Genomic DNA, 121,896 nt, shown 5'->3' with positions numbered 1-121,896 from the left:
GAGTTTTAGTTCAATATCAAGAAAAATATTTTGGAAAAGGGAGGCATGTATTAATAGCTTCACAATTATCTGAAAAGCTATTAATATATGCCTCCCTTTTCCAAATATATTCTTGTGAGGCCAGATTTTCTTCATATAAAACCCAAACCCAGTGCTGTCGAGTCGATTCTGACTCATAACGACCCTAGAGGACAGAGTAGAACTGTCCCATAGAGTTTCCAAGGAGTGCCTGGAGGATTCGAACTGCCGACCCTTTGGTTAGCAGCCGTAGCACTTAACCACTACGCCACCAGGGTTTCCTTTCTTCATATACGTCAACAAAAACATGAAAAAAGATTGAATGGAGAAGTAGATGTGAGAATCCAGATTCTCATATCTATTGAGCCAAACATTAAAGAGATTTGCTAAGTGTAATGCAAAGCCACTTTTCTATTTTTTTAATATAGTTATTTTTTTTATCAAAACTATAGTTTTATTATAGGTTTGTTATTTTTTAATTATTTTTTTATTTCTAATATAATACATATTAATAGATATAACTGACATTTTTTTTTTTTTTTTAAAAAAAAAGGCTTTTGGGCTCCTCAATAATTTTTAAGAATGTAAAGTGGTCCCAAGATCAAAAAGTTTGAGATCTGCTGGCATAGTGGTTGCAAATAATTTAGTATCAAAAGCCAAGATTTACACCATAATTATAGACTAGAAAGAAGAGATGGAAAGTCAGACTATACCTCCCCTCCACCACGCTGGAGATGAAGAAAGGGAGAAGAAGGGCAATGGATATGGGTTTCTTCTCCCATTGTCCTTCCTCCTTCCATCAAACTTTGAGTCCTGGAAATGAAAGAATGAGAGGTCTTATGTAAGAATGAATCCAAGAGTAGAGAAAGCTTAAGTCCTATTTCCCGTCTAAAACTCTGGAAGGCAGCAACCTCATCCATGTGCTCTGCCAATCAAAGATGTAGGAGCAAAACAGTAGAAAGAGCAGATGGTGTTCTAGGCATGATGGCCTGAGATTGCACAGTTCCACAGTGGTGCAGGAAAACACATAAAAGTTCCCATTGTTGAGCACAACAGAGAATCCCAGATGGAGCAGGAGAACAGTGGGATGCAGACCTCAAATTCTCATAAAAAGACCAGACTTAATGGTCTGACTGAAACTAGAAGGACCTCGGAGGTCATGGTCCCCCTTTGCTAGCCCAAGACTGGAACCATTCCCGAAGCCAACTCTTCAGGCAGGGATTGGACTGGATGATAAGACAGAAAATGATACTGGTGAGGAGTGAGCTTCTTGGCTCAAATAGACACATGAGACTATGTGGGTAACTCCTGTCTAGAGGCCAAATGAGAAGGCAGAAGGGGACAGGAGCTGGTTAAATACAGGGTGGAGAGGAGAAGTATGCTGTCACATTAGGGGGAGAACAGCTAGGAGTACATAGCAAGGTGTGTATCCGTTTTTGTATGAGGCTGACTTGATTTGTAAACTTCCACTTAAAGCACAATTAAAAAAAAAAAAGTTCCCATTCTCCAGGGAAGCTGCAGAAATCACTGGGAACAGGTCTTTAAATCCAAAGGGAAGTGGCAGTGGGACCGAGAGGCCACCAAATGATCTACTTAGACTGATGACTAGAGGCCATGGGGGGAGCCCAGATCACAGCAGCTAGAGACCACTTACCAAGGACCAAATTTGATGAGGCTCATCCAATGCCAGCAGAGGACAGATGATGGCTGAGGCCCAGATGTTGTCCTCTTACCTCATGTCCAGTGCTAGGGAAGGAAAGGGAGAGGAAAAGAACCCTGAATTTGACTTGGTTTCCCAAAAGAGACTTAACCAGAAACCAGCTGCTGTTGAATTAACTCTGACTCATGGCAACCCATGTGCATCAGAGTAGAACTGTGCTCCATATGGTTTTCAATGGCTGATTGTTCACAAAGAGACTGATACGCCTTTCAATTCCAGGGCACTTCTGGGTGGACTCAAACCTCCAACCTTTCAGTTAGCACTCGAGTGCCTTAATCATTTGTCCTACCCAGGGAGAAACCCTTAATGTGACAAAACGTATCCTGAATGGGGGCAATTATAGAAAACAACATTTCTGCACAGGTTGTGGATTATGGAATGTATCCCCACTAAATAAGCATTACATCCCAGGTCTAATTAGCAACAATGGAGACTCAAGAAAAAACAGCAAAAAGTCAGGATTGAGGCTAGTGATACACTGCACCTCAGTTAAGATGAATCAGGAGTGAGTACAGTGATGTGTAGTTGGAGGCTTCAGCCTGCAGGTGTACATTGTGATCCTTCTCCAAAATAATCTACTTTACCCTGTGGTAAAGGACCGCTGATGGCAAAATAGCTAAATACTTGGCCACTAACCAAAAGGTCAGCAGTTTGAACCCACCAGCGGCACCATGGAAGAAATGAACTGACAACCTGCTCCTGTAAAGATTATAACCTAGGAAACCCTATGTGGAAGTTCTACTCTGTCATATAGGGTCGATATGAGTCAGACTTGACGTGATGACACACAAAAACAACAGCCCTGTGGTGGACACAACCTGAAGTGACCTTGGAAGAATTTTTGTTTTCTTTATGCTCAGGTATAATCCATACTGAAGGCTTTTACCTTCATCAGTAAGTGCTTCAAATTGTCTTCACTTTTTGCAAGTGAGGTTGTATCATCTGCATATCTCAGGTTGTCAATGAGTCTTCCTCCTATACTGATGCCACATGCTTCTTCATATAGCCCAGCTTCTCAGGTTATTTATTTGCTCAGCACACAGATTGAATAATGATGGGTCACAGGTGTGCTATAATCTCTCTCACCATCTCCCTAGCTACTAATGGACAAAATAGCTGCTAATGAGCACGACATAAGGTATGTGCCTTAGGGGGGAGATGATTGCCCTCTAAAGAAGCCCAGAACTCTGTTAAGCTGTTTTAGTAGAATAAAGAGGAGAAGGAATGCTTCTGGTGCCAGTAAGTCTAGAACAACCATCGGGAGATGGCTGCCCACCTCAAACAGGGACAATGAATGACGTCCATTGCCTGCAGGAGGTCCTCCACTTTTACTACCCCTTTTACCTTTTACTACCCCCTTCTCCTTCCTGTTCCCTGTACATGCCGTTTGGCACATAGAAATGATCCTTCTGTTAGTATTTAACCCCAGGAGAGAGGGGCTTCAACATTCCTTCTCTTTGCTTCCTGTTTATGAGTCAGGACACACTTGGATGCGATATAACATCGCCCTGGGATGGGAGCCCAACTTCAGGAAATCTTGGCTGATGAGGTTGTTTGCTGTTCTACTCATCCCTGCCTGTCGTGTTTATTCTGTTATAAACACCTATTGATCACACCATTAGAACAGTGTCTGGTCTGTGCTCTGCTCCAGTCTTCATTAAGAACCTGTGAATACAGTACATTGCAAATAAAGTGAAAGAATACAACTCTGCCATACACCTTTTCCAATTTTAAACCATGTAGTATTCCCTTGTTCTGTTCTAATGGTTGGTTCTTGATCCACGTACAGGTTCCATATGAGCAAAGTTGAAAATACTATGGCTTGGGTCAGGCACACTTTAGTCATCAAAGTGACATCTTTGGTTTTTAACACTAAATAAATCTTTTGCAGATTTGCCCAGTGCAATATATTGTTTAATTTCTTGACTGCTGCTTCCGTGGGCATTGAAGAATGAATAAATAAGAAGAATCAAATCCTTGACAACTTCTGTAAATCCCATTCTTGGCAATGTTATTCATATTTTGCTATGATCCACACAGTTGAATGCCTTTGTATAGTCAATAAAACACAGGTAAACATCTTTATAGTATTTTCTGCTTTCGGCCAAGATCCATCTGACATCAAGCAATGATATCCTTCATTCAATGTTCTCTTCTGAATCTAGCTTGAATTTCTGGCAGTTCCCTGTTGATGTATGGCTGCAACAATTTTTGAACTGTCTTCAGCAAAATTTAGCAGTATGTGATATTGATGATATTGTTTAATAATTTCCACATTCCGTTTGATTGCCTTTCCCTGGAAATATAAACTCAGCTAAAAGTTTAGAAATTCTGAAAATTATCATGATTTTTTTTACATGGCTTTTCCTTTTTAAAAGTTTTAAGTATTTTTGCATGAGATGACATTGACAGGAGCTGAAGTAGAAGGCACTTGTAGACTTCACAAACAGATGGTTTAGACACCATGATTCTTGTCTCTACTGCTGTATTGCTTCCTCTACTCATACACAGAGCCCCTGTACTAGAGCCCCACTCAGGTGTAGTCCTGAAAGGCAAGGGGGAAGAACTTTGGACTAACTGCATAATTAAGGACTTGGAAAGGACAAAATTGGAAAATAAGTGACAAGGACTTCTGGGGAGAGATATGTGGGTGGAGGGAATCAAACTTAACTGCAGGCTTGAGAGATTCTGAGCAGAAGACCCTACTAAGCTGTGCCCATATTCCTGGCCCAAGGAAACTGTGAGATAATAAATGTATGTTGTTTTAAGCCACTAAATTTGTGGTAATGTGTTACACAGCATAGAAAATGAACACATAGCCACAACCTTCCTCATCTCAATGATTACTCCATCTTTCTAGTTCTTCAGGCCCAGAACTTTGGGATCCACTTTACTCCTCTCTCTCTTTCACATCCCACATTCAATCTGTCAAGAAATTCTGTTGGCGCTATCTGTTGGCTCAAATCTATCCAAACCAACCACTTCTTACCAAATTTACTGCTGCCACTCTGTCCTGAGATGCCATCAGCTTTCTCTTGGGTATCCTCCCTGCTTTCATCCTTGTTCCCCACCGTCTATTCTCAACCCAATACCCAGAGTAAGACTTTCACAAACTAAGTCAAAGCACTCCTCTGCCTAAAATCCTGCAATTGCTCTCCATTTCATTCACAATAAAAATCATAGTCCTTAGAGTGCCCTGCAAGGCCTTACATGATCTGGTCCCCATTGCCTTTGTGGCCTCTGTTCCTCCTCTTTCCCTGTTCTCATTCTGCTCCAGCCGTACTGGCTTCCTTGCTGATTATCTTAGGGACTTTGTGCTGATATTCTGCTAGATATCCACATGGCTAACTCCTGCACTTTACTCAGGTCTTTGCTCAGTGAGGCCCACATTGGCAACCTTATAGAAAATTTCACACTCCCCTTGCCCTGCCCAGCCTGCACTCCTGATTCCCATTACCCTCGTCTTTTTTTTTACCATACCAACCAACCAACCCGTTGCAGTGGAGTCACCCAACTCATAGTGACCCTATAGGACAAAGAAGAACTGTCCCATACAGTTTCCAAGGAGCACCTGGTGGATTCAAACTGCCAGCCTCTTGGTTAGCAGCCATTGCACTTAACCACTATGCCGCCATAGGACCTATAATCTTACTAACTATATAAGTATATAATTATATCTGTTGTCTTCTACCTAAAGAAGCTTCTCGAAAGCAGGCATATTTGTTAGTTTTCTTTCATCAGTGTATTCCCCACATCTATGCAACTAGTGCCTGACACATAATAGGTACTCAGTAAATACTCGTTAAATGGATTAATCAATTTAGCAATAAATAACTGGAGAAGGCACATGGAACTAAGCAAAGGATCATAGTTTTTTAATGTTGCATATTTTCTTATATTTAAGCATTAGGAAAGAAGCATAATTTTGATAAGACAATGAAGTTCATCAGTAAAGATATCTATTCTCTCAAGCATACAAAGAATTTTATAGCTCTTTCTTCTAAATGGCAAGAATAAATTCAGAATTTAAATAAAGAATTCCCAATGAAAAATTAAAATTAGCAAAATAATTGTTAAATTTTAAGGGAAAGTGGTGGCACAAGTGGTTTTATGATGGGCTGCTAACATAAAGGTTGGCAGTTCAAGCCCACCCAGCAGTACTGCTGGAGAAAGGCCTGGATGTATGCCTCCATAAAGATTACACCCAAGAAAATCCTATGGGGCAGCACTACTCTGTAACACATGGTCCCCCATGAGTCAGAATTAAATAGGCAGAAATGGGTTTGGTTTGTTTGTTTAGCAAACAATTCTTATAAATTATCCTAATAGCAATACTAAAAGGAAGGTCTTGCTAGCTTCTTTTTACAGATGAAGAAGCAGGTTTGGAAAGGACAAATTAACTTTCCCAAGTTCACCCAACTATCTAAATCAATAATATTAGCCCAGGTCCATTTTAGGATTCTTCTTTGTTTACAACATAACACTAATTATGGGTTCTAGGGCCATCAGACTACATTCAAATCCCAGTTCTAATCCTAAACTTGTTACATTACTTCTTTCTGCCTCAGTTTCCTCATCTATAAAATGAAGATAATAATAGTACAAACCTCACCAGATTGTTGTGAGAATTAAAAGAGTTGAGTATTGAGCACATAAGTACTCAGTAATCGCTATTATCATTATTTGGAGCCCTGGTAGTGCAGTGTTTTAGAGCAATGGCTGCCAACCAAAAGGTCAGCAGTTCGAATCTAGCATCTGCTCCTTGGAAACCCTATAGAGCAGTTCTACTCTGTCATATTGGGTCTCTATTTTTTTTTATGAGTCGGAATCAACTCAATAGCAATGGGTTTGAGTTTTTTTGTTTGTTTATTTTCATTATTACTACCTACCTGAGGTACAACAAATAACTTTTTATCAGAGCTCCTTTTGTAGGCTCATTTCATATAGTTTCTCTTAAGTGTTCTTAGTCATTTCTGTCCCATGCCCTAAAGAATGATGAATTCAAAAATTCTTACTGTTTTTATCAATTCAAGTCCTGAATTCCAGGGATTTCTTTCAGGACCCTTCTGATTTTAAAGACATGGTGTCTATATACATAAATTATCATGCAGATATCTAATTCTACTTGGTTTCCTCTAACTTTACTTGGATAGAATTAAGAAATAACTACTTAATGATCTTTATACTAAATTGGACTACTTGCATATACCATCCAAAGTTCTTTATTTTACTTTAAAAAATAGGAATGTTAAGATTTTTGTAGATTCAGCTCAAGCTAAAAATTTTCGAAACGCATGGTATTTTCCTGTCAGTAAAATGTGCCTAGAATCAAAAAATGGTTGTTATTTTTGTTTTAATATACTACTCTGCAACTCATTTTTTCTTTTGAACATTATATATAATTTCCAGGATTTCCTTTTCACTTTTATCATCCCAGCTTCTTCATTCAACAGAATATTATTTAGCAAGTATCATGTACCAAGTACTGCTATAAACCAGAACCAGTTGCCATCAAGTTGACTCAAACTTACAGCAACATCTTGTGTGTCAGAGTAGAACTGTGCCCCACAGGGCTTTGCAATGGCTGAATTTTTGGAAGTAGATCTCCAGGCCTTTCTTCCAAGGTGCCTCTGGGGGGACTTGAACTTCCAACCTTTCGGTTAGCAGCAAAGTGCGTTAACCACTTACACCACCCAGGGACTCCAGCACTGCTATAGGTAAGATGAATATGATTACAACTCTGCCCTCTAGCAGATCAGGCAGCAATATTTCATTTTTTCAACAGAATCACTGTCTACTTTAAAATACTCTGCATTAAAAACATATTAACTGAAATACTCCAGACAACAGGAAACAAATTAATTTTCTACTTGATTAATTTAGTATGTTAAAAATCTATTCTTGGAGTTCACATATGAAAGAGGTCTATGGTATTTCACTTATATTCCTAAAATCTGCATCTGAGAGTTATTCCTTTCTAGCAGAATCTAAGGTTTTCAATTGTCACTATAGATATTTATTATATAAAGCTGGACACCAGAGGGAAGGTTGGTAGAGCCATTATATATGCTGGCATTTTGATGTTATTATCCACACATATATTTACACATTCATGCTCAATAATAAATGGATGTACAGAAACCTTCTAGGGTTTTAAATCTAGACCTAAATAATAAGATAACAGAGCCATCTAGTGGCCTCATAATAATCAGATGCTTCATGAAAAAAAAAATTTTTTTTCATGTAATTTTCATGTAATTTTGTTTCATCCCATGAAGTTTTACATAAACACAAGTTTATCTTCCCACTACATATACCAAAACCCAAACCCACTGCCATCAAGTTGATTCTGACTCATAGCGATCCTATAGAACAGAGTAAAACTGCCCCCATCGAGTTTCCAAGGAGGACCTGGTGGATTTGAACCACTGAACTTTGGTTAGCAGCCGTATCTCTTAACCACTATGCCACCAGGGTTTCCCCACTACATATACCTGTTCATAATACACAAATATGAGAGGGGGAGAGAAACAAAAGAAAAGCAAGTAAAAACAATTTTAACAATTGATCTTTAAATTTTCAAATCAATTTAGCATAGCTGGTATGAAAACATAAGATATTTTTAAAATATTAGTATATATAAAAAAAATTTTTTTTTTATATAGATACTCCAAAACAGCAATAAGAGCCTCCATTTTAATATATTATATTAAATGTTAGGAGCCCTGGTGGCACAGGGATTAAGAGTTATCTTTGCTAGGCAAAAGGTCAGCAGTTTGGATCCACCAGCCGCTCCTTGGAAACCCTATGGGGCGGTTCCACTCTGTCCTATAGAGTTGCTAAGAGTAGGAATTGCCTTGATAACAATGGGTTTGGTTTTTGGGAATTTATTAAATGTTAAAAAAAAAAAAAAAAAACTTCTTTTGCATAAAGGCATGTAAGCAAAAACAAAAGCAAGATTAATAAAGAGATTACACCAAGGATCAAAAGTTATCTGAGAAGGGAAGGAAAAAGCAGTCAAGTTTTTGAGACGTTAGCCATCCAATGAAACATATATGCTATACCTCACCTACATTCCATTGCCTACAACCAAGTGAGCCAATCCTTCCTGAAATGATGGAGTACAATCTGAGAACACAGAACACCTGGGCAACTCCAGTTTCTCAGGCTAAATCAAAAAAAGATTCAGCATGTGGTTTGCTAAACTTCTCACTAAATATAATATATACATTACAGATGTTTCATGATACCAAACATTTACTCTAGTATTCCAACTTGAAAATCCCTTTGACCTACCATCACCCCAAAATTCATTGATCCTACTTACATTTTCAATGCCCCTTACTCTCCTTACATACTCTCATCATCCCTCCTTCCATAACTCAAAACCAAACCCACTGCCGACAAGTCAATTCCAACTCATAGCGGCCCTACAGGACCGGGTAGAACTGCGCTGTAAGATTTCCAAGGCTGTAATCTTTACGGAAGCAGACTGTCACATCTTTCTCCAGCAGAGCAGCTGAAGGGTTTGAACAGCCAACCTTTTGGTTAGCAGCAGAGCTCTTTAACTACTGTGCCAACAGGGCTCCTTCATCCTTCCTTGTTGTTGTTGTTAGGTGCCATTGAGTAGATTTCAGCTCATAGTGAATCTATTTTCAATGGAACAAAACACTGTCCAGTCCTGTGCCATCCTCACAATCATTGCTACATTTGAGCCCACTGCTGCAGCCACTGTGTCAATCCATCTCACTGAGGGTCTTCCTCTTCTTCAATGACCCTCCATTTTACCAAACATGATGTCCTTCTCCAGGGACTGATCCCTCCTGATTACATGTACAGAGTACGTGAGATAAAGTCTTGCCATCCTTACTTCTAAGGAGCATTCTGGTTCTACTTCATTCAAGATACAGTTATTCATTCTTCTGGCAGTCCATGGTATATTAAATATTCTTCACCAACATCATAATTCAAAGGCATCAATTCTTCTTTGGTCTTCCTTATGCATTATCCAGCTTTCACATGCATATGCGGTGACTGAAAACACCATGGCTTGGGTGAGGTGCACCTTAGTCCTTAAAGTGACATCTTTGCTTTTTAACACTTTAAAGAGATCTTTTGCAGAGGATTTGCCCAATGCAATGCATTCTTTGATTTCTTGACTGCTGCTTCCATGGGCACTGATCGTGGATCCAAGTAAAATGAAATCTCTGACAACCTAAATATTTTCTTCATTTATAATGATGTTGCTTATTGGTCCAGTTGTTAGGATTTCTGTTTCCTTTATGTTGAGGTGTAATCCATACTATAGACTGTGGTCTTTGATTTTCATCAGTAAGTGCTTCAAGTCCTCTTCACTTTCAGCAAGCAAGGTTGTGTCATCTGCATATTGAAGGCAGTCAGTGAGTCTTCCTCCAATCCTGATGCCCCATTCTTCTTCATATAGTCCAGCTTCTCAGATTACTTGCTCAGCATACAGACTGAATAAGTATGGTGAAAGGATACAACTCTGATGTACACCTTTCCTGACTTTAAACCACACAGTATCCCCTTGTTCTTTTGGAACTACCACCTCTTGGTCTAAGTACAGGTTCTCATTAACAATATTAAGTGTTCTGGAATTCCCATTCTTTGTAACATTATCCATAATTTATGATCCACATAGTCGAATGCCTTTGCATAGTCAAAAACACACAGGTAAATATCATTCTGGTATTCTCTGCTTTCAGCCATGGTCCATCTGACATCAGCAGTGAGATCCCTGGTTCCACATCCTCTTCTGAATTCAGCTTAAATTTTCTGGCACTTCCTTAAACCAAAACAAAACCAAAACAAAAAACTATTGCTGTCAAGTTGATTCCAGCTCATAGTGACCCTATAGGACAGAACAGACCTGCCCCATAGGGTTTCCAAGGAGCACCTGGTGGATTCAAACTGCTGACCTTTTGGTTGGCAGCAGTACCTCTTAAATACTATGCCACCAGGGTTTCCACTGCATTCTTACCTAGCTTAAATTTCATGGCAAACCAGTATAACTACTCCCTTGCATACACTCCTTTCCCTTCTTTCACATTGCTTACTCCCTTGGCAAATCCCAACCTGAGTTAATTCCAACACTGTCAACTCCACATCTGCACCTCTGTAGCTAAACTTGGTATGGAGAAAAACATACAATCACACTAAAGATGTAAATTTAAATTCATTACAATAATTCAAGTGGGTCCCTAATGTGGCCCAGGAGTCCTACTGTATTTCCATAGTCTATTCAAAGGGCGGCGTGAGAAGACAAAGGAAAGTATTATAATGACATGTGCAAAGAGCTGGAGATGGAAAACCAAAAGGGAACAACACACTCAGCGTTTCTCAAGCTGAAAGAACTGAGGAAAAAATTCAAGCCTGGAGTTGCAATAGTGAAGGAATCCATGGGGAAAATATTAAATGATGCCGGAAGCATCAAAAGAAGATGGAAGGAATACAGAGTCATTATCCTAAAAAGAATCAGTCGATGTTCAACCATTTCAAGAGGTGGCATATGATCAGGAACCGATGGTACTGAAGGAAAAAGCCCAAGCTGCTCTGAAGGCATTGGTGAAAAACAAGCCTCCAGGAATTGATGGAATATCAATTGAGATGTTTCAACAAACGGATGCAGCACTGGAGGGGCTCACTTGTCTATGCCAAGAAATATGGAAGACAGCTTCCTGGCCAACTGACTGGAAGAGATCCATATTTATGCTTATTCCCAAGAAAGGTGATCCAACCAAATGTGGAAATTATAGAACAATATCATTAATATCCCATGCAAGCAAAATTTTGCTGAAGATCATTCAAAAACGGCTGCAGCAGTATATCGACAGGGAACTGCCAGAAATTCAGGCCAGTTTCAGAAGAGGACATGGAACCAGAGATATCATTGCTGATGTCAGATGGATCCTGGCTGAAAGCAGAGAATACCAGAAGGATGTTTACCTGTGTTTTATTGACTATACAAAGGCATTGGACTGTGTGGATCATAACACGTTAGGGATAACATTGCGAAGGATGGGAATTCCAGAACGCTTAATTGTGCTCATGAAGAACCTTTACATAGATCAAGAGGCAGTTGTTCAGACAGAACAAGGGGATACTGATTGGTTTAAAGTCAAGAAAGGTGTGTGGCAGGGTTGTATTCTTTCACCATACCTATTCAGTCTGTATGCTGAGCAAATAATACAAGAAGCTGGACTATATGAAGAAGAACGGGGCATCAAGATTGGAGGAAGACTTATTAACAATCTACATTATGCAGATGACACAACCTTGCTTGCTGAAAGTGAAGAAGACTTGAAGTACTTACTAATGAAGATCAAAGACCACAGCCTTCAGTATGGATTACACCTCAACATAAAGAAAACAAAAATCCTCACAACTGGACCAATGAGCAACATCATGATAAACGGAGAAAAGATTGAAGTTGTCAAGGATTTCATTTTCCTTGGATCCACAATCAACAGCCATGGAAGCAGCAGTCAAGAAATCAAAAGACTCATTGCATTGGGTAAATCTGCTGCAAAGGACCTCTTTAAAGTGTTGAAGAGCAAAGGTGTCACCTTGAAGACTAAGGTGTGCCTGATCCAAGCCACGGTATTTTCAACCGCATCATATGCATGTGAAAGCTGAACAATGAATAAGGAAGACCAAAGAAGAATTGACGCCTTAGAATTGTGGTGTTGGCAAAGAATACTGAACATACCATGTACTTCCAAAAGAACGAACAAATCTATTTTGGACGAAGTAGAACCAGAATGCTCCTTAGAAGCAAGGATGGCGAGATTGTATCTTACATACTTTGGACATGTTTTCAGGAGGGATCAGTCCCTGGAGAAGGACATCATGCCTTGGGAAAGTACAAGGTCAGCGGAAAAGAGGAAGACCCTCAAAGAGGTGGACCGACACAGTTGCTACAATGAGCTCAAGCATAACAATTGTAAGGATGGCTCAGGACTGGGCAGTATTTCTTTCTGTTATACATAGGGTCGCTATGAGACAGAACTGACTCGACGGCACGTAACAACAACAACATTCATTCTAATGTCTTCTAATTATACCTTGACTTTCAGGATACCACATTCTGCTGCCTTTCCTCCTAACTCCTCAATCTCCTCTACTGATTCCTGCTGTTTTTTCCCGGTGAAAAGAAGTTACTCCTTGATCCTATTTTCTAGCTACACTCCCTCCCTTGGTATTAGCAACCAATCTAATGACTTTAAATACCATCAATAGTTTGAGAACTCATATTTCTCCAGCCCAGGCCTGTACTCAGCACTCTCGTATATTGAACTCCCTACGCAGTATCTCCATTTGGATGTCTAAAAGGTATGTCAAACTTAACACGTACAAAACTCTGCTCCTGAGTGCTCCTTCACCAAATCTACTCTTTCTGTACTCTTCCTCATCTCAGCAAGTAACAACAACAAAACCTTGGAGTCATTTCTCTTATATCCTATATTCCTTTCTCTCGTATTCTACATCCAATCTGTCAGCAAATACTGTCGGTTCTACCAGAAAAACATATCCAGAATTGAATCACTTCTTATCTTCTCCACCACTACCACTAAACGAACACTATTCTCTCACTTGTATTATTGCACTAGACTAACTGTTTTCCCTGTTCTTACTCTATCCCCACTACCTTCTTAGAATATTTTCTCAGTAGATCTTTGAGAGAACTTATAAATCCTAAATCATGTCACTCCTCTACTCAAAACCTTCCCATGGCTACTCAACTCACTCAAAAATAAATAAATAAAATTGTAAGGCCATAGGTAGCTTGCCATTATCTTTCCATTATCTTTCTCACTTCCCACGTGCTTACTCCACACCAAACTAATCTCATCTTTGTTCCTTACCATGCTAACTATATGAGTAATCTATTGCTGCATAACAAATTATCCCCAAATTTAGTACTTTAAAACATTTATTATCTCAACATCTATTATTGTCTGTAGATCAAGAATCCTGTTGTGGCTTAGCTGGATCCTCTGTTTCAGAGTCTCTCACAGGCTGCAATCAACAGCTTGGGCTGTAGTCATTTCAAGGCTCAACTCACTTATGTGGTTGTTGACAGGATTTGGTTCCTCATGGGCTATTGGTCTAATGATGGTCTCAGTTCCTTGCTGGCATTAGCTAAAGGCTGCCCTCAGTTCCTTGCCAAATGTGAGTCTCCAACATGGCAGCTTGCTTCGTCAAAGCAAACAATTCACAAGGGCACCAGAGGGACTGCTAGCCAGACACAAGTCGGAAGTGACATCTCGGAAGTGACAACCCATCACTCTGCCATTCAAGAGGAGGGGATTACATAAAAGTGGGAGTAACAGTAATTGAGGATCCCTGGAAGCCATTTTAGAAGGCTGCCTACTATACCAGGCATGCTCCCATTCAGAAATCACTGTCTGCTTAGAATATTCTCCTTCCCAGATATCTACGTTTTGCTCCCTACCTCCTTCAAGTCTTTGTCCTAATGTCACCTTCTCAGTGAGACTTTCCCTAAACAGCCTTTTGAGAATTAGAATCCCCGTCCCCACACACTTCTCATTTCCCTTCCTTGTTTTATATTACTCCACAGCACTTAACTTAACATACCATATAATTTACCTACTGTCGTTGATTTTATTGTGTCAATGTAGCTAAACTGGCAGTACATTTCCCTATCTTTCTTTGCATAGTTCCAGATTAGACAGGGCCACAAGAGATATTTTACATAAGGTTTGATAGACAGAAGTGAAGCAGCAGCCATATTCTTTTTACACTTGGAAGGTCAGTGCACAGCATGAGCAATGTTGCAGATCATACAAACTGTCAGTTATCTGCTAGCTCATCTTGTACATATGCAGAAGCAGCCAGGCCCCTAATCTCCAGCTCTGGCCAGATCTCCTACTTCAGCTTCCAGAACTCATGGGTTAGAGGTCAGATACATGCTTAGGGCTGTGGCAAAAGGCAGGAGCTTCTCCTACTGATCAATCATCAAAGTTGAAGCCTTGGAAGCAGGGAGAGGTCAATAGAGTTTCCAACTAATTCCTATGGATCCCAGACCATCCTTGCAGGTTTGTTTTCTTATCATCTCCACTCCACAATTGTGTAATATCAAATCTCTATAATAAATTCATATATATATATATATTTTAGTGGTTCTGGTTCTCTCATATGACCCTAATACTCTAATTTGTCTGTTTGCCATCACTGAAATCACTCTGTAAGTAGAAATTTTTGCCCATTTTGTTTACTGTTCTCATGGATTGAATTTTGTCCCCTCAAAATATGTGTCAACTTAGTTAGGCTATGATTCCCAGTTTTCTGTGGTTGTCCTCCATTTGGTAATTGATATAATTTTCCTATATGTTGTAAATCCTCATTTCTGCTTGGGGTTAAAGAGGCAAGATCAGATTATGCTGAGAAGGGTTACGTGGGATGTAATACCCATGCTCAGGTCACATCCCTGATCCAATGTGAACAGAGTTTCCCTGGGGTGTGGCCTGCACCACCTTTTATCTTACAAGAGGTAAAAGAAAAGGGAAGCGAGCAGAAAAGGTGGACTTCATACCATCAGGAAAGAAGCACTGGGAGCATACTGCAATCTTTGGTCTGGGGTCCCTGCACTGAGAAGCTGTTCGACTGGGGAAGATTGATGACAAGAACCTTCCTCCAGAGTTGACAGAGAAGAGAAAGCCTTCCCCTGGAGCTGATGCCTTGAATTTGGACTTGTAGCCTACTAGACGGTGAGAGAATAAATTTCTCTTTGTTAAAGTATTTCTGTTATCTGTTATAGCACTAGAAAACTAAGACAGAATTTGGTGCTAAGAGTGGGGTGCTGCTCTAACAAATACCTAAAATGTGGAAGCAGCTTTGAAACTATGAATGGATAAAGGACTCAGAAGGAAGTGAAGAGAACTGTTAACACCAGAGACGGCACAGATGGTGAGAAGTAGCAGCAGAGAGCCAGCAGCAGCAGCGGCAGAACCAGGAGACCAGCGCCAGACAGCACTGCAGCCGACCCACGGAGCAAGAGAGCTGAGTGCCTTCCAGCCAAAGTTTACTGGTGGAGTGGGGTGCCTCCAGGCACTTATCACTGGAGCTACTGAGCTATGGAACACTTGCCCCAGCAGGGCAGACAGGGGTGTGAGGCCCAAGGGGCCAAGAGGCCAAGGAAGCAGGAAGCAGGATGCAGAAGCTGAAGAGACAAGGAACACAGGAAGCTGGGCAGCCTCAGTCTCAAAGGGTATGGCCATGACCTCAGGGGTTTCAAAGGATGGAGCCATGGCCTCCTGTGTTTCTAAGGGTGGAGTCGTCATTCAGATGGACTAGGAGAATGGTGAACCTAAAGCTGAGGGAGCAGAAGTGCTGTCCCAGTGGGCCTGGAAGGTGGAGCTGAAGCCCAGGCCCAAGGGGCCTCCAGTCAGAATCCAGAAAGTATGGCCAATACCTAGAATCTGGAGGACAGGGCTATTGTGTGAATAGTCTCAGAGAACAGAAAATTATTTTCAAGCCTTGAGAGGTAATGTAATGTATTCTGTTGACTTGTTTGGTGCCTGTATGCCTTCTTTCCCTGTAATTTCTTCCAGCTGTAATGGAAATGTCTAGCTTGTGCCTGCCTGTTGCACCACTGTACCTTTGGAAACAGATAACTTGTATTCTAGATTTCACAGATGAAGAGGAATTTTTGGATTTTGGACTTGGAGTTGATGTAAGGCTTTTGATGGGGTGAATGTATTTTTACATGTGAAAATGCCATGAATTTTGGGGGGCCAAAGGGTGGAGTATCATGGATTGAATTGCATCTCCCCCAAAATATGTGTCAACTTGTTTAGGCCATGATTCCCAGTTTTGTGTTGTTGTCCTCCATTTTGTGATTGGTATGATTTTCCCATATGTTATAAATCCTAATCTCTACTTGTGGTTAATAAGGCAAGACTAGATTATGTTGAAGAGGATTAGGTGGAATGTAGCACCCTTGCTCAGGTCACATCCCTGATTCAATGTAAAGAGAGTCTTCCTGGGGTGTGGCCTGCACCACCTTCTATCTTACAAGAAATAAAAGAAGAAGGAACCGAGCAGAGAAGGGGGACCTCATACCACCAAGAAAGAAGCACTGGGAGCACAGCACATCCCTAAGCCCTGGGGTCCCTGCGCTGAGAAGCTCCTTGACTGGGGAAGACTGATGACAAGGACCTTCCTCCAGAGCTGACAGAGAAGAGAAAGACTTTCCCTGGAGCCGATGTCCTGAATTTGTACTTGTAGCCTACCAAACGGTGTTAGAGAATAATTTTTTTTATTAAAGCCATCCACTTCTGGTATACAGTAGCACTAGATAACTAAGACACTGCTGGAGCTGCAATGCCTAGAACAGGACCTGGCACATAGTAGAGACTCATTAAATACTCGTTGATGAACTGTTTAAAAATATAAGACACAAAGACTAAATATTAAGGATGATAAGAAAGGGAAAAGACAAATGTTCACTGTTGTTCTAAAAGAAAGCTTCCTGTTTTAAAAAAAAATAAACAAACAAATAGAAACTGAGACGGGTCTTAAAAGACAGGTTGGAAAAATGGAAAATATATGCAATGCTGTGGAACGGCATGAACAAAGAGAGGAATGAGCACGCTAAGCACACTGTATGTTGGTCAGGAATGAGAAACTTGGCTTGACCTGATAGTGGGGAAGCCATTACAGTTTTTGTAGTAATTGAATAATACGGAGAAAATGATAACTTTAGAAAACTTGATCTTGCAGGAGTATAGTCATTTGATTGCAAGGGTAATAGAAAAGTACAGAGACAGGTGAGACACGTCTTAGATGAGTAGTGTCACAATAGAGAAAAGGGAAGGAAAAGGTAAATATAAAAGTAGAAATCACTAGTGCTGTTCACTGATATTTCTGATTCTCCTCCCTCTAAGAACACAGTAGGATTCCACTTCCCCACCCTTTTGAAGTTAGGTGAGATCATGCAACTTGCTCAGCCCATGAAATACTACTAGTGGATGTAACAAGGGTCACTTTGGATTGACAACATTTAAGAACAAGTGTGTGATTGATTCTCAGGAGTCCTGGTGGTACAGTGTTTAAAACCTCAGTTGCTAATCAAAAAAGTCTCTGGTGGGAACCCACCTGCCCTTCTGCAGGAGAAGGATGTGGCAGTCTGCTTCCCTGAAGATTTAAAAAAAAAAAATTGCAAACCCTATGGGGCAGTTCTGCTCTGTCCTATAGGGTCGCTGACCCTACTCCAAGGCAGGGGATTTGGTTTTTGTTGTTGTTTGGTGTAATTCTCTAGCTTTCCTTCTCCCTTCCACATTGGCTAGAAACAATACAAATGTTTAGCCTAAGTCTTTAAAATGGACCAAAAAAAAAAAAAACCAAACGCAGTGGCGTGGAGTTGATTCCGACTCATAGCTACCCTATGACAGAGTAGAATTGCCCCATAGAGTTTCCAAGGAGCGCCTGGTGGATTCAAACTGCCGACCCTTTGGTTAGCAGCCCTAGCACTTAACCACTACGCCACCAGGATTTCCTTAAAATGGACAGGAGCAAGAAAACAAACAAACTTCCTAGACACGTGCGTTTCAGGAACAGAAATTCCAGCGGAAGGCGGAAGTCTATCAGCTAGTTCCATATAAACTAACCTACTAAAAAGTGATGAAGCGGAGAGCTGTGGAACCTGGTGTTTCTGTAACAGTGACTATTAAAATAACTCCTCTTAAGTACACCAAAAAACAAGGCAATCTTCCCACTGTTCAGTCAGCTGGTGCTCCCTAGCATCAGGATTTCAGGACCGGGAAATGCCGACGGCTTCCTCACACGCGCAGGCGTCCGAATGGGAGGGTGGGGCAAGAGCTAAGCCCAGCCCCAGATGATGGGCGGGGCGGGGGAGACGCTAAGAGGAGGGAGGGGCTGCAGGGAGGTGCTGGCCTACGACAGGGGTGGGGCGGTGGCGGGACCCGCGCCGGAGCGGAGGGAGAAACCGTGGAGCCCGCCCCTTACGGCGCTTCCGCCGGAAGAGCGTCATCAGCTCTATAAGAGAGCGTGCGCAGAGGCGCTCAGCCTTTTACATCCGGGGAGCGTCGAGGTTATTTTTGAATTTTAGGTGCCGTGCTTTAGGCGCTACGTTAGTTGGGTCAGAGGTTTTCGGCGTAGTTAAAATGCAGGACATCCTAGACTGCTGTCGCAGTGGTAAGCCGAGATCGGCTTTGAGATCCTGCAGGTTCACTAGCGTGGGCGGACTCGGACGTTGTTTCCGTCGCTCGGCGGCCACGTGCAGCCCTGGGCCTGGAGCTCCAGGCTGACGCGTGTAAGCCAAGGGCCCTCGGGTGAAGGATCAAGGCCCCAGGTGGCGGGCGCGCAGATCATTAGTGCTGCCGTCGGTGACGTGTGGACATCTTGAATCTCCTCCCCGTCGTTAAGTCAGCAGCACCCCAAAACCTGCCACAGATTTATCCACAGGGTAAGATTTTGGGGGCTGTGCTTGCTGATCACTTGTGGGATTGGGAATGTCCATGTATCTTTGGGACCTGTCAGCTGTGGCAGTCTCCCTTCCTAGCCATGGAAGAGTATGTTCTTGTTTATTGGCAAAGCTGTCACCATTTAATTGGTATCAGATTCTGACTTGTACAAGTAACATCCTTAGCTGTTAAAAACCTGGAGTGTGCCGGATAGGGTAAACTTTTCTAATTATTGCTAAAATGTTTCTAGGATGCTGGACTAGTTCACGACGGAAGAGAGGAAACAAGGTACGTTTCTTCTATGATATTTCTGAGTTAATCAGAAGCCCGTTACCACTGAGGAACTGAAATGCTAAAGTTTGCTTTTACCATAGATGTTTTGTAATATGAAGAAGTAAATGGCTAACTAATGGAAAGTAACCGACTTAACCTGTGAAGACAGCGGGGTAGGATGAAGACAGATGAGTTTATGTTGATGGGTTGTTTTTTTCTCCCACAGATGCCAAGAAATCCCAAGTGAGAGTGGAGAGTGAAGTCTTCTTGTTCAGCATCTTGCAGTGGATCACCAGATTTGATTTTAAATCTTAACTGCAGGCTCTTGGATGTTAGTGATGTTCCAAGAAATACCAGGGCAGTACTTTCAAAAGGCCGAAATATTTTTAAGTGAGTAGAACAAGGAATGTAAGGAGAAAATAAAATAAGTACTTCTTTGTTATAATTTTAATAAAATGCTTGATTTATCTGGATAACCAGTGTTGTTTAACTGCATAATTAAACAGTTGAAGATAGAGTTAAACATACCTCTGTCTGGGTAACAGCACATGTGGAAGTAACATGAGTGAGATAGAATATTTTCCAGCGCCTTGGAAAACTGTCTTAAATATGAAAATAACCAGGCTACCCCCAAAGGAAAAGATAGAGGCTCTCATTTAGTTGCTACAACACAAAATATTAAGATGATTGGGCAAGGCGAAAAGTTATTTGAACAATTTTGTACACTTTTGTTTTTTAAAAGGTCACACTAAAAAATTTAGCTATCCTAAAGGCATTTTTACTGAACCATGTATTCTTAGGGCTTCAGCAAACTTTCTACCTGTTTTCTTAGGATACCATGTATATTGTCAATCGTTGCTCTTTCCAGACAGAATTGCTTTTCATAAGAAGGTTGCCAGCCCGTGGTCTACTTTAAACTTAAATATAAGCATCGATTGCACCCAGCACTAGTTTGGAAGTGCAGCCTGTGAGAATGTTTCACCAAAGATATTCTTACCATTACATGTTTTTCCCGAGTCCTTGTGAACTGTACATCATATGTAGTGGCTCTCCTATCCATAGATGTGAATACTGCTTAAAAAGTTATTTATCAAAATCACACTTACAGAAAAACTTTAATTCTGTTGTCACAGATGGCATTGCAATTCTGCCAAGGAGTAATACAAAGCACCTTTAGTACCAGTCTACATTAAAAGGGGTGCACAGTTTGACGCTGAAGGGAAACCATGTTTTAAGATCACAGTAAGGGTAGCTTACACTTAAGAGGATTGTTTACAGCCACTATGTTTGCTGCTAGGGATGACCCTTTGTCCTTTTGGGAGATAACATTTCCGTTTGCAAAAGTGGAATTTGAGTTAGCACCTTCCACAGTAGCCATGTATTGCTAATAGCATTGTTCTGGAGTTTAGATTTAAAGCCTTTGAACAGCTGTGTCTCCTTGGCCTGTTTTCTCCATTTGTAAATTAAGGTTAATGAGATGAGATTTTAAAAATATGCCTAGACGGGGCTGTATTGTGAATGTCTTAGGAAACAGTTATTAAGTCAGTTACCAGAAATTTGCAGTAGGTGGCACTCATCCATCGTGGTCCAAAAAACAGCATGATGCTAAGGAAGTTACATTTTGTAATTCTATTTACTAAGTTAAAAATTTGCGGTGCTGACCTGAAAAGTATAATTAGTACTTCCCTCCCTCTCAGAGATTCCGGAGTTTTAACAGTTTCCTTCGACAGTGTGCCAAAAGCAGTGGTGATTTTATATTGTCAAAACTTGCGGGGAAAAAAATCTACAACAGTAAAATTTCTCTTGTCCTGGCCAGTCAGAATTCTAAATTAGGATAGTTAACTTGTTGCAAATTGGATTTTGAGAGAAACTGACCTGAAAATATTTTAGGAAAGGGATATCGAAAACTTGACTGATAGGCAAAATTCGCAATGCAGAAATATTTGCCTAAATTCTATCTTAATTTAAATAATCTTTAATGGAAAATTACAAATTAGGTTGAACACCTAACAACTACTTGAAGCATCCTTTATTAGAAATTGATAACTTCCAAATTTTGCTAGTAGCTTATAATATGAAAGTTGCTACAATATATTTTTTTCTTATGGTTTCCATAGTGATTGGTGAATACATGGATACTTGTTTCCAAATATCAGATCACTTCCTTTAGGAATGTACTGTGATGGGCAGGTGTCCTTGTGGCTCAGTGATCCTCTTAATTCCAGTCTAAGTGTATAATGGAATTTCTTTACACTTTTGGCCCTTTGTTTACTCATTTGACAAAGTATGAAGATTTCTTCGAGCTTTTTGGAAAGATCAGAGCTTAAAACATTACATAAATTGAAAATAATGCCATTCTTTGAGTGCAGTAAATGGTATTTCATCATGACAGATGGGGTCTCTTGTTAATCCATACACATACTTATTGAATTATATGAAGTTAAGAATTCCAAACAAGTACAAAAACCTTAATGCAAAATCAAAATACACGAATTTCTCTAGAATTTAGTCCATGTAGTGAAGCTAATTTGAGTAGGCAACTGCTAATTATAATATTACACTGAGGTATCTGTAACAAGTAAGGTACACATCACAACTTCTCAAAAGGAGCAAGTGGTACACAAGCCTGAAATCTGTCAACAGTTTTTATCACAACACAGAGCAGAAACATGGATCTCAGTCCCCACTGGTTGTCATCTCTGGCTCAGCGCTAATCAGGGAGATTGAGAAATTTTCCAGTATATTTCAATATTTTTTCTTGAGGTTTCTATGAACAATTACAGTTTGGTGACAGTTTTTATCCAAGGTACAAAAGCTGAGACTTTTGTATAAACACCAGGAGAATCCCTGGCTCCACAGCCATAACCCCAGGAGGTCACCCCGAAAACAACCCAGCTCTCTCCAGGCCGTTCGCACATGAGTGGTCCTCCGCTGTCTCCTTGGCAGCTGTCCACCCGTTTGTGTTCCTGGAGGTTTCCAGCACACAGCATCCTCCCTGTAAACCGACCCTTGTAACGTTCTTCACAGTACCTCTTGGGAAGCAGTGGGATGGCTGCTTGTTGAAGAGTTCTTGAATAGGCTCGTCCTACTCAGACCAAATATCTGAATTAGTCAATGAGATTCCAGTCAACAATCCTACTAAGAAGAGTTACATTTAGCAGTTATAATGAATATTTAACTTTTTTTTTTTTTTTGGAGCGGGGGGAAATCCCTTTTGTGGCATTTGTTTCCTTTAAAATGAGTGATAATTAGGACAGTGTTTTTAACTGGCCTTTTGAATCTTGGCACTTAACACGAGCCCATCACTAATCTTTCTCAGTACTAAATTTTTGTGAATGAGTAACTTTCAGCGTTTATGGACTAGGCTATAGAGAAAGTTAAGTCTAAATGGAGCACATTTGTTAATACTTGAATTCTGTCAGAAAACAATAACACTAGTTTTACATTAGCACATTCATTCCCTTAAGAGTCATCTCCTTCACTGTTTTGAGGATTAATAAGCACGTAAAACGGCAATAACTGTCCTGAATAGAAACATGGTAATAGATTCAAAAAACATTGCACATAGCTTTTCTATGTAAAAACAGGCAAGTTTCACTAGCTGATGTTAAAGTATTCTATTTGCTGGTAAGCCATTCTTTGTTCATTATTCCTTGTTTAGAGGCTAAAGTGCATAATTGATATGTCTTCCCATGGTATCGTTTTCTTGGATATAGAGTCTGGCATTATTCTCTGATCCTGTTTACTCAACTAGGGAAACTCTGGTGGTATAGTGGTTGAGAGCTATGGCTGCTAACCAAAAGGTCAGCAGTTCGAATCCACCAGATGATCCTTGGAAACCATATGGGGCAGTCCTACTCTGCCCTGTGGGGTCACTACAAGTCGGAATCAACTTGACGGCAATGGGTTTGGAGTAACTAGTTCACAGTGAAACACATTGTGTTAAATTTACTTCCTTGATCATGTCTATTCCCATGTGGTGTACAAAGGTGACTGATTCTTGCCTTAAAAAGTAATCATAATTCTCTCATTATACTTAATCCTTCTCAGAGACTTGATATGCCTCATGGATCAACATCGTATACTGAAAAGGCCCTTACTTTGACCAGATTTTATCATTATGATACCCAATAAATGTTTCTTTTTTTGGGTCTTTGTGTGTGTGCGTGGCTTCTCTCAGGTTTGGTCCCAATGCTTTTTCAATATTCTAAATCTGCTACAGATGTTCTAAATTTTACTACTATGAAGTCCAGATTTAGTGTAACATGGGATAAAATGGTGCCCTGGTGGCACAGTAGTTAAGAGCTTAGCTGTTAACCAAAAAGTCAGCAGTTCAGACCCACGAGTTGCTCCCTGGAAAACCACTGGGGCAGTTCTACCCTGTTGTATAGGGTCACTATGAGTTGGAATTGACTCGTTAGCACCTAACAACAACATGGGATAAAGTAAACATCTACTAAATAAAACCTTATTGAAATTCTCATCTGTAGAAATATACTGGTTCAACACTTCAAGGCTACAATTACCAGTGTAACAATTTTTAATGGCAAGACCTCAACCTAACATTTCTCCATTTAAATAGCCATTTGTCACCTACTGCAGGTGAGACCTCAGGTCTGTTGTTTCCAGGCCCATCTTGACCAAGCACGGACTGATATACATGAATCTACAGTGAGACAATATAGGAAACCATTCACTTGAGAGGAGCATAAACTGAACACCATGATCATGCTAAGAAGCACTGCTGGGGCAAATGGTTTTGCGCTCAACTGCTAACCAAAAGGTTGGTGGTTTGAATTCACACAGTAGCTCCCCAGGAGAAAGACCTGGGGGTCTGTTCCCATAAACCACTTGCCGTTGAGTCAATTCCGACTCATAGTGTCCGTACAGGACAGGGTAGAACCGCCCTATAGAGTTACCAAGGAGCACCTGGTGGATTTGAGCTGCCAACCTTTTGGTTAGCAGCTGTAGCTCTTAACCACTATGCCACCAGAGTTTCCATTCCCATAAAGATTATAGCCAATAAAACACTATGGGGCAGTTCTAGTCTATCACATGGGGTCACTATGAGTTGGAATAGAAATTGACTCCAGAGCACCTAACAACAACATGCTCCTTCTTAGGGGGAGGGAGGAGGAAATAGGAGGGGTTTAAGGAGAAACCTGAGTGGGTTGGACCCCCACTTCAACCTCAGCAATTCTGCTTTGTCTTTTCTGTATTTAGGAATTCTCCGAAGATTTAGTTTGATAAAGGGCTCCATTGCAAAAAAACAAACCACCAACCACCAATAAATAGTGGCTCTGGACAGAGTAGCTGAGTTTTAAAATACAGACTGCCAGGGCCAAATCATGGGGTGAAGTCTTAAAATCTCTTTCCTTCTCGCCTCACTGATTTAGGGAATTAAAATCTCTGGAGGATTCTCTATTCTTTAAGCTCCCCCAGGAAAAATGGTCAAATATTCCACCTCTGCATTAAAGGCAATTGAGTCCTTTCAATCTGTGGTAAAGGTCTAACTGGAACCAAGAGTACCCTCCCAGGGTATAAATCCAAATCATATACATATATTTCACAATTGGCAGTATTTCCAAATATCACTAAGCCTGATCCCATTTAAGACTTTACCACCCACTGCACACCCAAATGATTGGATGATCCCAGACAAGAAGGTGCCTAGGCTTCCTTATTCTTCTGAATTATTTACATTACCTGTGTCTCCCCATCCTGTTATGTAACAATTGGGAGCTGTTTTCTGTGGCCTCTCTCTCCTGCGGGGTAAACAAGCTGGCAAAACGTGGCTACTGAATCTGGCACATTGTTCTTCTGGTCCTTGTAATCTAAGCAGGGCAATGTCGTAGTCACTGCTGTCTGGTCGATAGTCCCGGTGAATCACAATCTGTTGCACTCCAATTTCTTCTTCAAACTCCTCTGGCACCAAAGTATGATAATCCCCAACTCGAACAGCATAGTTCCTAGTGCTATTACCATACCTGAGAGGCAGAGAGAGCTAATAAAGGGCTTGTTTCAAACACAAAATTGGTGATTCTCAGCACGGAAGATGAATAGAGATGCTGTAAGCCTTTTGTTCAAGTCACTGGTTCCTTTTGTACATTTAGCCTTTCCATTTCTCTGACCTACTGCTCCTTGTCCTTTACTTGAAAACCCACTGTCATTACCTCTTCACCATTTAAGCCACATTACCTTCTGCGCTTATTCTTTCTTTTCTGAGAAGCAAATATGGAAGATGAGTGGAAAATAAAGTCAACTCATTAGTCCATCGTTTCCCCACTAAGAAAAAGGATCTGAAGAGGAACAAATTGTACAGGGCACACTTACAGTCCTGTATGAGCTGTCTTTATTTCTCTGTCCTTTCTAAGACTGTCGGTTCATTGTGAAGCTCCATAAAGGCAGAAATCACTTCTGACCTAGATTATATCCCTCACAGTGCATAGCACAATCCACTTTACTCCTAGTAGGTGCACTCAACTACACCCCTTTCCTGTGAACCAAATGCAAACCAAAACTAAACTTTTAGCTCAACTTGTATTCATTATGTCCCCTCATCTCCCAAATCTGTTCAAATGTCACTTCAGTGGCTCCTAGTTTGGTACCCCCATATTTAACTTCAACCTACGCTTTTGTTTCCTCTTAGACCCTGCACTCCCAATACCCCTTAAACTGTTCTACTTTTCTTTTGTTCTTTAGCATTTACCACTCTAATTTTTATGTTTATTGTTCTCTCTCTCCCCCTGCTTGAATGAATAGCATTCAAGAGCAAAGATCTTTGTTCTGTTTGCCGATGTATCTTAAGCATCTAGAATAGCCCCTAAGTAGGAATGCAACATGTATTTGTTGAACGGTGAATGAATAAATGCATAATTTTAATTGATGCTTTTTTCCCTGAGAAGCTAGTCAATTAAAATTGAAACACAGTGTTTACTAGATTGATAGTTCTCAGCCTGCTTTTCCACCAATATACCTTGATTCTGGTACATCCACTTATAGCAAGGTTTCTCAATTTCTGCACTATTGACATTTCGGGCCAGATAATTCTTTGTTGGAGAGACTGTTTTGTGTATTATAGGATGTTTAGCAGCATCCCACTCACTAGATGCCAGTAGCACCCACCACCCCAGTTGTGACAACCAAAAATGTCTCCAGATACTACAAAATGTCCCCTGGGGGGGGAGCAAAACCATCCCCAGTAGAGAAGCACTGACCTAGAACACGTGACTCCACCCACCTTCTGGTTACTTGATCTTTCTCACTGAAGATCATAGCACTTTGCTCACTGTCTTCCCCTCTCCCACTGCCACAACATCCTTAATGATGTAACTTCCAACACCTTCCCCTTTGGTTCCCTGACTTTTTCATCCGCAGTGAGCGTATTCTCCACCTCATCTCAACCACCCACCCCTGAGGTGAGGCTTAGACCTTGTTTTCACCAAATACACTACTGAGATCTTGATTTCAACCATCTTATATTTTGCCTATTCCTATTTTTACAGCTCTACAATTCTTCAGTCCCACTGGACTTCAATCCTTTGATCCCACTAGTTTTCATTTCACTTTCATACTGCTCATGACATCCTTTCTTACCTGGCTTGGATTTCACCTTCCATTACTATAATTACTCTTTAGCAAAATCTCTCAATCCCACTTTTCTTTCACCTGCCAGAACTCCAACCTTGGTTTCATCAACCCTCCACTTACTTTGTCTGGCATCTGACTCTTGAGGGGGGAAAGCACACCTCTAATGACTCATCTGGCGCCCTTGTGGCACAGTGGTTAAGAGCTCACTGCTAACCAAAAGGTCAGCAGTTTGAATCCACCAGCCACTCCTTTGAAACCCTATGGGGCAGTTCTACTCTGTCCTTCAGGGTCACTGAGTCGGGATTGACTTGACGGCAATGGGTTTTGCTTTGGAATGACTCACCAGCCCTGGTAGCACAGTGGTTAAGCACTTGGCTGCTAACTGAAATGTTGGCAGTTGGAAGCCACCAGCTGCTCCACAGGAGAAAGACATGACAGTCTGCTTCCGTAAAGATTACAGCCTAGGAAACCCATTGGAACAGTTCTAGTCTGCCCTATAGGGTCACTATGAGTTGGAATCGACTAGACAGCGACAAGAATGACTTATTTTATCTTAACATTTTGACCAAAACTTGAGAGTCTTTCACTGGATATAAGATCTGTACTGGAATGTGAGCTGAGAAAAATGGGTACTCGAAAACTTAGAATTTGCTAGTGACTGCCTGTTTAAAATATAGCCTCCCGTTTACTCCTTTAAAATTCCTGGAGATTATGAGACACCTAAACATTCTAATAGCCCTATATAATTTTCTAAACTGTGGCAGCTCAAAACACTAAACAGCACCACCAAGATGGCCTGGCTTGCACAGCCACTTGCTGTTGCTCTAAAACACTAATAATTTTTGTTAATTCCTTGAGGTGCTACAGTTTCAACCTTAAGTCATCATATATCTTTAAAGCTCAGAAAGCTTTTTATATATTGTACCTAGAGACTGTCCTCTTAAGAGTTTCACTTCAAAATTTAAGGAAATTTCAGGATTATTTCATATCCTGAAACTGTAAAAAGTAATAGTCTTGGAGAATTATTGGGTACTTAAATAATTCTCATTTTTACCTTCTAATAGGGAAACCCTGGTGGCATAGTGGTTAAGTGCTATGGCTGCTAACCAAGACGTCGGCAGTTCGAATCCACCAGGTGCTCCTTGGAAACTCTATGGTGCAGTTCTACTCTGTCCTAAAGGGTCGCTATGAGTCGGAATTGACTCGACGGCAGTGGGTTTTGGTTGTGTACTAATAGTAGTAATATGCTATAAAAGTACAACGAGCCTTATTAAAAATATATCCATGTATTTAAAATAAACCCCCAAGTGATTTAAACACAATTGTCAACAATAGATGCTTTAAAATGCTCTTGAAATACTTCATGTATATTTGGGATGGAAATGGAGAAATTGTGTAGAGCTCTGCTGTCCAATCAGGTGGCCACTAGCCACATGTTGCTAGTGAGCATCTGAAATGTGGTTAGTCCAAACTGAGACGTGCTAAAAACATTAAACACACACAGGATTTCAAGTATGAAATAGTACGAAAAAAAGAATATTCAACATATTATCACAACAGATAATAAAATATTAGCTATTACAATAATTTTTATATTGATTACATTTCGGAATGATATTTTAGATATACTAAGTTACATAAGGAGCCCTGGTGGCATAGTGGTTAAGAGCTTGGCTGCTGACTGAAAGGTCAGCAGTTCAAATCCACCAGCTGCGCCTTGGAAACCCTGTGGGGAATTTCTACTCTGTCCCACTGGGTGGCTATGAGTCGGAATTGACTCAGTGGCAATGGGTTTGGTGCTTTTTTGTGAGGAGGTTAAATACATTACTAAACTTTTTCTTATTTTTTTTAGCTTTTCTTATTTTAAAGCTACACTTATGTCTCATGTTTTTGGCTTGCACTATATTTCTGAGACCACACTGGTCTAGGAAAATAATTTTGCATACACTAGGCATCCTATTTTATTATATTTCTTTACTGTAATTTTGTGTGTTGCTTGTGACTAACTTCTAAGTTTTAATAACGATACATTTCTTCAAGTGTCAGCTTTTTATATCTTTTAAGATAATTACGGAGCCCTGGTGCTGCAGTGGTTAAGAGCTTGGCTGCTCTCATGGATTGAATTATGTCCCCCCAAAAATGTGTGTATCAACTTGATTAGGCCATGATTCCCAGTATTTTGTGGTTGTCCTCCATTTTGTGGTTGTAATTTTAAGTTGAGAGGATTAGGGTGGGATTGTAACACCACCCTTACTCAGGTCACCTCTCTGATCCAATGTAAAGGGAATTTCCCTGGAGTGTGGCCTGTACCACCTTTTATCTCTCAAAAGATAAAAGGAAAGAGAAGCAAGCAGAGAGTTGGGGACCTCACACTACCAAGAAAGCAGCACCGGGAGCAGAGCACGTCCTTTGGACCTGGGGTCTCTGCGCCTGAGGAGCTCCTCGACCAGGGGAAGACTGATGACAAGGAATCTTGCTACAGAGCCAAAAGAGACAGAAAGCCTTCCCCTGGAGCTAAAACACTGAATTTGGACTTATAACCTACTAGACTGTGAGAGAATAAATTTCTCTTTGTTAAGGTGGTATTGTGATATTTCTGTTACAGCAGGACTAGATAACTACAACAGCTGCTAACCAAAAGGTCGACAGTTCAAATCCACCAGCTGCTCCTTGGAAACCCTATAGGACAGTTCTACCCTGTCGTATAAGGTCGCTATGAGTCAAAATCAATTCCATGGCAATGAGTGTTCAACCTATTAAAAATTTATTTCAACAATATTTTCCACTCTGTGAAAATACAGCTGTGACGCTTAACTAAAATAATCTTTGCATCTAAACTGGCTGTATAAATCTATTCTACACTATCTCTAAAAATTGAGTCTTTCAACCAATAAACAAAGCAACAGGACATTATTACACCAAAGAGATTTATTTAAAAAAATAACTGCAGTGTTAAAGTCTTGCGTAATTTCCATTTCACGCTTGGTCTATTGCAATAATTGGCTAAATGGCCTCTGTTTCAAGTTTTAACTTCTTTAATCCATCCCTCACACTGCAGCCAGAGTGATGTTTCTGTCTGCTTCTATGACTACTTCTCTGAACACCCTTCAAGAGCTCCTCACTGTTTACATAACATTCAAATTCCTTAAATAATATACAAAGCCTTCCAAAAACTGGCCTTTCTGATACCAGCGTGGCTCCTGTGCCCCTGTCCTTTAAACTGCTTGAAGGTTTGTCTCTCACACCTGTGTCTTTATTCAAACTGTTTTCAATATCATCCCCCTTTACTGCCCTCCATCCTAACAGGGGAAGGACCCATCTTATCTTTCAAGTCTCAAGTCAAGGATCTAGGAAGCCCTTACTGATCCCCTGCCCTGCCTGAGTCCTTCTGCTCATTCCCACTAGCCCTATCACAGCACTTACAACACTGTCTAGAACTTAACTTGTTAAGATATCAGATCTCGCCAATTACAGGATCCTCAAGTGCAAGGACCATGTCATTCTCACTTTTGTATACTCAGCAACAAGCAAAGTACCTGCCACAGAGAAAACTTTTTTTTTTTTATTGTGCTTTAAGTGAAAGTTTACAAATTGAGTCAGTCTCTCATACAAAAACTTACATACACCTTGCTATGTCCTCCTTGTTCTCCCCCTAATCAGACAGCACACTCCTTCTCTCCACCCTGTATTCCCTGTTTCCATTCACCCAGCTCCTGTCCCCCTCTGCCTTCTCATCTCCCCTCCAGACAGAAGCTGCCCACATAGTCTCATGTGTCTGCTTGAGCCAAAAAGCTCACTCCTCACAAGTATCATTTTCTATCTTATAGTCCAGTCCAATCCCTATCTGAAGAGCTGGCTTCGAGAATGGTTCCAGTCTTGGGCTAACAAAGGGTCCAGGGACCATGACCTTCAGGGTCCCCAGGGTCCCTCTAGTCTCAGTCAGACCATTAAGCCTGGTCTTTTTATGAGAATTTGAGGTCTGCATCCCACTGTTCTCCTGTTCCCTCAGGGGTTCTCTTTAGTATTCCCTGTCAGGGCAGTCATCAGTTGTAGCTGGGCACCATCTAGTTTTTCTGGTCTCAGGCTGATGTAGACCCTGGTTTATGTGGCTCTTTCTGTCTCTTGGGCTCATAATTACCTTGTGTCTTTGGTGTTCTTCATTCTCCTTTGCTCCAGGTGGGCTGAGACCAATTGACGCATCTTAGATGGCTGCTTGCTAGCATTTAAGACCCCAGACACCACTCACCAAAGTGGGATACAGAATGTTTTCTTAACACATTTTGTTACGCCAATTGATCTAGATGTCCCCTGAAACCATGGTCCCCAGAACCCTGCCCCTGTTACTCTGGCCTTCCAAGCCTGCCACAGAGAAAACTCTTAATAAACATGTGCTCAGTGACTTCTTTAGAAAGACATCCATATACTCATACGTACTTATGCTGTCATCCCTAACTACTGAAACCAAAGGGACAGCTTACCACTTTCCATATTATAACAAAATCATTACAAAGTTCCCATTTCAGGAAAAAAAAAAAAATCCCCCAGAAGATCTAACTCTCTTTTAAACATTGGCCATCCATCAAAATCATCTGTACTGTTTTTTAAAAATGCAAATGTCCAGCCCACATAATCTCAGAGAGTATAAATTAATAGGACTGAGGTAGGGACACAGGTGATTCAAGTTCACAGTCAGGACTCAGAAACAGTGAACCAAAGACTCTTAAGGGCATGGGCATAATTCTTGCCCCTGCATGCCTGGAATCTCACCAGGTGAAGGACACGTCCTAATAGATATCATCAAAATGAAAAAGCATACACATTCCATATGTATACTATGTTTTCTGTAGTATTTTTAAATTTATGCCATAATTCATATGCCCCCTAATCAGGAGTTAATATTAACTTAAATATTAAAATATTTACCTAACAAGGAGAACCATCCTTGCCAAAATGAAGTCTTTTATTAGTACCTATACTTTTATTGATTGACACAGGTACTGCCATGATGGGTCCAAGCACAATGAGTGCGAGGATGGTGCAGAACCAGGCAGTTTTGTTCTGTTGTACATAGGGGCACTATCAGTCGGAACCGACTCAGTGCACCTAACAACATACTTTTAAAGTTGTCCTGATTTAAAGAAATGAAGCAGCTCAACTTGAGCCATGATTCTCACACTCTCGTAACTTGGATTATTTTTAGAATAGATTTAATTCTTGGAATTTGAAGAGCACGAGACTGGATTAATTTGCCAACCAAATATTTGTCTTCTAGCATCACCTCTCTTAATGGATGTGATTATATACTTCAGGAATAACGCTTTGGGTGAGGTTCTCAATATGACAACTTTACAAGCATTTATTATTGTTCTAGGCTTCTCTTTTTCAATGTATTTTAAGGCTTTTTTAGGTAGGCATTTGTTATTTTGTTAGACTTGTTTATGATATTCAAAAATGCTTTTAAAACAACCATTTTAGGTTTTGGCTGACACATCATTGAATTGTTTGCTTTGCTATAATGCCTTCAACTCCCCCTCAAAAACTGGCTGAAATTCTCAGACAAGCTTGAACAAGAGAGAATCTAAGACACAGCAGTTTGGTAAAATCCAGTATCCCGGATTGAGACTCTAGAGTTAAAATAAACAACAACAAAAATTTACTAGACTTAAAAATAGAAGAGAACAATTCAAGTTGCAGGATCATGTTCTTCATTATGTATTCTCTCCATGGACTCATCTCTGTGAGAAAACAACCTCTTACATCAGCCTTACACATCTGCTCCTACTAAACTCTGCTGTTCTCTGCTGTCTGGATGAAATTCAAAAAGTGGTTGACTGAAGTTCAGCTTGTGGATGCGGTTCAGTTGCATAGGGAAAAGTGCCTCTGTCTACAAAACTTTCCATGGTGCCATATACATATATATATATATATATAGCGCATGTGTGTGCTCTGAAAATAGTTTTTATATGACTGATGATATTACATATATCACCAAAGACCATGTTCTTAAGGAGTCTGCTTGGCTACATACTAGGTCATGATAGAACATATGTTAAACACCTGATACACTGTGATCTTAAAAAATCTCGTTACCTCTGTGGCTCATCTTTCTAATTACAAAGATTAAAAAATTTCTGACTTTCAGAACAATCTCTAACCATTTCCTGCTGCTATGGCATTTCTAGGCAAAAAGTCAAAAAGAAAAAATCAAGTGAAGTTATATTCTTAGGAGAAATCATGTTTGGAGTAGAATTATAGAAATAAAAGAGGCCTTGTTTCAGGTTCTTTCCTCCCAAAAGTTGTGCTTGTTTTCAGAATAAGAAATTAAAATGAATTAGTTTAATGCTCAGGATTTTAACTGTCAATTATATTCCTGCACCTCTATAGACAGAAGGTCATTGCCTGGTACTTGTAGTAGTGACTTAGACTAGAAAACAACAAAAGCAGGCAACTTATATTCAGTAAGATTCAGAGGACAACTACAGGAAAGCTTAATTTATCCAAGTTTCCGCTTCAACCTGCCAAAAGGATATTGCATTCCAAAGCCTGTACTGCATTAACACTAGGAAAAAAATGTAAAAAATAAAAAACAGAAGGCCTTTAAATAGTGATTCCCCAACTACCTAAGGTACCTTTGTTGTGTTGAACACCTCACAGTACATGAAAGCTATAGAACACACCCACCACATGTCTGTCAGTTTGTCATACTGTGGTGGGTTTAGTGTTGCTGTGATATGGGAAGCTTTGCTGCCGATATTTCAAATATCAGCAGGGTCACCCATAATGGACAGGTTTCAGCTGAGTTTCCAGACTAAGATAGGCTAGGAAGAAGGACCTGGCAGTCTACTTCTGAAAAAATTGGCCAGTGAAAACCTTATAAATAGCAGCAGAACACTGTTTGATAGAGTGCCAGAAGATACACCCTTTAGGTTAGAAGGAACGCAAAATATGACTGGGGAAGAGCTGCCTCCTCAAAGTAGAGATGACCTTAATGAAGTGGATGGAGTCAAGCTTTCGATAACTTCATTTGCTAATATGGTATGACTTAAAATGAGAAGAAACAGCTGCAAACATCCATTAATAATTGGAATGTGGAATGTATGAAGTATGAATCTAGGAAAATTGGAAGTCATCAAAAATGAAATGGAACACATAAACATCAATATCCTAGGAATTAGTGAGGTGAAATGGACTGGTATTGGCCATTTTGAATTAGACAATCATATGGTCTACTATACGGAGAAGGACAAACTGAAGAGAAATGGCGTTGTGTTCATCGTCAAAAAGAAAATTTCAAGATCTATCCTGAAGTACAATGTTGTCAGTGATAGGATAACATCCATATGCCCACAAGGGAGACTAGTTAATACGATTATATTCAAATTTATGCACCAACTACTAAGGCCAAAGATGAAGAAACTGAAGACTTTTATCAACTTCTGTGTCCAAAATTAGTCAGACATGCAATCAAGATGCACTGATAATTACTGGTCATTGGAATGTGAAAGTTGAAAACAAAGAAGGACTAAAGTTGGAAAATATGGTACTGGTGATAGAAACGGCTCTGGAGATCACATGATAGAATATTTCAAGACCAATGACTTCTTCATTGCAAATACCTTTTTTCACCAACATAAACGGCAACTGTACACATGGACCTCACCAGACGGAATACACAAGAATTAGGCCAACTATATCTGTAGAAAGAGACAACGGAAAAGCTCAATATCATCAGTCAGAACAAGGCCAGGAGCCAACTGTGGAACAGACCATCAACTTGTTCACATGCAAGCTCAAGCTGAACTTGAAGAAAACTAGAACAAGTCCATGAGAGCCAAAGTACAACCTTGAGTATATCCCACCTGAAATTACAGACCATCTCTAGAATAAATTTGATGCATTCAGCATTAATGACCGAAGACCAGATGAGTTGAGGGGTAACATGAAAGACGTCATACATGAAGAAGTAAGAGGGCATTAAAAAAGACAGGAAGGAAAGAAAAGACCAAAATGGATACCAGAAGAGACTCTGAAACTTACTCTGGAATGTCCAGTAGCTGAAGTAAATGGAAGAAATGATGAAGTAAAGGAGTTGAACAGAAGATTTCAAAGGGTGTCTCGAAAAGACAAAGTAAGACCTGGAGACAGAAATGATGAAGTAAAGGAGCTGAACAGAAGATTTCAAAGCGTGGCTCGAAAAGACAAAGTAAGACCTGGAGATAGAAAAGCAAAGGGTAGAACACATTCAGCATTTCTTAAGCTGAAAGAATTGAAGAAAAAATTCAGGTCGCAAGTTGTAGTACTGCAGGATTCTATGGGGAAAATATTAAATGACACCTATAGGACAAAGTAGAACTGCCCCATAGAGTTTCCAAAGACCACCTGATGGATTCGAACTCCTGATCTTTTGGTTAGCAGATGTAGCTCTTAACCACTATGCTACCAGGGTTTCCTTAAATGACACAGGAAGCATCAAAAGAAGATGAAAAGAATATGCAGAGTCACTGTGTGAAAAAGAATCGGTTGATGTTCAATCATTTCAGGAGTTAGCATATGATCAAGAACTCATGGTACTAAAGGAAGAGGTCCAAGCTGCACTGAAGGCACTGGTGAAAAACAAGGCTTCAGGAATTGATGGAATACCAACAAATGGATGCAGCACTGGAAGTGCTCCCTCATCTATGCCAAGAAATTTGGAGGACACCTACTAACCAACTGACTGGAAGAGATCCATATCTGTACCCACTCCAAAGGAAGGTGATCCAACTGAATGTGGAAATTGTCGAACAATATCATTAATATCACACACAAGTAAAATTTTGCTGAAGATCATTGAAAAGTGGTTGCAGCAATACAGCGACAGGGAACTGCCAGAAATTCAAGCCAGATTCAGAAGAGGACGAGAACAAGGGATATCATTGCTGATGTCAGATGGGTCAGGGCCAAAAGCAGAAAATACCAGAAAGTTTACCTGTGTTTGATTGACTATGCAGAGGCATTCGACTGTGAAAATTGTGGCAAATTATGGATAACATTGAAAAGAATGGGGATTCCAGAACACTTAATGGTGTTCATGAGGAACCTGTACTTAGAGCAAGAGGCAGTTGTTTGAACAGAACATGGGGATACTGCCTGGTTTAAAATTAGGAAAGGTGTGTGTCAGAGTTGTATCCTTTTGCCATACTTATTCAATCTTTATGCTGAGAAAATAATCTGAGAAGCTGGACTGTATGAAGAAGAACACAGCATCAGGATTGGAGGAAGACTCATTAACAACATGTGTTATGCAGACGACACAACCTTCTTTGCTGAAAGTAAAGAGGACTTGAAGCACTTACACTGATGAAAATCAAAGACCACAGCCTTCAGTATGGATTACACCTTAACATAAAGAAAACAAAAATCCTTCCAACTGGATCATTAAGCAAATTCATGACAAATAGAGAAAAGATTGAAGTTGTCAAGGATTTCATTTGACGTGGATCCACAATCAACACCCATGGAAGCAGCAGTCAAGAAATCAAAAGACACATTGCATCCGGCAAATGTGCTGCAGAAGATCTCTTTAAAGTATTAAAAAGCAAAGACATCACCTTGAAGACTAAGGTGCGCCTGACCCAAGTCATGGTGTTTTCAATTGCCTCATACCCATGCGAAAGCCGGATGGTGAATAAGGAAGACCAAAGAATAATTGATGCTTTTGAATCACGTTGTTGGTGAAGGATATTGAATATACCATGGGCTGCCAAAAGAATGAACAAATCTGTCTTGGAAGAAGTATAGCCAGAATGCTCTTTAAAAGCAAGGATGGTAAGATTTTGTCTCACATACTTTGAACACATTATCAGGAGGGATCAGTCCCTGGAGAAGGACATCACACTTGGTAAAGTAGAGGGTCAGCAAAAAAGGGAAAGACCCTCAACGAGATGGACTGACACAGTGGTTGCAACAATGGACTCAAGCACAACAATGATTGGGAGGATGGTGCATGACTGGGCAGTGTTTCGAAACCAGTTGAACGGCACCTAACAACAACAACGTAGAGCACACAAGCAGATTACAGTTGGAATTCGAGAACTCTGTCAGGCTTCCAATAAAGTACCTGCATCGTGTAAGGAAACGACATACTAAAATGGGTGGAACTGAGGCTAGTGGAATTGAGTAATTGCATCCTGATTTTATGCTCCCCAGGTCATCATTCCTAGATTTTTCTGACACGAGCATTATATAAAATAGTGACTACCCTGTGAAGGAAGTTGTCAAGGATTTCATTTTACTTGGATCCACAACCAACAGCCATGGAAGCAACAGTCAAGAAATCAAATGATGCACTGCATTGGGTAAATCTGCTACAAAGGACCTTTCTAAAGTGTTGAAAAGCAAAGAGGTCACCTTGAAGACTAAGGTGCTCCTGACCCAAGCCATGGTATTTTCAATTGCATCACATGTGTGTGAAAGCTGGACAATGAATAAGGAAGACCGAAGAAGAGTTGACGCCTTTGAATTGTGGTGTTGGCAAAGAATATTGACTATACCATGGACTGCCAAAAGAAAGAACAAATCCGTCTTAGAAGAAGTACAACCAGAATGCTCCTTAGAAGCAAGGATGGCGAGACTGCATCTTACATACTTTGGACATGTTGTCAGGAGGGATCAGTCCCTGGAGAAGGATATCATGCTTGGCAGGGTACAGGGTCAGCGTAAAAGAGGAAGACTCTCAACGAGGTGGATTGACACAGTGGCTGCAACAATGAGCTCAAGCATAACAACGATTGTAAGGATGGCGCAGGACCAGGCAGTGTTTCATTCTGTTGTGCCCAGGGTCACTATGAGTCGGAACCAACTTGACAGCACCTAACAACAACCCTTTGAAGGCAAAACAAATGGAAGTTTTTATCTCATACAATAAAATAACCTTGATAGTAATAATAATCTGTGCCTTATTCAAAAATGGCCAATCAAGAGCACTGGTCTAAATTATCACTGTGAGAACTAGGCAACAAGGCATGCCCAATGAACAAGAAATCTTTGTATATACAGTTGGGAACCAACACAGTGCTACAGACAGAAAGACCACGCTGTCCCTCCACAACAAAGACCTGAAAAACTAAGTAAGACAAATGTCAATCCTGGAACCCTAAGCATCAAATAAAGGGATAATGAACTCAACCAAGCATCGAATAGAATAAGAAACTGACAGAGAACAGAATACGAGGAGAGCTACGTAATGAAAGGCCCCTACCAGCTAATGTAGCCAGATTCACTACATTGAACTAAAGCCACCAAAGAAAGCCAATAGATAGTATGGGAAAGCAACTTCACGGAGCTTCCAGCAGGAGACAGAGCATCTGGTAACCAGGAATAAATGCGTTCCCACCCACCCCTTCTGACCTCTGCACAGCCTACGCTGCTCTTGGCCAGGCCAAGGTCCCTTGGCTGGGGAGATGGCAGCTCCCTGCCACTTGGATTTGCCACAACCACCCTGACTGGGACCTTCAGTGCCTTTTTTTTGTTGTTGCTGCTGTTGCTTTTTTTGGCCTCTTTTGGTTTCTTCTCTTTCTCTCACCTCCTTCCTTTCCTTTCTCCCAAACACTCAGTACCATATGCATCTCTGCTGCTGTGCAGTGTCACTACGCTGGGGAGCTTCCTCCCTGTTCTGCGCCGCCGCGCCAGTGGCATATGTTGAGCCTTTTTTAATCTCTTTTCTCAGTTTCTTGCCTCTCTATACCTTCCTTTCTTTGCTTTCCCCCAAACACCTGGCAACATGTGCCATCTCCACTCCTTCTTGATGGGCTGTGCAATGCTGCTCAGCTGGAAATCCCTTCCCTGGTCCACACCACCATGCTGGGGGGCTCCAAGGGGACATTTTATTTCTTTTTTTTTTCCCTGTCTCTCAGTTTCTTGTCCCTCTCTACCTTCCTTCCTTTCCTTTCTCCCAGACACCTGGCACCATGTGGCAGCTCCACTCCTTCTTGACAGGCTGTGCAGTGCCACTCAGGTGGGGAGGTGCTTCCTCAGTCCCTACCACCACACTGGTGAGCAGCCTGGGGGCATTTTTTCTTCTTTTTTTCGTGGTTTCTTGCCTCCCTCTATGTTCCTTCCTTTCCTTTCTCCTGACCACCTGGCCATGTGTGCCTTTCTCTCTTCTCTCTCTCTTTTTTTTAAATTTCTTTTTTCTTTTCCCAGCTTCTCATTTCTCTCTCTCTTTTCTTCCTCCCACCCAGCCACATGTGCCATCTATGACCCTTCTTGACAGGCTATACCACACCTCCCAGCTAGAAAGCCACTGGCACACAGCTTCCACAGGTCTGCATCACTCCCTGGCAGCCTCTGTCAGCACCTTTTTTTTTTTTTGGATTCTGTTTCTCTCGCTTCTTTCCCACACCCACTTAGCTCCACATATCACATCCTCCCCCTTTCCTCCTGCCTATCTTCACTGTGTGCTGAGCACCACTCCCCTGAGCAACACAGGTGTGGACCACTGTATGATGCCCTGCACTGCCCTCCGGCCCTGCCCTGTCATCCCCAGTACATGCTGCAAACAATTCACCCCCATCCCCCCTCCATTCGACCTGCCCTGGTGCACCATTGCTGAGTGACCTGCCCTGCTCACCTGGACAAGATGGTGAGAAGTATCATGCCCACAGATGACCAAACAACAAAGAACACCCAGCCCACCTGCTCAGACATAACCAAATAAGACAAAAATGCAGCAAGAAACAAGCAAATCTACAGTCAATAAATGAAGAAAATAATTACTGAATGTCCTAAAGACAGTAGACAATATAAAACCATATAAAAAAACAGGACAGGGTGGCTCCAGTAAGCATAAAAAATAAAACACCAGATGACTTTCCAGTAAAAGAAAAGGTACTGGAACCAACTGACAAGAAATTAAAAACTCTAAAATTCAGGCCTCTCCAAGAGATGAAGGAAAATGCAAACAAATGTAAGGAAAAAATAGACAAAATCATGGAAAAGGCAGACAAAACAATGGAAGAATTCAGGAAAACAACACAGGAACAAACTATCAAAATAAGCAAACAACTAGAAATCATACAAAACCAGGAATTAGAAATTCAAAATATAAACAGCAAGATTTCATAAATGGACAGTGTCATAGAAGGTTTGAGGAGCAAGCTTGAAAAAATGGAAGATGGGATCAATAAAATTGAAGACAAATCCTTGGATATCACTTCGTTGAAGAAAAATCAGAGAAAAGAACAAAGAAAAATGAAGGAGCCCTGAGGAGGATGTGGGATACAATCAAAAGCAAAAAAAATTGTGAGTGATTGGAGTTCTAGAACAGGGGAAGAAAATGGAAAACACAGATAGGATCATTGGAGAAACGCTGACGGAAAACTTCCCTAATATCATGAAAGACAAAAAACTCACTATCCAAAAAGCTCAATGAACCACAAAAGAAAATCAACAAGACATATCATAATCACACTTACTAAAAGCTAAGACAAAGAAAGAATCCTGAGAACGGTTTGAGAAAATGGAAGGTCACATACAGAGGAAAAACAGTAAGACCTAAGCTCTGATTACTCAGCAGAAACCATGCACCCAAGAAAACAATGGGATGACATATGTAAACCCTTGAAAGAAAAAAAATTGCCAACCAAGAATAATACATCCCGCCAAATTCTCACTCAAATATGATGGCAAAATGAGAACATTTCCAGATAAACACAATATGTAAATACGTAAACACCAAACCAAACGTACAAGAATTATTAAAAGGAGCCCTTCAGTTAGAGAACCAACATCAGTAAACAGCCTGAATCTTGGACGCAAAACCACATCAGCCAGATACCAACCTAGGTAATGACTCTGAAGGATAAAACAAAACTAAAAGATTTACAGCAGGGAAACAGAGGCATCAATCTGTAACTGAAAACAATGTCAGAACAATAAAAGAGGGAATAACATTGTAGGTACAGAACTTTCAAATGCAGAGGAAGTCAAAGCAATATCAAGTAATAAGAGGCTGGCTCAAACTTAGGAAGACAGGGATAATTTTTGAGGTAACCACAAAGAATGTTAAGAAACCTCCTCATCAAAATAAAGAAGAAAAAGATTAAAGTCTCAGTAAACACAAAATTTACAAAAATGAAAGAAACGAAAAGAAATAAAATCCACAAACAAAAGAAATTCTGCACAGGAGAGTAAGGGGAACAAAGAAAGCATCAAACCAAAAAAACCAAACCGTTGCTGTCGAGTCGATTCCGACTCATAGAGACCCTATAGGACAGAGTAGAACTGCCCCATAGAGTTTCCAAGGAGCACCTGGTGGGTTTGAACTGCCGACCTTTAGGTTAGCAGCCATAGCACTTAACTGCTACGCCACCAGGATTCCCTAAGAAAACATCAGCACCCCAAAAATAGCACTACAAAATGATAGCAATAAACCCACCTATCAATAATTACACTGAACGCAAACGGCTTAAATGCACTCATAAAGAGACAGAGAAAGACAGAATGGATAAAAAAAACAGGACCCATCAATATGATGTCTACAAAAGACACACTTTAAAAACAAAGACAAATTTATTAAAAATCAAAGGATAGAAAAAATATATCAAGCAAACAGCTACCAAAAAAGAGCAGGAGCGGCAATACTAATCTCAGATATAATGGACTTTAAAACAAAATCCACCATAAAAGACAAACAAGGGCATTATATAATGATTAAAGGGACAATCCACCCAAAATACATAAAACAAACTCTAAAAAAAACAAACTCTAACAGCATTGAAAAGAGAAATTGACAGTTCCACAATAACACTTTGAGAACACACCACTCTCAGTAAAGGACAGAACATCTAGAAAGAAACTTGAAAAGATACAGAAGATCTAAAGGCCACAATCAACCAACCTGACCTCACAGACATACACAGAACACTCCATCCAAGAGCTGCAAAGTACACATTCTTTTCCAGTGCACACAGAATGTTCCCCAGAGTAGATCACCTCTTAGGCCACAAAGCAACCATCAACGAAATCCAAAAGACTGGGATAATATAAAGTACCTTCTCTCATCACAATGCCATAAAAGTAGAAATTAATAACAGGAAGAGCAAGGAAAAAAATTAAATATATGGAAACTGAATAACACCCTGCTTAAAAACTACTGGGTAATAGAAATCAAAGATGGAATAAAAAAATTTCTAGAATCAAATGAGAATGAATACACATCATACCAAAACCTTTGGGACACATCAAAGGCAGTACTCAGAGGTTAATTTATAACAATAGATGCACACATCAAAAAAGAAGAAAGGGACAAAATCGAAACATTAGCTACATAAGTCAAACAAAAAGAAAAAGAACAGCAAAAGAAGCCCACAGCCACCAGAAGAAAGGAAATAATATAGATTAGAGCAGAAATAAATGAAATAGAGAATAGAAAAACAATAGAAAGAATCAACAAAACCAAAAGTTGGCTCTTTCAAAGGATCAACAAAATCAACAAACCATTGACCAAACTGACAAGAGACAAAGAGGAAAGGATGAAAATAACCCAAATAAGAAATAAAATAGAGGACATTACAACAAACCCAACTGAAATAAAAAGGATCGTAACAGAGCACTACGAAAAACAATAACAAATTTGAAAACCTAGAGGAAATGGACAAATTTCTAGAAACACAATACCAACTGAAACTAACACAAACTGAAGTTGCAAATCTGAACAGACCATAACGGGAAGAGACCAAAAAGGTTTAAAAAAACCAACAACAACAAAAAAAACCTCCCAACAAAAAAATACCCTGGCCCAGATGGCGTCACCAAACATTCAGAGAAGAGCTTACACCAGTACTAGTCAAACTATTTCAGAACGTAAAAAAGGAAGGGATACTTCCAAATTCATTCTGTGAAGCCAGCATAACCCTGATACCAAACCCAGGCAAAGACACCACAAAAAAAGAAAATTACAGACCAATATGTCTCATAAATATAGATGCAAAAATTCTCAACAAAATTCTAGCCAATAGAAATTAGCATCATATCAAAAAAGTAATATGCCACGACCAAGTAGAACTCATATGAAGTATGCAAGGGTGGTTCAACATTAGAAAATCAACCAATGAAATCCAAAAACCAAAAAAAAAAAAACCATTGCCGTTGAGTTGATTCCAACCCATAGTGACCCTATAGGACAAAGTGGAACCACCCCATAGTTTCCAAGGAGTGCCTGATGGATTTAAACTGCTCAACTTTTGGTTAGCAACTGTAGCGCTAAACCACTATGCCACCACCTTTCGGAAAGGAATCTTAAGCATACCAAAATGCCACTCTTTAATCAACTGCTTTTATCTTATACTGTGCAGATAATGGGAAGAAATTCAAAATGACATATAGAAGGAGTTACCTGTTGATCTAAGCTTAAAATACCACCATCCTCTAAAGGAGCCAAAATTCTTAAATATATCTACTATCTGGCAACTAGGCCCCCACTTTCATCATGCAACAATCACTTAAGGGTATCTAGTATGTGCCAAGTGATATACTAAACACTTAGTTTATAAACACAAATGAAAGAATCACTGACTTTAAGCAACAATCTAGAAGGAGCAGGCTATGGGAGGAGGAATAAGATCATAAAAACAAACAAATCCAGGCACGTACCTAAAAAAATAAAAAATAGACACCCCGCCCCCCAGAACCCAAAAGTCAGATCAAAGTTTTCAACCTCAAGTGTAATTTTTCCTTGTGTGATTTTCCTACTTTAATACTTTAAGTCTTGAACATCTAAGGCTATAACTTTTAGCAGAGACTTGAAAGACAAGGAGTCTTGAACATAAGGAAGATAATCTAAATTAACCCACTGAATCATTTTTTCTGAAGTCTAAACCCCAAAACAAGCTTTTCCATGTTCTCCACAGTTTGCTACTTTTTCTCCACTAGTAAGTGAAACAAAATCATCCAGAAATTCTCTACTTTGGCTAATAATATTCTTTGATTGCTCCTTCTTTTTGAACCCCAACATAATAATAACCAACATTTGTTTGGTTTATAAAATGCTTTTACATGTGTTATTACCTTCATTTTACAGACGAAAAAAATGAGGCTCAGTGAGCTTAGGTTAAACAATTAATAACTGGAGGAGCTAGAACTGTAACCCTTGATGGCCAGATCCCAGTCTCCTGCCACACTGCACCAAGTTCTATTGATTTCTGTTGCCTTCTATTATTTTCTCTCTCTTCCTTTCTTTTTACATCTTTTCTCTCAATTTTTACAATAGACATAACTGGTCTCCCTCCAGTTCCTGCCCTAGTTAGTATTAATCACTTGGCAACAGGGACAAATTCGAGTCATTCCAGAAAAAGGCACATAGATTTTTCATGTAATTTCAGCTCATTCACAGACCCACAGATTAAAAACCTTATTTTACCCCTCATATCTATCCAGTATATCTCCAAATGAGTTACCTCCTAAAACTCCTCTTTGATCACATTTCAAGCCTTAAAAGCCTTCAGTGGTTTCCCAGTTCCTAGTAAATGAAGTAGAAATTCATTACCTTGGCATCCCAGATCTTTGCAGCTTCTCTCCTCTAACTACACCACATGAACCCCAGATCCGACCCCCCACTATTGTCTGTGCCAAAATACATGGACTCTCAAACTCAATTATTACTCTAGAAATGGCAAAGGCTATGTAAAACATAGTTTTGTATTCTCTGTAGCACCCTGAATATGGAAGTTTATTACATAAATATTTGTTGAAATAGACAAGTGAAATAGAACAGAGAATCTAGAAACGAGAACGTATGAGAATTTGACATATGGCAGAGTTGGCACATACCAATGAAATATTTAATAAAAAGTGCTGGGAAAACTAGCTATCCATAAGGACAAGTATAAAATTAGGTCCCTTCTGCACACTATACACAAAAAAAACTATAGCTAGACTAAAACCTTAAATATAAAAAAGCAAAAATATTTTTAAGAAAAAAATAAAGAGAATATCTCCACTACATAGGACTAAAGAAGAATTTTTAAAATAAAATGTGAAAAGCGTTTATAAAACTTTAAGGGAACAGATTGACAAATATTTAAATATATTAAAATTTAAAGTATGTTTGTAAGAAAAAGACCATAAAGAAAGTGAAAGGACATGCCCCAAAATGGGAAAAGGTATTTGTAACACATAACAACAAAGACTTTGTACATGAAACATACACAAAACTTTTACAAATTAATTACAGAAAGACAAATAATCAAATAGGAAAAAAAAATAGGCAAAGGATAGGAAAAAGGAATTTACAAAAGAAGAAAAGATTATTGGGGAAATGTAACTGAAAGGAAATTCAAAAACTGTAAGATTGGCACAAATTACAAATTTTGATAGCACCACATTAGGTGGGAATGTGAGGAAAGAGGAACATAGCTGTGATATAAACTGGCACAATTACTTTAGAGAGTAAATTGGTACTGTCTAGTAAAATGAAGTGAGCCCATACTCTACATTCAGCAAAATGTTCCACATATATCCCCAATGAGATATGTACATGGGCACTTACTACAACATTGCTTTTTAATAGTGAAAGAATGGAAACTACCCAACTATTCATCAATAGGAGAATAAATGAACTGTGGTCTATGATTTAAAAAAAAGCCAAACCTGTTGCTAAAAGTCAAGTCAATTCTGACTCATAACAACCCTACAGGACAGAGTAGAAATGCCTCATCGGGTTTCCAAAGAACTGCTGACCTTTTGGTTAGCAGCCAAGCGCTTAACCACTGTACCACCAAGGCTCCTTAGTCTATGATAGGAGTTAAAATTCATACGGCAATTAAAGTGAGTGAACAAGATCTACATGGATGGATTGCAAATACATAATGAGACAAAGGTACATACCATATGATATCACAAATGAAAACATACGAATTTTGCTTGAAAGAGTTTTTCAACAATATGGTACATGTTTTTAAAAACTTTTTATTATGACAAGTTTCAAACACACAAAATTAGAACAGTATAATGAAACCTCATGTGCTCATCACCTTACCTCAAAAATTATCAATATTTTGCTAAATATCAGTATACATTAAACATCAAAATTCGTGGTGAGGAAATGGCCACCTAACAGGACCTAAGAAAGGGCACTGGACAAGGAGAAAGGCGGGCCAGGTTGTATTGCAGGCCCTGCCCCCACGAGTCCTGTGACTCTGGCCCACTGATTTCTTCTGCATGGTCTTCCCTCTGGACTAGGAAGACTTCAGATTGGATGGAAAAACGTTTGGGACAAGAGAAAATAATCAGGACTAAATTACACAAAATCAAAAATGAAATAGATGCAAGCTGACTTTCTAAAAGGTACAAATAGAGAAAACTAAATACATAAAACACCAAGATCCAAAAGACCAAAAACACTAAAAGTGAACTACCTATTCCTTAGCATCCAAAACTACTGTATTTTTTCACAAATAACATGCCCACATAAATAATGCACCCACCCATATAACACGTGGTTCTCACATGGCGTGCCCATGCATATACCATGCGTGTCTCTTGACATTTCCAAAAGTGAATTTCAGCCTCATTTACCCATCCTCCCATATTACAGGTAAATCATATCATTTTGTTCATTTTTCTTTCATTCTATTCATTTTCTTTAATTCCCTGCTTATGTGTACAAAAATAGTCTGAAAATGTTACTTTTGATCATAATTATATAATAGAAGTATAAGCCATGGTCAAGAAGTCATGGATCAAGTCTGATGATCCCCCCAGTAATCAGAAAATAAACAGTGGAAACGGTGGGCTTGTTTCTATTAATTTAAATTGATAATTATAGTGCATTAGCTCAACAGCTGAACGTGAAAACTATCAGATCATCTTAAGTGAAATCATTAGGTTATGTTAGATCTGCTTATTTCCTAGTTTAATTATGTCTTCTTAATGTCAATTGAATTCAGCAACATGTAAAAAAAATTGGCATAGTGCACTTACGAAAATAACGCTGGGCTAAGTGGGTGCGCAGTTGGCAAAAAAAAAGTATGATGTGCACGTTATTTGTGAAAAAATAAGGTAGATAACCTGAGGTCTCTTCTAGCTCTATTAGGATATGATTTTGCCCACAGATATGTTCTTGGGGGGAGTAACTGCATAGCTGCCTCCCTTCCAGTAACCCATCTTCTCTTCTCCCTAAACCCAGAGTCTGCTTTAACACCAGGGTAGCAGTGGCTTCCTGGAGGTTCTCTTTATTCTTTATGTTACCCCCTTCACTCTACAATGTCATTGGGAAAGACAGAAGGCCTACAGCCTGGCTCCAACACACAAATCCCTACTATGCTTTAGAGCATGAAGAGATTGGAAAAGCTGGCAAATAAAAGCTAAAAGGAGCTGTTTGGAAGGGTGGACACATACCTCTTGAAACAGTGTGCTGCTGTAAGGACCCAGCAGCTACTCAGGAGTGTGGCCCCACAAAGTAGCCTGCCATCTCCATGGGATGATTTCAGCCGAAGGGAAACTTGCCAAGGCCAACCACCCCTAAAAAGAAAGCAAGCCAGGTATCAAAAACCAGTTGCCATTGAGTCAACTCCGACTCATGGCACCCCATGTGTGTCAGAGTAGAACTGTGTTACACAGGGCTTTCAAAAGTAGATTGCCAGGGCTTTCTTCCAAGGTGCCTCTGGCTGGACCCAACCTGCCAGCCTTTAGGTTGGCAGCCACACTTAAATGTTTGCACCACCCAGAGATTCCTGCTACGTATCAACAGTGGTAAAAGGTAGAAAAGCAAAGAAAAATACTGGTTAAAGCAATGAATTAGGAGGCTTGGGGGTGGGAGGAACAGTAAAAAAGGGTCTTGATGACATAAAGTCCCTTCCTACTTTGAGAATGATGTCCCAACAACTCAGCAGACTGCATATAAGCAGCACTAAAGATTTGCTTCAGGCAAATCCCACCTATCTCTGACACTCTTGCAAACAAGTTTGGTCCACTATATATTTTGTGATTTGAAATATACTGTCTTCTCCTCACTCTACTTCACCTGAGCAGTCTGAAGAAGAATTTAGTAAACACAATGCTGATTTTCCACATAATTACTAAACCCAAGAAACAAACAGAAAAATTAAATTAACATGAATCAAGGGTAAAATAAATATATTCTAAATTAAATGAAAATTTTTAGTTATATATTTTTTTCCAGGTCTCCCATTCAATTATTTTGTTCTGTCACGTAATTTTCCAGCAACACATGTATTTCATAAATCAGGGGTTAGTGGTGTAAGAACATGGTCTCTACAGAGAAAATACAGGTCAAAGAACAGAGAAATTAATGGTACAATCTGTACTTAATGTAGAAAATAAAATGGATAAGATAAATTCCTTATATAATAGTAGAGGACTTCAAATTTGTAACTCTATCTGTGTACAAATAATTCTGTAACATGAAAAATCTCTTCTGAAGAAGGTTTTACCTTAAAGAATTTTTCCCACCAATGATCCGCTTCTGTCGACGGTGCAGTAACCTCAAACCACACACAGATGAAAGGGACTCTGAAGCAGAAATAGGTCATTAATTAAACTATCATATTGCTGATGCCCAAAACCAACCAAACACACTGCTGTTAAGTCGATTCCAACTCATAGCGATCCTATAGGACAGAGTAAGAACTGCCCCATAGAGTTTCCAAGGTTATAAATCTTTACAGAAGCAGACTGCCACATCTTTCTCCCATGGAGTGGCTGGTGGGTTTGAACCACCAACCTTACAGTTAGCAGCCAGCTGCTTAACCACTGTACCACCAGGGCTTCTTGTATTGCTGATAGAGGAATAAAAACCTAAGTGAAACATTGTTACTTAGGTATTTCTTCCTTCTCTATTTTAAAAATGCTGTTTCTCTGCAAATTACAGGATACTTTTTCTTATAATAAAAGCAGAAATTATTTAATTTCCAAGGAGACAATAATTTGCAAGCAGATGAAGAAATTTATGGGGCTTCCCACCATTCATCTCTGAGATTTCACAGGCTGCTGAATGGTTTGGCCCTGTCCAGCACCTCATTCTCATAGGTACCTACATCTTTTTCTTTGCTGATGAGAAAGGTTACATTAGCATTCAGGAACATTAAACAAAACAAGAGAATTGCAAAGGCAGTGATGGCCAAAATCACCTACTTCCCACAGGCAATGCTGTTTTAAGCCACATACAAAAAATGCAACTCAGAGGAGCAAAACTCATTCCCAGAATAAAGTTCTGATCAGAATTTCCACTGACGCATACGGTATATAAAAAAAGGGTTTGCTAAGCAAATTGAAGCACAAGCTATGTTTAAGGGTATCTCATCAAACTTCCCAAGATAAGAGATTTCAAGAACATTTAAAACATTTTTTTATGTAGAAGGATTCAAATAATAATTTGTTATTATCATATATGCTTAAGGACGTCTACTGTGAAATTCAGTGAAATGTCATCATCTCACACACTTCATAAGCTCAGCATTTTGCTGGACTTTCAGAAAGCCTAAATTCTAGCTGGAGAAATAATACTCATCCAATTCAAACTAGTGAAGGACAGAAAAGTCTATTGTTTAGTAACCCAGGCATTGGAGTCAGCCGGAGTCCCAGTACTTGCTCTGCCACTTGATAGTCATGTGACATTGGGCAAGTTCACTAAGTAAGGGGCAAATTCCGCCTTAATCACCAACTGCATAGTAAGGATCAGCATGAATCCAGTCCCTAAAGTGTGGTGACTGATCCAGTCCTCACCTTCCCACTTCTCCATCCTTGTCACCAGCTGCCCAGACAGTACACTCTCTCCTACCCTAGACACCCAGATCTAGTTAGAGCTCACAAGTTAGAAGGACACTATCCTTCAGACCAGCTGCCCATGCAGTGTTTCTCTGACCATAGCCATTCGGAGCTGGGTCAGAGCTCACCAGTTAGGAAAAGACATCATCCTTAAAACTGACAAATAGGCAAACACCAGATGCAAGTTTGAGGAATCCACACAATGCCCCAGCCTTCTACCCTGCTGGCCACAGATTTAGGGCCGGTTTCCCACTACTCCTTCAGGATGCCAGCCACAAGCTTGGAAGTGAACATGACACCCCTACATTCTGAACTGCTGGCTCCTACTGCCCCTTTGGATTCAATAATTTGCTGGAACAACTCACAGTATCTCATGGAGAGTGTATCAGACGTCTGATTACAGATTTATCACAAATGAAGAGACACACTGGATGAGATCTGGGAGGGCTCCCAGAATGAAACTTCTGTGTCTTTAGAAACGTGCAGCCTCCCAAGAGCAGATATTCTCTCCAATCGGGAAGCCCATCTGAGCCTTAGGGCTCAGGGCTTTTATCAGCCTCACCATGTGATCGTGATAGATTACATCATACCTCCTGAGGCTAGTGAACACCAGGCTACCAGGTGGTCCTTTTTGGCTTGGTCAGCTCTCACTTATCAGCCTCATGTGTAGTCCAGCTCTCAGGAACCCAGAATAAGGCCAAATTGCTTTCTGTACCTCAGAGCAAGTTAGTTAACATTTTATATTCCAATTTCTTCAGCATAGGTATAATACCCACTTCTCATGAATGTGTGGAGAATCAATGAGATAACATATATAAAGAACTTAGCATGGTGCCTGATGAATCAAACCAAACCAACCTGAACATCTCAATTTAATCAGTCAACTTGGACTTCTCATTTGCCAGCATGTTCCTAATTCTATACCTTTGTCTGTGATGTACCTTATACTTGGCATATTTTCCAAACCTCCTGCTCTAAATGACAAAATCCCATCTCTTCTTAAAGCATTATCTCAAATGCAAACTCCTTCAGGAAAATTTTCCCTTTTCCAAGAGGATGCACCACTTTCTCCTTTACACCCCATGTTGTTGCTGTTAGCTGCCATAAAGTCAGCCTCTCCTCATGGCAACCCCATGCACGATGCAATGGAAAACTGCTTGGTTTCGCACTATCCTCCTGATCAGCTGCAGACTGGTTTCTGATTTTCAGAAGCAGACCACCAGGGCTTTATTCCTAGTCTCTCTTAGTCTGGAAGCTCCACTGAAAGCTGTAGCACTTCTTTTTCTCTTGTATGTTTATAAGCAGTTATACCTGTCTTAACTCTCCTACAGTCAAGGCTTCACAAGAGAAAGGCCTATTTGATATCTTTTTTCATCTCTGTAGCATGAAAGAGAAACACTTGCCCATAATTATTCATTTACTATCTGTTGAAAGGAATTAGGTTTGAAAACCTCCAAAGAACTGAATGAGCTTATAGAAGAGCAGTAGCCATTCCAAGTGGGAATCAGAGAAAGCAGCACAGAAGTGGAAATGATAAGGTCCCAATATTTACACAGTGAAGATACAAGCCACCTTTGCCTAGGGGATACATGTTAAGTAGTGGGGGAAGAAGGGTACACATACCCATACATATTCATATTTCCACAAATACAAATATTATGTGCTTGCTGCTAAATGAATAGTACAATAAATCAGCACTTGGGTTTTAAAAACTGAATAATCACCTCCTTTGGTGGCTGAGTACAACTTCATGGAGGAAGAGGAACTAAATGAACACTCAAAGTGTTCTAGTGGTCTCCGCAGGTCAGAATCCCCCCCCAAAAAACCCAGTGCAGGCAGAATAGACATCCCCAGTTTTCAGAACTAAACAAAGTAGGTTTACCCTTGATGAGATGGCAAAGGCCAGCTAAAATGCCAAATCCTTCTGCCTTTTGGTAGAACTATAGAGAACCCATTGCTGTCGAGTCAGTTCCAACTCATAGCGACCCAGGGTTTCAAATAATTTCAGTTATTTCATGCTAGCCAGAAGCTCTGATTGACTCTTGACAATAAATACTATAGGAATTTCTTGGAAATAAATTGGTTGATGTCAAAGCATCTAATTAACTTACCTACATAAATGTTTCTGATGAACAATATGAGAAAGTATATGATTTACTATTGAATATAATTAATTTGATCAATAAGATTGAACTAAGCCAGCACCTGGACCCCAAATTTTTCACCACCAAGAAACACTCACGTCACACTCGTCTTCCAATCTCCATGTTTTAAAAATTGTAAAGATTCTTACTACCCTTTCCAAATGAGGACCCTGCAATACCAATGTAACAGAAAATCCTGGTGGTTAAAGAAACGTCATACCTTAAGAAAAGCAGGTTATGTGCATTGGAAACCTTGATGGGAGCTCACGATCTTTTTTAAAAAAAGCTATATTTTTCTAATTTTCTATCACTACAAGTGGTCCAACAGAGGTAGCACTTGCCTATTGTATACACAATGTACAGGGTTAGCCTCTAACATGCCTCTGCACTAAAAGATCTGGGTTCCTTTCAGTAGCTGATTCTAGGTACCGGGGCAGGATAAAATGTGAATGGGCCTGAAGTATCCTGTTGCTGGGGAAAAAGGTTGCTATCAAACATCTTGGAATAATGGAATACAGGTGGCAGCTTAAATAAATTTATTTTGTGAATGGTCATGAATTTGCAATGGCATACAAAAAAGTTAAATTAAAAATATATATGAAAACATGCTGTACAAAAGAAGGGTGACTGTAACAAGGTATGACTAATTCTTAATTATACTAAAAAAAAAATCTGTTGCCATTGAGTCGATTCCAACTCATAGTGACCCTACAGGACAGAGTAGAACTGCCCCACATGGTTTTCAAGGAGCAGCTGGTGGATTCAAACTACTGACCTTTTGGTTAGTAGCCATAGCTCTTAGCTACTGGGCCACTAAAAAAAACATTAATCCATTGCCGCCAAGTCAATTCCAACTCATATCGACCCTATAAGACAAAGCAGAACTGCCTCATAGGGTTTACAAGGAGCACCTGGTGGATTCAAACTGCTGACCTTTTGGTTAGCAGCCATAGCACATAACACTACTCCACCATGGTTTCCACTGTGCCACTAGGGCTCTCAAATAATTACACTAAGTAGGAGAATTTATATAGGAGTATTTTATTTCTTTGGTTAAGCACTTATGCATAAAGGATAGGTATGTACTTTTTGTTTCCTATTTGTGTGTGAAGGGAGGGGTGAGCCAAGAACATGAAGACCTAACCAGAGCAAATGGTGTCTCATAATAACCAGGTAGAAGGGAGTTCAATAGGAAATCAGCCCTAGCTATTTCTTGAAGGACAAACACTTTGGTTCAACAATGTGTACCAAGATGATGAATTTGCCAAATGATCTCCAAGGAATGCTGTCAAACTCTAACCCTCATCTCTTAGGAGATAAGAGATGTAAATGGCACTGCTAATTAGAAGGTAGTAGAAAGACATAAGTTTCCAGTAATGCTCCAAACCAAACCAATGCATATAATACCATGACAAAGAGTGATGTAATACTAAGTAAGCAAAACTTAAAGTTTGCATCATTCTAGAGCAAAGCACCAGACAGCAAGAAACTAGAACCTATTTAAAGCCATAAAATCCACTGTTATAAAGAAAGAAAGGCAAAAGGAAGTTCATTTATAAAAGGATCCCATAAGGTGGCTTGAGTTTGAATCACCTTAACAGAAGTCAGCAGGTCCTGAACCACAATACAAAATCAACAGGTTAATAAGCCAGGTTCTGTAGCCACACTGATCTGAGAGGGAAATCTTTTGATTTGAGGGATGGTGACATTGCTATATGGAGTCCCTGGAAGGCGCAAACGGTTAAGCACTGGACCACTAACCAAAAGGCTGGTGATTCAAACATACCCAGAGATGCCTTGCAAATAAGGCCGGGAGATCTGCTTCTGAAAGGTCACAGCCTTGAAAACCCAAGAGAGCAGTTCTATTCTGCACATATGAGACCGTCATGAGTTGGAATTGACTCAATGACCACTATCAACAACACTGCTACAACCCTAGGAAGGCATAAAAGCAAATGTAGAAAGAATGAAGAAACAAAATCATGGTAGTACATATTTTAAAACAGGCTTATGTAGAAGGGAAATAAAACATTTTACATTTATTGCATTTTTCTATTTTATTTACTGCTTGACGTATTTGACATAAACCAAAGAATTACTTATATCCAATTTGTAAGAACAGTTTAAATTACTGAAAAGAATTTAATAAAATAAGTGGTAATCAATATTTAGAAAAAAAAACTGGCTTACCAAGCTACCTATATATATATATAAAAAATCCAGTGCCGTCGAGTCGATTCTGACTCATAGCGACCCTACAGGACAGAGTAGAACTGCCCCATAGAGTTTCCAAGGAGCGCCTGGTGGATTCGAACTGCCGACCCTTTGGTTAGCAGCCATAGCACGTAACCACTACTACGCCACCAGGGTTTCCATACATATATATATATGTATGTATGTATATATAAAATGAATAGAACATAAAACAAAGTACAGTGTTGTAAATGTCCCAGGTAAATAGATGATTGTTCTTTTCATAAAATATGACCATAGATTTTTCCATACGTATTTATCCACAGCTTTAAAGGATGCTTCTATTTTTTAAAGCGGAAATACCTGTTTATTGCACTATACCAAAAGACTACCAGTCCCTGGAGAAAGACATCATGCTTAGTAAAGTAGAGGGCTGTGAAAGAGAGAAAGACCCTCAACATGATGGACTGACACAGCGGCGGCAACAATGGGCTCAAGCAGAGCAAAGATTGTGAGGATGGCACAGGACCAGGCAGTGTTTCATTCTGTTGTACACAGGGTCACTATGAGTCAGAGCCAACTCGATGATACCTAAACCAAACAACAACAATACCAAAAAACTGTATCTCATTTTCCTTAATTTTTTTTAAACTTCAGAGGATAGAACCCACAAAAGATCATTTTCTTTTTGCAATCCCTTTTAAAACTATCCCTATCGTTTAAAAATATTACTATGAGTGAAAGAAGTGTCTTTCAATGATTCATGTTTGTATTTCCATCTCGTTTCTTCTTTTAATGACATAAATCTCAATTCTGATGCTTCAAGGCTAGCAACAAGTCTGGCAGTTTTTATTACAGCCAGATAAAGAATGGCACGGAAATAGCTAAAAGTGTAAAAAGTGGAGGATCCCAGAGACTATAAAACCAAAACCCAAACCTGTTGCCGTCAAGTCGATTCTGACTCATCGCGACCCTATAGGACAGAGTAGAACTGCCCCAGAGCGCTTCCAAAGAGTGCCTGGTGGATTCAAACTGCTGACCTTTTAGTTAGCAGCCGTGGCACTAAACCACTACACCATCAGAGACTATAAGGTCCTATATCTCCATTCTAGCCCCCGGACTTTGCTCTCAGGGTAAGCCTCACCTATAGAAGTATGTCAAGAGCTATGGCCTTTAAATACTAGCGCAAAGAATGAGGGATTGTGTAACATCTTGTCGCATGAGATTTTTATCAAAGTACTGCATACAGTAGTGAACTGGGGATTAGTATTCTTTGCCTTATATAGGGCCTCGGAGGGTGACCTACCTTTATTACTGCTGGTTGATGCTTTCTTGCCAAAATAATCGCAAATAACTCCTGCATCTTCACCATGGCGACAGTTGTGCCTTCCAATATCTTGTTTGATGCAGTCAGCCAAGGACCTCTCATTCCCTGTGCACTGCACATTGTCAGCATGGATGGGTCCTTTGCCCTCTCCAAAATAAGCCATGGTTCGCGCTCTGGCAGGACCCCTGGGAACAGAGTATTCTTGAGGATGTGGGGGTTCAGTCAATCACACATCCGAATAAATCGCAACATATACGCTCATTCTTATTGTCTAACTTTGATATATTAAAATTAGCATCTATATATTATATATATATACATATATAATCTGTATCTATCTATCTATCTATATACATATATAAAACCAAACCCATTGCCGTTGAGTCGATTCCAACTCATAGCAACCCTATAGGACAGAGTAGAACTGCTCCATAGAGTTTCCAAGGAGCAGCTGGTGGGTTCGAACTGCCAACCTTTTGGTTAGCAGCCTTAGCTCTTAGCCACTGCACTACCAGGGCCCCATATGTATATTTATGTCTATATATAAATACAGTTTTGTTGTTGTTGTTAGGTGCTGTTGAGTCAGTTCCGAATCATAGCGACCTTATGTATAACAGAACGAAACACTGCCCGGTCTTGTACCATCCTCACAATAGTTGCTACCCAAAATAATTTGTTTACCGAAAAAGTTCACATCCCACAGCTTCTTTATTACATCAGTAGTCTCTAATTTACCTATACTCATTGCTGTTGAGTTATTTCTGACTCATACCAACCCTACAGGACAAAATGGAGCTGCCCCATAGGGTTTCCAAGGCTGTAAATCTTTATGGAAGCAGACAGCCACATCCTTTTCTCTCAGATTGGCTGGTGGGTTTGAACTGCGAACTTTCCACCTTTCGGTTGGTAGCTGAGCACTTAACCACTGTGCTACCAGGGCTCTTTTGTCTCTAATTTAGCTTATGCTAAGCAAGTCTTATTTAATGGTATAGTTTTAAATGTTAATAGTGTTAAACTTTAGATTAAGAGGGAAAAAGAAATCACCTCAGAATTTTCTACTCTCTTAAAGATTTGGTAGAATATTGCCAAGAAAATTTTCAGATTAAATACTTATTTAGGGAGCTAAGAACTAATTTTTTGCCTACTTTAGAAATAAAAAGTATAACTTTTAACAGAAAAAAAAAAGGAAACTGGAAGCCAGGAATAGAAGGCCAACTTATTTTTTAGTGCATTACATTAAAAAAAAAAAAAAAGCATTTAAAAAAATTTTTTATTTTGTTGTTGTTGAGGATATACACAGCAAAACATACACCAATTCAACAGTTTCTACATGTACAACTCAGTGACATCGGTTACATTCTGTTCAAATGACTGCCTGTGGGTCTATGTACAGGTTCCACATGGGCACAATTAAGTGTTCTGAAATTCCCATTCTTCTCAATGTTATCCATAATTTGTTATGATCCACACAGTCAAATGCTTTTGCATCTGTCCTATAAGGTCACTGTGAGTCAAAATCGACTTGATGAGAATGGGTTTAACATCTTTCTCATATTCTTTGCTTTCAGTCAAGATCCATCTGACATCAGCAATATCCCTTATTCCACATCCTCTTCTGAATTCGACTTGATTTCTGACAGTTCCCTGTCATTATACTGCTACAAATGTTTTTGAATTATCTTCAGCCCAGCAAAATTTAATTTCATGTGATATTAATGATGTTGTTTGAGAATTCCCGCATTCTATTGGATTACCTTTCTTTGGAATGGGCACAAATACGGATTTCTTCCAGTCTGTTGGCCAGGTAGCTAGCTGTCTTCTAAATTTCTGGGCATAGACGAGTGAATGCTTCCAGCTGCATCCATTTGTTGAAACATCTCTATTGGTATTCTGTCAGTTCCTGGAGCCTTGTTTTTCGCCAATGCCTTCAGTGAAACTTGGACTTCTGTCTTGAATATCGTTGGTTCTTGATCATATGTTGCTTCCTGAAAAGGCTGAATGTCAACCAATTCTTTTTAGTATAGTGACTCTGTGTATTCCTTCTATTTTCTTTGATGCTTCCTGCATGGTTCAATAGTTTGCCCACAAAATTCTTCACTACTGCAACTTGAGGCTTGAATGTTTTTCTTCAGCTTGAGAAACACCGGCATGTTTTTCCCTTTTGTTTTTCTAACTTCAGGTCTTTGCGCATTTCCTTACAATATTCTATCTTCTCGTGCCATCCTTTGAAAACTTCTGTTCAGCTCTTTTACTTCGTCATTTTTTCCATTCACTTTAGCTACTCTATGTTCAAGGGCAAGTTTCAGAGTTTCTTCTGACTTCCATTTTGGTCTTTCTTTCTTGTCTTTTTTTATGACCTTTTCCTTTCTTCATGTATGACATCCTTGATGTCATCCCACAACTTGTCTGGTCTTCAGTCATTAGTTTTGAATGTGTCAAAACTATTCTTGAGATGGACTCTAAATTCAGGTGGGATATACTCAAGGTAGTACTTTGGCTTCCATGGACTTGTTTTAGTTTGTTTCACCTTTGACTTGAACTCACTTCTAAGAAATTGGTGGCATGTTCTGCAGTCGGCCCCAGGCCTTGTTCTGAATAATATAGAGCTTTTTCATTGTCTCTTTCCACAGATGTAGTTGATTTGATTCCTGTGTATTCCATCTTGCAAGGTCCATATAGTCACCTTTTATTTTGTATTAAAAAAAGTATCTGCAATGATTAAGTCATTGGTCTTGTGAAATTCCATCATGTGATCTCTGTCATCATTTCTATCATCAAGGCCATATTTCCCAACTACCTTTCTTCTTTGTTTCCAACATTTGCATTCCAATCACCAGTTATTTTCAATGTACCTTGATTGCATGTTTGATCAATTTTAGACTGAAGAAGTTGGTAAAAATCTTCAGTTTCTTCATGTTTGGCCTTAGTAGTTGGTGCATAAATTTGAATTTAATGGTTGTATTAACTGGTCTTCCTTGTAGGTGTATGGGTATTATCCTATCTTTGACAGTGTTGTACTTCAGGACAGATCTTGAAAAGTTCTTTATCGTGATGAATGGGACGCATTCCTGTTTAATTTGTCGTTCCTGGCATAGAAGACCATATGACTGTCCAATTAAAAATGGCCAATACCAGTCCATTTCAACTCACTAATGCCTAGGATATCAATCTTCATGTGTTCCATTTCATTTTTGACAAATCCAATTTTCCTAGATTCAGACTTCGTACATTCCATGTTCTGATTATTAATGGATTTTTGCAGCTGTTTCTTCTCATTTTGAGTCGACCTACATCAGCAAATGAAGTCCTGAAAGCTTGACCCCATCCACATCATTAAGGTCAACTCTACTTTGAGGAGGCAGCACATCCCCAGTCGTATTTTGAGCTCCTTCCAACCAAGAAGCTCATCTTCCAGCACTATATCAGACAATGTTCCACTGCTATTCAGAAGGTTTTCTCTGGCCATTTTTTTCAGAAGGAGATTGGCAGGTCCTTCTTCCTAGTCTTTCTTAGCCTGGAAGCCCTGCTAAAACCAGAAGTTTACTGCCCTAATAAATATGCAGTTCAAGAACAATGTAATATTGAAACATATGCTAATGGGTTCTCACAAAGTTCAAATAGAAGTGGAATTTCCATCATGGCAATTTAGTCTATCTCAAAGAGTTTAACTGATCTCAACACATTCTCTATGAACTCTTTAAAAAGAGTATGTTCACATGCTAGATTTTGTCAGACATTAAGTAATACATCATTAAATAATGCATTTTACTTTTCTGTTCACCCTAAGCATATCTACCTAATTACCATTCACATTTCCTGGGTTTCATTACTTCATTTCTGTTTTTCAAATTAAGAAACACTTTGTAATGCTGTTTTGATTCTCAGTGTCTTCAAGGACTACTCCTCTGGCACGATATAGCTGGCTGCAGAACAGATTTCTGGAACTCCCATTATATAAGGATAAGCCCTATTTGACAGCTTATAAGTTCTCTAGATTGATTTCTACAATGCTTCATTAAAGATTTTTTAACAATTCAAAATAGACATGGAGAAAAAGATCCCCTACTCTAGTTACATGTTGTTGTTAGGTGCCATGGAGTCAGTTCCGTAGTGACCCTATGCACAACAGAATAAAATTCTGCCCATCCTCACAATCATTGCTGTGTTTGAGCCCATTGTTGCAGCCACTGTGTCAATTCATCTCATTGAGGGTCTTCCTCTTTCTCACTGGCCCTCTACTTTACCAAGCATGATGTTCTTTTCCAGGGACTGGTCCCTCCTGATAACACATCCAAAGTGAGAAGTGTTGTCATCCTTGCTTCTAAGGAGCATTCTGGCTGCATTCTTCCAAAATAGACTTGGTCGTTGTTCTGGCAGTCCATGGTATATTCACTATTCTTTGCCAACACCATAATTCAAAGGCATCAATTCTTCTTTGGTCTTCCTCGATCATTGCCCAGCTTTCACATGCATATGAGGTGACTGAAAATACCATGCCTTGGGTCAGGTGCACCTTAGTCCTCAAGGTGGCGTTTTTGCTTTTTAACACTTTAATGTTACATATTCATGTAAATATGTATATATACACAAACACAGACATAAAATATATATATATACACACATGTATAAAATATTATATATATACATAGATATTATACATGTCTGTATATAAAAATGTATATATAATATACATAGATATTATATATGTCTGTGTGTATATATATGTATATCTATATATATATATATTCTTATATGAAATCCCATTTCACCAGAGTGGGGAATCATAAAAAGGTTCAAATATATTTAGATTGACCAAATACCTAAATGATTCTCATTTAAATACTATTTGGTTACAAATTATAGATTGTGCAGATATTGACTAGAAGATGGGTTATCCAATCAGTTATAGTAACATTAAATTACTGAATTACTTATCAAGAGATTTTAGAAACCCTGGTGATGTAGTGGTTAAGAGCTATGGCTGCTAACCAAAAGGTTGGCAGTTTGAATCTACTAGGCGTTCCCTGGAAGCCCTACGGCGCGGTTCTACTCTGTCCTATAGGGTCACTACGAGTTGGAATCAACTCAACGGTAGTGGGTTATTTACAATGCAATTATGAAGTAAAATCTTGTGATGCTTTCTTTGATAATTGCTATAGAAATACTATTGAAAATCATTGCCAACTTGAGTATTTCATCTAGATTATGTTTTTCACCTAAGTTCACCTTTTGAGTGGAACGTAAAATGGACAAAGAGAAATAAAAAGCTATGAAAAATGTAGAAAGAAACAAAATTAGAAATGCACTGATGAATATTCTTAGGAACTTTTTCCCTTCCTAAACCTGGCTAAGACACAGAATTCAAGGATCAAGTTTGATGCCAATCTTTCCCTTCACATTTCCACAGATAATATTAGCTTTCCTAGATCATTTTTGCTAAAAATAAAATAAAATCATGGCCAAGAAATCAGTCTCAAATGGCAGTATCTTTTAATGGCTGATTTGAGGTAAGGAAATTCACTGGGACTGTAATGTAAAAGCAAAAGTGATAGTTTTATTCTACTGAAGGAAGAAATGATAAAAACAGTGAGCAAAATAAATTTAAAATAAATCATCAACTTCATTTATCTAATACAGACTCCCTCTACCTTCATCTAATACCCAATATTTTGAAACCTGAAAGTCTATGTCACATACCAATTTTGAAAATAGAAAATCTATATCTAAATAATAGATCCATTGGCCATAAGTCAACTGAAACTGCAACTAGATCCAAAACAGAAGTAAATTGAAATAGAAATCTGAGAAGCCAATAACGAACTTTGAATGAAATGTTTAGAAAGGATATTTGAACTTTCAGTAAAATATAAATACTTTTAAAAATGTATTCTGCATAGAAAGAACCAAATTATCTTAAATCAATATTTAAGATAAACATAGTGTTATGGATTGAATTGTGTCTCCCCAAAACATATGTAGGAATCCATACCCTTATACCAGAGTGACCTATACCTGTAGATATTATTCTACTGGAAATATGGGTTTCTTTGTTATATTAATAAGGCCATACCATGTGTTGTAAACCTAATTACTTCTGAGTTGTAAAAAAGAGCAGATGAGACACAGATGCATGCACAAGCTGGGGAAGACAGACACACACCACGTGAGGGCTGTCTACAAGCCAAGGAACCATGGAATGCCCAGGGCTACCAACAAGGACAGAACAGACACGGCCGAGGCCTTTGGACTTTTAGCCTCTAGAACTATGAGAAAACAAATTGCTATTCTTTACAGCCATACACTTGTGGTATTTGTGTTAGAGCAGCGCTAGGAACTAAGAAACACAGATATACAATCAAGGGTATACTTTAAGAGCCACTATTTATTAGTAATCTGCTATGAGCTAGGTAATTGATGTATATTAGCTTAAGTTCTATAACCCTCCAAGCTGTAATATTTTCCATACACATTATAAAAAAAGGAAACTAAGGCTCAGAAAAAAAAATGCATTTAATTTAAAATTTTAAACTTTATATTAATGATGTTCACCAATTATTAGTGACCATGAAATTCAAACTAATTGGCAAGAAAAGAGATTAGAATATTGAAATGACTAGTACTAATCCACAATATTAAGAAAACAAATTTTTACTGAACCTAATATAGATGATCATTTTCTTCCATTTGGCTGATCTTTCTTTTCTTTAAGATAATACAAAAATTCTTAGAGCTATTCATTTCAAGTACTGTTTAATACCTCAGAAAAAGTTAGAAAATTAGTTACTAGTTTTTAAGGTTTTGTTTACTACTGCTGGCCCTGGCAACTCCATGGTTTGCATACGAACTACTATTTTTTAAAAGATGATTTGGAGAACCCCTGATACCATCTCCACTTGCCCCAGGCTAGGGACGCAGCTGCCACAGAAGCTGGAGCCAAGGTCACAGGTTAGCATTGCCTGGTACAATGGCCAAGTACCTGGTTTGGGTCATTAATGGGAGGTCAGTGCTGCGTTTTCAGGGCTTTGAGCAGAGTGACCTTGGTACCCATCTGCAGCCACATCCAATCTCTCCAGCCTTGGTCTCCAGGAGGTGTAGGACACAGGGCCTCCGTGTCCTTAAACTGAGCTATATCTGTGATTGTTTTTCTAAGATAAACAATAAATCTCAGGGTGGGCCCAACCTGCCAATTAAAGTGGTTCTGAGCAAAGGCACATTCAAATGAAAAAACCAAACCAGTTGCCATCGAATCTGATTCTAACTCATGGCAACCCCACATGTGTCAGAGTAGAACCGTGCTCCATAGGGTTTTCACGGCTCTGATCTTTCAGAAGCAGACCACCAGACCTTTCTTCCAAGATGCCTCTGGGTGGGTTTGAACAGCCAATCAGTTAGTAGCTGAACACTTAACCATTTGCAACACCCAGGGACTCCTGCAGCCAAATAAGGAGCTCAATATCCAGGGCCAGAAAACAGAAAGGACAGAAGCCCAAAACACATATCTGTGAGTTTCTCCACTTCCTCTAAAGCTTTCTCTAATTTATTACACAGGAACAGAAGTCTTTTCAGGAAAAAAAAAACAAGATTAGAAGGAGAAAAACATACTCTAAGCTCTTGTGCTCTGTGATTAAGTTGAAAGTAAGAAGAAAAACAAGTATTGGTATGTTATTGAGACTGATCACTCACAGATTTTTTTTAATGCCTCATTTCTTCAATTTTTTTTTTCTTTTTTATTCTGTCCTAGAGTCTGACCTTTCAAATCTGAGCTGAGATGGGGAAAAGATTGGGAATGCTTATGGACAGCTTCACAATTCACTCATTGTTGGAGTTACAAGATGGCTGACCTGATCCAACAGTATGTTGTGAGGAAATCAAATGAAGATTCGTGGAAACCCAGAGGCTCCCCTGGTACCAAACCTATCTGACTCATAAGGATTGAAGAAGCTCCTAAAATACAAGATATATGAACACTGGCTCCTAAATTCCTTGATAATAGATAGTATTTCAATTCTAAAACACGTGTTTTCACTTAAATGTATTTATTCCATCCCCTTCATATGCTCAGGAATACACAGAAGGCATAATTTCAATAACTCAAGTGTCTCTTAAAAGGATAGACTGGTGTAACATAAACCACAGAGAAAAGGTGAACTTCTTTGGCTAAGGGGAGCAGCATTTTTAATAGTAAGAATTATCAGACTATTTTGCTATTAGATAAAAGCTACATTACTTATGTGACATAATACACTCTTCTTAGGAGAACAGAGAAAATTTTAAACAGATTCTACTTAGTAAGAGAGCCCTGGTTTGGCACAGTAATCACGAGCTATGGCTGATAACCAAAAGGTCAGCAGTTCGAATCCACCAGCTGCTACTGGAAAGCCCCGTGGGGCAGTTTTACTCTGTTCTTTTTATAAGGTCGCTGTGAGTAGGAATTGACTTGACAGCAATGGGTTTTTTTCAACGTACTTCTTTATAAGTCTGAATCAAGTCAGCATGCTGCCAGAATTTTTCAATTGAATGTTAGAATTTCATTTTAGGTGAGAAAACTCATTAGAATAAGCTTAAAATAAAAAAATCAAAATGTTCATCAGGTAACAATCCTAAATAATTAAGTTTTCCTTACTTGTAACCAAGCTGTCGACAGATCACAGTTGCATCCTTATCAGTCCATCCGTCATCACAAATTGTTCCCCACTGGCCATTGATAAAAACCTCCACTCGTCCTTCTTTCTTGTTTTCTCCATCCATCAGTCTGATAGGAAAACCTAAGTCGTGATTCAAAAGTATCAGAAAAGCCAAAACAAACAAACTGATGCTAAGCATAAGAGACTTTACAAAATACAACAGCTTTTTTCTTTTTCTTTTTAAATCAGCTGTAAAGTCAGCCTGGCGGTACCTGTCAGGGAGCTGAACTGAGCTGGAGAGAGCTGAGCTGTGCTGAGCTGCTGGGTGTCAGAGTAGCTGATTAAGACAACGCGGAAAAAATGAAAGTAACAGCCAAGGCTTTAATCACTTGGTAGCATAGTTTGAGCAAGAGAAATCCAAAGGAGGCCCCCCCCCCACCCCCTGCCACTTCCATATTTCCTCAGGAACAGTGCTCAGGCAAGGTCAGGTAGACCAGCACAAACGTGGGGGGACCCATCTCACTGCTGAGGGAGCCCTGAACAAAAGGCTCCCAGTTTTATGGACCTCAGGGCCAGTGGGAAGGGTGAGGGTGAAGGACTAGGAGTAGAAAAGTACTGAGTACTGAGTCAGTGTGGGGAAAAGTGTCTTCAGGTTTCTTCCCTCCCTTCCCTGCCTCTCCCCAATAAAGAGGCCTTAGCAGAGGTGCCTGGGAAAGGTTTCAGTATGGAGGCACCAGGTCTAGGAATGCAGATATGTAGAACAGGGCTGCTGAGGGTGAGGGGGTAGGGCTGAGTGTTGACTGTAACTCTCCTCTGACTGCAATTCATTGGCTGTGCACCAAGTCTGGCTGGGGAGAACAGCTTTCAGCTTTCCCCCTGAGGCAGGCTAGGTAAAGCTTTTATAATTGCCTATTTTTTTTTTTATGGTCAGGCCTGAAAAATCACACAGCTTTTAGCCAGGAGCTGGACGCCTCAGTAAGTTTTTCAGAGACAGGAGATGCTGCTTTTTTTTCTCTGAAAAGAGAAGTAGAGCCACTTTTTCAATATGTTTTGAAGCCTTGAGGTCAAAGTGCCTCATTTTGCTCAACTTTCTATCTCCAACACTTGGAACAGTGGCACACAGAGGACATGCAATAGCTGTTGAATGGCTAAACTAATGAGTAAATAGCACAGTAAGATTGTGAATTATTTTATTACCACTAACTTCTAAATAGTAAGAGAATATTAACTTAGAGTTGTCTTTGTACCATGTCTGTTATTTATCTATGAACATAGCTAGAAACTTATGCTCCAAAGCTAAGATTTTTAGGGGGGAATAAATAGACACACCCTTGGCAGGCATGGGTAACTTGAATGGGTCTAATGCCTGTGAAGGGGGTGGGGGAGGAAGACAGCTAACGGACAATTTTTATCTAAGGCTTCCTATTTACTATTGGTTCTAAGGGAAGTGCTTAAGTCACTAAGATTTAGAAGCTGAAAAACTGATCCCCAGCAAATTGAAGTTTATCTAAATTATGCAAATAAAGTGATTTGTAGCATTTTGTATAGTTCTATCAAAATCAATTAATGTGGTGGTGTTTAATTGAAAGCCCTCACTGTGGCTTATGTACTTTTGATTCCCTAATAACTAGAAGGGTCTCTAGCTTCAGGGCCAACAAGACTTAATGGTAAGGATTTAGGGAATACAATGAAGCATGGTGAAAGTATCTGGAGAACCAAGCATCCTGAGCCACTAAGCAGGTGAAAGTCAACAGCTAAAGAACATTTGATACATGTTTAAGCCAGCATAAGCGATTACTACATTGGCCTTTGTTAACTGAAAGGAAATACTGTTGGCAAGATAGTCACATCCTGCTTTTATTCTTCTGACCCGTTTTTATGTCTCTATTCCTCTTTGTTGCCCCCAGTGTTGTTGCCTCCCTGGTTTCTACCCCTGATCAAGCTCACTTCATGAGACAGAGAGTACAGTTAATATAGCAAAGCTGTTAAAGAGTGGATGCTCCAGAATCAGGCCACCTGGGTTCAAATCCTACCTATGACTTTGTGCAAGTGTCTTAACCTCGGTGTGCCTAAATTTCTTCACATGGAAAAGGGGGATAATAATTTTAAGTACCTAAAAGGAGATTTAAATTATAACCCTGCCAAATAACTTCTTTGAGACCCTGATTGAGTTACTTAATTGCACCCACTTCCTGCAAAATGGGGTAATGAAGCCTTTCTAACAACAATAGGAAATGCATCTCTAATACTCTTCACGAGCCAGGCACTGCTCTAAAACTGTATGAATTATCTCTAAGGCACGTCTAACTCTTAAGTTCAGCGACATTAAAATATGATTGTTTTCACTTTTTATGTGGTTGACTGAGTATTTTGCAGTACAGTTCTACAGGAGATAACTTTTGAGGTGTCTGGCAGCTCCTGTCTGACCCTTCCCTCACAGACAGGTGTGCAGTAGTACCCACTGGAACTTCATTCCACTGGTCACACTTGATTAGATCAGGTTGGGTTCCTAATGAGTGCTAAATCAATGGGATTTTCTCTTCTGGAAAATTAGAGTTGGTACTGAGAGATTCTATCAGACTTGGCTATCACCTTGAACTCAGGTGATATAAATGGGAATTCTAAAAAAAAAAAAAAAAAAAGTGCATCAATCCTAGCTAATTGCATAAAAAAACAAGAAAGCCAGCTACTGAGAGATAAATGAATGAAGCAGATGTAAGAGCAAAGAGATCGCTCACTTGGGATTGCTGGTGGCTTCCCAGCTCCTAGCTCAATCACCTGATGAAGCTTAGCTGTACCTGGGTTCTCCAAGCTTCTGTTACTTGGAGTCAAAAGACCTTTGATTGAGGCAAGTTCCATCTGGGTTTTCTCTTAAGGTGTATCCAAATTAAATGCTAACAATCACAAATTTAAATCTGGGAAACTTAGAATGTACTAATTTTCTAGGATTTTTTTTTTTAACTTTTTTAGTACATAATACTTATCTCATTTGGGTAAATGTTACTGACAGTCCCAGGGTAAAAAGCAGAGTGCATTTCCTAACACAGTTGGGTGATCAATAAAAGTTTTTTTTCCTTTCTTGAGAAACAATGTAAAATGTCTCTAGCATTATGCTTGGCACACAATGAAGTTCATATTCCTTCCTACTCCATTCCCTTCTTCAGTAACATATGGTTAGCATTCATAGTGTTCATTCAGTCAATCAACAAGTATTTATTAAGTGCCTACTATATGCGCTGCTTACCATTAGATCAAAAACCTTGGTGTTTTTAGCTGTCATAAAACAAAATACATTTAAAATTTTACATTTCTTATTATTGTACCTGACATTCTAGGGTTCTTTATAAGAGGAGAAAGACAAAAAAAGGTTTTCAACTTTTACATTTTTGGATTTTTTGTCCAAAATTAAGAAAAGATATGCACACAGAATTATATCTTCATGTTCTATTATGATAGTTTTATGGGTGGTATCTCATGTACTTTAAAAAAATAAAAATGATAAGGTATGTTTAAAGCCTAAGTTGCATGCTTTAAAAAAACTAATTCATATAGTATTTCTGAACCTAATTTTAGCCAATCATTTTACTTACTTGAAGGGGAGCTGGATGATACAGATAGAATGGATTTTGTCATCCAACTCGCCTTCAAGCAAGTAATGATATACATGTTTTATTTATAAAATCTTAAATAAAAAATGCTTGAGAAAACTGAACAGTCCTATAATATACAGCATCTTTAATTACATATCCCAGACTTTGATTTATACCCATTGCTGTCAAGTCAATTCCGACTCATAGCAACCCTACAGGACAGAGTAGAATTGCCTCATAGGGTTACCAAGAGGACCTGGTGGATTTGAACTGCTGATCTTTTGGTTATCAGCTGTAGAACTTAATCACTACACCACCAGGGTTTCCATTTTAATTTTTCCTGTAACAGATCTAATACATTATTTTTACAAAATAATAGTCTCCTAAAAAAAAAAAGGTAAAGTATTCTATAAATATGAGTTAAAAGTCTATCTCTATATTATAAAATTAAAAGGCAGCCTCACTATGAAAAAAAACCTTTCGTAGAACTTAATACTCTGAACGTTAGAATCAATGCAGCACAAAATGAGAAATTTGCATATTTATCACCCCAGATATTTCCCACAATTCACATAAGCATTAACTATGCTCTTACTGGGATTACTTTTACTGATCTAGAATATTGTTCTTGAACATTCCACCTTCCACAGACCCAAAAATAGAAAATGTCTACTCAGCTGTAATTCGCATTGAGGGTAGCTTCACTCGCATTTAAAGTCGAGGTCCAGAAGTTACACTTCAAATAACTGAAAATAGTAGTAGTCCAACAGCTTATCACTGTACTGCCAAAGAAGAAATCTCCACTGTTCCTTCAATGCTGCCGTTTGTATCACTATGCTATGATTTCCTTTAAGTGTCTTTTAAATATATAATACTATTTTGTAAGTGGAAAAGCAGTGATCTTTCTGAATAAAGAGTCATATGATTCTATGCCAAAAGAATATTTGGCTCAGACAGAATGTTCTCCAAACAAATGGCCTTAGTTAACAGACACATTACTGAGAATGAGTATTCATAATAATGATGACATTTTATTAAATCACCCTCTACTTTTTAAATATTTAAAAACACATCTAGAATCCTAGAATTAAAAATCCTTTCAGGGGAACTGAAAAGATTAGTCGTCCTGACCATATGGATGTATTTAACCACACAGGCCATCAGAGAACTCAGATCACATGGTTAGTATTTTGTCACTTGCAGTAGAGATGAAGCACAGCTAAATAGATCACTCCACAATCCAAATAGTGGCTGAAATGATCCATTTCTAGTAAACAGGTTTTATCTCCCCCAGCCACATGTAGTCATTCATCATAAATCCTCCATAAAAAGAAAGGGGTAAGGGAGAAGGAGAAAAAATGAAAAGAAAGAAAACTGGAAATGAGGTCTTCAAGGGATGGAGTAAAATGTTATATTTCTATTTGGTATAATGCTAGAGTCATCATGATCTCACACTTTAATAGTGAGGAATCAACCATTTTAACAAACTTAAAATATGCAATATGGTTAATATTCAACTGTGGGATTCAACAAGTTTTTCTGTTTTATAACTCGGAAGATTTACGCTTCATAGTCTCAAAACAGGAGGATGGAAGAGGGGTTGATGCAATTTGACTACAGTAACCAGAAAGGTTAGAAAGGAAGCTTGGGGGCAGCAAGTTTATCTATGTGAACGGCAGAGGAACAATCTGAAAATAGAGGGTAAGAATGGTAGCACAGCTTGAAGAATGTAATCAACGTCACTGAATTGCGCACATAGAAATTGTTGGTGTATATTCAGCTGTGAATATTTTCAACAAGAACAAAAAAAAAAACAAAATAAATTATGAAAAAAAAAAAAAAGAGTTGACTCAACCCTGCAGTGAAAAGTAAGGAGCACCTGTGGTTATTATAGCTCATTTCCACCCATTCACAAAAAATGCATGTTCAGATATATTATGCCTGAGCCAAATGTTCTTTTGGCATAGAATCATATGACTATTTATTCAAAAAGATCGTTGCTTTTCCACTTATCAAATAATATTGTATATTCAAAAGGAGCTTAAAGGAGATCATAGCACAGTGATATAAAGTCCCAGAAAGTCTTCTGAATATTTCTTTCTGTATGTTTCATTCATATATATTCTGCCCTCCTCATCAGAAGTTAAGTTTGTCAAGGATGTTTAGGATGTGAAGGACGCTCTCTGCTCACAAGGGGGATCTTTATCTGTAAATTTTTCAAGATTGTCAGAGGAACTGGTTACCTTTTATCTGACTATAAGTCTGAAGAAATTTGGAATTGGGGAGTAGCAGATTCTGATGTGTTTTTAGAGTATCTTATAAAGATGGGTAAGCTATTAATTCCAATGGAAGATTCACTCAGGAACTTACTGAGAAATAGTTAAAGTGCCTGGCTGCTAACCGAAAGGTCAGCGGTTTGAACCTACCAACCACTCCACCTGGGAGAAAGATCAGGCCATCTGCGTCCACAGTCACTGCCGTTGAGTTGATTTAGGCTCATAGCCACCCTATGGGACAGAGTACAACTGCCCCACAGGGTTTCCAAGGCTGTAATCTTTATAGAAGCAGACTGCTACACATTTCTCCTGAGGAGCTGGTGGGTTCAAGCCACTGATCTTTTGGTTAGTGGCTGAGTGCTTTAACCACTGCACCACCAAGTCTCCTCTATAAAGATTATAGCTTTGAAAACCCTATGGGCCAGCTCTACTTTGTCCTATAGGGTCACTATGAGTTGGAATATACTCAACAGCAAACTGGGGTAGGCCAAGGATTGACAGGGCCTTAGGACTAAAGAAAGAATGAATCAATCATGGGAGAGTGGGAGTGGCTATTCCTGCTTTTTTTAATACTGTTTCTAAAGGCTTATTAAAATTCAAAATAGAACAGGCAACCAAGGCATAAAGGAATAGACATTAAACCAAACCCATTGCCATCAAGTCCATTCCGACTCATAGCAACCCTACAGGACAGAGTAGAACTGCTCCACAGAGATTCCACAGAGCACCTGGTAGATTCAAACTGCCAAAATTTTTGGTTAGCAGTCATAGCGCTTAACCACTACACCACCGGTGTTTCCATTACAGCTTCTTTATTCCCCCCTTTTAGATACACACAATTATAAAGATTTTTGTGAGGAACTCAGGCTCCTGGGCAAGGAAAAAATATTTAAGGGACAGAAATTTCGTAACATTGGTGGGCAGCTTCAAAAGGTTACTTTTCTCAGCATATAAAAATTACTAAAAACTAAAGAGTTATGGGAAACAGACTTTAAAAAAGGCCAGAGATGAGAAACACTTTACATTTCAGACCAGCAGTTGGAGGCGCAGTGGCTACTGAATTACAGATGCTCGAAAGCTGTGGCCGAGTCCTCACCCAGAGACAGTCTGTGTCCATCGCCGCTGGGGTGGCAGGTAATACTAACGTCTTCCCGATGGCTGCAGTCATGTTTTCCCCACTGTCTCCTGGAACACTGAAGGAAACTGGTTTCCTTTCCTGAGCAGCTGACATCATCCAACCATATGGGCCCTGTTCTTTCTTGAAAATGGTTTGCAGAGGTTTGCTTGCCATATCTGTGGCAATAAAATAAACATTTTGTGTAGAACTGCTGTCTCTCGTTTCATAGAACCACAAACAGAAAACAACCTAATTAATGGCAGTGACTTCAGAGGGTGTTTGTTCTTTCTGCTACCTTGAGGACTTTGTTCTAAGAGCAGTGTTTGCTGCATCACACATTTCAATCATCTTAACAATGCTTTATGAATTCAACAGGTAGCTAATGAATAATTACTGCTTTCCCCCCATTCATTCTTCTATTTTGTTTACAGTTTAATCCACCTACTACAGAGAATGCAGAAAAAGAGATACATCTCAAATTCCTGAAGTCAGGATGTTGTTGTTGTTGTTAGGTGTCAGTTCCGCATAGGGACTCTAGGTACAGCAGAACGAAACACAATACACTCCCATGGAAAGAACCCTGTGAACTAGAAAGTGAGAACACTTGCCTTATGTCTGCCTCTGATGAGCCATCTGAGCTCATTTAATTTCATTAGCCTCTTTTAGGCCTTATCCTAAGACCTAAGAATATCAAGAGGGTATTCCCTTCTGCAAAATGTAAGTGTATATTAGTTAAGTGATTCCTCCAGCACTGGACCTAATCCATGATGAAATCCAGATATCTGCCCATCAAAATGAGAATAATGACAATGTTCTTAATTTTTCATAAGGTTATATAAATTCAATGTTTTCATTTCGATAAATTATATTTGTGTTCCTAATGACTTTATTTGTAACACTGCACTACAACAAAAAAAACCTAAATGCATATATAATACATAACGCACTGCTGTTGAGTCCATTCCGACTTATAACAACCCTATAAGACAGAGTAGAACTGCCACGTAGGACTTCCAAGGCTGTAATCTTTATGGAAGCAGACTGCCACATCTTTCTCCTGAGGAGAGACTAGTAGGTTTAAATCGCTGACTTTTCAGTTAAGCAGCCGAGCACTTAACCACTGGGCCACCAAGGCACCCTTATATAAGATATATGCTATAGAAATAGAAAAGATCTGCAAAAAAAATTTTTTTTAAATGGTAACTAAGCTACTTTTGTACCTTCTTTCCCCCTCTGTCATGGATTGAATTGCGTCCCCCCAAAATACCTGTCAACTTGGCTAGGTTATGACTCCCTTGTATCATTGTCTACCATTTTATCCTCTGATGTGATTTCCCTAAGTGTTATAAATCCTATCACTATGATGTAATAAAATGGACTAGTGGCAGTTATATTGATGCAGTCTACAGGATTAGGTAGTGTCTTAAGCCAATCTCTTTTGAGATATAAAACAGAGAACTGAGCAGAGAGACATGGGGACCTCAGGCCATCAAAAAAGCAGTGACAGGAGCAGAGCGTATCCTTTGGACCTGAGGTTCCTGAGCTGAGCTGCTCCCAGACCAAGGGAAGACTGATGACAAGAACCTTCCTTCAGAGCCAACAGAGAGAGAAATCCTTTCCCTGGAGCCAGTGCCCTGAATTCAGACTTCTAGCCTACCAGACTGTGAGAGAATAAACTTCTCTTTATTAAAGCCACCCACTTGTGGTATTTCTGTTATAGCAGCACTAGATGACTAAGACACTCTCCCACCAATTTTGTTCTGTAAAATCAAAAACTCCAGAAATCACTGAGCTAAAAGATCTTTATGTTGTATTTAGTTCTAACAGTCTATGAAATTCAACTCTTCCTCATAAATTTTATGTCAGTCATTTCCCTCACCTGAATGTTTTTACTATTTCTGTACTAAGAATGGAAGTCCTTGAGTGGTGCAAACAATTAAGTGCTTAGCTACTAACCAAAATGTAGGTAGTTTGAGCCCACACAGAAGCTCATTAGGAGAAACAGCTGGTGATTTACTTCCGAAAGATCACAGCCACTGAAGACTCTAGGGAGCACAGTTCCACTCTGACACACGTGGGGTTGCCAGCAGTTAGAATCAACTCGGCAACTGGTTTGGGTTTTTTTGGGTAATAAGAATATGAAAAAATCTATCGCGTATGATTTTTCCAAATTTTTTCCTATTCCTTACTTATTAAATTTATTTAGCAAGATGATTTCAACAAATCAATACAATGCAACTTTTAATTAATCCTTCAAGGTTTTGTCTCTTACTTTGCCGACTCACCAAGCCTTAGCTAGAAAAATAATTAGCCTAAATGCCATATTACTATTATTTTTCAATTTTTACCATTTTTCACAAAACGCATCAATCTGATTATCATCTGTCCATATCAACTATATGATAACAGAAACTTACTGTACTTTGGGATTTCCTTTGTAAAAAGAAACTCTCGGAGTTTACCCTCTTTTTGATTCCAAAAGAATATTCTCTTTCAGAAAGTTTTCAGTAAACCAAAAAAGTAAGTGGGACACGTGTTTTACCACATTCTAACACAGCCATTTAGAACTTCTAACTCATTACTGAGAACGTTTTTAGAATCATTAGTTTCTGATATTCTATGTACGCAAGAAAAATTGAATGGATTTATGAAACAAAACAAATATGAGAAAAATCATTGTCTCTCAATTCTTTTCATTAACAAGGAAGTAAATAATAGGATTTATGAATCTCTCTAAATCTGTGAAAATAGGGTATAGTTCTCAGTCTAACAGATGAAATGGCATTTTTAAGTAATTCTTATTAATGATACATCATATTGATTTGACCATTATATCATACCCCTTGACTTAATAATTGTAATAACTGCACTGCCCAAGAAAACTCAAAATATGGGGAAATTATGTGCATTTACGTTTTCATGACAATGTTATTTATAAGAGGAAAAATTAAACTAGCCAAAATGATCGTAAACTGTGATATGAAAATGTAAATTGTGATGTGAACATTGAATGGACATTATATCATTAAAAATTATGATTAAATAGCAATAAACCAAAACACACACACACAAAAAACCAAACCTGTTGCCATAGAGTCGATTCTGACTCATAGTGACCCTACAGGACAGAGGAGAACTACCCCACAGAGTTTCCAAGGAGTGCCTGGTGGATCTGAACTGCTGACTTTTTGGTTAGCAGCTGTAGCACTTAACCACTACGCCACCAGGGTTTCGATATAAAGGTGAAAAAATCGGAATACAAAAATGCCATGAGCACTACTACAGCTGATAAAAGGTAGACACAAATTGTAATAGTAATGGTATAAGAATGAAAAACATTATGGGTAGTTTTTTTCTTTTTTCTCTTTTTCAAACTTTCTCTAATGTTGTGTATTACATTTATAAATTAAAATAAAAAAAAAAAATTGTTTAAACAAGGCCTTGACCAGCATCAATAAAGCTGTATTTTTAAGGTTGAGTAAATTAAGCTCTATCTCATGCTAAAATGAAATAATTTTGCCAAGAGTGTTAAAGCTTGAGACAATTATTTCAAGTATGACACAGAAATATCAAAAGCAAAAAGAGGGGGCTTCATGGGCCCAATTTAAGTATTAGCTCAAAGACATCGTTTGCAGTTACTTCGAGCAACTTAAGTCTTTACTCTGGAATGCATTATGTGTGTGACATGAAATACATTTCTCAAGCATGGTACGCAGCTTTCAGAAGAGTGAGGCCAAGGGTGAGTTCTAAAGGTCATCTCATGACAAAGGGGCTATTTTTCTCAAACAAAAGTGATAATTATCATCACATTCTGAGGAAGGGAATAACGTAACACGAAAGCATTTGACACAGGACTTCTCTGCAATTTTAGACACAATGATGTCAGAACTAACAAAATCTAATAGTAGTGATGCGTCAGAAAAAAATAGAGCATTCAAATTACCCTGTCTTACTTGAAGAGACATGAGGGGATCTAGAAGTCATCCGTGACTTCAATCAATTATTGAAGAAGGGGGATGGTGACAGGAAAAAAATGGAAGAGAAACAGTAGGAGGTACTTATTCGTCATCTTAGAAAATGTAATTGTTTCCTATTTTTGTACTTCCATAGATGATAGACAGACAGACAGACAGATGGACAGATAGATAGATGTTGTTAACTGCCATAGAGTCGCCCACAGCTCACAGCAACCCCATGCACAATGGAATGAATTACTGCCCGGTCCTACAACATCCCCACGATCAATTTCAGATCGGACTATTGTGATCCAAAGGGTTTTCAATGCTGATTTTTGGAAGTAGATCACCAGGTTTTTTTTCCTACTCTGTTTTAGTCTGGAAACTCCACTGAAACTTGTTCCGCATTATAGCAACATGCAAACCTCCACTGACAGACAGGTGGTGGCTGTGCACAAGGTGCACTGACCAGGGATAGAATTTATGTCGCCTGCCTGGAAGGCAAGGGTTCCACCGCTGAATCACAACAGACAGAAAGATATAGAGACGTAGAACATGTATTTTTAGTGTTACAGAAATTACAAGTAGGGATTACAAAATGAGACTTTTTAAAGTATAATTCAGCATTTGAATGGATCTTACTTAAATCCCAGCTGTCGGCAAACCACGTATGTATTCAATTCTGTCCAGCCGTCATCACAGACAGTGCCCCACTGTCCCTTGTAATACACCTCCAAGCGGCCCTCATGGCTGCCTTTCCCACCTGCAAGTCTGATGACCCCATCTGTGATGAGAAAGAAACAGAGAGATGAAGCAAGCCAATGCTCAAAAAAAAAGGAAAAGCAGCATTTTCATTTCACCGGAAATATCATCATATTCAGGCCTCTCTTTAGGTCTTCTGTTAAACTGTGTTCTATGAAGACCTGAAGGCATTGAATAGTTCTGAAGTTTGATTTAACACTATTTGTCCTAATAAAAATTCTTTCCTTTTGTTATATATGATATAAATTGATATAATTCTAAAGTAGCTATTTGTATTTCTTCATATTAAATATTTGAGACATGGTTTCAGCAATACTGGTCATTTAAATTTAAAAAGCAAGAAAACACAGTAACATAGAAATAGTTCAAAACTCTAACTGCAAAAGAAAAAATACTGAAATATGAAAACAGAATTAGCTATTTGAGATAAAGGGTCATCTGTAATGTCAATGCATTTATTATTCCTTCTCGTTAGTTGTCACTGAGCTGGCTCCAACTCTTGATAACCCCGTCTATAACAGAATGAAACATCTGGCCCTGTGCCATCTTCATGATTTTGGTATGTTCGAGTCCATTCTTGTGGTTATTGTGTATTTTGAGTGCCTTCCAGCACTATATCAAGCAATATTTTATTGTGACTTGTAGGATTTTCACTGGTTGAGTTTTGGAAGTAGATTACAAGCCTTTTCTTCCTAGTCTGTTTTAGTCTAGAAGCTCTGCTGAAACCTGTCTACCATGGGTGGCGCTGCTGGTACACCACTGGCATAGCTTCTAGCATCATAGCAACATGTGAGCCACTACACTACAACAAACTGAAAGATGGGTGATGGTATTAGTCCTTAAGTACCCCATAAATTATAAATTATATATAAATTTTAAAAACTTCTTAACTTTGTTCTTTCATTGATAATACAAGTCCAAATTTGAATCTTATGAACTCAATGAATAACTAATCCCCAGAAAATCCTATAAAGAACTTCCAAGCAGATACACAATAATACAGTAAACTCATACCCAAAAAGAAGATTCAAAAGTCACTTCCATCCAGAATGATTCCAATGAAACATATAAACAATCTAGGATAAAGTTCATATTTTTACGAATCTCTGGAGCTTTTTTTTTTAAAGCATATGAAAGACCCTTAGCAACAACAGAACCATCTATTACTATAATACTTTATAATCTGCAAAGCACTGTTAAACATATAACCAATTTAGTCATCACAGCAATACCACAAGGCCAGCAAAACAGGCACTATTATCCTCATTTGAAAGAGCAGGAAATGAAGACTCAAGAAGATAAAATGCTCTGGCATAAATCATATGCCCTATAGGGTCACTGTGGGTCGGAATCGACTAAGGGGGAATTGAGGACTAGGAAGCCAAGTCTTTTTTCCTAGCCCAAAGTTCTCTCCACTATAACAAACAGCCTCATATATTGCTATTAATAGTAAATACAAAGTCTGTATTTCTATTGTATATAATCGTGTTACTCTGCTAATAAAAACAACAGCATGTGTTAACTAAGAAAACGGAAGGGCATAAATTCAGCACTTGATAGGCTCTACAAAGTCTTTCAATTTTTCTTCCAAAAACGATTACAACATTTTTTCATAAGTTTTTTGCTGTAGAATAGATTCGTGACAATGCAGCCTCTCTTACATGCACATTTCCCTTTTTTTCTCACCAAACATGTAAGCACACACACACATGCCCACTTGCCCTCACACATAACCACTGTATAACACATAACATTTTGACGAGTACACTGCTATCTGGGATAATCAGAAAATTGGGCACGGCAAAGTTAATTTGGTCTCTTGAATAGCGTGCTTTAATCAACAATCCAATGTATGGTTTTACCAGCTATATTCTGAGAATCAAGACAAGTTAAGAGATAAATGGATTAAATATGTAACTATAATACATAATATCTGAAATTTACCATTTTTTGTGGACTGAATTGTGTTTCCCCCGAAATATGCTGTAAATCCTATACCTGTGGATGTAGTCTCATTTGGGAATACGACTTTCTTTGTTATGTTAATGAGTCCATATCTGTGTAAGGTGTGTTTTAAGTCAATCACATTTGAGTTATAAAAAGAGTAGATAAGGCACATAGATGGAAGCACAAACGGACAGGAAGATACATGGCACACGAAGATCGCCAAAAAACAAAGGAACAGATGCTGAAAAGATTCAAGAACCTTTCCCTAGAGCCTGCAGAGAAAGCCTTCCCCTAGAGCCATTCCCTGAATTTGGACTTCTAGCTTCCTAAAAATAACTGTGAGAAAATAAATTTCAGTTCGTTAAAGCAGCACTAAGAAACTAAGACACCATTCCACACTGATTTTAATTATTGGGTACTACGTATTACAACAAAGTCATATTTTCTAATCTAGCTTTATAGGGCCTGTTGTATTGTTACATGCCATCAAGTTGGTTCATGACCCATAACAACCCTATGCACAACAGCATGAAACACTGCTAAAAAAAGCTCACAAATATGTATGAATAAGCATGTAGCATTTTAATATACAATTTTTGTTATTTTTTTTTTAGTTTGACTTGGGGAATTTATTTATTTATATGCTTATTTGGTAAAAGGACCTAAGCTGACGTAGGAAGGTGTGACAAGCCCGAATGGTGTTGGGAGCAAGGGCTGTTATATTAATGAGGTGAACTTGTTACCTGTCAAAGGGGTACAGGACACTCCAGCATCTTCTCTATGGCCACAATTATGTTCTCCCCAGGAACTCTTCGGACATTGCTCAATAGAAAGCTCATTCCCAGTGCAGCGTACCTCATCCAACATTACTGGGCCAGATCCTTCCCCAAAATAGGCCTGGTTCCACGCTTTGGCAATGCCACTGAACATAAAAACATGAGAAGTCTGGATTAGACACAAAAGATTGGCCTGATTTGTTTCCTCTGCCTTTGTTTTTTAGTGATGTTGCATCTATTCTCCATTGGTCATTTCAGCTTCCCTTTTCTCAGAACACTGTTAACTATCTTGAGATTTTACAACCAAAATATATTGAAGAAAAAAAAAAAGTTTGCTAAATGGCTATAATACCCCAGCAATGGAGAAGTCTTGGATAGTCAACTTTTGTGGTTAAAGAGGAGCTTGTTTGACTCATTTTACTAGATATTATAGCAGTTTCTGTTAAGAGAAGACACGTGTGAAAAAAAAAAAAAGCTGAAATTCACTTTTAAATTTAAAACAGCAATTTTAACACCATTAAAGCAAGCATCTAGGGAATGTTCCATTATTCCCTGACCCACTTTCCACTTAAAATGCAGCGTGTGTACCAAGGGGAAGGATAAGGAAATGCGTATAGGAGAAGATGTGATGGAAGACGAGGGGGAAGTAGATTGTTTACGTAGGGATTCCGGGGGAGTTAAAATTTTAAAACTTAAAATCTTAACACTTGAACCACCATCTGGTGTTTGTGGTACCATGAACTCTGAGCAGTCTTCCTCAACAAATATTAAGGATTAATATCTAGAACTAACCGAACAAATGTGAAAGAAAGAAAACAAAGAAATTCTAACACAAATGGTATTGCCAAAATGACTTAATTTTGTGAGACAATTTGTTTTAGGAAGGAAAATGTAATGATAGAACAGAAAGCTAGTTTCTGCTTCTCTGGACAGAAGTAATAACAGCTCAATTCATGGAATTTTTAAAATGAAGTTTTTAATTGTTTCAAAGTGTGTCTACATGACTACAAAATAGTGCAATAAAAAACCACCAAAACCAAACCCAGTGCTGTTGAGTCGATTCCCACTTGTAGTGACCATATAGGACAGAGTAGAACTGCCCCATAGAGTTTCCAAGGAGCGCCTGGTGGATTCAAACTGCCAGCCCTTTGGTTAGCAGCCGTAGCACTTAACCACTACGCCACCAGGGTTTCCAAATAGTGCAATAAAAAAATAGACATATATAAATATAGATATATTACGGGCCATGCCAGAAAGCTATTCTTTCCAAGCTGGATTCTTGAAGAGGAGAGGCAGGTGTAGGAACAGGTCCTTGGATTTAAATCTGGGCTGTATCTTTCACCAACTGGGCTATCTTGGGGAAGTTACTGTTGTAAGAATTAAACTGTCTGTGGATTTTTTCCGGGATGCAAAGTTGGGACACAATAAATGCCATTTCCTTTATCCTTTTCTGAAAACCCTGGTGGCGTAGTGGTTAAGAGCTACAGCTGCTAACCAAAAGGTGGGCAGTTCGAATCCACCAGGCACTCCTTGGAAACTCTATGGGGCAGTTCTACTCTGGCCTATAGGGTCGGTATGAGTCGGAATCGACTCGACAGCAGTGGGTTTAGTTTGGTTTTTTTTTCCCGTTTTCTAGCACTGTTAATGAGTTTCCCCTGACAGTGGACGAATAACACATTTTTCACTCCTAGACAATTTATCTCAAAACTACTTGTTGAAATAAACATCACCGTTTTCAGGTTTCCTCGTCCCCAGAAGGCACAATTAGCGGAGTAGTTGCTGTTAGTTACTGTGCACTCAGCACCAACTCACCGGGACCCCATTTGTGCAGAGTGGAGCCGCACTCCATAGGGTTTTCAAGGTCGTGACCTTTCCGAGGCGCACCTGGGTGGGTTCGAACCGGCAACCTTTCGTCAAATGCTTAACCGTTTGTGCCACCCAGGGATTCCTGGGAGAGTGATCAGGAAGTGAGTAATCACTTAAAATCTTAACAGTTTCTGCTTTCAGTGTTGTAAATTTATTTATTTAAAGTAATTTTAAAAAGAATGTTTATGGCAGTTATTTGTAGCCTATAAAAAAGGCACTAGGCAAATGTAGGTGTGGTTTTTATTAAGGATTATACAATAACGGCCCAAAAGAGCATTAAGCTATGACTTGTACCATTCAATTCCTGATTCTTGTGGCCATGATACAAGTGGATAATAAAACCAAAACCAAAACCAAATCCACTGCCCTCAAGTCGATTCTGACTCATAGCGACCCTATACGACAGAGCAGAACTGCCCTATAGGGTTTCCAAGGAGCACCTGGTGGATTTGAACTACCGACCTTTTTTGGTTAGCAGCCAAGCTCCTAACGACTGTGCTACCAGGGCTCCTAAATGGATAATAGTAGCAAATATTTTCAAGTGTTTTGAAGCATATGAAGTATTTTACCAAAAAAAATAAAGTGGCCAAACAGAAGCTTATTTTTTGAAAAGAAAGCACATACGTTCCCAGAAAAATAGTTCTTAAACCAAAATGATCTTGTAGTAGTCTACAGGGCTGTGAAGAAATTCAAATGTTTTAAAGGTTACATATCCCCTCTGAAAAGAAAATATTTTCATACAGTGTTTACACTAAATTGAACAAGGAAGCAGTTTAACATTCAAAGAAAATAAAACTAAAGTCATGTATTAGTTGCGAGTAATTTCCAGAATTTGAGGGGCTTGAGTAACTGAAGCATGTTGTTTTAAACTCATTAATGTTCATACTAAAATTGGGTCAAGAGAAGGGAGTCACTTGCAGTTGTGTGTCTGAGACGTGGGCTCCTTTTTAGAGGGAGGACCCAAGGTAGGAAAGAAGAAATCCTACAGGATGGCTCCAGAGCAGAGGTCTTCAAACGATGATCCGTGGGCAAATCTAGCCCGCAACCTCTTTTTATATGGCCTGTGAGCCAAGAATGCTTTTTACATTTTAAACAGTGCTAAAAACATCTAAAGGAGAAGACACCTTGTACCATAGAAAATCATGTGAAATTCAAATTATACTGTCCAGAAATAAAGCTTTATTGGTGCAAAAAACAAAAAAAACAAACCCACTGTTGTCAAGACTGTTCCTACTCACAGCGACCCTAAAGAACAGAGTAGGACTGCCCCATTGGATCTTTGCTCTAGAATAAATTCCAGGAAAGAGAAAGATGTATTATGGAAAACTTCAATGGGCTCAAATTCTTTGAGCCAGGATTAGGTGCTACAAGGAAACAACCATTATAACAGAATATAAAATTTGATCCCAAACCCATAAGAGAAACAAAAATAAATCCCAGATGGTTTAAAGAACCATATTAAGAGACAGAAACAATTAAAAGTTACTAAGATTAAATAAGAATATGTTGTTGTTGTTGTTAGTTGTTGTCTTGTCGGCTCCAACTCATGGCAACCCCATGTACAACAGAACAAAATGCCTGGTACTGCACCATCTTCAAGATCATTAGTATGCCTGAGTCCATTGTTGCAGCCACAGTGTGTTTTGAATGCCTTCTAACTTAGGGGGCTCATCTTCCAGCACTATATCAGACAAATATTCTGTTTTCATTGTCTTATTTTTGGAAGTAAATCACCAGGCCTTTCTTTCTAGTCTATACTACTCTAGAAGCTCCGCTGAAACCTGTCTACTGTGGGTGACCCTGCTGGTGTTTGAAATACTGGCAGTATAGCTTCCAGCATCATAACAAGTAAACCACCACAGTTCGACAAACTGACAGATGGCTGATGGAATAGGAACCGTACCCGTGCCCGTTGCTGCATAATCGATTATGAATGCCAGGGTGGTACATGGTTAAATGCTTGGCTGCTAACCAAACGATCAGCAGTTCAAATCCATCAGCTGCTCCATGGGAGAAAGATGTGACAGTCTGCTTTCATAAAGATTACAGCCTTGGAAACCCTGTGGGACAGTCTGCTCTGTCCTACAGGGTCACTATGAGTTGCAATCAACTCAGTGGCAACAGGTTACAATAGAAACATAGTTCTTATAATCTTGAACATAAGGGAGGATTTTCTAAGCAAGATAAGAAACCCAAAAGTCAAAAAAAAAAAAAAGGTTAGGAAAAGGCTATTCTCAGAATACCTAACATCCATGGCCACTGAACATATGATAAACCTCAGTAGTGGTCAAATTAAAGCAATAAGAATGCATGTTTATCTATCAAATTTTCAGATTTTTAAAATACTGATATCCTTTTCATACAATATTTAGGCAAAAATGTTACAAAATGAAGATTTTTTACTCCCAAAGAAAAAAAAAACACAAACCCTACAATCATCTATTGTCTGGGAGTGACCCCATATAGGCTGAGGCCAAATGTTATTGACTGTGTAACACAGATTCTAGGAAAGAGTAAAAGGCCTGGTTAGCTGCCTCTAAACTGTGTCCCTCCCTTGAGGGAGAACACAGGATGGAAGTGTAAAAGCCCCCAGTAGTGACACCCGGGAAAGCTATTTGTATTAAAATGCACTCTTAAAACAGCACTGAATATTCACCTTCTTCCTATATTTTCCCTTGTTTTATAAATATTATTTTAATGGTCACAAAAATGTTTATTTAAAATAAACTAATCAGAAAAAAGTAATAAATTTGAGAACAAAAAACATTACCCAGGCAACTATGATATAAGACAAACTAGGTTTTCTAGTTAATTTTTTAGTTTATTAAAATGAGAAGGTAATATTTATATACACATGCATTCCTTTAACCAGTCAAGAGTACTTCCTGGTCCCCTGCACTGTGCTGGGCTTTTCAGGGAAATACTGAAGAAATTGATGACTCTGCTTTTAAAGGGATTTGACAGTACTGGGGAAGGCAATGAGGAGCCCTGGTGGTACAGTGGTTAAGTGCTCAGCTGCAAACCAAAAGGTCGGCATTTCAAACCCACCAGCTGTTCCTTTTTAGCTGCTCCATGGGAAAAAGATGTGGCAGTGTGCTTCCATAAAGATTTATAGCCTTGAAAACTCTATGGGGCAGTTCTGCTTTGCCCTGTAAGTTCTCCAGGAGTTGGAATCGACTCGAGGGCAACGGCTTTGGGGCAGCCAATATAAAACTAGTGGGCTGTTAAAGTAAGTTCTATCCGAATTCAGACTCAGGTGAAGCTGTGTTTTCTCCATCTTTCTTTTATGGAAGTTATTCCCACTTCAGCCCTGCCAGCTCACCTGTTGCAATAGTCTCAGTGTTGCCAACTTTCTCTTCTGACCACAGAATAAATTTGTGGAGAGGGGGTGCTCTTATATAATATGTTGAGTTATTATTTTCTGCGTAGTTATTGGCCTACATAACAAAAATATCCAATAAACACTAAATTGATTCAATGTCTGATAATTATTCAAAATATTCTTAAACCAATTTAGCTAACCAGATTTTTTTGGTATAAAGTTTTGCTTTTTTGGTTGTTTTGTTGTTTTAATCTTCATAGAGAAAGGCCAAATCAATAGCACCAGCTGCCTAACTCAATCCCATTAGGCTTAGTTACCACTTTGAGATAGAAACAATACAGTTAAGCAATTGTGTGATGCAAGATAATTATTGGTTGGCTTTAAAAAGATCGGCCTTTTAGTAGCAAATACCAGTTTGTGACACTTGCAACCTATGAATGAAAACAAAGTCATTTTTAATTAGTGATATCTTAGATTTCTCTCCGGGAAACAATCCCCTCCATTCCAACAATATTTCATGCATAATGAATACTTACTGTGTGTCAAACACTGGTCTAAATGGCTTTATGTGTATTAATTCGTTTAATCCTCCCTAAAAGCCCATGGAGCTCTGGTAATACGGTGGTTAAGAGTTGGCTGTTAACCAAAACTTCAGGGGTTCAAACCTACCAGCTATCCTTGGAAACCCTACGGGGCAGTTCTACTCTGCCCTGTAGGGTCACCGTGTGTTGGAATAGACTCGACGGCAAAGTGTTTGGTGTTTTTTTTTTTTTTTTTTGAACAAGACCATGGTATTATTATCCCCAATTTACAGATCAGAAAACTGAGGCCCAGAAGTTAAATAATTTACCCATAGTTATACTGCTACTGGGTGGCTGGTAAAGCTTGTCTGGTCACAGAGCAGGCTCTGAAACAGTTCACTATCTTACAGCCTCCTGGGGCATCTTCGACTGACGGTCAAGGTGATTCCTAGTCATGGCAACCTGGTATGTGCAGAGCAGAACTGTGTTCAGTAGGGTTTTCAAGGTTGTAATCTTTCGAACCAGATCACCAGGGCTGTCTTCCCAGGCACCTCTGAATAAATTCCTTTACTGATTAAAATGGGTGTTCTAGACTGGCCTGAGAATCATGTCATCAACAGTCATTGAAAACCTATGGATCACGGTTCTCCGACACACGGGAGGTCGCCATGAGCTGAAATCAACTTTGTAGCAACTGGTTTTGGCTTTCTGGTATTTTTCAACAGTGTAACATGAAAGAAAAAATCCTCAAGACTCTACCTCTCGCTAACAGTATGACTTTGGAGGCATCGAATAATCTCCCTGGCTCTAACTTCCCCTCTGTTAAATAAAGTCTCTTTCCAGCTCAATGATTCCATGTATCAGGTTATCATTACGAAAAAAAAAAAAAAAATTTTAAAGGAACGGTAAAATAAGAGCAAAGAAACATTTTTTAAATAAATTTGTATAAAAATAATTTTATTCTGAACACTCAATAATATGGTTCTGTATAATTTTATAACAAAAAAGCTAAAGTATCCAAAATTTTAAAATTTTATGCAAATTATGATATATGTACACAATAAAATATGATATCACAGTTCTAAACTATGCTTTTAAGTTTTGAAAGACACGAGAAAATGCTTTTTATGTTAAGCACAAAAAAGAAATTCTAATTAAAGTGTCTCCACCTGAACCTTTACTGTGTACATCTGCATGCTCAAGTTATCTAATTTTCGAACATCCGGCTCTTCCCTTCCTGCTCGTCATCTTTCTCCAAGATTTAAGTATCTTTTAAGTACAGTAATTCTTTTTGTATTTAGGAAGACTGTCAGCTACCAAAATCTACAGACGCCATTAAAAGATGAGGGTCAACAAAGGTGCCATCTCACAAAGAAATCGTAAGCACCACTCCTGGGAGGCTTGATGTAGTTCCACTCTGAGAATTCAACAAAGCTAATAAGACTGAGATGAAATTTACCTAAGAACAGATCATACATTGAGACAAACAGCAATTATGTTATCTGCTGTCAACCATATGCCACTTAAAAACTATTGCATCTGAAAGTACTTAGCCTCGAAGTGAGCAAAACAAATTAAAGAGGAAGATGGGTTACAGAATATTGCTCTAATGCAAATGTATGAGAGAACTGTACCATCAAGTGAAAGGAAGACCAACGAACCATGTCAGCTCGGAACATGGGAATATTTATACTAAAAACAAATCTCTGCGAAGCTGGACCATCAGATGGTGCGGAGGCTTGTAGAGGACCTTTGCTGCCTTGCATATTTGAAGATACTTTTCCTTTTAATCACTTTCCAAACATGGCTCTTCTCATAAAAATATAGCAATGCTTGAGAAAGATGTAACATTTTACTTAACCCATGCATATAGTCTTCTTTATGGTCCTCTGAAAGGAGCCCTGATAAAATGCTTGGCTATTAAACGAAAGGTTGTCGGTTCAAACCCACCAGCCATTCCATGGGAGAAAGATGTGGCTGTCTGCCTCCATAAAGATTTACAGTCTTGGAAATCCTATGGGGATTACGATGGCAATAGTTTTTTGGTTTTTATTCCTGGGGTTTGTGGCTCTCTCTATACTCTTGTTGTCTTGGAAGAAGTACAGCCGGAATGCTCCTTAGAAGCCAGGATGACAAGATTACGTCTCACATACTTTGGACATGTTATCAGGAAGGATCAGTCCCTGAGAAGGCTTGTGTGTTGCTATGAGGCTGAATGGGCTTCAGCAGAGCTTCCAGACTAAGAGAGACTAGGAAGAAAGGCCTGGTGATCTACTTCCAAAAATCAGCCAACGAAAACCTTATGGATCACAACAGCGAGATCAATCCATCATGGATATGGTGCAGGATCGGGCAGCGTTTCCTTCTGTTGTGGATGGGGTCACCATGAGTCGGGGGCCCACTCAAAGGCAGCTAACAACAACCACTACATGTATTTTTCTAAGTAACAAAAGCTTGATTTTTCCCCACAGGGAAAAAAATATATGTATAATAATAAATGCCTTATAGCTTAAACTTAGAGAAATCCATATTAAAATTTACATTCATACAACTAGCTCTTCAAAGGAAATAGCCTAAATTCCATAACATGCCATTACTATGTCCTTAACATTCCTAATATTCTTGGGAAATATTTAATTACTAAAGTTTCCTAGTAATTAACATGTGTCTTAGTTATCTAGTGCTGCTATAACAGAAATAGCACCAGTGGATGGCTTTAACAAACAAGTTTATTCTCTTCACGATCCAATAGGCTTGAACTCCGAATTTAGAATGCCACCTCCAAGGGAAGGCTTGCTTTCTTGTCGGCTCTGAAGAAAGGTCCATCTCATCAGTCTTTCCTAGGTCTGGGAGCATCTCAGCACAGGAACCTCAGATCCTGGCGCTGCTTTCTTGGTGGTATGAGGTCCCCAACTCTCTGCTTGCTTCCCCTTCCTTTTATCTCCTGTAAGGGAAAAAGCGGTGCAGGCCATACTCCAGAGACATCCCTTTACACTGGATCAGGGATGTGACCTTAGTAAGGGTGTTACAATACCACCCATATCCTTTTTTTTTTTTTAATTTTTTGTTGTGCTTTAAGTTAGAGTTTACAAATCAAGTCAGTCTCTCATACAAAAATTTACATACACATTGCTATATACTTCTAATTGCTCTCCCCCTAATGAGACAGTCTGCTCTTCCCCTCTACTCTCTCTTTTCGTGTCCATTCCGCCAGCTTCTGACTCCCTCTGCCCTCTCATCTCCCCTCCCGACAGGAGATGCCAACATAATCTCAAGTGTCCACCTAATCCAAGAAGCTCATTCTTCACCAGTATCTTTTTCTATCCCATTGTCCAGTCCAATCCCTGTCTGAAGTGTTGGCTTTGGGAATGGTTCCTGTCCTGGGCCAACAGAAGGTCTGGGAGCTATGACTACCAGGGTCCTTCTAGTCTCAGTCAGACCATTAAGTTTGGTCTTCTTACGAGAATTTCAGGTCTGCATCCCACTGCTCTCCTGCTCCCTTGGAGTTCTCTGTTGAGTTCCCTATCAGGGCAGGCATCGGTTGTAGCCGGACACCATCTAGTTCCTCTGGTCTCAGGATGATGTAGTCTCTGGTTTATGTGGCCCTTTCTGTCTCTTGGGCTCATAATTACCTTGTTTCCTTGGTGTTCTTCATTCTCCTTTGGTCCAGGTGGGTTGAAACCAATTGATGCATCTTAGATGGCCACTTGCTAGCGTTTAAGACCCCAGAGGCCGCTCTCCAAAGTGGGATGCAGAATGTTCTCTTAATAGATTTTATTATGCCAATTGACTTAGATGTCCCCTGAAACCATGGTCCCCAAAACCCCACCCCTGCTACACTGGCCTGCAAAACATTCAGTTTATTCAGGAAACTTCTTTGCTTTCGGTTTAGTCCAGTTGTGCTGACCTCTCCTGTATTGTGTACTGTCTTTCCCCTCACCTAAAGTAGTTCTTATCTACTATCTAATTAGTGGATACCCCTCTCCCTCCCTCCCTTCCTCCCTCCCTCCCTCCCTCCCCTCTCTCATAACCATCAAAAAATATTTTCTTCTCTATTTAAACTATTTCTCCAGTTCTTATAATAGTGGTCTTATACAATATTTGTCCTTTTGCAACTGGCTAATTCCACTCAGCATAGTGCCTTCCAGATTCCTCCATGTTATGAAATCTTTCACAGATACATCACTGTTCTTTATCGATTCCATTGTGTGAATATACCACAATTTATTTAGTCATTCATCTGTTGATGGGCACCTTGGTTGCTTCCATCTTTTTGCTATTGTAAACAGTGCTGCAATAAACATGGGTGTGCATATATCTGTTCCTGTAAAGGCTCTTATTTCTCTAGGATATCGTTCCAAGGAGTGGGATTGCTGGATCGTATGGTAGTTCTATTTCTAGCTTTTTAAGGAAGTGCCAAATTGATTTCCAAAGTGGTTGCACCATTTTACATTCCCACCAGCAGTGTAGAAGTGTTCCAGTCTCTCCACAACCTCTCCAACATTTATTATTTTGTGTTTTTTGAATTAATGCCAGTCTTGTTGGAGTGAGATGGAATCTCATCATAGTTTTGATTTGCATTTCTCTAATGGCTAATGATCGTGAGCATTTCCTCATGTATCTGTTGGGTACCTGAATGTCTTCTTTAGTGAAGTGTCTGTTTGTAAGTTTTGCTCATTTTTTAATTAGGTTGTCTTTTTGTAGTTCAGTTTTTGCAGTATCATGTAGATTTTAGAGAACAGGCACTGATGGGAAATGTCATAGCTAAAAACTTTTTCCCAGTCTGTAGGTAATCATTTTACTCTTTTGGTGAAGTCTTTGGATGAGCATAGGTGTTTGATTTTTAGGAGCTCCCAATTATCTAGTTTTTCTTCTGCCTTGTCAGTAATGTTTTGTCTTCTGTTTATGCTATGTATTAGGGCTCCTAACATTGTCCTTGTTTTTCCTTCCATGGTCCTTATCGTTTTAGATTTTATGTTCAGGTCTTTGATCCATTTTGAGTTCATTTTTGTGCATGGTGTGAGGTATAGGTCTTGTTTCATTTTTTTCACAAAAAGATATCCAGTTATGCCAGCACCATTTGTTAAAGAGACTGTCTTTTCCCCATTTAACTGTTTTGGGGTCTTTGTCAAATATCAACTGCTCATATGTGGATGGATTTATGTCTGGATTCTATGTCCCATTGGTCTATGTATCTGTTGTTGTACTAGTACCAGGCTGTTTTCACTACTGTGGCAGTATAATAGGTTCTAAAATCAGGTAGAGTGAGGCCTCCCACTTTGTTCTTCTTTTTCAGTAATGCTTTGCTTATCCGGGTTCTCTTTCCCTTCCATATGAAGTTGGTGATTTGTTTCTCCATCTCATTAAAGAATGTTATTGGAATTTGGTTTGGAATTGCATTAAATCTATAGGTGGCTTTTGGTGGAACAGACATTTTTACAATGCTAAGTCTTCCTATCCACGAACAAGGTATGTTTTTCCACTTATGTAGGTGTCTTTTGGTTTCTTGCAGAAGTGTATTGTAGTTTTCTTTGTATAAGTCTTTTACATCTCTGGTAAGATTTACTCCTAAGTATTTTATCTTCTTGGGGGCTACTGTAAATGGTATTGATTTGGTGATCTCCTCTTTGATGTTCTTTTTGTTGTTGTAGAGGAATCCATCTGATTTTTGTATGTTTATCTTTTATCCTGATGCTCTGTTGAACTCTTCCATTAGTTTCAGTAGTTTTCTTGTGGGTTCCCTAGGGTTTTCTGTGTATAAGATCATGTCATCTGCAAATAGAGATACTTTTACTTCTTCCTTCCCAATCATCCTTCCTGGATGCCCTTTATTTCTTTATCTAGCCTAATTGCTCTGGCTAGGACATCCAGCACAATGTTGAATAAGAGTGGTAATAAAGGGCATCCTTGTCTGGTTCCTGATCTCAAGAGGAATCCTTTCAGACTCTCTTCATTTAGGATGATGTTGGCTGTTGGCTTTGTATAAATGCCCTTTATTATGTTGAGGAATTTTCCTTCTATTCCTATTTTGCTGACAGTTTTTATCATGAAGTTTTAAACTTTGTTAAATGCCTTTTCTGCATCAATTGATAAAATCATGTGATCCTTGTCTTTTGTTTTATTTATATGATGGACCTAATCCTCTTTAACATAAATTTACAATCACAAAATGGAGGACAAGCACACAATACTGGGAATCACGGCCTAACCAAGCTGACACGTATTTTGGGGGGACACAATTCAATCCATGACATTTCACATTTTGGCTCCCAAAAATTCATGTCCTTGCTACCTGTAAGACACATTCGTCCCATTATATCATAACAAAAGTCTTAAATCAACTGCAAGTCCAAAAATTCCTCATCTGTGAAATCTAGAATACAAGTTATCTGCTTCCAAAATACAATGGCAGAACAGGCACAAGCTAGACATTTCCATTAAAAATGGGAGAAACCAGAGAGAAAGAAGGGATAACAGGCACCAAGCAAGTTAGCAGAACACATTACAGTAGCCCTCAAGGCTCTGCAAATAATCCTCTGTTATCTGAGACCATTTACGCAATGGCCCTGCCATCTAGACTTTAGGTATTGACCACACTCTCTGGATTCTGATTGGAAACCCCTCTACCCTGGGCTTCAGTTTCACCTTCCAGGCCCACTGGGATGGCAGTTTTGCTCCCTCAACTTTAGGCTCGCCATTCTCCTAGTCCATCTGAGTGGCAACCTCACCTTTAGAAACACCAGAGGCCATGACTCCACCCTTTGAAACCCCAGAGATCGTAGCCATACCTTTTGAGCCTGAGGCAGCTTGGCTTCCTGCACTCCTTGTCTCTTCAGCTTCTGTTTCCTGGTTCCTTGGCCTCTCAGCCCTCAGGCCTTACACCCACAACTGCCCTGCTGGGGCAAGTGTTCCAAAGCATCTCACTCTACCAGGAAGACTTCTATTCACAGGCCACTAGCACTCTTGCTCCGTGTGTCGGCTTCAACACTGTCTGGCACTGATTTCCTGATTCTGCTGCTGCCGGCTCGCTGCTGCTGCTCATACTCTGCTGCTGCTTCTCACCAACTGTGCCTTCTCTGGTGTTAACAATTCTCCTCACTTCCTTCTGAGTCTTCTATCCATTCAGTTTCAAAACCGTGGTGGGAGCTATCAAGTTGATTCCAAGTTGATTCAGAACAGAGCTGCCCCATAGGGTTTTCTTGGCTATAATCTTTACAGAAATGGATCACCAGGCCTTTCTCCCATCAACCTTCCAATTAGCAGCTTAATCGTTGTCCCACCAGGGCTCCTCTTTCAAATATAATGGTCCTTAATTAGACTGACCTTGATAGCTAATATTTATTGTATACTTTCTCATTCTAGGAATATTTTTATTCCATCTTTGATTTCTTCTATTACCCAGAGGTTTTTAAGCAAGGTGTTATTCAGTTTCCATGTATTCGATTTTTTTTCTTGCTCTTCCTGTTTTTAATCTCTATTTTGATGGCGTTGTAATCAGAGAAGATGCTTTGCATTATCTCAATGTTTTGGATTTTGTTAAGGGTTGCTTTGTGGCCTAAGATGGCGTCTATTCTGGAGACGTTCCATGTGCATTAGAAAGGAATGTGTAGTTTGTGGCTCTTGAGTGCAGTGTTCTATATATGTCTGTGAGGTCAGGTTGGTTGATTGTAGCCTTTAGATCTTTTATATCTTTTTTTGAGATTTTTTCTCAATGTTCTGTTCTTTACTGAGAGTGGTGTGTTGAAATCTCCTACTATTATTGTGGAACTGTCAATTTCTCTTTTTAGTGCTGTTAAGAGTTTGTTTTATGTATTTTGGAGCCCTGTCATTGGGTGTGTAGATATTTATTATGGTTATGTCCTCATGGTGGATTGTCCCTTTAATCATTGTATAACGTCCTTTGTCTTTTATGCTGAATTTTGTTTTAAAGTCTATTTTATCTGAGATTAGTATTGCCACTCTTGCTCTTTTTTGGTTGCTGTTTGCTTGATATATTTTTTCCATCCTTTGATTTTTAATATATTTATGTGTTTGTTTCTAAGGTGCGTCTCTTGCAGACATTGTGTTGATGGGTCCTGTTTTCTTATCCATTCTGTCATCCTCTGTCTCTTTATGGGTGCTTTTAAGCCATCTAAGTTCAGTGTGATTATTGATAGGTTTGAGTTTATTATTGTCATTTTGTAGTGCCTTTTTTTTTTTGTGGTCCCGATATTTTCTTTGTTCCTCTTACTCTTCTGTGCTGAGTTCCTTTTGTTAGTTTTTTTGTTTGTTTGTTTCATTTTTGTAGATTTTGTGTTTACTGAGGCTTTATTTTTTTTTCTTTATTTTGATGAGTATGTTTGCTAACTTTCTTTTGGTTATCTTGAAATTTACCCCACCTTCCTATGTTTAAACCAGTCTTTTACTACTTGATACCACCTTGACTTCCTCTCCATTTGAAACTTTTATGCCTACACTGTTTGTTCTGACATTGTTGTCATTTACAAACTGACCTCTCTGGTTCCCTGTTGTTTTAGTTTTGTTTTATCCATGAGAGTTTATTACCTAGGTTGGTATCTGGCTGATGCTATCTTGTGTCCTAGATTCAGGTTGTTGTCTGATGTTTTTGGTTTTCTAACTGGAGGGCTCCCTTTAATGATTCTTGTAAGTTTGGCTTTTACATATTCCCTTAATTTCTGTTTATCTGGAAATGTCCCAATTTTGCCATCATATTTGAGTGAGAGTTTTGCAGGATATATTATTCTTGGTTGGCAGTTTTTTTCTTTCAGGGTTTTTTATATATGCCTTCTTGCCTGCATGGTTTCTGCCAAGTAATCAGAGCTTAGTCTTATTGTTTCCCCTTTGTATGTCACTTTTCATATTTCTCAAGCTACTCTCAGGATTCTTTCTTCGTCTTTGGTTTTAGTGAGTGTGATTATCATATGTCTTGGTGATTTTCTTTTGGGGTCTATCTTGTATGGGGTTCATTGAGCTTCTTGGATGGTCAGCGTTTCATCTTTCATGATATTAGGGAAGTTTTCTGTTGATAAATCCTCAGTGATCCTCCCTGTGCTTTAAGTTTTCCCCTCTTGTTCTGGGACTCCAATCACACACATATTTTCTTTTTGATTGTATCTCATATCATTCTCAGGATTTCTTCATTCTTTTCTGATTTTTCCTCAAAGTGGTATCCAAGGATTTGTCTTCAATTTCACTGATCCTGTCTTCCATTGTTTCAAATTTGCTCCTTGTCTTAATTATCTTGTACTGCTATAACAGAAATACCACAAGTGAATGGCTTTAACAAAGAGAAATTTATTCCCTCACAGTCCAGGATACTAGAAGTCTGAATTCAAGATGCCAGCTCCAGGGGAAGGCTTTCTCTCTGTGTCGGTTCTTGGGTAAGGTCCTTTTCATCAATCTTCTCTGGTTGAGGAGCTTCTCAGCACCTGAACCCTGGGTCCAAAGGACTCATTATTCTCCTGGCTCTTATTTCTTGGTGGTATGAGGTCCCCATGTGTTTCTGCTCACTTCTCTCTTTTATATCTCAAAAGAGATTGACTTGAGACAAAATCTAATCTTGTAGATTGAGTCCTGCCTCACTAACATAACTGTCTCTAATCCTGTTTCATTAACATCATAAAGGTAGGATTTACAACACACAGGAAAATCACATCATTGACAAAATGGTGGACAATCACATAACGCTGGGAATCATGGCCTAGCCAAATTGACACACATTTTTAAGGGACACAATACAGACCATAACACTCTAAAACCTTCTATTGTATTGTCCATTTCTGAAATCTTGTTGTTTATCTTTTGAATTTCTAATTTCTGTTTTTGTAAGATATCTATTTATTTTGACATTTTGTTCCTGTATTATTTTCCTGAATTATTCCATTGCTTTCTTTGTGTTTTCCCTGATTTTGTCTATATTTTCCACAATTTTGTCTATTTTTCCTTATTTTCCTTGCCTGCATTTTCCTTTGTCTCTTGGAGAACACTGAATATTAGAGTTTTGAATTCCAGTGCCTCTTCTACCAGAAGATCATCTGGTGTTTTATTCTGATCTCTCTCTGGAGCCTCTTGGCCTTTTTTAAAAAACATGTTTTGATATTGTCTGCTGTCTCTGGGACATTTGGGAATTATTTTCTTCATTTATTGATTGTAGATTTGTTTGTCTCATCCTGCTTTTGTGTTTTATTTAGCTACATCTGGGCAGTCTGGCTGGGCATGTTTTATTGCTTGCTTGCCTGTGGATATGATACTTCTCAGCACCGTGTCCAGGTAGGCAAGACCAGTCACTCAGCTATGGTGCATCAGGGTGTATCCAGTGGGGGTGGAGGGGTGGGGATGGGTATTTTGCCACGTGATCTGGGGCCAATGGGGTGGGGATGGAAGGCAATGCAGGGTGAGGTCTGGGGGACTGTATCGGTACTGATCACGGGCTTGATGATCTAAGTAGACAGGCAGGAGGGAAGGAAGAAGATGTGATGTGTGGCTCTAAGTGGGTGAGTAAAAGAAAGAGAAAGAAAAGCAAAAAAAAAAAAAAAAGAGAGAGAAAGAGAAATGAAGGAAAAAAAGTAAATAAAATGGTAGCACAGTAGGATTTGGTGGGTTGGGGCGGGGCAGACCCAGCGAGGCCATGTGCCAGTGGCTATTTAGCCAAGCAATGTGGCTTAGCCTGACAAGAAGGGGTGTGGGCAGTGCACAAGGCTAGGTAGGCAGGAGAAAGGAAAGGAAAGAGAGAAAAGAGAGAGAAGAGACCAACAAATAAAAATAAAATATACAATAAGAATGGCAACAACAATAAATATGGTGGGGGGAGCCAGCCATTGGGGGCAGGAATGGAATTGGAGTGGTGGCAAGCTGATGACTCTCCCACTGAGCAGCATGGCACAGCCTATCAGGAAGGGGCAGAGGCAGCACAGAGTCCAGGTGGGATGGGGAAGGAAAATGGAGAAGGAGAAAGATAAAGAAAAATAAAAAATATGGCGCTGAAGGAGCTGGCCCGTGAGGGCAGTGCAGACCCAGGGAGGCTGTGTACCAGAGGCTCTCCAGCCAAGTGACACAGCACAGCCCACCAAGAAGGAGGAGAGCAGAACATGGGGCTAGGTGGGTGGGAGAAAGGAAAAGAAGGAAGGGAGCAAGAAAGAAGAAACAACAACCAAAAAAAGAGAAAGAAAAGACCAAACAATAAATAAATAAACAAAATGGCACTGAGGAAGCCAGTTGATGGTGGTGGTGCAGACCCGGCGAGGCCACACACAGTGACTTTCCAGCTGAGTGGTGCAGCATGGCCCCTTGAGAAAGGGCAGGGACAGTGCACAGGGCTGGGTAGGTGGGAGAAAGGAAAAGAAGGAAAGGAGAGAGGGAACAGGAAAAAAGAACAAACCAAACCAAACAAAAAGATCACAGCCCATCAAGAAGAGGACGGTATGGCACATGGGGCTAGTTGGATAGGAGAAAGGAAAGGAAGGAAGGGACAGAGAAAAGCAGCAAAAAACAAACAAATAAACAAAAATGGTGCTGAAGGGGGCAGCTATTGAGGGCGGGGTGAACCCAGTTGGCAGGGAGCTGGTGTCTCTCCAGTTGAGTGACTGTGGCCCATTGGAAAGTGGTGAAGGCCATGTAGAGGGAAGAAAGGTGGGGGGTGGGAAAGTACGTATCCCTGGTTACAGGGTGTTCTGTCTCCCGTTGGCAACTCCTTGCGGTTGATTTCCTGTATTCCCGGTCCATGGTCCTTGATGGCTGTAGTCCAAGATGGTGAATCCATGCCATATTAGCTGGTAGGTGACCTCCACTTCACAGCTCTCCTCATCCTCTGTTGTCTTCACTTTCTTATTGCATTTGGTGCTTGATCGAGTTCTTCATTCCTTTATTTGATGCTTAGGGTTCCAGAAGTGACGTTTGTACCTGTTTTACTTAGTTTTTCAGGTCTCTGCAGAAGGACAGCATGATACTTCTGTCTATAACACCATGTTTGCTCTGCCTCCCTGCTGTATACTGCTAACTTCTTTATAGACACTTGTCGCTGTTAGGTGCTGCTGAGTTGGCACCTTACTTACAGCAACTCCATGCACAAGAGAACAAAATTCTGCCCAGTCCTATGCCATCCCCATAACTGATTTGGGATCAGATCATTACCATCCATAGGGTTTTTACTGGCTGATTTTCAGAAGTAGATCACCAGGCGTTTCTTTCTAGTCCATTTCAGTCTGGAAGCTCCACCGAAACCTGTTCGGCATCATAGCAATATACAATCATCACTGACAGACAGGTGGTGGCTGCACGTGAGGTGCACTGGTCGGGAACCAAACCTAATCTCCCACATGGGAGGTGAAAATTCTACCACCAAACCACCAAGGTCCTCTTATGAACTCTTGCTGTTGTTGTTGTTGTGTTCCATGAAGTCAATTCTGACTCAAAGCAACCCTAAATAACAGAGTAGAGCTGTCCCACAGGATTTCCTAGGCTGTACTCTTTATGGGAGCAGATAGCCAAGTCTTTTCTTCCATAGAGTGGCTGGTGGGTTACAACTGGCCACCTTTTGGTTAGCACCCAAGCACTTAACCATTGTGCCACCAGGACTCCTTTTACAGACAATAAACAAACAAACAAAAACCGAACCCGTTGCTGTCGAGTCAATTCCGACTCATAGCGACCCTGTAAGACAGAATAGAACTGCCCCATAGGGTTTCCTGATGAATTCAAACTGCCAACCTTTTGGTTAGCAACCACTGCATCACCAGGGCTCCTTATAGACAGTAAACCCTATAAACCCTATAAATTAGGAAATATGTTATGGATGAGGAAACTGTGATTAAGAGAATTTCCGTAACTTTTCTCAAATTCAGAAGTATGATTCAAATCCAGGTCATTCTGAGTCCAGAGCCCATGCTCATAATTCTTATGCTATGCTGACTCCAACAGCAGCATCTAAAAACTTTAGGAAAACTGGTCTTGAGTTAATACCCAGTCAGAACACCTAAAAATCTGGTCTCAAAAATTTAAATTAATTACAATTTTCTCAAAAGAAACTAATTGGTCCTACTACTGAAGAAAATAATCATACTGGTAAACTTAACATTACTTAGTAATTAAATCAAACCCCACTGACACAAGATTTGCCATGCTTGTTGCTATCTCATTCATGAACTGTGAATTTGTAGTTAGATACCGGGATCAGTTACAGGGGGAAATGTCTGTCTAGTGGAAGGATCAAGCTGACACCATCTTAACCTTCACGTCTCAATCTTCCCCTCACCAGTGGTGGAAAACCAGAGGTACTCTCTGTGACTCCTAAAGATGAGAACGCATCACCTGTAATTTCTAGCCAAAATGTTTACTTTGATCTAATCAAGCATTTGGCCCTAACCTTCAATTTCAGGAATTACAAGAACCAGAGGAATAAACTAAATGACACTAAAAAATAAATAAATAAATGACACTAGGAGGAGGAAATGAGACAAATCCAGAAAGTGGGACATTTTCCAGAACAACTGGCCTGGTCTCTTCAACAAGTCAGTCTAGTGAAAAAAAGAGGCTGTCTAGATTAAAAGATGTAGGGTCGTAACATCCAGATGTACTACATGGTCATGCACTAAATTCTGCTTCAGACAATCCAGCTGCAAAGGACGCTGTAGAGGCAACTATGGAAATTGGAATATGACGGGTACTAAGTTAAGTTAAGACCAACTATATTAGTTGTGATCAAGACAATTTAGCTACAAAGGACAATGTTTCAATTTTTTAAAAAAAAACATACTCAAGTATTTAGAGGTAAAATGTTAAAATGTCTGCATATTACTTTAAGATACATTAAAAAAAAAACCCAAACCCGTTGCCTTCCAAGGAGTGCCTGACGGATTTGAACTGCCGTCTCTTCGGTTAGCAGCCAAGCTCTTAACCACTGTTTTACTAGGGTTTCCAAAATACCTAACACAAACATAAATAGCGTTTTGAAAAAGAATGGGGTCAACTGCAATCAAAAAAAAAAAAATTGAGTGTAAAAGGTTCAAGGTACATAAATCATGCTGCAGCGTCAAGAATCATGCTTACTTGGTCAAAACGATGTGTGGACAAAAAAGCTGTAATCTCAAAAGATCTCTTTCCACTGCCCTCCAAAGTGCAAAACAGAATATTTTTCAAATTTAAAGTAAAATATTAACTTAAAAAAAAATCCCTTAATATAATTTTAGACACAATTTCAGGCTTGTTATACCAAATATTCAGAATAACTAAAGAGAGGGACTAGAAAATCTGAAATTATACTATTCCAGAATAATTACAACTGAGGCAACAGGGAATGATAATTTTCATACTGCTATCTTTATTGCACATGCTTCGTTTCCATACCCTACATGGGAATTGCAGAGGGTTGCTACGAGTTCGAATTGACTCAGTGGCAACGGCTTTTGGTTTTGGGCGGCATAGTAGTTAAGCACTTGGCTGCTAACCAAAGGTTAAGAGCTCGAATCCACCAGCTGCCCCTTGAGAACCCTAAGGGGCAGTTCTACTCTGTCCTACAGGGTTGCTGTAAGTTGTAATTAATACCCTTGTACATGACTAAAAATGACTAGACATCCTTTATTCCAAGCACACAACTAACAAATAAGGAAGCAAAGTTCAAAAGTTTAGACAGTATCTGGGGAGAGAGGAGTTAAACTTCAGTTATACCTAACTCTGTTAGTGTTTCGTTATATGACTTCAGTTTAGTCACTGTGGTTGACAGTGCTGATTAATACCTGGGAGTAATGTAAAGGCTACCAAAGAAAAGTAGTAAAAGGCTTAGAGTTTTATCCAAGCTCAGACACAAGCAAGTTAGGAATGTGGAATACACATAAATTCTCTCCGTGGCGTCCACAGCCTAGTACAAAGATCAAAAGGTGGCTTTTTCTATGTGTTCAAGGAAATGAGCAATTTAAACAAACACCACCTGCCTTTGAGCATGAAAATAATAGATCCAAAAAATGAAACAAAACAAAAGTAATAAACGCAAACCTCAGGCCAAGCTGCCTGCAGATCACTTCTGCATCTGCATCATCCCATTGGTCATCACAAACAGTTCCCCACTGACCAGCGTGGTAGACTTCCACTCGGCCTTCGTACACACTGCTCCCTCCAACAAGGCGCAGGACCGGGAACATGGGGCCTGTGGAATGTGAAATTAAAAACGTTAAACCTATGTATTTAAATTGAGCTGTGTTATAGATTGGAAACCCTGCTCCAGACGGGGTGAGACCAGTGGGGAGTATCTTACGTGGCTGTTCATAGGCTTTTAAGACCCCAGACTCTACTCACCAAAGCAGAATGTAGAACACTTTCTTAATAAATTATGTTATGCCAATTGAGCTGGATATTCAGTGTAGGCTGTATCTTAAGCCAATTACTTTTGAATATGAAAGGAGCAGTTAAGGCACAGAAGCAAGCAAACACAAATGGAGAAAGACTGATGCCACACGGACATCATCAAGGAAGAGAGGCAAAGAAGCCGGAAGATAAGGGTTTTTCCCCAGAGTGAACAGAGAGAGCCTCCTTCTAGAGCCAGTACACTGAATTCAGGCTTCTAACCACCTTAACTGTGAGAAAATAAATTTCTGTACATTAAACCCACCCACTTGTGATATTTCTATTATAGCAGCACTAGGAAACAAAGACAAGCAATAAAATTAGGTATATTCTTTTTCTTTGCCATTCTCAATAATTAAAAAAAAAAAAGTTGCCTTGGAGTAGATTCTGACTCATGGTGACCCCATGTGTGTCAGGGTAGAACTGTGTTCCACAGGGTTTTCAATGGCTGATTTTTTGGAAATAGAGTGCCAGGCCTTCCTTCTAAGGTGCCTCTGGGTAGACTCAAACCTACAACTTCTTGGTTAGCAGCTAATCAGTAACCATTTGCACCACCCAAGGACTCCTTCTCAATAATTAGACAATATTTATTAAGCAGCTTGAGTGATATGCACACATACACACACATATCTAATGGTGATACTGACCAGTTAACACTTCTGATCAAGTAACATTCATATGACTAGCTCTTAAAAGGAAATAGTCTTAATTCACTTTTCCCCAACAACCTGTGAAACCAGAGAAGACACACTCAAAGGCTGTAGTTTACTGGAAGTATGTTAGATTTTTATGGTATTACGGTGGTGACACTGATTTTTTTTTTTAATTTACAATAGCTTGAGCATTACCAACATGCACTTAATAATAGCACTTACGTGTAGAGCAGATTTTCGCTACAGAATTATTTTTATATATGTGAAATCAATATAACTAATTATATTGGCCAGTAACTTCAAAAAACAATGTTGAAAATTCATTTGGGCATGAATCAGTTCACATTCACCGCCTTGGTTAAGAACCACCAAAGGCTTCCATTGTTATTTCCTTATCATAGTCTACTATGTCCTGATCTAGACCTTACCAGTCTCTGAATTTGTCTCTCCAATTCTGGCCTCATTTGCTAGCTGTAGCCACACTGCCCTCTTCCTTCTGTCCTGTAAACACTACAAGTTGGTTCCCACCTCAGGGTCTTTACACACGCTATTTCCTCTCCTTGGGATAAGTTACCACAGATTTTTACATGGCTGCCTCCCTCTCATCATTCAGGTCTCAACTCCAAAACACCCCTTCTTCCAGCAGCCCATCTAAACTACTTTAACTTAGCTGTTTAGACAGAACCCCAAGGTACTTTCTAATGCACTGCCTAATTTGGTCTTCCTCACAGTATTCACTTCTACCTAAAACTGTCATTTATTTATTGGTTTACATGTCAATTATCTGCCTCCTCCCAGCTGGAATTGAGGTCAGAGACACTGTCTTTTTATTCCACCTCTGTATTCTCAGTATCTGGAATGGTGATCAGCATCCAAAAAAACCCAAACCTATTAGCCTGACAAGTGATAGCAAAAGGCCCAGCAAGGATACCCTAAATTTTCATTCAATTTTGTTTAACAAACAGATATTAGGAATCTGTTGTATGCGAGATATTGCAGTAGGTGCTACTGGGTGCTCAACTGGGCATTAGATAGACCCTGCCCTTATGAAGTTCACTGCCTAGGGATGTGGTTAAAATAATACAGAGAAGAAATTCTCTAGATAACTCTGCATGGGTTCAGAAGAGAGTGAGCTTACTCGCAGTTGGATGTAGTTTAGGAATCTCTTGTGAAACAGCTGGTATCCGAAGTGGACCATAATGGATGGGTGGATTTTGGAAGTCAGAGATGGGGGAAGTGCAGCTGAAGCAAAATGAACAGTATGAACGAAGGTATGGAAACACTTTTGAATTGTTCAAGAAATAGTAAGGCAGTCTAATTTCTTTTCTTTTTTAATAAGTGGTGTATATGGGGAAAGTGAACAAGTGCAGTAAATATTAAGAAGTTTATTTGCAAACGCTAATAAGTTATCCACACGGAAATACACTTCTAATTCCTCCACAGTGTAAGTGGCTGACTATCAATGGTATTTGGCTATTGTCTTAGTTATCTAGTGCTGCTATAACAGAAACATCACAAGTAGGTGGCTTTAACAGAAATTTATTTTCTCACACTTTAGGAGGCTAGAAGTCCGAATTCAGGGTGCTGGCTCTAGGGGAAGTCTTTCTCTTTCTGTTGGCTCTGGAGGAAGACCCTCGTCTCTTTGAGCTTCTGCTCCTGGGTGACCCTCATGCAGCTTGGCATCTCTCTTCCCCATCTCTGCTTCTTTTGCTTGCTTGTTTAATTTCTTTTATATCGCAAAAGAGATTGACTTATAACACACCCTACATTAATCCCGTCTCATTAACAAAGACAACCCATTTCCAAATGGGATTATAACCACAAACATAGAGGTTAGGACTTAAAACACATATATTTGGGGGACACAATTCAACCCATAACAGCTATGCACACTTATATTTGAATACCAAACATGAGTTTTATGACAGAGAGCCAGGTAACTAAATATTTGCATATAGAACATTCTGATATTTGTAATGCAGTTTACTTATATAAGTGAACTAACACAATTTATAACTGTTCTTCCAAGTATTGTATATGAGCTTCTTATAGTTACTAAAGGCTAAATGGTGGTAAGAAACGTAATTTTCAAGAGTTATTATGTTTATTTTTCCTTTAACAGACTTTGACATGCAGAAAGTGATGGAAAATGTATATTTGCCCCATGTGGTAAGCTTGGAGCAGGAAAAAAAATTTTTTAGAAGAAATTTAAAACCATCTACAACCTACAGCCATTACGGCATATTACCTTGCATTTGCATTTTGTAATGTCATTTTTTTATTTAAAATATGTATTTTTCTTAGATATGTAATTACTGGAAACCCTGGTGGCATAATGGTTAAGTGCTACGGCTGCTAACCAAAGGGTAGGCAGTTCAAATCTACCAGGCGCTCCTTGGAAACTCTATGGGACAGTTCTACTCTGTCCTATAGGGTTGCTATGAGTCGGAATTAACTCAATGGCACTGGGTTTGGTTTTTGTTCTGGCTTATGTAATTATTACAATATAAAAATGTGTAAAGATGAAGTTTAGTTAACATTCTCCATCCCCTCAACAAACAAAAATCGTTTGGAAGAGAATTCAGTAAAGTAGCATAAAATAAAATTTTGTTGCCTATATTATATATATATATGCGCACACACACACACAGATGGAAACCCTGGTGGCGTAATGATTAACAGTTCGGCTGTTAACCAAAAGGTCAGCAGTTTAAATCCACCAGGCACTCCTTGGAAACCCTATGGGGGCAGTTCTACTCTATGCTCTAGGGTCCCTATGAGTTGGAATCAACTCAATGGCAACAGATTTGGTTTGGTTTCCTGGTACTGAAGCCATAGTGTTAATTACCATATACCCTAGTTATATGCTTGGAAGAAGGCTTCATGCAAGATAGCAATCCATTTCTAGGGAATGTGCTACCTACAACCCAAAGGAGAACGCTGATATCATGATTATATTCCATTCTACAAAGAAAAAATATTTTGTTGTATTTGCTGTATTTTATATTTGGTTTCAAGAGGATTTTCCATTTAGATTCCATTATGATTTTCCATTACCAAAAGATACGTTTCATGTACAGTGTGTAGTACCAAACCAAACCTAACCCACTGCCATCGAGTCAATTCCAACTCATAGCGACCCTAAAAGTATATAGTACAGTATAACATATATATGTATATATAATCTGTATATATCCAAAACCAAACTAAACCCATTGCCATTGAGTCAGTTCCGACTCATGGTGACCCTATAAGACAGAGAGAACTGCCCCATAGGATTTCCAAGGAACAGCTGGTAGATTCAAACTGCCGACCTTGTGGTTAGCAGCCAAATGCTTAACCACTACGCCACCAGGGCCATATGTATGTATACAGTATATAATATTCTCATAAGCATATAAAATTGAAGACTTTTTAAAATGAGAAATTATATAAAAATAAAATGAGATTTCAGTTGTTAGATGCACTCATTTGAAGACTATTTGAAATGTAGAATACGATGATTCAGACTTACAGCTGTGTGTTTAAATTCTCAAGGAAATGATTTAAAATAAGACAATCTTATCATCTGGAACCAGGTCTGAAGCACAGTGAAAGTAAAATAAGAGAATATATATTTTTTTTTTTTACCATGGGAGAAGCTACACGTGACAGCAGCTGCCATCTTCTGAGGACACGCCTCACCCTGCCAGATGTCTTTTTCACAAAGCAGTATATTTTCTTCATCTCCTCGGCAATGAACATTGCTCCAATAAATGGGAATAAGGCCCAGTCCAGAAAACGGTGTTTGTTTTGCTACTCCTTTTCTTCTGGGAATAGAATGATCGATGTTAGAGTTAAAAAGTGTAGGTGACATTCTTCTTTATCAAACTATTTACATTTTAAAAAATGGATAAAAACCAACAAAGATGAATATGGAAAAAAATGAAAGAAAGAAAAACAAAATGGATTACATAAATTTCAAGGAAATCGAAATGCCAGATTGGAACTTGGGTTGATCATCTACGGCAACCTGAATGTGTTTTTAACAATCTTGAATAGCTATTGATAAGTACGTGCCTTTACTACCTATGGCTGTCTTTAGAAGAAAATGGGCACATACTGTAGATATAAAAATGGGGTCTTGAAGACCTCATAGGAGTGTGGCATGGAGCCCAATAAGGCTTGGATTCTGGTCTGGACTCAGCTGCAAATCACTCTCCAAGGCTCTGTCTTCTAATGTGTAAAAATGAGAACTCTGGATGCTTGAGGCTTCTTTCTGACTCCAGTATTTGGGGCTAGCATTTTCAAAATGAGTATTATTACTGCATCTAAGCAAGATAAGATCAAGAGAGCAATCTATTTTATAATTTTTAAAATCCTACATGTATATTCTTTGCTAGTAAGACTTTGAAACTCATTATTAAGATAATAATTTGCAGATGGGCCCTACTCTTAGCCCATCTGATCCACATATTTTTTAAAAATAACCTCTGATATGTACAAACTGATATAAAAATTTTTTTAAAAATCAAACACTTATCTGATGAACATGGTAATCTCTAGAATCGTCTACATGCTACCCCTTCCGTCAATCATACGGTAAATATTTGGGGTATGTCTAAAATATGAATATGTCTCAACAGCAATAAAGCTGGGTTGCTCTGTTGTTATCATGCAATTTTTTTTAATAGACTGGTAAGAGATGACATAAGTAATTAGATGGGCTAACCTGAAGTTTATGTTGCTGAAGATAGTTTACATCCTTTCATCAATAAAAAGACTAGTAACCACACTGCAGTTCACATCTCCATTACATTATCCTTGCTTTCTTTATGTTTGAGCTCATAGGAAATTTGTTTTTTTATTACCTGATTTCAAGGGGTAATAAAAACACATGTAGATATATATATCAGGTGAGACCAGCCTACAAATTTGTTACAGCTGCTGGTCCTCAAAGGAAAAAGTATCAAGTCAATATTCATTGTGATTTGCCCACTTGCCAACAGCTGTTTGCAAGGCTAAATATTCATTGATAAAATTAGTAATTAACATTCCTAACAATTTTATAGACTCGGAAATTACTACTTCTTTCATCCTGATTTGTACTAGCCCTCATTTCTAAAAATAGCTAAATTCATTTAATTTAATACCTTTAATGCCTTAGCTCCACTTGCTTCTCTAATAGCATTAAAAGTCTGATCATTTGAATAAAACTTAGACCTTCAAGGTTTACTGAAATACCTTTACTAAATACCTATTCCTCCAACCTTCCCAGTGGCAAGACAGGAGGGAGCTGACAAATTAAAGTTCTTACTGTTTTGACTAGATTTGAGTAACTGCCCCATTTGTACCGTCAAATTAGATATCACCACTCCCTGGTTATTAATCCAAAATCTTTGTAAATTGCAAATCCTTTTTTTTTTCTTCAGTCTTTTAGACCTGCATTTTTAATGAGAAGGGTATCTCCCATGCTTTCTAAAGATCTCTGGAAATAAAGGCCAGAAAAACATATACTGTGTACACTTAGGAAAAAATACGTAAGATGCAAAAACAGGACAGCCAAAATGGAGCTTTCTGCTCCTAGTGAAGCTCAATGGCACAGGCATAAAGGTGCTGGGACTGGTGGAAGTCAGTATACACGGACCTGTTTTAAAGAGCATATCTACAGTTATGGAGGAGTTGGTCCCTGAGCCGAGGACCACAGCCTCTCAGAATGGCTGGACACTGCGGGGGTTAATCAAAGCACCTAAGGCCCAGGACAACATCCCTTAATCCATTCCAGAAAAAGAACACAGGTTCTTCCTTCACACACACACACACACACACACACACAAAATGAACTTGTCGGTGTCTAAAAGCAGGAAGTTAAAAGCCAATGAACCACTTGAACAGACATTTCACCAAAGAGGACATTCAAATGGCCACCAAAACACATGAAAAGATGCTCAACATCATTAGCCATTAGCCATCAAAGAGATGCAAATCAAAATCACAATGAGATACCACTTCATTCCCATTAGGATGGCTAAGATACATTAAAAAAAAAAAAAAGCCAATGAATCTTGAAAACATTATGCTGAGTGAAGCAAGCCAATTAACAAAAGGACAAACACTGTATGATCTCACTTACATGAAATACCTAGAACAGGCAAATATATAGAGATCAGAGTATAATAGTGGTTACCAAGGGTAGGAGGGAGGGGGAAAGGAGGAATCACCACTTAGGAAGCGCTGAAACTCTGTTTATATGTTGGGAAATTTGGCAATGGATATTGGTGATGGTAGCACAACAGTATGGAGCTGGTTGGTGTCACCGAACTGTACACATTAAAGAAGTCGAATTGGTGAATGTTGTGTCATCTACGTTTTACACTAACAGTAATAATAAAGCCCATGACAACAACTTAGGCTGCACAGGCTACTGAAAAATTACAATGCTTAGACTCAAATTACTTGCTTCCTAGACCTAAACAGCTATTTTTTTGTTAAAGCCAAAGACCAAAAGATACTTTTAACTTTTGTCCACTTAGCATTTGCTTGTGTCTTAGTTCTGTGGGGGTAGTAATACCTGAGGTACAGTTGTGTGTTAGAGAACTCATTCTTCCTGCTTGGGCCCTTTCTTTATAGCTCTTTTGCAGAGAGTGAGAATGAGGAAAGAGAGTGAGGAAGGAAGGCGTAACCTTTTCCATTGCAATGATGGATGTCTATCATTATTCTCAGATGTGAGCAGACTGCTTTGGTCAGGGATGGGGAAACTCACCCAAGCTGCAGCTGGTGACAAATGACCGATGCGTCAGAATCATCCCAGTGGCTGCTACAGACCGTGCCCCAAGCACCATTTGCAAATACTTCCACTGTGCCTTCAAACTCATTCTTGCCACCTCGAAGTCGTACTGACCCTAAAGTGAAAAAAGAATCCCCAAATCCCTTAATAGCAAATAACCATTTGAACACACTGGGACAGTTCTCAGTAAACATGATTTTCACACTCAAGTGGAGCCAGAATAATTCAGTCCCACTGTTCACAACACATGCTTCTGCCTTTAAATTGGGATTTAACGTTCACAGCACATGCTTCTGCCTTTAAATTGGGATTTAACAAGCTTTTTTGTAATAAACATCCTGATGTCGATGCAAATTATAAAATGTAATGTAGTTATTAAAAAAAAAAAAACCTGCTGCCGTTAAGTGGATTCTGACTCATAGCGACACTTATAGGACAGAGTAGAACTGCCCCATAGGATTTCCAATGGCCGTAGTCTTTATGGAAGCAGACTGCCACACCTTTCTCCCAAGAAGCAGCTGGTGGATTTTAACCGATAACCTTCCAGTTAGCAGACAAGAACTGAACTACTGCACCACGAGGGCTCCTTAATGTAGTTATGCTTTCTTTTTTTAATTGAAGTAGACAGTCCAATCGTAATCTTAAAAGGGGAAAAATGAAAGGGTATGACGAATGCCTAATGTTGAATTCCAAATATTAGATTACATCACATATTAATTCCTCATCAATGTATTACCTTCTAACTTCACACGAGACAAGAGATAAGAAACACAGCACCAAAATTCAATAATCTACTTAAAAAATAACTGTAATTTGCTATGTTACAGCTTCCTTCTATTTGATCTGCTCATCCACTAATGAAGAATAAAGTGCTTTTTTCCCTTTTAACCTCAAGCAGTAGTCAAGACATTTCTAAAGACTATGTCCATGACTTCAAAAAGGTATGAATTAGCTTTGCAAACCCTACCGAATGTTGTTGTTGTTGCGTGCCGTCGAGACGATTCAGACTCCTAGTCAGAATAGCGACCCTGTAGGACAGACTGCCCCACAGGGTTTCCAAGGAACGGCTGGTGGGTTCGAACTGCCAGCCTTTTGGTTAGCAGCCTGAGCTCTTAACCACTTTGCCACCAGGGCTCCTGCCTAATGTTAGTCTTATGAAAACTGCTACTAGATAGAGTGGTTTAGTATAAATGATGAAGATCAAAAGCCACAGTCTTCAGTATGGATTACACCTTAACATAAAGAAAACAAAAATCCTCACACTGGACCGATAAGCAACATCAGGATTAATGGAGAAAATATGGAAGTTGTCAAGGATTTCATTTTACGTGGATCCACATCAACGGCCATGGAATCAGCAGTCAGGAAATCAAATGACAGACTGCACTAGGCAAATCTGCTGCAAAAGACCTTTTTAAAGTATTAAAAAGGACTAAGGTGCGCCTGAGCCAAGCCACAGTATTTCCAATCGCCTCATATGCATGCAAAAGCTGGACAATAAATAAGGAAGACCAAAGAAGAACTGATGCCTTTGAATTCTGGTGTTGGCGAAGAATACTGAATACATACCGACTCCTAGAAGAATTAACAAATATGTCTTGGAAGAAGTACAGCTAGAATGCTCCTTAGAAACGAGGATGACTAGACTTCTTCTCCTGTACTTTGGACATGTTGTCAGGAGGGACCACTCCCTGGAGAAGGACGTCATACTTGGTAAAAGTAGAGGATCAGCAGAAAAGAGGAAGACCCTCAATGAGATGGATTGACACAGTGGCTGCAACAATGGGCTCAAACATAGCAACAATTTTGAGGATGGTGCAGGACCAGGCAGTGTTTCATTCTGCTGTGCATGGGGTCCCTATGAGTCACAACTGACTCCACAGCACCTAACAACGACAGGGTCCAGGAGAAAATAATTGCTGAAGTGGTGCTGAGTTTCTGTGTAGGGTGAGGAAAAACATTTGGAAATGGCTACACAACATGGTGAATGTAATTAATGTCACTGAATTGTACACTTAAAAATGGTTATACATATTTAACCACAATATATACTTTTAAAGGGGTTGGAAAAAAATCATAATGAAAGGAAATGGAAACTCTCCTTGTTGTTGTTGTTGGTAGGTGCCGTCGAGTTGGCACCATGCACAACAGAACGAAATACTGCCCAGTCCAGAGCCATCCTTACAATTGTTGTTATGAAACTCTCCTTACCCAATCCTTACACATCGTAAATAATCTAATGTGCGTATATTCACAATAAAATATTGCCTAAATCATCACAAAACTATCAAGAAGAAATGAATGCGTGTGTATCATTTAAATGATTAAGGCACTTAAAGATAAGAAGGAGAAAACCCTGCATAAAATCAATTATTACCATAACATCCGTATAATGGCATGGATAGAGCTGGAAATAGTTTCCAGGTCAACTATCAGCGCCACCATCATTTCTCAGACTCTCTGAACGTGCTGTGATGGCCTGAATTCATTTAGCCCTATCTGCTATAAATTTTTTTTTTTTTTTTGCTGTATGGCTAGAAATTCAGACTGCTCATTCAATTTCCTTTACCAATGAATACAAATATTTGCAATTCTGAAATGCAATTTGCATGTCAATGACCAGTTAATTCTTTCTTAAACTCCACTCCCAGCCCCATCATCCCTAGCACACTACACTTTCCAAGCAGTGCCCCAGCAGAGTTTATCATTTCCTGAGAACCATTAAAACTCCTAAAGTACTCGCCTTGGTCTCAGGGTTTCTGTTTATTAAAAAACAAAAAACCCGTTGCTGTCAGGTCGATTCTGACCCCTAGCAACCCTATAGGACAGAGTAGAACTGCCACATAGAGTTTCCAAGGAGAGCCTGGTGGATTTGAACTGCCAACATTTTGGTTAGCAGCTTGTAGCTCTTAACCACTACACCACCAGGGTGTCCATGTGTTTATTAACGGCGTATCATTCTATGAGGTTCACAAATCTTCCAGTAATTATTTGAAAGATCTTTTTTCTTAGTATCAGCATAATAATATGCTTCTTAGGTATTAAAAGTCTAAACACACCATTTATACCACTATGCATTTAAGATAGGCAGAAGTTTTGTTTGTTTTTGATTTTAAGAAGCTATATATTTTTTTTTTTTATGGACCTAAACAAAGGCAACTGAGCAATTTCAGCAATAACTATCTCCTAGATTCCTGTCCTTTCTACTCCCCCACGCCCCTCATCTCCAAACCTAAGCAAAGATCCAATCATTCAACAAACAACTTTCAAAACTTCAGGTATTACTTTATGCATTACACCATATTGGCTTCTGTCACTATATTTGAAATATTGCAACTGATCTAGCAGACATTTTATGGGAATAGAAGCATAAGACAGCCTGAAGAGTTTCTGTACACTGCAGGACAGCAGAGGAGTGGCTTTCTGGTTATCCTTGATTTAGGAGATAATACTGGAGTCATTATGCCCTGTCCTTGAGCATAAAGAATGTGCCCTAGCTGGAGCTGGACTCACAAGGACTCACGAAGACACATCAACTGGGCCTTGAGGTATAAAGACAATATCTAGGATCAGCTAAGATCAGCAACCTTGGAAAATATCTTTTAGGGAACCATAAACAAATCATAAACAGAGCACAAAAGACCCATTACTTTCCACTCTTATCTTTTTCTTTTAGCATTTAGTGAATAGTAAGATTTGTTGGGTCGCTATGAGTCGGAATCAACTCCACGGCGACAGGTTTTGTTTTAACATTTGTTGAACCGGTGAAGACCCTGCTGACTATCGTTTCTAAAGCTGAACTAATGGTTAAGAAAGGTGATTCAAAATGTAGAATCACTGTGATTTGGCAGTTTTTAGCCAATCTGTGAGAGGATGAAGCTTTCAATAATTTTACCCACTTGTAACATTAATATATACTGATGATTCTGTAGTATTCTTTCACAGACATGGCTCTGGCAGCATGCTTGTCCATTTCCCACTTTTGCCTCTTTGAACAGACACTGAATAAAACCTTTCTTTTTGCTTTACTATAGCTCTGTGATGATTTTCCCTAGAACATCCTACTTTTCGGGCTGATCCTACAGTTGAGGCTGATGTGTCCCAAACCCGTACAAATCTGCAGAAGGGTTATGCATTTGCACAAACTTACAGGAGCACAATTACTAGGTGGAAAGGGGGAAATATCCTTAGCTCAGTGAAAAAGAAATAAAATGAAACAGTAAAAAAAAAAAAAATCCACAAGGGTCAAAGCCCAGTAAACTAATTTCTACTGCTATATTAGTAACAATAATGTTATTCAGACAAATTCTAGACCAAATTCTTTGCCTGGTAAATATCACTCAATTGTCAGCATCTTGTATTATCAAGAACTACTCCCTCCTCCTCTTCTCACACTCTCCTACTCCAGCCAAGCACTCTGAGATGCTCCACGTGGACTCAGCTAATGTCTCTGGACCACCCCCTTCTCGTCCAATGGCGCTGGAGTTGTACCGTCAAAAAGTCACTCAAGTTCCAATTTGATGGAAACTGTCCTAGTCTAAATATTCTTGTTAAAAAATATCCTGACAACTCTAATAATAACCAATTTAAAATTTGAAGTCTCAGACAGAGGGTTTAGGTCAACTATATATATATATATATATTTTTTTTTTTTTTTTTTTTAGGCATTACAAATTTACACACCAAAACAGTAACGGAAGAGAATTTGCAACTCTAAAAAACCAAAAAATTCTTTGCTATGGAGTCGATTCTGACTCATAGCAACCCTATAGAACAGAGTAGAGCTACCTCACAGAGTCTCCAAGGAGCGGCTGATGAATTTGAATTGCTGACCTTTTGGTTAGCTGCCGTAGCTCTTAACCACTATGCCACCAGGACTCCCTGTGACTCTAAGGCTCTGCTGAAAGGAGCTCTGGTGGTGCTGTGCTTAAAGTGCTCGGTTGGTTTGAACCCCCCAGCCACTCCACAGGAGAAAGATTTACAGCCTTGCAAACCTTATGGGGCAGCTCCGCTCTGTCCTACAGAGGCGCTGTGAGTCAGAATCGAATAGACGGCAGTGGATTTTTGTGCAAGCTATGCAGGGAGTCCTGGGTGGTGCAAAGGACTAAGCGCTGACTACTAACCAAAGGTTGGACACTGGAATCCATTCAGAAGCACCTCAGAAGAGAGATCTGGAGATCTACTGCCAAAAATTTACAGCCTTGAAAACACTATGGACTACATCTACTATGCACACATGGGGTCACCATGAGTCAGAAATGACTGGGTGGCAGAGTTTTAAGGCTATGCATGATGGAATGTCAGGGAGAGGGACCCCAAGAGTGCATAAAATTAATTGCTGCAAAAAAAAAAAAAAAAAAGCAAATGTCTGCCAGTACTGCAACTACCTAAATGTTTTTGTTGCTAGCTGCTGTTGAGTTGCCCCCAACTCATCAGCACCCCATGCACAAAGGAATGAAATGCTACCTGGTCCTGCACCATTCCGTGACGGGTTGCAGATCAGACTAGTATGATGCACAGGGTCTTCACTGGCTGCTTTTCAAAAGCAGATCACTAGGCTTTTCTTCTTAGTCTGCCTTAATCTGGAACCTCTGCTGAGACTTGTTCAGCATCATAGGAAGAGGCAATCCGCCACTGACAAACCACTTGAATCCAGGTCTCCCACATGAGAGGCAAGACTCTGCCACTAAGTCTCCAATATCTCACCTAAAGATAAAAGGTGCCAGTGTGCTACAATGCTCAGAATCCTACTATCTTAATTCCCTGACAAAAATTTTAACTTACTTTTAGTTTACTATCATTTTTCTTCTATGTTTTATAAAGGAAAGGGAATGAACAAGATTGATGTTACAGAAATTTGCTTTATTACAACTCTGCAAGAAAACAGGAATTCCCAAAACTGAGGGACTCTCAAGAAGGATTCACTTTAAGCGTTGTATTAGTTTCAATCAGCACAAGGTAAGCCTAAGAAGAACAGGTGACTGGATTAAACTTCCCTTCCCAAGTCTTATTTCAGCTTTGAGGCTGCTATGGTATTAACCTCCTTGGACATCTAGAGATCTCCCTTCTCATACTCCACACTTCAACCAAAAACCAAACCCACTGCCACAGATTCGATTCCTACTCATGGTTGCCCTATAGTTTAAGAGGTCTTAAAGAAATAGTAGGAAAATAACCAAATGAGCGGGTGACCTTTGTTTTATAAACCCAGTTCATGTCAACATACAGCAAACAAAGTAAAGTGCCTAGAAAACTTGAAGCACTTACTGAGGAAGATCAAAGACTACAGCCTTCAGTATGGACTACTCCTGAACATGAAGAAAATGAGAATCCTCACAACTGAACTGATAAACATCATGACAAATGAGGAAAAAATTGAAGTTGTCAATGATTTCATTCTACTAGGATCAATAATCAATGTCCATGGAAGCAGCAGTTAAGAGATCAAAGAACATATTCCACTGGGTAAATCTGCTGCAAAAGACCCCTTTAAAGTGTTAAAGATGTCACTTTGATGACTAAGGTGCACCTGACCCAAGTCATGATTTTTTTGGATCACCTCATAAGCATGCGAAAACTGGACACTGAAAAAGGAGGACAAAAGAATTGATGCATTTGAACTGTGGTGAAGAATACTGAATATACTGTAAGCTGCCAAAGGAAAGAACAAATCAGTTTTGGAAGAATACGACCAGACCGCGTATTAGAAACAAGAATGGCAAGGCTTTGGCTCACTTTGGGCATGTCATCAGGAAAAACCAATCTCTAGAAAAAGACATCATGTTTGGTAGAGGGTCAGCAAAAACAGCCATTACAATGGACTCACACATACCAGTGATCATAAAGATGGCACAGGACAGGTCAACGTTTCGCTCTGTTGGCCATTCTGTTATACATAAGGTCGCCGTGAGTCAGAGCTGACAGGATGGCAACTGACGACAACATTAAGTTAACTCCTTATATGGTACTTATAGAATAGCATTCACTCATTTGAGGAGAAAGATAAAACAGAAAAACATAGATCCATTTCAGTAGTGTTTTCTGAATAGAATTATTAATATTTTTTAAAATCCTTTAAAAATGGCAGTTTATTTGATAAATGAGTAAAAAAAAATCATGTTCTCACACAAATCCATTCTCATCTATTCTTGAACTTCACAGATGTACAAAACAGTTAATAATTAGTTATTTCTGTTTTTCTGATCTAATAGGAAGGATGCATGCTGGTGACATTAAACCATTGTTCGAATCCTTGACAAAAAGTATACCTAAAGCTGTGAGTTATATAGAAGTTTCAGTTTACGAAGTATTTAAAAGGAATAAAAAAGAGGCCATTACATGTTGGGCAATTTAGTACACATACCTGACAGATAAACAAAATGCTGTCTTATACTAGATGCAACATTATGGGAAAATATATTAAATGGCCATTTCCTATCTTAATTATGAAATACATTTTTTAAGAAATCACAGTATCTGAAAACAACTGGTTTAGGGACCTGTTAGTTAAAATTTTCAAGTACAGTAGTGGGTGCTAGGTTAATTCTGATGTCATTTTCTTTCTACACCCTATTTGACAGTACAAAGGTATACCATTTTTATTTATGATTACATTCACCCCTAACTTCAACCTGTTCAGCACTGACAAATAGTAAATTTTATTCAAATCATCCCAGGTAGAAGTGAAATCAATTCATCTTTTAACATACAGCATCCCCTTGAACTAAGGTCTAAATGAACTCTATATGCCTCCATTAGTTCACATCTATAATTCATATTAATTTTTCATTTATTATTCATGTAGCTACCTTATCACTGAGAAAACTGAAACAGTCTAGTTCAAAATGAGAGAACACCCTCGGAATAACCATTTCTACCAATTCACATTGTGCTATTAGAAATTTATAAATCTCATAAATTACTTCTTGGTTTAAAACATTATATAGTATTATGCAACTGAAGCAGCCTCTACCTACACTAACAATATATGCACGTCTGTTTAAAAGAAATTTTTCACAAATTGTGAGTCCCTGACCTAGTTACATACAAGCAAATGGTATGGGGATTACCATTTCATTGCACAGCACTGAATAATGAAATTAAGCTCCAGCTGATAGGAATCCTCTTATCTGTCTTCCACAGCATGTATCACAGGGAAGAGAATGAAAATGCTTATCATTCTTCCGGCACCTCAATCAGGCCAGGTGTCCTCAGAGGACACAGCGATTTCCTGTTCATCTTTGTAAATGCTTCCTCTAGTGTGAGCTCAGGAAACGTCTGATGAATGAATGAAACCTATCCGTGTCTTATGCCTAGAATCAACATTTTTCACACTTTGTGTTCCCTCTGGTGGTCCTAATAAAAAGTGTTGATGCTGACTTTTCATGTGTGGCCTATAACGGGAAAATAATCTCATTACTTTAATGTTCTGTATATTGTATACTGTAAATTTTTTATTGATATCGTCATGCCGATTTGTAGAAAAAACGAGGAGTGAGGGGGCTACCCTGAAAAAGCTAAGATGCTGTTGCTGTTAGGTGCCGTCAAGTGCGTTCCGGCTCATAGTGACCCTATGTACAACAGAACGAAACACTTCCCAGTCCTGCGCCATCCTCACAATCCTCGTTATGCTTGAGCCCATTGTTGCAGCCATTGTGTCAATCCCTCTTATTGAGGGTCTTCCTCTTTTTAGATGACCCTCTACTTTACCAAGCATGATGTCCCTCCTGACAACATGTCCAAAATATGTGAGACAAAGTCTCGCCATCCTTGCTTCTAATGAGTATTCTGGCTGTACTTCTTCCAAGACAGACTTGTTTGTTCTTCTGGCAGCCCCTGGTACATTCAATATTCTTTGCCAACACCATAATTCAAAGTTATCAATTCTTCTTTGGTCTTCCTTATTCATTGTCCAGCTCTCACATACATATGAGGCAATTGAAAACACCCTGGCTTGGATAAGTTGCACCTTAGTCCTTAAAGTGACATCTTTGATTGTTAACACTTTAAAGAGATCTTTTGCAGCAGATTTGCCCAATGCAATGTGTCATTTGATTTCTTGACTGCTGCTTTCATGGGCCTTGAATATAGAGTAGAATTGCTTCATAGGGTTTTCCTGGCTGCAATCCTTACAAGAGCAGATTGCCAGGCATTTCCTCTGTGGTGTCACTGTGGGGTTCCCACCTTTAGGGTAGTAGACAAGCACTGAACATTTGTGCCACCCAGGGACTTCCATCCTGCCACAGGTCTAAGGATAAAAGTCATACTTAGAGGATGAAGGAGCCAAGAGGATAACAAAGAAACAGAGCTGTAGCCCTGTTATACCATGCGAGAGCCTGCCCAGCACATGGACTTCTTGCGATATGAATAATAAATCTCCTTATTGTTTCTGACATTTTCGGTCGTATTTTCTATTCTTCATCATCAAAATCATCCTAACTGATCCACAACCATACCCAAACACATAGCCAGCATTTGCTTTCTTCTCCAAAATTTCCATAGGCATCTGTATTTTTGCATAGTCATTTTGTATCCATCTTCCCCCTTTATCATAAGAATTTCCCTGTTTTTATATATAGTCTTTACAATTATCACTGTAGCCCCTGCATAATAATAATAAAAAAAAGAATCGTATATGATGCGATTGAAAATACCATGGCTTGGGTCAGGCGCACCTTAGTCTTCAACGTGACATCTTTGCTTTTCAACACTAACGCTAATGCTTTTCAGAAGTAGACTGCGGGTCCTTCTTCCTAGCCTGTCTTAGTCTGGAAGCTCAGCTGAAACTTGTCCTCCATGGGTGACCCTGCTGGTATCTGAATACTGGTGGCATAGCTTCCAGCATCACAGCAACACGCAAGCCCTCACAGTACGACAAACTGACAGACACGTGGGTGAAGGTTACCTTAGTGCACAAGAAAAGAGTGACCATATGTATACATACTCATGGGTAATAGTGCAGAAAAGGTAAAGTAGTTAGATACCTCATCTTCCCTCTAAAGAATCTTCAATCTAGTTAAGAGTCAGATATGCCCCAAATCAAAAGTATTTTACAATCTGCCTTAGCCTGAAAAGCAGATTGAGCTAAATATTCAGTATCCAGCCAGTGAATATATCAAATCCGGTATTGCTGATAAATGTTTTTCAGCACCTGCTACATGGACTCTAGATGTGGCTTTAAAAAAAAAAGAGTGGGGACAGCTTTCAGCCAACTTTTTAATTAACATTCACTTCCAACAACAGATGGACTTCATAGAGTATATCCCGTAAACAATAACACTTGTCCCATAGGTCTGCTTTCTCTATTTGAATCAAGAGATTTGGGGTTGGGTTGGTGCATATGCATAGGTTAATGTGACATGACAAAAACTGAGATCTATGAGTCATTCTCTCTGGTAAAATCTCAGCATTATCATTTATTCTTCCCATTTTACCATCAATTTTCAGCCACCTATGATTGAGGTCTACTTGATATAACAAAGAGGAGCTGCTAGCACAGCGTCAAGCAAGTCACCCATCTGACATACCAACCAGAGACCAACCCTCCCATTCAAGAGTCTAAATCATTGCAAGGTATTGCTGGGGAGTGGGAGGCGGAGGAGAGGAGCGATCAAATTTTGTTAAGAGCTCAAGAATCTGCATTTTAAGAAGTTTTGAGGTGATTCTGATGTCTACTTTGTGAACTTTTCTGCTGGGCTGATATGAGGCGACCCACTGGATGATTCTTCGTCACTAATTTGCAAGTCTTATACAACTAGGGCCCAGGCATCACGTTTCCCACTCCCAGGTATTTAAGCCACTGGCACCTCCATAGACCCTCCCCGCCAACTGAACCCGTACACCCTGCCCTGGTTCACCTGAGAGACCAGGATGTGGGACTGCCTCTGTCTCCTCCCCAGCCCCCTCCCCGTCAACTGGGCTCAACTAACTCTCCACCGTGGAGGTACTAACTTCCTCATTTCTCTCCATGCAACTGGATACCTGACTCCAGCTACCAGTTTATTTTTTAAAGGAGAGATCTCATTACTATAAATTCTTCTTTTCTTTTGCCCTTGTTACTTTTCATAAAAGAAAAAAAAAAGGCCATTGAGATTTTCAAGTCATAAGACACTGGAAATCCTGTGCATTGGGCCAAACATAATTTCCTTCTCTATTTCTTTTAGGCTACCCTTTATCTACAAAAAGAGGATCACTATACAGCACAGGTATTTCCACCTGGGTACACAAGTAAAGAACTAGAGCAAAATAAGCTGCGAGGTGAAAATGTGCATAATTAACCCCATTTTCTTCTACATACCAGGATGCCCTCTGGTAGCTTCATCTATAAGACATTATAAGGTTGCTACAAGAATTAAATGAGAAAAGGAACATAAAGTGCTTGATCCATCATCCAGCACAGAATGAATCCTTAATAAATTCTGTTATTATCAGACCAGGTCATTCTGTACACATGCTCAGAGCTAGGAAGGTCTTTACAATTAATCCATTCAAAAACCACTTTCTTCCAGATGAGGAAAACAAATATCAAAGAGTCTTACCCACCATTGCATAGCTACTGACAGCCAAAACTGACACCAGTGTTTTCTAAAACACAATAACACAATTCAATATTCTTTTCACTTTTCAAGGATACTTCTAGTTCACACACCTAACTGAAATATAGGGCCAGGAAAGTTGTAAGATTCAGAACATGCCAGTCATTTCCAAGGTGTGGACTGTGCCTAGCCAGCACCTGAGGAGTAAATGGCAGAGTGGAAAGCTTTACATACCAGGACTCGGTCTCTGAAAGTAATTCAACTATTATATAGCCAATTACTTTCCTTTTTTGTGTGGGGTGGGAAGGCATTTATTTCCCATTTGGGTGGTTTCTTTTGTTTCCGTTGTGTTCAGTCACTTTACTCCAGGAAGTACACACAACTATTGCACAATCTTTGGGGTTCTGTCTAGTGAGAGTTAGCTATGAACATAAGGCATTGTGAAGCGTCTGAATGGCTATTAGATTTAAGTATTTAAATATATTCAACTAAAGGAGGTGGGCTGAGAAACTCAAGGACAAGCTACTTTCCTCATTTGGACTATAAAGCTGAAAGAGTTATGTATCAGAGAGCAATAGATTACTGTAGTTTTTTTTTTAACTTTGAATCCTATTCATTTTTTATGTGTATATATTTTATATATATAAAGGGAACTTGTGTGTACTTTCCCACATTTATTCCTTAATAATTCTGCACACTTAACCATTTATAAAACTAAGAAAAATAGGAAAAGAAAAAAAATTGTCAATGGTTGCCAAATCTGAGATTTTACTACAAATAATTTTTTACAGTAAATAATAAGACAATGCTAGGACTCTTTGCTCGATACCACCTCAAGTATTTTATACCATATTTGCATTCTGTCCCTGAAACACGAGTATAGTGATGACTTCATTCTCTAGGACGAAGGATAATTGATCTTAACCTTCCTATCACTTTCCTTTAACCCAAAGCACTAATGCAATTGAAGGCACAGATAAATAATACTTCTGTAGGAAAAAATGACATCAGAAAAGCTAACCTCCAAAAAGATACAAAGTGCAAGTTTCAGGGTCCCAATTCATGGAGCCGCTGACTGACCTGCTCCGATGGAAAGCTGCCAAAAAAATGTTTCAAGGGGAATTCAAACTTCAAAGGACATAAGGTTTTCTTCCCCAGTTGTTTATAAATAAAAGAAGGTAAAAAAAAAAAAAACCCTAATATTAAACAAAACCCCAACAATTCAGAATGAGGCACTGTTAAAAGGCAAATTTTTCATTTACATTCAATTTATTATAATGTGATGTTTTTATTGCCACAAAACTTAAGTGTCTTACCAATTTTATCTCTTCATATTACTAACTAATCCCAAGTTCCCACAAATAACATATAAATCTGAATGATGGAAATCTGAAAAACTGCATTTAACTATACCAAGTGGTTTCTACACTACCATTCCACCCATTTTCCCTTTTTCTTTCTTTTACTCCCTGATGATGTTTACCATATTGTGCCCCAGAATGTGAACATCATTTTGACAAGCGTATTTTGGCCCAGGACCTCTTAAAAAGATTTAACGTTACAAAACTAGAAAAACGCAAATTTTGCCATACTTTTTCAAACAGATCCATGATGGGATTAAATAGGCAAAAAGCTTACCGCATTTTTTGCAAATGAAGATTTATGGGGAGGGGAGGAGGGTATTGGTTGTCATATTACATTTATTATTTCCCTTTCCAAAACAAGTAATTAGCAACTTTATCTTCTTTTCTTTGCCTCTTTTATGTAAATATGGTAACACCCTCAAGGCAAGCATATCTGGAGAACTCACATCCACCCAACACACACACACACACACACACACACACACACACCCTTACACAAACACAGACTTGCCAGAAGCCAGGAGCCCGCGCAGCACCTTACATAGAAACAGTCACCCCTGACGACCAGCACATACATAGCATACATTGGTAACCCTAACTATCGTGCCCGTGAACTCCGTGGTAGCCCACCACCACAGCCCTCAACGCAAACCCGCTACCCCACACACTCTCTCTTCAAGAGACAACCTATGCCCGCCTCCAGCCAGGCTGGCTTCGCGCCAGTTCCAAGTTACCGCCGCTACCCCAAGCCATTCACCGTGTCTGCAGTCGCAGTAGCCCCAGTCCACTTGGCCGTGGGCGTTCCCATAGAAGCACCAAGGTCGGCCCGCGCCGTCGGGGCTCCGACAAAAGTTGTGGCGCTGCCCTCTCAGCTGAGCCCAACCCGCCGGGGGCGACCGTTCCAGGAAGGGTGGCACCTCTGCCCAGCGTAGACATGCGGCGCCGAAGTCCGTCACGTTGACCCACGACTCGCCGGCTGGGCAGCCCCCCGGGTACGGCCGGGGCGTGCGCGCCGCATGGACCGCGTGCAGGCTCTGGGCATGGAGCGCGCGCGGCGGGTGCGGGACGCTGGGGAAAGGAGGCGGTGGAGGTGTCCTCTGCTGCTGCGGATGAGTGGGAAGGTAATAAGGATACCCGGAACCCAAAGGGGCTAAATGGCGGTGGCGGTGGCGGAGAGAGTAACTGAGGATCGGATCAAATCTGACCACTTCGGAGATCACCCCTAAAATCAGAGCCACCACGAACCGGGTGAGCGTCATGGTGCCAGCCCAGTCAGGTTTGGTCCATGCACCCAAGCTCTTCGGTTTCTGAAGGGGAGGAGAGGAGGGGGCGGGGGGCGGGGCCGCAGCGTCCTTCGAATCCCCCTCTCTAACCCCCTCCCGCCCCCCGCGCGCGGACCGCCTCCCAGCCACCCGTCGCAGGTCCACTGCCGCGCCTCGGTCCCTGCCCCAGGGGGCGCGGTGTGTCTGGGTAGCCGAGGACGGTCGCGAGCGGTGCAATCTGAATCTCGTCTGAGACCCAGCTGGTGGGAAGGACTGGGAAAGAGAAGGCATGCACCGGTCGGGGAGTAGTAGGGCCTGAGCCTTAGGTAGCCCGCTCCTGCAAGAGCCAGGAACTCTGCCCCCTGGCTGTGGGCGCAAGGCGCGCAGCCTTGCCTGGGGCAGGACCTGCGCTCTGCCGGTGCCCGGCTCCCGGCTGCCAGTCGCCCGGCCTGGCCAGCTGCTAGAACGGTGGCGGCCGCGCTGCGCCAGAGCCAAGCCTGAGGCTGCCAATGCGGGGGACGGTCTTGACTGTCTCTTGCCAGCAGGCAACACCACCACAGCCTCGCGTCTGGCAGCTCCCAAGTCTGGCACCAATCCCTGAAACTCTCTCTCCTCCACCCCCTTCCCGTATCTCGTTATCTGTTTTGAAATCCCTAGAAGAAAAGTCTGGATGAATTTAGGTACAAATTCCCCTGATAATTCCCAGGATAAAGTTATCAAAGGCCACGAG

The 121,896-nt window shown here is 39.5% G+C and overlaps 1 protein-coding gene, 1 long non-coding RNA gene and 1 other non-coding gene across 4 annotated transcripts; 2 read left to right on the top strand and 1 right to left on the bottom strand.

The window, feature by feature from the left end:
* The first annotated feature begins 18,811 nt into the window (after positions 1-18,811).
* On the top strand, positions 18,812-19,959 carry LOC126076836 (uncharacterized). Its single transcript, XR_007517612.1, has 3 exons — positions 18,812-19,208; positions 19,457-19,494; positions 19,706-19,959. It is a non-coding gene; the product is annotated as an uncharacterized LOC126076836 (long non-coding RNA).
* On the top strand, positions 19,257-19,387 carry LOC126077634 (small nucleolar RNA SNORA24). Its single transcript, XR_007517803.1, has one exon. It is a non-coding gene; the product is annotated as a small nucleolar RNA SNORA24 (small nucleolar RNA).
* Positions 19,960-21,536: 1,577 nt separating the features above from the next.
* Positions 21,537-121,201, bottom strand: PRSS12 (serine protease 12). Of its 2 annotated transcripts, none has more exons than XM_049885457.1 (13): positions 120,662-121,201; positions 106,983-107,121; positions 103,871-104,046; positions 99,240-99,390; positions 78,513-78,691; positions 75,703-75,844; positions 71,084-71,280; positions 64,121-64,262; positions 55,477-55,682; positions 48,501-48,579; positions 47,446-47,568; positions 25,186-25,466; positions 21,537-22,564 (listed from the first exon to the last, which is right to left on the bottom strand). In XM_049885457.1, the coding sequence occupies exons 1-13, from the start codon at positions 121,161-121,163 to the stop codon at positions 22,257-22,259; spliced, it is 2,625 nt and encodes an 874-aa protein (XP_049741414.1). In that variant the 5' UTR covers positions 121,164-121,201; the 3' UTR covers positions 21,537-22,256. The 2 variants fall into 2 exon arrangements, with proteins under 2 accessions (XP_049741414.1, XP_049741413.1); XM_049885456.1 differs by having other exon boundaries at positions 21,542-22,564; positions 103,871-104,049.
* Between the last annotated feature and the right edge of the window lie 695 nt (positions 121,202-121,896).

Source organism: Elephas maximus, chromosome 5 (assembly GCF_024166365.1).
Source record: "Elephas maximus indicus isolate mEleMax1 chromosome 5, mEleMax1 primary haplotype, whole genome shotgun sequence".
Classification (NCBI taxonomy): Eukaryota; Metazoa; Chordata; class Mammalia; order Proboscidea; family Elephantidae; genus Elephas; species Elephas maximus.
Note: the sequence above shows the minus strand (reverse complement) of the source record. Positions and strands in the feature narration are given on the sequence as shown.

Excerpts from the sequence above, each read along its gene's own strand:
- PRSS12 (XM_049885456.1), bottom strand. The coding sequence starts at position 121,163 with ATGACGCTCACCCGGTTCGTGGTGGCTCTGATTTTAGGGGTGATCTCC. Across the intron at positions 75,845-78,512 it reads GTCCTGTACCCCTTTGACAG|ATGGGGTCATCAGACTTGCA; the intron begins GTAACAAGTTCA and ends TTCTCATCACAG. Across the intron at positions 25,467-47,445 it reads GCAGCACACTGTTTCAAGAG|GTATGGTAATAGCACTAGGA; the intron begins GTATGTGTCCAC and ends TCTGCCTCTCAG.